At 43.9% G+C, this 121,896-nt stretch overlaps 1 protein-coding gene across 2 annotated transcripts; it reads left to right on the top strand.

Annotated features, from left to right (window-relative positions):
• The first annotated feature begins 2,351 nt into the window (after nucleotides 1-2,351).
• On the top strand, nucleotides 2,352-40,255 carry clspn (claspin). 2 transcript variants are annotated; one of them, XM_078237185.1, is made up of 26 exons: nucleotides 2,352-2,612; nucleotides 7,980-8,088; nucleotides 9,427-9,914; nucleotides 10,098-10,262; nucleotides 12,463-12,543; nucleotides 15,679-15,760; nucleotides 16,438-16,546; nucleotides 21,016-21,650; nucleotides 23,180-23,368; nucleotides 24,677-24,849; nucleotides 25,332-25,413; nucleotides 26,401-26,506; nucleotides 27,285-27,355; nucleotides 28,221-28,438; nucleotides 28,859-29,010; nucleotides 29,790-30,019; nucleotides 30,232-30,346; nucleotides 30,488-30,557; nucleotides 31,177-31,265; nucleotides 32,011-32,172; nucleotides 33,369-33,490; nucleotides 34,140-34,267; nucleotides 35,791-35,881; nucleotides 36,219-36,301; nucleotides 37,568-37,732; nucleotides 40,009-40,255. In XM_078237185.1, exons 1-26 carry the CDS (start codon nucleotides 2,577-2,579, stop codon nucleotides 40,123-40,125), a joined length of 4,068 nt encoding a protein of 1,355 aa, XP_078093311.1. In that variant the 5' UTR covers nucleotides 2,352-2,576; the 3' UTR covers nucleotides 40,126-40,255. The 2 variants fall into 2 exon arrangements, with proteins under 2 accessions (XP_078093311.1, XP_078093310.1); XM_078237184.1 differs by having other exon boundaries at nucleotides 30,229-30,346.
• The last annotated feature ends 81,641 nt before the right edge of the window (nucleotides 40,256-121,896 follow it).

The raw sequence follows: 121,896 nt of genomic DNA, 5'->3' as shown, positions 1-121,896 counted from the left end.
TGGGAGCTTGAATGTATTCCTCAATGTATTCCTTAACCTGCTGACTGAGGGGAAAATGTGACCAGCAAGACATCGCAAAGGAAATTTTCCACGTGCAAGAACTCTTTGCAGTCTCCATTCCTCTTCCTTATTTGTGCTTCTACCATGTCAAATCGACTCAACTTCTACCACCATCTGTGTGTTTATTGAAGGATAAACATCCTTTTTGTCTACAGGGAACAACAGTTAAGAGAAGGAAGGTGAAAAACCTCACAGGATTTTATAGGATATATGGCATAGAAACAGGCCAGCTAGCCCAACAGTTATGCTGACCTTGTGCCTCATCGTAATCTAAATCTGCCATTGTTGCCAAACAATGGGGTGGCTCTGCTGCCTCACAGCACCAGGGACCTGGGTTTGATTCCAGGCTTGGGTCACTGTCTGTGCGGAGTCTGCACGTTCTCCATGTCTGCGTGGGTTTCCTCCAAGTGCTTCAGTTTCCTCCCCCAGTCCGAAAGATATGCTGGTTAGGTGGATTGGCCATGCTAAAATTCTCCCACAGTGAACCCAAGCAGGCACCGGAGTGTGGCTACTATGGGATTTTCACAATTAACTTCATTGCAGTGTTAATGTAAGCCTACTTGTGACTAATAAATAAACTTTTAATTATCCCTGTCTTTCATGCTTGTCTCGTTTACCCTTAAATGTATCAATGCTATTTGCTTCAACACTCAGTATCACAGGGTTTAATGTTCTTATCACTTATCGGGTGAAGTTTTTTCTGAATTCTGTTTTGGATTTTTAGGACAGCACAGTGGTTAGCACTGCTGCCACACAGCACCAAGGACCCAGGTTCAATTCCCGGCTTGGGTCATTGTTTGTGCAGAGTCTGCATTTTCTCCCCGTGTCTGCATGGGTTTTCTCCGGATGCCCCGGTTTCCTCCCAGGGAAGTGCTGGTTAGGTGCATTGGCCATGCTAAATGCTCCCTCAGTGTACCCAAACTGACATCGGAGTGTGGCAATTAGGGGATTTTCACAGTAACCTCATTGCCGTGTTAATGTAAGCCTACTTGTGACACTAATAAAAATAAATAAAAAACTTAAAAAAGAAAACTTGTCAGTGCAGGCTCGATGGGTCGAATGGCCGTCTTTTGTGCTGTAGGGATTCTATGATTTGATTTGATTTATTGTCACATGTAATTATACAATGAAAAGTATTATTTCTTGTGCACTATACAGACAAAGCATACTGTTCATAGAGAAGGAAAGGAGAGTGTGCAGAATGGAGTGTTACAGTCATAGCTAAGTTTCCTTTCTCTGTAGATTGGTTCTCTGTCGGGTTCCCTGTAACTTGATTAGGTTAGGATTGTTTTCGCTGCAGTTCAGATGAATGAGGGGGGAGGTCCTCCATAGGGACTTATAACATTCTAACAGGGCTAGACAGAGTAGCTGCAGGGAGGATAATCCCAATGGTGGGGGAGTCCAGAACCAGGGGTCACCATCTGAGGAGTCGGGGTAGACCATTTAAGATGGAGGTGAGGAGACATTTCTTCACCCAAAAAGTGGTGAGCCTATGGAAATCATTACCACAGGAAGAAGGCGATGTCAAAAAGATTGAATGTATTCAAGAGGGGACTAGATATAGCACTTGGGGTGAATAGGATCAAAGGATATGGGGAGAAAGCAGGATTAGGCTCGGGATGGACGATCAGCCATGATTGTGATGAATAGCAGAGTGGCGTGAAGGGCCAAATGGCCTCTTGCTCCTATCGTCTATGTTTCTATATAATTTTAAAAATATGTATATTTAAACCCATTGTTTAGTGATTATAAAAATGGTGCCCTACATGCAATTGTTATGATGATTTTTTATTTCTATTATGTAACGGTGGGGCCCAGTCGTGTCCCCCGTGTGCCCACCGCCCACTGTCAATCAGAGAGGGTCTATTTCAAATTTGCCGCTGCAGCGCTGAGGAAGGAAGGCTCCAATCAGAGGCGCCAGCTGCCGCTGGGCGCGTCTCACTCAGCGCTGAAGGGCGGAGTCTCCTTTGACAGAACAACCAGAGGCGGAGCCTCCGGAGCCAGGGGCGGGGCTGGGGGGAAGGGGCGTGGCCTTGCTCCTCGGCACCAGTCAGTCCGGGTGCGGTCTGTGAGAGAAGGGGCCTCCCGATTCGGAGGGGGCGGGGCTTTGCTCCTGGACACCAAGTCACAGAGGGCGTGGGGGCGGGGCCCGGAGCCTCCTGAGCAGAAAGGGGGCGTGGCTTGTGGAAAAGGGGCTGGGTCTTGCTCCTCGGCACCAGTCACAGAGGGGGGGCGGGGCGCCTCCAGCCTTTCCTGGGCACCAAGCAGGGGCGGGGCTTCAATCGGGGCGCATGCGCTGTGCGGCTGGCGGGAAGGCCGAATTAGACGAGCGTCTCCGAGTTTTTTTTGCGGCAGAAGCTTTCCCGCTGCTGGCGAGTGGAGAGGCGCCTGTTATTGATGGCTGGCCTGAAGTGACCGTTAAAAAAACATAAGAGTTTCTGTCAGCGACAGCGCTTCGGAACCACCGCCTCCTTCTTTATCCCCTCACTCGAAGTGATTTAATTCCTAACTCCGCCATGTCGGCGGTGTCGGAGCCGCAGCCGCACTCTGAGGTAATGGAGGCCGGCTCCGGCTTGGCGCGCTGGCTGGGGGCCCCCGGGCTCCGGGGGAGGGGAGGGGAGGGGGAGATTGTTCCCACAGGTAAGGCCTCCCAGACCCTTTGTCTGCCGGTTGGGCCCGCTGCCCCCGCTCCCGGGGATCATCACCGGCTCTGTGTGGGACATTTTGCAGCCTGTCAGTCGCTGGGGGTTCACTGTCTCCCCAGTGGGTTTAAAAATGTCAGTTGTTGTAGTCCTCCCATTCTTTATTAAACGGCTGCTCCTGTTTATATATTTATTCAGTAACTACAGATAGTCTTGTTTCTCAGTGTGGTTCTGCATTTTATCTACTTTTTTTGAGGGGTGGGTGGTCAGTTTTGTTTTTGGCGGGGCTGTTGATTTGGGTTAATACACTTGTAGTGTGAGGATGGCGGTTTACTCCTAAACTGCTAATTGGTTAAGCATTTACTCACTCTTTAATACCTTAAATTCTCCCTCCCCAGTCTAGCCACCGCCCAACATTGCTGACATTACCTGCTGCTGCTCTTTTTCAGTTTTATTTTTGGCGCACAATTTTGGAAACGGTTTATTTAATCTAAGAATTTGCAAAGCTGCGTAAAGTTTCATGGCTTTTGAATATTTTCGCCATCTCTCGAAAATAGAACTGCAACACAAAGCTTATAATTGCCTGATGCAACGCGAGGGAAAGCTTAAGATTAGATATTGTGGCTAGAAAACGATTATATTTCTGTAAGATGGATTTTTTGGAAAACCTCCGTGACAATCACGTTGTGCTTCTTGGACTGTTTGTGTGTTTTTCATTGAGTAGGATGTCAATGTAACTTGTGACTAAAACTTTAACTTTAGAATGGGCCTGTAATCTTTTAGGCCATCTAATCAGTTGGAACAATGAGGAGTGATGTAGTTAAAACCTAAAATTCTTAAAGGGCTTGCTTGACTGAGTATTTGTTGAAGGGTTGTATTTGTAACTGGAGAGTCAAGAACAGCGATTGTAGTCTCAGGGTTAAGAGGCTGCTCATTTAGAACTGAGTTGACTAGGAGTTTCTGCTGGGGATTGTAAATGTTTGGAATTATCTGCCTCAGAAGGCTGTGAATGTTCAGTTTTTGTGTATGCTCAAGACAGATCGATAATTTCCAAAGAATCTACAGTAATCCGGGATGTGGTGGAAAGGTGGAGTTGATGCTGAAGTTCAGTCTTGATCTTATTGAATGGCAAAGCAGGTTCGATTGGCTCCAATCCTCCTCTATTTCCTATGTTCTCATGGATGAGAACCAATGTGCGTTTGAATTCCACAATGCCCTCAAACCAGTACATTAGATGCTGTCCTTTGTATTGAAATTTGAGTCAAATGGCTCACTGTATAAATGTGCTGTACAATATCCTAAGCTAAATCTGTACAGTCCTAGATTCAGTACTCAGGATCTGAGGTTGATATGTTGGTTTTCTTAAGGTTGTTATCCAGTGATCTGAGAGTATTCGGTAAGAATAAGGTGGGGGCTTAATTGACTTCTGAAATGACTTTATTTTAAGTTGATGTTTTTATGGGCTCTAGAAATTTGAATCACGCATTTGCTCCCAAACTCTAAATAGCACCTGCAATTCCATTTTGAATACCAATACTGTTCTTTCCAACCTGAATCAGAAAGTTTAATTTTCAAAGTGCAATGCCAGGTGTGTGTCTCCATTGTAAACTCCTGCACAATTGCAAAATGCAGTATTAAAATCACTTTGTTTTTCATGTTGATACATGCAGCAATTAATCATTATAGAATTGCATTTGTAAAATAGACTGCTGCTATTTGTCTGAAAAATACTAACCTCGATGCCGAAGCAGTCACTTGAAGTCCAATACTACAGACAGTTTTTGAGGCACTTTTTATGTTTCGTAAACTTGCGATCTGTATTGTAGCTTCCTCATTTATCTAATTGCTAGGCTGTGGTAGGTGCTCCAGTGAGTTCATCACAAACTAAGAAAGGGTACGTTCTATAAATATTCTGGGTCTTATGATTTACTGATGTATAAGTTGCAGGTTTATATTTGCATATTGGTACAAATCAATTCTGACCATTCATTATTCATCCACAAGCAGTTTTAAACAATCAACTTGTAAATGTCATCAGCAAATTTAAGTCCATGTCATGACCGCCAAAAACAAAAAGATGCAATACCACACAAATCCTTAGCTTGGCAATGGAAGTCTTGTACTTGCAAAATGTTATGGATGAAATTGGCTGGAAATAAGCTATTAAGCAACTTGTTTCAGTAATTTGTGGTTTATGAACTACTTACCCCAAAACTATGATTCAGAAAAATGAACAATAGATTTCAAAAGCTTTAAGACAACCCCTGGCTGAAGTACTCTGCTGTGGAGATGCCGGCGTTGGACTGGGGTAAACACAGTAATAAGTTTAACGACACCAGGTTAAAGTACAACAGGTTTATTTGGTAGCAAAAGCCACAAGCTTTCGGAGCCTTAAGCCCCTTCTTCAGGTGAGTGGGAATTCTGTTCACAAACAGGGCATATAAAGACACAAACTCAATTTACAGAATAATGGTTGGAATGCGAATACTTACAGCTAATCAAGTCTTTAAGATACAAACAATGTGAGTGGAGAGAGCATTAAGACAGGTTAAAGAGATGTGTATTGTCTCTAGGCAGGACAGCCAGTGAGACTCTGCAGGTCCAGGCAAGCTGTGGGGATTCCAGATAGTGTGACATGAACCCAATATCCCGGTTGAGGCCGTCCTCGTGTGCAGGACTTGGCTATCAGTTTCTGCTCAGCGACTCTGCGCCGTCGTGTGTTCTGAACACCGCTCGACAATCACCAGGCAAGACTGTTCTCTTCCTGTTGGGGAGCACTTCAGCAGTCACAGGCATTTGGCCTCTGATATTCGGGTAAGCGTTCTCCAAGGCGGCCTTCAAGACACATGGCGGTGCAGAGTCGCTGAGCAGAAACTGATTGCCAAGTTCCGCACTCATGAGGACGGCCTCAACTGGGATATTGGGTTCATGTCACACTATCTGGAATCCCCACAGCTTGCCTGGACCTGCAGAGTCTCACTGGCTGTCCTGTCTAGAGACAATACACATCTCTTTAACCTGTCTTAATGCTCTCTCTACTCTCATTGTTTGTATCTTAAAGACTTGATTAGCTGTAAGTATTCACATTCCAACCATTATTCTGTAAATTGAGTTTGTGTCTCAAGAAGAAGGGGCTTAAGGCTCCGAAAGCTTGTGGCTTTTGCTACCACATAAAGCTGTTGGACTTTAACCTGGTGTTGTTAAACTTCTTACTGTGAAGTACTCTGCCACAGAGGTCAGCAGACAATTCTATCAAACAGCGGGTTAAATGGTTCCCTCACTGATTTTCCCATTTTGAAGAAAGGGCAAGATTGATGCACATGTACATTAATCCAACCCGGTATCTGAGTGAATAAGTGCGTTTGTTAAAAGGATATCCAGGTATTGGAGAAGGTGCAACAAAGAATTACGTGGATGATAGTAGCACTGAGGTTGTAACTAGAGGAAAGATCAATAGGCGTGAGGCTTTCTTGCAGAAAAGGAAAGACTGAAAGATGTGTAGATTAGCCATGGTAAATGCACAGGGTTATGGGGTTAGGTGGGGCGCAGGTCCAGGGTAAGATGCTCTTTCGGAGAGTTGGTGCAGGCTTAATGGGCTGAATGACCACCACCTGCACTGTAGAGATTCTATGATTGTAAAATTATGAAGGAGTTTGACACGAGATGGGATAAAGGGGGAGGTGGCTAGATGGGTGGAGAACTGGCTTGGTCACAGAAGACAGAGGGTGGTAGTGGAAGGGTCTTTTTCCAGCTGGATGCCTGTGACTAGTGGTGTTCCGCAGGGCTCTGTATTGGGACCTCTGCTGTTTGTGATTTATATAAACGATCTGGAAGAAGGTGTAACTGGGGTGATAAGTTTGCGGACGACACGAAAATGGCTGGACTTGCAGATAGTGAGGAACATTGTCAGAGGCTACAGAAGGATATAGATAGGCTGGGAATTTGGGCAAAGAAATGGCAGATGGAGTTCACTCCAGATAAATGCGAAGTGATGCATTTTGGTAGAATTAACGTACGGGGGAGCTATACGATAAATGGCAGAACCATAAAGGGTGTTGATACGCAGAGGGACCTGGGTGTGCAAGTCCACAGATCCTTGAAGGTGACGTCACAGGTGGAGAAGGTAGTGAATAAGGCATATGGCATGCTTGCCTTTATAGGACGGGGCATAGAGTATAAAAGTTGGGATCTGATGTTGCGGTTGTATAGAACGTTGGTTCGGCTGCATTTGGAATACTGCGCCCAGTTCTGGTCGCCACACTACCAGAAGGACGTGGAGGCTTTAGAGAGAGTGCAGAGGAGGTTTACCAGGATGTTGCCTGGTATGGAAGGGCTTAGTTATGAGGAGAGATTGGGTAAACTGGGGTTGTTCTCACTGGAAAGACGGAGGATGAGGGGAGACTTAATAGAGGTGTATAAAATTATGAAAGGCATAGGGTGAACGGTGGGAAGCTTTTTCCCAGGTCAGTGGTGACGTTCACGAGGGGTCATAGGTTCACGGTGAGGCGGGGGGGGAGGTTTAACACGGATATCAGAGGACGTATTTTACACAGAGGATGGTGGGGGTCTGGAATGCGCTGCCAGGCAAGGTGGTGGAGGCGGACACACTGGGAACGTTTAAGATTTATCTAGATAGCCACACGAACGGAGTGGGAATGGAGGGATACAAAAGAATGGTCTAGTTTGGACCAGGGAGCGGCACGGGCTTAGAGGGCCGAAGGGCCTGTTCCTGTGCTGTATTGTTCTTTGTTCTTCTATTTGAGATGGTTCAAGATGTATGTTCGTCGATATTAAATTCGATGAGGAACTTAGGGGAAATCTCTAAGAAAGTATTAGCATCCACCTTTAAAATGCATCTATTACCTCAACTGCTCCATGTGATAACATTTTAATGCAATGTTGGGGATCCACAAGAAGGAGAAAGGAATAGAAGGATATACTGATGGGGTTAGATTCGTTAGGTGGAAGGAGGCTTGACTGGAGCATAAACATTGGCGTGGACTGGTTGAGGCCACGTAGCCTGTTTGAGCTGTAAAATCAATGCAATTTGTTTGAGAGGCTGGTTGATTTAAAAGGTTCAAACAAATATGGGGGAGAATCCTTTGTACTGACACTCTGGTCTGAATAATGCCCAAAGTTGAAGTCAATGATTGTAATCCATTCCACATCTAATAGCTCTCTTCCCTTCCAACTTTGAAATATTGAGAAAATTCAATAGGAATTAGGAATTTTGTTTCTGCGACCAAAATGTGATCTGTTTTTGTGTTTTCTTTCCAGTTAACTTTTGGTGAGGAGAAAATAAATGACAGTGATACTGACAGCGGCAAGGGAAGTTGTGGACTTGTCTCCCTGCATTTGAACAAAGAAACCTGCCACTCTGACAAAGGTTTGTGTTCTATTCTGCGTGACTTGATTATCAGCTTGCAAGGTCCCATTAGTTCATTCATAATATCAAACCTGATGTTTATTGTCTTGAAAGCTTTCTGTCAAAAAATACTTGAGTATGCCAATTGTGAATGTTCCAGATGTCAGTGTTTGCTGATCTAAGTTAGTTGTTTGTACCAGGTAGTGGAAGACAGTGCGCCCTAATTCCAGTTAATTCTCTTGGCTTTTTTATGAATACTGCAATGGAAATGGTTGAATGAAGTTGATTAAGCAGTTAAGAGTCAATAGTATCCTTGACTTTATAAAGAGCTACACTTGACTTGAAACACAGGAAACCATAATCAGTTACTGGTTAGGCCCAGCAGGAGAAATCAGGTACAAATCTAGGTGCCATATTAGAGAGAGGATGTCATGGCCTTGCAGGGGATACAGGGAATGATGACAAGGATGAACCCAGAGACGAGCAACACGAATTCTGTGGAGTGGAATTGTTCTCCTCAAAACTCTAATATTCAAAAATTAGGTGTTCTGATAAAGTATGGAGAAACTGTTTCATTTGGCAAGTCTTTTGGTAACCAGAAACCCTATATTTAAAATCATCAAAGAAAATACTTTGAGGAAATTATATAATAGAATCTGAAATGTCCTACTGAAAGGGTAGTGGAAGCAAATTCCATAGTATCTTTAGGAAGTCAGTTGGATGTATGCTTGAAGAGGTTTGGGGAAGAAAGCCAAGGTATAGGATTAAATTAGACAACTTTCGATGGCACATTGGGCTTAGTGGCCTCCTCCAGTGCTATATGATTCTATCGTTCTTTTAGACTTAAATCTCAATGTAAACTTGAATGTTGGAATTAACTTCAGTGGGCCATTTGTGATCAACTTTTGAAATGGCTTGGATCGAGAGTAGTAGGTACTGGAGATGAGTGCTTCTTGACAAAAGCCAACTGGCTTTGGAAATATAGGTCATGAAAATGTGTTTCTGAAGCTTAAGTTTTTAAACAACTATTATAATTCAGCAGTTTGCTTATGTCCTGGCATATAATCACGTTGCTCATGATGTGAGGATTAATATGTACGACCAACTGCAGTTGAATAATACACCAACATTCAAATTGCAGTATTCTCCCCAATGTCCCAGGTCCAGTGTTACATTCAAGCTATGGCTCTTACGAGCTATCTTTTAAACTGTTTCCTAGTTGAGTAGCAAAGAAAGCAGAACCTATAATTTCAATGCTTCAATAGGAATTCAATAAAGTTGACATCCAACTCAAATGTAATAAATAATGAATTGGGAGCACTTCAGAAGTGAATCAATTGCTTTTTTGTTTCCTTCCAGACTCAGAAGAGGAGATTTTTACTTGTAAGAAAATTACAAGAAAACCTCTGCAGGAGAGTGATAGCGACGGGGAGGCAAGCAACGTGAACAAAATCAGCAATTCAAAATCGGATGGCGAGAGTGAGAATGAAGAGCAAAACTTGGATATTAATGTTGTAGAAAAGAGCAAAAAGTTACGACGTGTTCGGAGAGTGACATTGGATAGTGATGAAAGTGACTTGGATGTTCTCAACAAGAAAGACCAAGTGAGGAAGACGAAACCTAGTTGTGTTGGCAGTGAAGATGAAGAACTGTCCACAACAGAAACCCAATGCAAAAACTCTGATTCAGATAGCTCTTCACTTAGCCAGGAAAAATCAAAATGTTCAAAGTATCGCAAGGAACGAGCAAATCGAAAGGACAAATCTCAGAGACAGCGAGAAAAAACACAGAAAAAACTTGAAGTGATTGAGAAACTGAAGAGGAAAAAGAAGAAACGGGCAAAACCGGTATGGAAATGGATATTTACCCATGTGTCCTAAAACAGCTTAAACTTGACCACCTGAACCATTTGACATTTTAAGATTTCTTTTGAGCTTTATTTACTCCAGCACTCTAAAGATAGTATATAGTAGTAATTACATTATCGCTTTCGTTATTAATTTCTCTAAACTTTTAATTCTTCTGTTCAGGAAGAGTCTACAGAATTCAAGGCAGCAGATGACAGTGGCTGTCTGCTTAACAACAGTGACCTGTTTGAGACTGAAATGGATGATGAACATGAACTCGACGCAGAAGATGAGTTATCATTGGAAGCCATACGGGCAGCAGTGAAAAAGAAAGCAAAGCAATCCAAAGTGAGTGCAATTTCCATCTTTTTCAATTGTATTTCACGACGCAAATTGAAATATTTTGCCAATTTTATGTGAAGAAGGGGGTTAACTGTTGTTGGGGTGCAGTACCATGGGCAGAAGCAGCCTGGATTTTACCATCTATAATCTGCCTTTTGAGTACAATAAAGTCCTGCCTTTTGCAACTTCCTTGTTTGTATATGTGCTTGCCCACGCTGCAGCGGACAGAAGAGCGACCAACCTGCCTAAGTGCTGGAGCCCAGTAAGAAGTCTCTCAACACCAGGTTAAAGTCCAACAGGTTTATTTGGTAGCAAATACCATAAGCTTTCAGAGCGCTGCTCCTTCGTCAGATGGAGTGGAAATGTGCTCTTAAACAGTGCACAGCGACACAACATCAAGTTACAGAATACTGATTAGAATGCGAATCCCGAAAGCCAGCCAGGTCTTAAAGGTACAGACAATGTGGGTGGAGGGAACATTAAACACAGGTTAAAGAGATGTGTATTGTCTCCAGACAGAACAGCTAGTGAGATTCTGCAAGTCCAGGAGGCAAGCTGTGGGGGTTACTGATAATGTGACATAAATCCAACATCCTGGCTGGTGTCACAGGATAAGATGTGTATACAGGAGCCAGGGCAGAGAAGAATTGGGGTATTGTGGTCGGAGGGAGGGGGGGGCGGGGCGGGTGGATGAGGGTCATGGAGCGGGGGGGAGGGTGAGGTGCCAGAGGTCAAGCCTTGGGAGGGAAAGGAAAGAATGGGGGGCTTCTCATGGAGGAACCCCCAACCACCGTCACCTGAGATGCAACTTTGATTCTTTCCAGCCTGCTTGCACAAAGATTAAATTTTCCTGCCAGCCTAAAGATTGAGGTTGGCCAGGAAACAGCCCTTATTTTAAGGGTCTCAGTTGGAGCAAGGGCAGGCTTCCCATCCATGGCCTTGCCCACCGCAGAGTAAAATTGCTGTGTAGCCTAGGGAGATCCTATCCCCTCAATTTCACGTTCTCTCTCTTCACGCAAATACTTCCCCCAGACTAAAAGACTGCCGGTGAGGAGGGTAAAATTCGAGCTCGTGAGAACTGTATGAGTAATGTGAATCCCAGGTTACAATGGTTTATCTGATTGTGCAGGAATAGATTTTGTACATCTGTCAAACATAAATTTAAGATGGTGGGGTTAATCCAACCTGTTATAAACTCAGTCGTCATCAAATCATTTGTGAAGGTTATTCATTAATGCAATACAGTTACCAGAACTAGGTTTTGGCTGCATGGAATCACTCATGACACAATTTCAGCTATTCATGGTACAAGAAATTCTTAGTTGTATAATTTTAGACCTGCTTGCCAGCTGCTGTTCCCTTATCACTACTGTGCACATTGACCTCCATTGATTCCCAGTCAAGCAACATCTTATTTTAAAATATTCATCCTTGTTTTCAAATCCTTCTATGGCCTCGGCTCCCTCTTCCTCTGTATTCTCCTCCAACCCCACAACCCTCTTGTGGTATCTGCGCTTCCCTAATTCCAGCCTCTTGTGGATTCCCCATTTCAATCGCTTCATTGTTGGTGGCCAGCCCTTCAGTTGACTCAGCTCCAAACTCTGGAAACACTCCAGACATCTCTCTATCTTGCTTTTCTCGTCAAGAACTCCACATTACCTACCTCCTTTTTCCCAAGCCTTTGCTCATCTGACATATCTCCTTTTATTTTGTGACACCGTGTAATACTTTGTTTTATAATGTTTCTGTGAAGAGCCTTGGGAAGCTTTATATTAAAGGTGCTACATAAATAGAAGTTGTTGCTGCCAAACTCTTTTCTAGACATTTATTTTAGTCCGTGAACAACAATTACCATCTGCACTCTGATTGAAATTAAATGTTAAAAATCACTTATTCATGATGCCGATCTTGCCCTTGTCAGTGTCCATTTGCGTGCACTTCCTAGCAGGACACATTGGATGGAGATCAAGAGTAGAGAGGATTCTATCTGGATTGATGATTTCTTACCATCTATTCGATATAGTATAGGGAATAAAATATCTCACATGATTGAGCAAATAGTTCACCCGATCATTATTACTTTTTGTTCTTTTAATTCGAAACTATTTCAGTGCAGGATTTAGGCATTTGTAAATTTAATTGTGTTGGAGTTTGGTTTCTTGTACAGTTGCTGAGCGTTTTCCCAGTTGTTTATTTCTGATTTTAGAGTACCAAACTGGTTCCATCTGCTAAAAATCTCCAGGATTATGACTGCGAGGAATCGTTGATGCAAATAGAAGAGAAAAAGGTAATTGGCTAAGGATAGGTCACTGTTTATTGCACACAAGGTTCTGTTTTCGGACGCGAAATCACGGTAAAGTTGGGCATTGGGCCTATACCGCGATCTGCACCCAATTCCGAGCAGGTCGCGGCTTTACTGACACCCGATTCGGGCGCGGGTCCGGCCCGCTCCCGAATCGGGCGGCCTGACGATTTGAATGCATTTGCATGCATTTAAATCGACTTAATGAACCGCGCACCCAACTCTACCGCCAAATCCCACTTTACCGTCCTCTGGTCTGTTCCGCATCCGCGCTGTAAGCGACCTGAAAAATAAAAGTCTGAAGTCGTCGCTGCAGCTTCCGAAGAGCGGGGTCAGAGCCTGCAACGGCTCTCTGACCCAGGTCATCCTCTGGTTTGGGTGGGTGGGGGGGGGGCAGGTCATCCTCTGGTGGGGGGGGGGTCCGCTGCCAAGCATACAGATTGCAGTAAACATAATCTGCTTAGGGAAACTGCTATAAAGTTATTTATAAAAAAACCTAATTAGGTTGTAGAGTTTTTTTTAAAAAGGAATTTAAGAATAAAAATTTATAAAGCGGCCGATCCCTGTTCCCGGAGTGGACGTGCGGCCATGCCATCCCACAAAACCTTCAGGATGAAGCGATTCCTCACTAAGAAGATGAAGCAGAACCGGCCGATTCCACAGTGGATCTGCATGAAAACCGGCTACAAGATCAGTATAAGTACAAGAGGAGACACTGGAGAAGGACCAAGCTGGGCCTGTAAAGGGATACACCATCACTGGTACACTACCAGCCACTGCCATCTCTCCCGCTCTCTTGCCCCTGCAGGGAAGAGTAATCTGTGGCTGGTAGTGTACCAGTGATGGTGTATCCCTTTACAGGCCCAGCTTGGTCCTTCTCCAGTGTCTCCTCTTGGAGTTGTACTGATCTTGTAGCCGGTTTTCATGCGGATCCACTGTGGAATCGGCTGGTTCTGCCTCATCATCTTAGCAAGGAATCGCTTCATCCTGAAGGTGTTGTGGGATGGCATGGCCACACGTCCACTCTGAGAGGAGGGATCGGCCACAGACTGGCTGCGCCGATATTTTTTTCGAACTGTGCATGCGCAGTTCAGAGCTCCGATCGGTCCGCCAGCGCTAAGCCCTGCCCACAGCGTGAATCGGACCGGAACTGGCAAAATGCGTATGGGCGCGCTGGAAAGAGGATTCCAGGCGCGGATCTATTTGATGCCCGGATTCGGCACTTAGACGCAAAATGGTAAAATCAGGCCCAACGTGTCATGTTTAGGAATAGCCACTTTCCTCAAAATTATAGTAGTGACTGAAATAATCTTTTGACATTTTCTCCCGTTCTATTTTAACGCTTTATAAATTTTTATTCTTAAATTCCTTTTTAAAAAAAACTCTACAACCTAATTAGGTTTTTTTATAAATAACTTTATAGCAGTTTCCCTAAGCAGATTATGTTTACTGCAATCTGTATGCTTTTTCTACCAATCTGCTCTTTTGAAGGATTGTTTTATTTGTAGGTTATTTGCTGCAATTCTATTACTGGGATTTATTATGTTGTGACATGCTCACATGTGGTAGTTAGTGGGTGCCTGCCTCCTCCCCTTGCTCGATGCAGAATGGTGCCCCATAAGCTTTGTAACCACTTCTTTCTCTGACAGATACCTATGGTCTCTTGGGGGCTATGGCTATCCCTATTTACTGCACCTTGAATTGGTTCATATTTTAGAATTGAAATAGATATATAAAGAGAGAGACATTTGGGAAACTATAAGTGAGTTCAATAAGGCAAGTCTATCGTGCCCCTTGCTTAATACACTCTTATTCAGGCATTTGATATTACTTATTTAGTTTGTCCAGTTAGCTCAAAGTTCCTGAACTTTATATGAATGTTGTATTTGTAATTTAAATCAGTAAATCCTTATTGAGCCTAATCAACTCAGTTTGGGTCTCCCTAAGAAATGAGAGGCTGTCTTATTGAAACAAAGAAGGTTCTGAAAGGACTTGATGAGGTAGATGTTGAGAGATTGTTTCCACTGGTCTGGCAATCTAAAACACAGTCTCAGGATAAGGGGCCAATTGTTTCGGGCTGAGATGAGAAATTACTTCACTTAAAGGGGACGAATCTTTGAAATTCTCTGCCCCAGGCATCGTGGACGTTCCACCATTGAATACCTTTCAACCTCGGATAGTCTCTCAGAATCGCAGGATATGGGGAGAGGGTAGGAATGTGGAGTTGAAGCCCAAGGTCAGCCACAACCGTATTGAACAGCAGAGCAGGCTGGTTCAATGAGTTATTTGGTCATCTTATCCTTTTCCTGTGCCCTTGAGGAGAAATTTCTGTGGAGCATAAATGCTGACATTGACCAGTTGAGCCAAATGGTCTGTTTCTGTGCTACAACTTCTGCTTTTTAAAACATGGATACATGCCTAACCAACAAATCTTGAGCCTATGATAATGTTAAGTTGTGGTCACCAGCCACATCTCAAAAACTTAAATATAAGTTATGGTTTGAAATGTAATATTTCTTTCAGACACTAACTATTGCAGATGCACTAAAAGTGCAATGTTATTCAATCAGGCAGCTACTGAAGTCGCAGTAGTCATCATGCCTTCAATCATGAGCACCTATGTATAGGAAGTGACTGCTGATTTATGAAATATACAGGGATATTTCTTTCATTATAACAGTGGTTTGTGACATTATTTGATTTTCTGATCTCTGGTGATGCTTGACTACCATTAAGACATTCTGGCCACTAACCAATCCATGACTTCCGTGTTGAGTCATTGACAAAATGTAGTGCTGCATGATGTGATTGCTCAAATTTCAATGTTCTGCATCGGTATTGAGAAATTTTTCAATGTTTATGTACATCTTTTTGGACTATTTTTCGTGATTCAAATGAAATTGTGAATCTCTATTGCCTGAGTATAGATAAAACCAGTTATTGAGGATGAGGCTAAAGGATCACTGAAGCTATGCTGCATCCAGTGCAGTCTTTCTGGTGACCAGCACTCCCAAGATAAACATTTTATGGTTACTTTTGGATATTATATTTCATTTGCTCATGTCTTGGGTTCTATACCTCTCTACCTAATATAATTTTTATTGCTTTTGTCCTTTAAAGGTACGTACAGAGAGGAAGGCGGCGAAACAGAGTAAGGAGGCAATCCGTCAGATTCACAGTGAAACTCAGCGCTTGATGCGAGGTGAGGTTTAAAGCATCTGAATTAACTTCTACTTGTGCAGGCAGTCCTTGACTTTGATGTTTGAGCTACAGCGTGGTTTTTGGGAACCAATTGTGTCGTAAGTCTAAGAACGGACTGCCTGTACGTATATTTCCTCTTGCTACTTCCTGCTACTCCGTTTTAAGGACTTGATGAATAATTAATCTTTGGACAAAAGTACATCTGATTTGGTATACACATTGAAAAGGCATTGGTTGAGGAGTACTGCAGATGTAAGAAAACGGTATTTGAGGATATAGTGGTATGATCCAAAGGTGGTTATAAACTAGTAATGGTTAATGGATGTTTTTCAGGCTGACGTGATGTACAATGTGGTGTCATCCAGAAGTCAATGCTTCATGCTTTGTATCCCTTTGTAACAATTGAATTGTTATGCTCAGCTTTTGGATGCTGTGATTCAGAAAGGATGTCCAAGTGACAGAGCATTGTGAAGAAATTTACTCAGATGGTACCCGGGGTGAGAAGCTTTAGTTTGGAGAGCGAGAGCAGGGTGGGCATGAAGTGGAGCGGGGGAGAAGTGGTGGGGAAAGACCTGACCATTGCCCTGCCGTGCAACAAAAACTACAGTTCTGACCTGGAATGCCAGTTGTTGAACCGCTTGTAACCCTGTTAGTAACGTTATGCACTTCTTTTCTCAGAGGCAAACTTATCTCTACCATATCATCTGCCACAGCCAAAAACCATTCATGACTTCTTCAAGAAACGACCACGACCAGCTTGCCAAGGAAGTGCCATGTCCTTGCTCAAGTAAGAGAACATTTTTAGAGACATCTTCCTGTATGATATCTTGCAAATCTAGAGTAAAGCTCCTACATTAGAAACGTCTCATTCTGCACTTGTGTAACATCCCACTTACTCACATTTGCTGTCTTACTTTTTAGCAGATTGGTAGTTTGTTATCCAGGAATCTGGCTTTGGCAAAATTCCTTGAGATGCTTACAATTGCTGAAATGCAGACCTCCTTTGGTTTGACCTCCGGAGTGTGAAGAGCAATAGGTTCATCAGTTTAAAGTTTTAAAGTTTGTTTATTAGTGTCACAAGTAGGCTTACATTAACACTGCAATGAAGTTACTGTGAAAATCCGCCAGTTGCCACACTCTGGCACCTGTTCGAGACTTGTTTGTCCCAGCTGGTCAATTCAAAGACTGCAAGGATGTATAGATTTCCAAGCATTAAATTGAACAGAGGACTTTATACAGGCAGTCCCCGGGTTACGAACGCCCGTACTTGTGTACCGACCTATTATTCCTATTATTTAAAAAAATTGAGTGACATACAATGGTTCGTACTAACGAACGGGCGGACTACATTGTGCGGCGCTCAAAACACTGCGCGTTTTCAGCGGTTCGTCGGCCCGAGGGAGAACAGCGCCACGACGACGTCGCCATTTTAAGTCGGATTGCGTAAACGGTGTTGTGTGCGTTGTTTTGACTTAAAGTTTTCGTGTATTTACCCTCGTAATCATGGCTCCAAAGCGTAAATCTGATGCAAGTGATGGTGATGCATCGAAGAAAAGGAAAACGGTCACGAAACGAAAATGGAAATAATAAAGCAATCGGAGAGTGGTGAAACGCCAACAAACGTTGAAAAAACGTGAGGCTACAGTCGGTCAACGATCGGGACAATTATAAAGGACAAGGGGAGAATAATGGAGCATGTAAAAGGCTCTGTCCCGATGAAAGCGACAATTATCACTAAGCAGCGCAGTGGTTTAATTATCGAAATGGAAAGGCTATTGGTAATTTGGTTAGAGGATCAAAATCAGCGTAACATTCCTATTAGCCTTGGCTTAGTGCAAGAAAAGGCTCAAAGCCTTTTCAGTGATTTAAAAGCTGCACGTGCAGCAAGTGAAGATGCTTGTGATGAAGAATTTGTTGAGTAGGGGTTGGTTCAAGCGTTTCAGAGGGAGGGTAAATTTACACAATGTTAAAGCGCCAGGTGAAGCAGCGAGTGCCGATGTCAGTGCTGTGAGAGAGTTTCCTGAAATGTTGGAAAAAATTATTGAGGAGGGAGGTTATGTGCCTGAGCAAATATTTAATGTAGACGAGACTGGCTTATTTTGGGGGAAAAAAATGCCTGAAAGGGCATACATTTCAAAAGAGGAAAAAACTGCTCCAGGGCATAAGGCATCCAAGGATAGGCTAACGTTATTGCCTGGTGGTAATGCATCCGGAGATTGCAAGCTTAAGCCTATGCTTGTGTATCGCTCCCTAAATCCGAGGGCACTTAGCCGAATCATCAAGGCATCTCTTCCCGTCATTTGGAAGTCAAACACAAAGGCTTGGGTAACAAAAGCTCTCTTCGAAGAATGGTTCCTGAACTATTTTGTTCCTGCTGCTGAATGTTATTGCTTGGCCAAGAAGATTCCTTTCAAAGTTCTCGTGCTTGACAATGCCCCCAGACATCCAAGCATTTTAGATGACCTGCACCTCAATGTAAAGGTCGTCTTTTTACCACCCAACACCACATCACTACTTCAACCAATGGATCAAGGGGTCATAGCCTCCTTTAAGGCTTACTATTTACGCCGGACCTTCTCACAAGCAGTCAGGGCTACCCAAGATGATGCAATGACCTTAAAGGAGTTCTGGAGGAATTACGACATCTACGATGGCATCAAAAACATTGCAGATTCTTGGGAGGAAGTGAAGACAACCAACATGAAAGGAGTGTGGAACAAATTGTGCCCCCAATTCGCACATGGTTTTAAGGGGTTCACAGCTGAGGACATTGCCGAAGCCAGGCAGGCTGTGGTTGATATTGGTAATAATCAACTGCAGTTAGACATCAATGAAGATGATGTCTTAGACTTGCTTGAATCCCATGACGAAGAACTGACCAATGAGGACCTTATGGAGCTGGAGCAGCAGATGATAGCATTTGAGGAAGAAGTCCGGGATGTAGAAACCCCAGAACCCAAGAAGTTTCTGACGAAGGAGTTAGCTGAAGCCTTTCGTCTCATTGAAGCAGGGATGGCAAAGTTAGAGGAGCAAGATCCTAATGCAGAGAGGTTCACCAAAGTTTACCGGATAGTTACCGACGGCCTCAGCTGCTACAAGGCCATTTATAATGAGAAAAATAAAAGCTCTGTTCAAGCCTCCCTTGATGTTTACTTTAAGAAATTACTTTAATGTTTTTTATACTGTACCTGCAAACACACATATAAATATAAAAATAATCCAAGTTTTGTCATTTCCATTAATTATTACTATTATTACTGTATTATATTTAAGATGTTTTGGGTAAAATATATACTATATACTAAGACAAACATTTAACTAATTGACGCTAGATGTGAACCGTACGTAACTGCTCTGAATTGCATACAAATTCGACTTACAGACAGACTTAAAAACGGAACTCGTTCGTAACCCGGGGACTGCCTGTACTGAAATAGTTAACCATTCTATACAGAAAAGTTTCCTGGATACATTCAGTATTCTGAAACTTATTCAAAGAAGTGGAGAAAATGTGCATGTAGTAACTGTTTTCTGCCGCTAGATGTCGTCATGTGCTTTACATTGGTGTATAAGATATATAATATAATATATGTTTATTTGCCATGTAGCAGAACATTTCTATTGCAGCAGATCTTTTATTCTCCTGACAAGTGATTCGAATTTCTAGAGTTCATTAAGTATGCTCGATCGCTGGTTAAAGGAAATAATTTGTTTTATATGGTGCCTTATTTCCTTTGGGCATTGCAAAGTGCTTCACAGTTGATTACTTTTTAGGTGTAATTACAATAAAATGTGTCGATTTCAATGCAGAAGTTTCAGGAGTCTGTCATAATGTGTCAGCCTTAGCACAGTGATAGCATGCTCATCTCTGATTCAGAAAAGATCATATGTGTCTGAAGCACATCGTGAACACCTCGTGCATTATCTGATCTGACACTTCAGCGCAGAACTGAGAATGTGCTACCCTGTTGGCAATGTTGAGATGGGAAAAAAAAAGGTCCTATCTGCTTGTTCAGGTGAATATGAAACAGCTCGTGGCACTAATGAAAGTTCACTGGCTGAGAGAGATTTGGCTGTCACATCTCCCCACACTACAGTGGCAACATCTCTATTAGTTGCGAAGGACCTGCAACGTGTTGCATAAGTGCAAGTTTTTGTTCCTAAATGGGGGTTCAGGAGTAAAATAAAATCATAATTGGATGCTAATATGTCTTTTAATTCTCTGGGGAGGCAGTGGAATTATCCCTGGACTGGCAATTCAGAGCCCCAGGAGAATGCTCTGGGGACCTGGGTTCGAATCCCACCATGGTGAAATTTGAATTCCGTTTAAAAGTCTAATGATCGTGAAACCATTGTCGATTTGTTGTAAAAACCCATCTGGTCCATTAATTTCTTTTTAGAGAAGGAAATCTGCCATCCTCACCTGGCTGTGGTTGACTCTCAAATGCCCTCTGAAATAGAGGGCAGTTAGGGATGGGCAATAAATGCTGGCCCAGCCAGCGATGCCCACATTCTGTAAAAACTTTTAAATAAATGTAACTAGGATGGGGAAAATAACTATACTGCCAGAACAATTTGAAAGGGTCTTGCGATTTTCAGTGAGCTAGATTTTAAAATGTCTCTGAGAAGAACAAACAGGAAAACTCAATATTTGGATCTTTCAAATTTCTGGATTCTGCATTTTTTTTCCTCCTCGTCTACTGCTGCCAACAATACTAATGGACTTTTTTATCACTGTATTTATGCCTCGCTATAATGTAATTAGAAGTAAGCACATTTGGATCAACCCTCTCCATCTTTGCCAAGTCCCAAAAATAAAGCCACTGTATTTTTCAAGGTAACAGTTAAAATATGCAAGTACCCTTTCTCCCATTTGCTGTATTAAAAAGCTCTTTGTGCATTACTTAAATAATGCAAGAAATGAGCTATACTAAACAAGAATGAGAAAAAAGCCACGTGTAAGGATATAAGCTGTACCCTCAATTTTGCTCTGGTAAAACAGTTATAGAATTTACTTGTTATTGCACAACATCGGCCACAAAGTATGTTTTACTCCTGGAGTAATTGCTTCATTCTGTTCTGAAGTTTTGCAAAGCATAATTAAATTTCCAGGACTTGCCCAACTTGCATTATTTCATTAGCAAAAATATTCTTTGTAGATGTATGCTTTATTTCTAAACTGTCCCTGTTTGAAATTGTTTCTTTGACTGAAGTTTGTTTTTGATCGTGGCAAAACTATGCACAATTTTCTTTCAGATCGTCTAAATACCAGCCCTGCTCGCTGCAGAAAACCTCAGATTCCACAACAGAGACTGAAATATTAAATGTCGTTCCTCAAGATCATGGACTACTTGATCAATTGGTTCTTAACAATGAAAATGTCGCAACTGCAGCGATTCCAGAAATAGAAGAACCCAATTTAAACGATTCAAATAATAAAGAAAATACTTGTCCTAATCCAGCTGGAAGTGAAATTCAGATGGAAAAGAACAAAGGACCTGTTGAGGCAATAGAACAACCTGATATTTCCACAGACCTGGATAGCAAAGAAAGAGACTCTGTAGATACTGAACCTAACATCAAACCTGACCACTATTTTTGTTTGGAACTATCTGAGGAAACTGGGTCCAGTGACGGACTAATAACTATGCACGAGAATTCTCATGTCGAGCTTGTTAAAGTAATACCTGATGCTGTGGTGAAACTCTCCAATGATGCACCAAACGTGACAGTGGAAGAGCAAAAACAGTTGGAGGCAACTTCAATAACCAGGCATCGGAAATCCAAATTGGATAAATTACGGGTGCTGGGCGTGGACCTGACATTGAAACCTCGCCTTTGTGCAGATGAGGGTACATTTGTAAACCTGGAAGAGCCCAAAGAAAACAAAGGTTGTCTTTCTCAGATGCTATTTACTAAGTAGTATTGAATTTTAAGCCGGCGGGCATTTTATGCTGAGGGACATGAAACAAAAAGATTACCCTATATTTTATGTTCAGCAGCGAAGTAATTTGCCCCTCTGTCCTTGAAGAAAGAAAGTTGCACGCAATAATTTGGCAATCTCTGTGGCATGAATTTCCCCTTTTTCTGACAATGATTTGAATCTGACGCCAAATTAAGGGGATCTTCATGCATCCAGCAGGGATATTCATTAAGCAGGGTAAACAGCCAGTCACACTGAAGTATTCCCATAGATAGCAAACCAGGAAGTAATTTTCACTCCTAATTAAAATTTTACAGGAAGTAAAACAAGTGATTGGGACAACCAAATTGGATAAGGTAGAAGCTGAATATCAAAAATGTTTAAATATATTCTAAAAATATGAATTTTATCACACATTAAACTAATCTTTCGGAGCAAGTGATGCTATTCATCAGTAACAATGAATTTCCAGTTACATCTGTAAGAAGATGATATTTACAGTGAGACAAACAGCATATAAAGGCAAGTTTTCATTAGTTCATTGATTTCTAATTGACTGCAGCCTCTGTTGGGGGTGGGGATGTGGTGGGCAGTCTTCAAAAGTGCACCCGACAGTGAAGCATAGAATCAGTCGACAGCAGCTTTCGGATTTCCATGTTTAACTGCACGTGTGGAAACTCCAGAAATTGCTGTTGATTTTGGTGGTGTAACAGAAGCACATTTAGGTAGCAGTGCTGCAATATGATCTCAAATACCATCTCAAATTCATGATCACAATAAGCCATTAACTGGAGCTGTTTCTCTCACCAGAAGGAAGGCACGTTCAGAAAATCAGTACTGGATCATTTTTTGAGCATCTTTTAACTGAGTCGTTTTGGAGAGTTGAGCACTTGTAAAGTATGTGGTGCCAAGAGCTATTTGAGAAAAGCAAGAAATGTTGAATATTTAGTCACTCTTTAATTGTCTGGCTGGAATGAATGAATCCAGGACCATTCAAATGAATGCTACATGTCAGCTATGTGACGACAGTGATTTGAAATTACAGATCTGAGTCATGCAATGATACAGCACAGAGGGAGGCCATTCAAACCATTGTGCTTGTGCTAACCCTTTGAAAGAGCTATCCAATTAGTCCCTTTCCCTTTGGGGCTGTGAAATTTTTCCTTCTAATATTTAATTTCCCCTTGGAAGTAGATTCAATAATAGCATTCACCATCCTTTTAGGCTGTCCAGTCCAAATCTTCAGAACACAAATCTATTCATCCTGTTTCTTGTTCTTTGCCAATTACCTTAAATCTGTGTCTTTGAAAATATGGTTTCAGATTTAATCTTATTCCAGTTTTATAACTTTCACATGCGTGTTAACCGAGTATTTCAAAGCGTTTTTGTTAAATTGGCCAAGCAAATCCTGCTCAGTGAAAGCAAATTTTGAAAAGCTTGTGCTGTTAGTACAACATGTCCAATGTCCATGTAAAGATGGCTTTTCTTTCTATTCAGAGCTTCAAGCATTAAAGGAGCGCTTTCTGAAACATAGCATCAAGCCTGTAAAACAGAACCAAGAGCGCCATATAGAGCTTAATATTATTCGGAAAACTTGCACTGATGGAAAGGAAGAACTTATAGCAGATTCAGTAGCTGTAACCCTGGGCACAAAAGAAGTGGAGGAATTTGGTCCTACAAAGCCAGGCAAGTGTTTCAGTGATAAGAGATATATATGAATTATGAGCATGGGTAGGCCACTTGGCTTGCTCTGTCATTTGATAACATCACCGCTGATCTGATTGTGGTATCAACTCCACTTTCCTGTCTGTCCACTATATGTTTTGACTTCCTTGTCAATCAAGAAGCCAACTAACTTTGACTTTATAATTTTCAATGGCCTTGCCTGCACTGCTCTCCGGAGAAGAGAATTCCACAGGCTACCAACCCACTGAGAAATAAGTTCTCATTTCCATTTTAAATTGGTTACCCTTTTTTAAAACTACGTCCCCTAGCTCTGGTGTCTCTAATCAAGGGGGAACATCCACTCAGTATCCATCCTGTACAATGCCTCAAATCCGGCTATCCGAGAACCAGCCACGTCCACAAACCTGACATTTTTGCTAAGCTACCGTCACCTGTCTTTCTCTCCTCAACCGTTTGCTCTGGCAGGGTCACCAACTCTGGTGGAAAAAACTGGTGCGAGGGCTGGGTAGGTGGGTGATGTTGGCGAATCAGAGAGAGCACTATGGCAGAGGGGTGGTTCCAGCATGGAGTTTTAGTCTAGATCTGCAACTATTACCAATCGCTCCTCTGGCCATGAGGTCTGTGCCTAGAGTGCTAAATGGTAGTTGTAGTCAAATTCAGTAAAGCATTTGAAATTAATGAATTGGGTGGCTAAATGGACAATAATCGCTGCAAGGTGTCCACTAATTCTGAGGCACTAATTTCCAATCTATTCCCTTTCATTGTACATCATAGTTACTTGATTTTTACAGACTTACAGTATCACTTGCCTCCATTATTCATGGTGAGTTTGAATGTGTTAAATTGATCCCATTGTTAGAGTTTAATATGATATTTCTGATCTGGTTGCGGATCAAAGCTTTTAGTTGGGCTAAATGAATAGCAGCTTGCGGGGTTTGGCGCGTGGTGGGAAGAAATGAAGGGAGAATTTCTTAAAAGCGCCAATAGTAAGATTTGTTGGCAATCGGAGTAGCTGGATGTAAAGTTAAAACTGCATTGTATGTGAAAACTATACCTTGTACCAGCAATATCTGTTCTTGGTTTTCACTAAATAGAGTTATACACCAGAAAGCAGGCCAAATAATCAAGGGTCATGGCAACTCCTGGATCAGGTTTCTATGATCCTAGGCCTTAAAATTGTAAAGAGCGTAAGAGGCTAGTCCATTTGTCAACCAAATTTTATGGTGCAAAATTAAGATATTTTAGTTATCTACTGCTGTACATTTAAAATCTTGTATTTTCCGGTTGCCTCTCTGTTGCACTGTACAGGTGAAAAACTTCAAGTTTTGAAAGCCAAACTCCAGGAAGCCATGAAATTGCGTCGCATGGAAGAGCGTCAGAAACGGCAAGCATTGTATAAGCTTGATAATGAGCAGGGCTTTGAGAATGAAGAGGACGAGGAAGAAGAACTAACAGAGTCTGAAGAAGATGACAACCCTGAGGTATAATCTTTTAAACCATTTTAATTTGACGTCAGTTGAAATACTGGTGAGGGGGAAACTGAAAGGAGAGCACTTCCTGTACAAAGTATTTTCCCATTTGTGTTGATATAAACAAGATATCCCCTGTAAATTGGGTTTATTTTACTTTCCTGTTGCAAGGACCATCACTCAAGTTCTGTCCAGTCTGTTGATGTATTTTGTAGCAAGGTGTCAGGTGAGGTGTTCATACATCCCAGAGCAACTCTTCTCGCTGCTTGCCTTAAAAGGACTGGAAATACTCCGAATTCTTTGGAACAGTTGAATGTCTGAGGCATCAAAATAGAGTAAAATGGAGGGAGTAAACATTAGTTGGAATGGGAATTATGCACAAACAGGATGATTAAACATATTTAAATGCTTTGGTTGGCCTGTGGCATGGTCTGTATTTGTCAAGTCCTGTTACATTTCATTTAGATTGACACTTGCTTTTGCATTTGTCTTAGACTGTAGAATTCCTGCTTGGTGATGGGGAGGAGGCTGGGGCAGAAGCAGATGATGACACTCAATCTACTGATACAGCACAGAGTAAGTGAAACCCTATCAAAATTGAATCAATGTGCTGTGTATTTAAGAAGCAAGCTTGTTTCTTAAAATGACTTCAGATATATAAGGATTGGTTTATGAATTACGTGACTTGACACAAGCCTGTGACTGTGTGGGGCAACTCTGATCTGTATGTTCAGTGCCACTAGCTACTCTTACCACTGAGCTATGAGAAAGGGAGAAAGAGGAGGTCTTGGGCATGTCAGGCATGATAAATTCGGGGGGGTAGCAACTTTTTGATAGAGATTTGTTGTAATAAATCTACAGTTTAACAGGGTGGAGTCGTCAATACTGGTATTCTGGTCTGACTAGCTCTTAAATGTCCTGGGATTCATTTCTGTTCAGTTTTTCAGCTCATGAGAAACTCAGTAGAAGTAAGCTTACCAGAATGTTATTGTTTAGTGTAAAATATTGAATATCTAGTTTGCAATAGCTGCTTGTGGTTTTTCCATGCTTTATTGCAGTTTATGCAGATTGTGGCACTGTAGGCTCTGCAGTGAGACAAACATTTAACTAATGGATGTGTAACGTGCTCAGTATTTTGACATGAAGACTTGTGTGAAATAAGGATTTTTTTTAAATCATTAGTAATTCAAGTGAGATTTCTATGGAAATCCCATGTATATCGTGGAATCACCATTATCCGCCTTTCAACTTTATACGGGGCAAAGGTTCAGGACCCCTCGTTGCAGAGTTTCCTAAAGCTGATGCCTTGACCCAAGAAAGCTTTTGTGTTTGAATTTATACATAGTATTGCACTTATTCCAAACCTTTATTATAAAAAGGTTCCAGTATTCCAGTAAATGGAATGATTAAGGTGTTAATTTACAGAAAGTGGTTAAACTTACTAAATTCAGCTTTGAAAATGTGCCGGTGGGCACCTGATCATCTCTAGTTACTTATACAGTTTCATTTATCATGTGTAACCAAAATTACATCTCGCACTGACCTTCTGATGTTTTATTTCAGATCAGGATCTTGTAATCCAAAAGGAATCTACACCAATACCAAAACCTGCTGCTTTAGAATGTTCACGGTCCTTAAAATCTGCGACTGCTTCCTCCTTTAAATTTGGGTAATTTAAAGATATTTCGGCTTGATTCATTCTCTGGTGCTTTAAACAATAGGGTGCCCTAGAATTAAATGCATATGTATTAAAGATTATGTGATCCTTTGAAATATTTCCGTTTCTATCTGTCTGTTTTGTCCACAATTTATCTTGTTCTTAAAAGTTTGTACTTGAGCTTGTCAAAAATGCATTTTGTGTTAGTTGTGAAAACTGATATATGTTAAAGTACATTTGTTACTGTGCCTTAGTTAAATCGGTAAGTTAGGTGGGGGTTAATAACTGATTTGAATTGAGACAATAGCAAGAATTCTTCGGCTGTTCACGGCCCAACACCGCTGCAAGCGAGGCCAGAAAATTTGACGCTCAGCCAAATCTCCATTTACTTCAGCAGAACCAGAGGATCTCACTGCCGTTAATGGCCGGAGAATCCTGCCCTATATTTATAGCCAGTCTGGTCTCCCAAGAATATCTTTGTATAGATACAGTATCTATGATATATTGACCGGTGTAGAGTTTGTAGAATGTCAGAGCATTCAAACACTGGATAGTGAGTTTTGGATTTAGTTAACTGTGTGAGATGGAGAGAAACTCTGAGATGACATTCTCTGCCTGACGTTTTCAAGTTCATTGCGCTCCTGACTAATCAAATTAGTTAGAAGTTGAGGCTGTCCCCTAAGATAGTTCTGGTGGAATGCTAAATCAAATCTTAGTGACGTATATGTGTAACAATGACTAATAAATGTACTTTGTTTAACTAATCTAGAGTTGTTGTAATATCTTTCAGAGAACAGACTTCTGGCAACAAATTGAGGCTACAACTTCAACAAACGCCACCCAAAGGGAATAGCAAACTTGGTAATTTTAGTTTGTTTTTGATGATCTGTTGTTGTTAAAAAGATCTCTCAAATTATCAGACTATCATAAGGAAACTGGAACACCCAGAGGAAACCCACACAGACATGGGGCGAACGTGCAAACTCACCACACGGTCGTCCAAGGCTGGAATCAAATCCGGGTCCCTGGCACTGAGGCAGCAGTGCTAACCATTGTGCCACTGTACTCTCCTATTTATTTATTCAAAAGTAATTTTTAAGGTGTACAGAAGAGAAGGAAAGCTTTTAGCCCTTTGTTTTTGATCAGGTGGCATTCAACTTGATATGGGTTTTTGATTTTTGGGAGAACAAAATTGGCTTCTGTGCAACTGCACTTTATGATAGATTGCAGCTATCTCTGCAAACTGATGATTTGTACTACTGTGAATGGTCAGTATTGATAACATGTCAACTGTTAGGAGTTAGCCCAGCAACACCTAAACCCCTCTGTGGAACTCCTTTTCAGACAAAGTTGTCAAATTGTAATCAAGATTTTTTTTCTCACGTGTTCTCTTTCCTAGCACAGACAATGAGGCAATTCTAACAATGACCAAACTAGTTTATTTTACCGTTATGCTGTAAAACAGGTGACCTGGGCCTGATGATTTTGTGAACCCCTGCTTCTTGCTAAGTGCAAGTTTCCACAGAAACTGATGTCTGAAACTTTGAATTGCCAATGGTAGCTAAATGTACTTTTTGTTATAGTTTTTAAATTTAGGAGAAACTTTGCTTGCCTGAAACAGTGGCTGATTAGTGATCAAGATGTTTTCAGAAGTGACAGGGCAGTTTTGGCTTAGAATTGATAGTCGTTATTGTATATCGCTTAAACAATTTAATATGTGTTTCAGATGAAGATGATTCCACTTCACAGGCCTCAACGACCAAGGAGAATAGTCACAACAGTAGCTTTGAGCTAATCGGGTCAATGATTCCCTCATACCAACCATGTAACAAACAGCCAGGCAGATTTGGAGGTGCTCTACTGGGAGGATTCAGATCACCATCACCTAACCTCTTTAATCCAAACAGTCAGTTCAAAACCAGCTTCATGAGTTCAGCATCTAAGGTACGCTTAAATTGCAAAACTTGAGATTTCAATTTTAAAACAAACTATTGATGTCTTGGATTCAAGTACTGGCTTTAGTGTAAATATTGGTAGCTCCAATGGCAGCAGTTTTGAGGTACATTTTCAAGACTTGGGCCTTTGTACCTATCTTGCCTGAAGAACAATTTGCTGTTGGTGATTGGAGAGACCAACACAAAAAGGTAATAAAAAGTTGACCACCTATAAATATAGGTGGAATTGAATACTGTACATTTGGCGGTAAACAGAGAAAATTTGCCAGCTAGATTCAAAAGATGGTCATGAATAGTTTGCCACAAGTGTTTTCTACTCTGACATTTCAGGTGACAAACCGGACACTATATAGGAAAACTACTGTATAAATTGCCAAAAATCATGTCCATGCATCTTTCATACCAACAGAGCTCTGGGAAGCTATCTGAGCCCTCAATGCCTGTAGAGGATTCACAAGATTTATACAATACATCTCCAGAACCGAAGAACTCAACTGGTGAATCTCAGTTCAGGTTCTCTCTTGAAGATGAAACACAAAGTCAGTTACTAGATGCAGATGGGTAAGTTGGATCTATTAGATGTCTGAGGTAATGGGAATAATAACTTGAGAGAAAATTACTATAATTTCTTTCTCTGCTCTGACCATACAATTATATTTGCCACTGGAAGTTGTAACTTCCGAGCTCCAGGGCAGTGTACCTGGGAGGGATGATCCCAAAGATGCCCTACGGAATTCCCCTGCAAGTTCCCAGAGAAAGATTGCACGGCAATTATCCACAAAGTTCAAGCTTCCTTTGGTCAATTGCTCTGCACTGGGAACCATCCGAAAATGCGTTTCAAATCGCAAACTTTGGATGGTTCTTACTCGTACAGCAATAGTTACTAAGAAAAAAAGTTAGAATTAAAACCAGCTGTGCTGCACAGCTCTTGCCCGGCCTGAGTTGGAAGATCGGGGCGAGATAGAATCAGCTGGATTTCAAGCTATGTAATTATGAACGGAATGGCAATCCGACTCAATTGTCGCTCCACCGGAAGTTAGGGGCCTACATCTTTCACAGTTGCAAAAATTGTAGCGTTCTATATGATGAGTGCTGAAGCAGCATTATTGAAGAACTTGAGTATTTTACTATTGTGTAGAACTTTTTAAGTTGCTTTCCCCAAATAAATATTGGGCTACTTTAATGTATTTCTCGCTGTGTATTAATGAATGTATTTTTCCAGTTTGCCTGCTGTAATATGCATGGAGGATTGATGTATTTTAAAACTTCAAATTAGTAATAAAATTAAGAACCAGCGCAACTTGTAAATAAACTTTGATTTCTTTTTTTAAAAATTGTAGGTTTTTGAATGTTGGTCATCGCAGTAACAAGTGGCAGTTATCAAAACGTCAACTGCTCCTGGATAATATGGATGAGAATGCAATGGATGCGAACATGGGGGAGTTGCTGGGTTTTTGTTCAGGAGAATTTAAATCTCAAAATCTTGATACACTAAAGGAAAAGAACAAAGAAAAAGAGGAAAATATCGATGAGTTGCTTGGACTTTGTTCTGGCAAGTTTGTATCTCCAGGTACTGGTGGTTTTTGTTATATATAAATTTTAATTGTCCTCTTTTTATATTCTGTGGATGTGTTTTGAGAGGGTCGGGAGATTGCATGTTCCTGTCTTTATCCTTATTTCACAACGTAGACTGGCCAAATATACATTTGAAGTAGCTTCCTAGTAAAATTAATGTCACCAAAATGAATCTGATAATTTTAATTTCTTGCTTCTCTGTAGCAGAATCCTCATGTTCCATCTCTTCTGCTGCAAAGCAACAAAAAGCAACAACCAATGCATCAGATGATCTAATGACTGAGGTGCTTGCACTTTGCTCGGGCTCTTTTCCAACAGACAAGTAAGACAAAACTTCAATTCTGCAAAGCAACATCGTGATCCAATCACAATGTTGTATAGATCAGGAATCCTTTTCTAATGAGCTGGAATATTATTCTTGAATGAAACATGCATCTTAAGTATTTTTTAAATCTCTACTTAGGGAAGATGATGAAGAAAATGACGACAACCAATTTCAGTTGCTGACGGACGATGAAGTTTTTCAGAGTGAGGTGAGGGAATGTACACTTGAAGAATGATTTTGGGACCTCTCACTAGTTATACTGATTATGTACTGGACCTTGTCAGCAACATTGTAGGTTCAAATACAACCTTCAGCAATGGTAATAAACAGACTTTACTTACGATATACTGTGTTGAGTTTGAGCTGAACCATAACATTCCTGGGCAGGTGGGATAAACGCAGTCCAAGACAGTAATTTCCTGTTGGTGTAATGGTGTGTTTCTGCAGAAATATGCAGGATGGAGAGGTGAAAATTGTGAACGATTGAGACCACTTTGTTCACATGGGGGTGGGTGGTGGGGATGTAGAGGAGAAACAGAGACCAAAGCACAAAAGCTAACTAACTATAAATTGGCAGCCCTGCCTAGATGCTGTAAGAGTACCTGATCAAATGAACGGAACAGTTCACACTGGTTTAGTTAGGGGCAGTCTACCAGAATTGAAGGTAATATTGCTGCCAGAGGAATTTGTGTCGCTTCTGATATGCTAAACACGTCACATCTGATTAATTTCTCTGGAGAATATGATGTAATTAAAGTCATGTGGTATTTTTGTTTTTTCAAATTGGTGATGTGAAAAAGATTAATTCGTCAACTTTCTATAATCAGGATGAGAAAAGTGGTGAAGAGGAAGATGATGAGAAGGAGGAAGATGAGGAGGAGCAGATGGCCCGGGAAGTTCTCATGAAACGCAAACTGTGAGCATTACAAAGATTTCTCTCTCTCCTCCTTTTCCTGAATCGCAGCTACTCCTTTGGTTACATTTCTAAAGTATATTAGAATCTAGGACTAGGGGTGACTGTTTAAAAATATGGGATCATTCATTTAAAATAGATGAGAATTTCTTTCTCTGAGGATCATTAAGTCCATGAAACTCTACACAAGCCAATGGAAGCAGAATCTTTGAATGTTTTTAAGGTACAGCTAATACATTATTGAATGACCTAACAAGGGCTTGAAAGGTTATTGGGAGTAGGTGGGAATGTGGGGTTGAGGTTATTCGCCATGATACTGAATGGTAGAGCAGATCCAAAGGGCCGAGTGGCGGCGGCCTCCTAATTCGTATGTTCGTATTTCCAACATGTGTTTGACTTGATTAGAAAAGTTTTGAATTCATTTGAGTATTGTAACCTGTGATTTTCATCTCTTCCGTTTACTGGAAGATTACATTTCAGAAGAAGGCACTAATGGCATTTTGCAGTTTTGTGCTTCTTGGTAATGGTATGGTTGTGATGCCCTGTGGTCAAACAGCCTGCAGATATGACGCTCCATGCTCCCACCTGAAAAGTCACCATTTGGCTGATGTATGCGGGCTGCTGCTGCCCGAACAACCATACCCCAACCACCTGTAGGAATATAGAGATTATATCTTCATTCAGATACTGCAGCAGATTATTGGTTATTTCAGTTTCAGTATGTCTCTAATCTGAAATTATTTTATAGGAAACTAAAAGATTTTCTAGAGGATGAAGCTGAACTGTCGGGCAGTGAAGGGGCAAGCGATGAGGAATATGATGCAGAATCTGATGACTACGAAGAGGATGTAATTGAAGAGGATCTGCCATCAGATGATGAACTGCAAGAACAAGTGAATAAGATTCACATGTGAGTACTTGCCCAACATGTAGGACTGTTTTCTACCTGTAATATTGCAGATAGGCCAAGGATGAAATAAAGAATTTGATTATTTCATTGGATTACATTTGCAGAACTTGCTGACTTTTTACCAGACTGTAACTGTAATACCACATTCTGCACTCTCTTGTTTCCTTCTCTATGAATGGTATATTTTGTCTGTATAGCGCGCAAGGAACAATACTTTTCACTGTATGCTAATACATGTGACAATAATAAATCAAATCAAAAGATGCCATTGTGCATTGCCAGTTATGGTGGGGTTGTGTGCAAACACCAATTTTTTTCCCCGTACATATTTATAGCTGCTTTATGCTACTTGCTTTATACTTCCTAGTTTAGAATCTGCATGGCTCATGAGGATTCTTCAATCAATTGGCCTTATGATCAATTCTTCAGTCAGTTCTTCAACATAGACCCTAGACCATTCAAGCATGCCCTCAAAGTTTGTGGGCAGCTGTCAGCATAATGAACAGCAAATACTATTCATTCACTTCCTTTTCTCTTGAAATATGGTTACTTCAAGAAGATTCCTGGCCAGCAGTTGTGGATTTTTCTTAAAATAAGAAGCTCCCATGGACTGTTTCTACAATAACATTCCAAAGGACAAGGTTTTAGAACATAGACATAGAACAGTACAGCACAGAACAGGCCCTTCGGCCCACGATGTTGTGCCGAGCTTTATCTGAAACCAAGATCAAGCTATCCCACTCCCTATCATCCTGGTGTGCTCCATGTGCCTATCCAATAACCGCTTAAATGTTCCTAATGTTTTGTTTACATCTGGAGTATTTTAGTTGCATATCTATTTCTGGAAGGCCTGAGATCAAATTACACTGCAAATCAAATTAAAGAGCTTATTGTCTAGCTAATTAACCAGATCGATGCTTGTCAAGACCATCTGAAATTAAACATCATAATCTGAGGCACATTTACCATCCCCTCGATTTGTCCTCTAAGATCATAAGGCCAAGGCTTGAAACTGTCGTGCAGTTAAATTCCATGTTCAAGTAAAAAAAAATGTTGGAGGTTAACTCTCAAGTAGAAGAAAGATGCCATAGATTTTAGTGCTCAACACTTGGGAGCAGAGTGTATTTTCTATTTCTTCTTTGTTATCACGAAAGTACTGATGCCTTTCTTCCATTCCATGACCTCGTCACCTGCAGGAAGGTATTGATGGATGAAGATAAACGACAATTGCGTCTTTATCAAGAACAATACCTAGCTGATGGGGATCTGCACAGTGATGGACCAGGTCGTGCACGGAGGTTCCGTTGGAAAAATATTGGTATGTTGATGGAGTGTTTTTCCAAATGTCAAACCCCCACGATAATCTATCTAACATTATCATGAAGTTTGTTTTAGTCTAAATTTTTCTTTTTAAATAGGGCTTCCATTAGCTATCAACACTTCTTAAAATATGTTGTTTCATGAGGGGGTATTACTTCAAAGTACGTAGTCCTCTGGAGGAACAATGGCTCAATATGTACAAAAGAAGTGTCACTTCAATGTGGATAACTTGGTTGAATTCTGACAAATACTTTTAAATACTGCCATATAACTTTAAGCAATACATAATTACTCAAACTGCATTATTGCAATGCCATTTTCCTTTGCATGTGACAAACTTGATTAGTAATCTTTGGCATCATTTAGATTGAAGCAGCCGTAGCTTTAATCTGTTCGTCACGTTGGTGACTCTTCTTTCACTGTCTTTAGCAAAGAAAGACACCGTCTGCTTATTATGGTCTCCTTTTACTATTGACTGTGTGTACCTTCCAGTAGATTGTGACCTGAACCATTATGTTGTAGGTGACGGTCTCTTTTGAAAGGCAGACCGCTCGGGAGGGAAGCAAAAGGAAGTGCACGTGAATTCCTCCTGATTTTAAATTTCACATCTACGTTATTTTGAGTAAAGTAAATGTGTTTTATTTCAGATGATTCCTCGCAGACTGACTTGTTTCGTGGAGATTCTGAGGAAGAACCAGCTGAGGAGGAAGTGGATGAGTCGGAAGTAAAATGGCGAAAAGATCGGTTTGAAAGAGAGCAGTGGCTTCGTGAGCAGGTACATTTTTGTATGTCAGCTGGTTTGGGTTCATCTGTTAGATGCATTAATGTTACTGCAAAATGCCTGCCCACACTATGAACCTTTTGTATTCTTGCAGCAACTGTATTTGGTAGTGCTCACATATACATTGCTACGTAATTTTACATTTTGGGATCTGACTTTGTTGCTTGGCTGGCCAGCCAGCTGCATACAGACTTTTGTAGAACTGGTGCGGTGGGGAGAAAATCGACCACAATAACATGGATCGGGTTGCTTACATGCTCATGTATGCTCCAGAGCCCCAAGAGTGGTTTGCCAAGTGATTCATGATTTAAATGATTCTGCTCCCTGGTTCAAAGATACTGCAATAAACAAGTAGCTTTTCATAAGATAATGTTGTGATAAGGCTATGGTCCAGATATTAATTCAAATTGGCTGAAATTCCAAAGTCTGCTTGACTAATTAAGTTTATTATTAGTGTCACAAGTAGGCTTACATTAACACTGCGATGAAGTTACTGTGAAAATCCCCGAGTCGCCACATTTTACTTCCTGTTTGGATACACTGAGGGAGAAAATTTAGCATGGCCAATGCACCTAACCAGCACATCTTTCGGACTATGGGAGGAAACTGGAGCACCCAGAGAAAATACACGCAGACACGGGGAGAACATGCAGACTCCACACAATCAGTGACCCAGGCCGGGAATTGAACCTGGGTCCCTGGCGCTGAGAGTCAACAGTGCTTGCCACTGTGCCACCATGCTGCGCCTGCACCCTCAAAGATAAGATCAAATCTTATTGCAGAAGTCACCATCTGTGTTTTAAACAGAATCTAATTTTATTAATGTTATGTTATAAAATTAACAAACCAAAGCATACTAGGTTTTTAGTTGATCTGGAATGCAATGCAGGATATCTTTCCAGGTGTGATATGCTGTTAAAGTAGGCTATCACTACTCGGTCAACATCTCAAAACAAGGAAGAATGCCTCATTTAATTGACTTTTACCATTTGCAATAAGAGTCACTCCTGGGTGTCTTGTAGTGTTGTACAGTTGTGATTTCTATCCAGTGCAATCAATTTCAAGCAGTGATTTAAGTGCTGCTCACCAAACATCCATAGGGAATTAAATACAGCTGTTACTAGGAACCAAAGGTCCTTGTAATGGTGCAAAAATATTGCTCTTCTGATTCTTGATGAGGAAATTGGCTCACTCAAGATATCAACTTCTGTTTTTGAGTGGGGGTGAAAGGCAGGGAGATGTGAAAATCTACAACATCAAATGGGGTGTCATTACATTTAGTTCAAATGTAATTGAAGGCTTCTTTTGCCCTCTACTCTGAAGATAGGAGTCAGAGAGAATTTCTTACTCACTTAGGAGCAGAGGAAAGTCGGTATTTAAAATAAAATATTTTGACCTGCATGCGTTTTTTACATACTGAAAACAAATTTTGTTATTTTAATCTTTCCAATTCAATTTAAGCTTAAATGATTGGATTTCATCAGATCGAAGTATAATCTGTCTTCCTTTTGCTCCAGTCACAGGGTGCAGGTAGCGAGGAAGAGATGGGTGAAGACAGCCAATTCATGAAACTGGCAAAGAAAATTACTGTGAAAGCTTTGCAGAAAGGTATTGGTAAACCATTGAAACCAATGTTCGGCACAGCATCCTATAACTTAGCATTTTCTGATTTAAAGTCAATAGATGAAAACTAAGTGCCGTATTGCAAGTGGGACCAACTTCAGTCCATTCTTAAATATATTTTAATTATAGTAACATCATTGCACCAAATTTTCTCAAAAGTATATCTTGTGTGTGGAAACGTACTGAGACATGTCCATTTGAACAAAGTTGAGATTATACTGTAAAATGTAGAACTAATCTTCAGCTATTTGGATTACCTTGTGTAAAACACACATCATTAGAAGGAGGCTCACCCTAATGCTTGCCATATGTGGGTTTGCAGGTAGTTCCGTGGAAGCCGTTCCAGAAAGGAAACAGCAAGAATCAATGGGACTCGAGCCCCAGAAATCCTCCTCTGCCCTTTGGGTATGTGATGATTATTGAATTGGTTGCTTGTACGTGAGTTTTTTAAAAATGCTCCCAATTTATACTTTCTTCTAAAAAATGAGGAAAGGCACATGAGAGTTTTAAAAATAGTTATCTGGGCTTCACTTCAAAATGTTATTGTCTATTTGTAACCAACACTTGAGAAAAGGCATTTTTTTCCCACTAGGATAAAATAAATCCTTTCACTCTATAGGAACATTCCAGCTTTTTTGAACTCTTCTTTAGAATCTGCCCCTTTGAATGCTGTAAGTTGAGTGGTTTGTCTGTTGCATGTAATTTCAAGTTGGTATTTTTGACCAGTCTTGAAGTAATCTGGAATAGTTCAAGTTTGAAAGACCCCAGCCATCTGTAATTCTCTCCTTAAGAGTCTGCAGGGACTGAAGTGGTTCAGGGGGCAGTTCAGCATCTCATGGGCAGCCAGATATGGGCAATGAATGCCAGCAATGCCCACATCCCATAAAAAATTAATTTTAAAACATGTCATCATAAGTCTCTATTAATTGTCACAAATATTCAGGGATCATTTTGGACTGAGTAGATAAAGCCTGTGCTTGGTTCAGTTTTTATTCTGCAGGATATTTTGAGGTTGTACCACAAGGTTTACCAGTGTGCACCCATTGCAGTAGAGTGAGCAAGTTCATCACTGATGTGTACTGATATTTTGGCGAAGGTCTGGGATGCCGTGTGTGGACAGCACACATTTTCATTGGGGTGAAGAAAGAGTTGAGAAGTTGGAGATGATATTGGTGTAGGTCATTATGCAATGCCGACTGACCAGTTGCAGAACTGCGTGGCAGAATCTGCCTTGCTACCCTTTTCCACAGCTGGTCAAAGGTTTTTCTAAGTGGTACTTTTTTTAACAAGTCAGGTCTTTCTGTAAGAATTTGTTTCACTAATGAAATAAATTTTAGTGGAAACAATGAAATATTACCAGTCCCATCGAGATTTCCACACCAATAGAATTTTATGCAATTTCCTGCATATGAAAATTGGGTAAACTCATAAATATACTCAAAGCACTTCGCTTTCTATTTCGTAATGGGGTTTTTTTTTTAGATGGTTGTTATCAAAGATTGCTGGATTTCAAGAAGTGTCACTTTGTTATAATATGTGGATATATTCAAACTTGTATTTCTCTATGATGCAGTGGCTTGCTTCAAACCTTCAGCAAATCAGAAGTCTACGTGGGGGGAAGGGATGTTACTGACTTTCATTACTGAATTTTTGAATATATATTTTTAATAGATGAAAAATGGATCTCTGTTAAATCGACCCCGAGAAGTACTGCAGAAACTAGCAGCAATGTCAGATGTGAATCTAAATGCTCCTCGTGCCAACTCCCGTAACTTTGTCTTCCATACACTATCTCCAGAAAAGGGTGAGAAGAAAATGACAGAATCAAAGCCACAGGTAAGAACAGAATAAGACGGTATGCAGGATCTGAATGCCTCTGCGTTCTGGCCATCAGTATCTTGTCAATTGTGTCAGATATAGTGGTGAGTAATGATCAACAAGCATGTGAACATGGATAAACAGGACTTTGTGCAAGTTACAATATGGGCATCATCGTTTTAGGTGAGCTCAAAGTTAAGAGTCGAATCTGCTAAGTCGAAGAAGGGTACTGAAATAGTCAAGTTTGCAGATAACAAAAGCATAGATTTCAGGGTTTTGATAGCTGATGCTATAAAGGTGGAGGTTGATGGTCTAGGTGATGGATAGGATACAAGGTGAGAAGCTTAACTCAAGGTCTAATAGAACACCAAAGCTGTGAATAGCCTGGCTCAGCCTGAGACTGTCTAGGGAAGGGGTTGGAATCCGTGTCTAGGGAAACTGAATTGATCTTCCCTGTGTGTACTTGGAAATTTCAGCTCATCCTGTGCAGGATGTTAGGAAAGCAGTGTGAAATCAGAAACAGCAATAAGGTTCTGAGATGTGGAGTTGGGTGCCATCAGTGTACGTAAGGAAACTGACACTGTATTTGGATGGTATCGCCATGGGGCAGCATGTAGGTGAGAAATATGAGACAGAGGATTGATCTGTTGGTTACCAAGGGACTCTGGATAGTTAACTGTAATGAGATCTGAGAAAGGCAAATGAGAATATTTGTGGAAGAGCAAAGTATTTAGGTGTCCAGCAACACGCACAGCTAAAAGCCAGTGCAAAACATAATCTAAAAGATCATAGAAACCCTACAGTGCAGAAAGAGGCCATTCGGCCCATCGAGTCTGCACCGACCACAATCCCACCCAGGCCCTACCCCCTTATCCCTACATATTTGCCTGCTAATCCCTCTAACCTACGTATCTCAGGACACTAAGGGGCAATTTTTTAGCATGGCCAATCAACCTAACCCACACATCTTTGGACTGTGGGAGGAAACCGGACCACCCGGAGGAAACCCACGCAGACACGAGGAGAATGTGCAAAGTCCACACAGACAGTGACCCAAGCCGGGAATCGAACCCAGGTCCCTGGAGCTGTGAAGCAGCAGTGCTAACCACTGTGCTATCGTGCCGCCCAGCTGCAGGATTCCTAACCTCTGAGCTACTCTTGTAGCCATGGTATTTATATGGCTAGTCCATTTCATTTTCTGGTTAGTGGTAACACCCAGGATGATAGTGGGGGATTGCAGCAATGGGAATGTCAAGCAGCAATGGTTGGATTCTCTTGAAGATGATCATTGCCTGACATTTGTGTGGTATGAATGTAACTTGCCACTGGTCAGCCCAAACCTGGATATTGTCCAGGTCTGGCTGCATTTGAACATGGACTGCTTCAATATCTGAAGAATTGTGAATTTGGTGCTGAACTTCATGCAGTCATCAGTGAGCATTCTCACTTTGGACCTTACAATGGAAGGAAAGTTATTGATGAAGCAGTTGAAGAAGGTTGTCTCTGGACACTACCCTGAGGAACTCCTGCAGTGATGCCTTGGAGTTGAGATAACATCCACAACCATCTTCCTTTATGTTAAGTATGACTCCAACCAGCGGAGAGTTCCCCCGATACCCATTGACTTCAGTTTTGTTAGGGTTCCCTGATGCCACATTCGGTCAAATGCTGCCTTAATGTCAAGGGCAGTCACTCTCACTTGACCTCGAGTTCAACTCTTTTGTCCAAGTTTGATCCAAGGCTGTAATGTGGTCAGGAACTGAGTGACCCTGGTGAAACCCCAACTCTGCATCAGTGGGCACAATATTGCTTAGCAAGTGCCATTTGATTGGGCTGTTTATGATCACTTGCATCACTTCACTGATGTTGGGGAGTAGACGGATGGGGCAGTAATTGGCTACTAATTTGTCCTGCTTTGTGTGTATAGGACATACCTGGGCAGTTTTCTTTATTGCTGGGTAGATGCCAGTGCTGTAGCTGTATTGGAACAGCTTGGCTTGGGGTGTAGCAAGTTCCAGACACAAGTTTTCAATATTATTGCCAGAATATTGTTAGGGGCAGTAGCCTTTGCAGAATCCAATACCTTCAGTGAATCAAACTGGCTGAAGACTGACTGCCATCTGTGATGCCAAGCACCCCTCGAGGAGGAGGCTGAGATAGATCATCCACTCGGTGCTTCTGGTTGAAGCTGCAAGTGTTTCAGCCCCCTCTGAAGATGACTGTTTTGCTGAAGCCACTGTTAATGTATGCAAGTATATCATCAACAGAACTAATAAATCCACTTTATTTTACAGACAAAAAGAAAGGCAGCTGTTACTCCGACCACTTCATCGGCAAAGCGCCCAAGGACTGAAAAGACACCAACAAATAGCACCCATACCAGAAGTATATTCCGATATCTAGAAAAATGATGATTGTAATTATAATGTAGCTTCCATTTGTATTCAGCTTGTGTGATTGTAAATTAGCTTGTTGTACATGTATATGATATAAATGCTCTTTTAGATTGTTTTATCCAAGAAATAAATTACACATTTTTATAATTCTCTGAATTTTTTTACATTTTAAAAATACACTTAGATGTTTGCTGTTATTAGGGTTAAAAATATCCAAAGTGCTGTGTCTTTTGATTCTGATTGCATCAAATTATTGTCCAAATGGAAACTTGAAATTCAAATTTGAAAGTGGAACAGAAAACCAGAGACTAACATTATAGAAACACTACAGTGCAGAAGGAGGCTAATCGAGTCTTCACCGACTCTGCGAAAGAGCATCTTACCCAGGCCCACCCCCTCTGGCCCCATCCCCGTAACCCCATGCATTTACCCTGCTAATCCCCTAACATACGCATCTTGGGACACTAAGGGGCAATTTAGCATGGCCAATCCACCTAACCTGCACATCCTTGGACATCTACAGAGAGCAAACACTTATGATCATTGCACGCATTTCTGTTAGTGTGATAAAGACCACGTGAAGAATCAGAATAGATCTTGAAGAAATGGATATGCTTCAATCTATTACAGTCCCTTAAACAACTAACTAAATTAGTGGTGAAAAAATGTCGAGTGAATAAACTTTTTAGGAGTTTCCTCATTTAGAATTGAAAGGAAAACAGATGTTATGGGAGTTATGATATTATTGAACCAGATTGAAAAGTAGCTACATAGAATCTACAACATAAAGATGGGCAATTTGTCCCAGCTGGCGTTTATATGCTACAAATCTGTCCTTTTTCCCAAGAGAGAACTTCCCCAGGATGCTCAGTTTTTTTCCTAATAGTAGCATGCTCTCAATTCTGGGAATATCCTTGTCATTTTTATTGCATGTTCTCCAGTTCTTAGGTATTCTTTCTATAGTTTGCAGCTGGACCTACACACAGACTAACCAAGATTCGATATAAATTTACAATTTCCCTCCCTATGTTTTGTACTTCATTCCTCTTGAGGACCGTATCAACTTGCATTGGCAGGAGGGGGTTGTTGTGGAGGATCTCTGTTCCTCTACTCCATTTAGTTTTAATTTTCAAGGAATAAGTGGCCTCCTTAATGGTCATAACCAAAATAAACCAGCTGCCTTGAATTATATGTCATTTATCCACTCCCGAAAAATGCAGAGAAGCCAGCAAATGGGCTAAGCTACCTTAATCATAGAATAGGAAAATACAGAAAGAGGCCCTTCAGCTTATTCTGCCGTGCCAGCTCTTTAAACATGCTCCTCAATTTGTTCCATTCCCCTGCCCCTTTCCTATAATTGTGCTAATTTTTCCTCATCAAGTATTATCCAATTTCCTTGTGAAAGTTATTACTGAATCTGCTTCCAGCATCCTCTCTTGGCAGCACATTCCAGATCATAACTTGCTGGAAAAAGAAAATGTTTCTTTTCATGTTGTTTCTGCTGCTTTTGTCAGTCACTTTCTGTGTGTCTCCTGGTTCCTGACTCTTCAGCTGGAAACAAAGTAAATAAGAAGAAACTAAGAGAATGCTTTTGAACACCTTTAGCAAATCTCTCCTCCACCCTCTTAAGGTTTTGGCGCCTTCCCTAAAGCCTTAAATGTGCCCAAAATCGACCACAATACTCCCATTGGGAAAAAAGCAGTGCTTTTTAAAGCTTTAGCATAACTTCCTTGCTTTTGCATTCTATGACTATATAGCCATGGTTCTCCTATTTAATTTTTAGTAGCTTAGTGACATATCCTGGTGCTTTCAAAGATGTGTTATGTATGCATAATCTAGCGATCTTGTACATCTCTCTCATCTTTCTCCACCCCCCCCCCATCTTTCTCCACTCCCCCCACCCCCCCCCCGTACTATCATTTATATGGCCTCCAATTTCCTACTAAAATGCATAGAAACAAAGATTTTAAGCCATGGTAGGAGATCATTTGGTCCATTGTCTCTGCTGCTTAGCTTGCATTCTGCATATTGATCATGGTCCATACCAACTGAAATTAATCATGCTTGGTTAAATGTTTGCCATTATACTGTAAAGTGCTCATCAAAGCATCTTTTCAAAAACTCAGTTGCCAATTCTTTTAAGTTCAGCCAACAGCTAAATCAATCACATGAATGCTAGACCAATAAGACTGGAATATTGCAATTAATATAATACTACTTGTATTTAATACTTGTGTTTTAACTATTTGGTGTTCCAAATATTTGTTCAATTTATCAGAACATGATATGCCAATCCTGCAGTTACGTTTTGCCTTAAGCTATTCACAATGTTAGTGCTCTCAACATTTGGGTGGCACAAGTGGTTAGCACTGCTGCCACAGTTCCAGTGACCCAGTTTTGATCCCAGCCTTGGGTGATTGCCTGTGTGGAGTTTGCACATTCTCCCCATGTAGGTTTCCTCCGAGTGCTCTGGTTTCTACCCATACGCCAAAGATCTGTAGGTTGGATGAATTAGTCATCACAAATTCTCCCAAGATGTATAAATTAGGAGGAATAGTAGAGTAAGTATGTGGGGTTACTGGGGTAGGACAGGGATTGGGCTTGGTGAAATGCTCTTGTGGAGAGTAGGTGCAGACTCGATGGGCCAAGTGTCCTCCTGTCGGGATTCTATCTGATTATTTTATTTTTGTCTTGGAACAGGGGTGACAATGGAAAGGCTGTATTTATTGATCAGTGCCTACTGCTTTGAGACGGTGGTGGTGAACCTTCCTTTTAAACGACTGCAGTCCTTTTATCAGCACTTTGAAGTTCTTTTAGGAAAGGGAGATCCATGGTACTGACCCAAAGATGAAAAAACAGCAATATATTTCAAAATTGGGAGGGTGTGTTATTTGGAGGTGAAATGAAAAGATTTAAGCATGAAATCAGAAAGGGTCGTTATTCCCATGAAATCCATTCCTTCCACAAATTGTATACGAAACCATTATCACCTTCATGCACTCTTCAACATATCTAACCTTTGATGCAAGACAGGTAAAACTTCCATGAAGGTGAAGCAAAATTCCTTCCGAGAATCCATGTTAGGACATAATCTAGCCCTACAAGTTCTATTATTTAATCTCAAAATATTTGCTTTTAACAATGCACCAACAGCGCAGTTAACAGCATTTGACTACATGCAAAAATACATTGCAAATTGCAATTCGATTAAAATCTGCTGGAAGGTTCAATCTTTTGTAATGGGTAGATAGCCTAGCATCACTGTTACCTACGTTCCACACTTCCTATCTTCCTATTACTGCATCCTTTTTCATGTGAAATATTTTCAACTGCTCCAAACAAAAATATATTAGTAAAATATTGAAGCATTTGCAAAATTACTAGTTTTTCCCAACTCTGCATATTGTATATCAACATTACAATAAGGTATTTAAGATATTTGCACTATATTTAGTTCTTTATGATCAAACTCTCAACAGAGCTACCTACTGTTAATTTTGATTATTTATGTAATCTAATCTGTATATTTGATAGTATGTACATACAATTTTTAACTTCTTCGTTTTTAAGAAAGCATGCATTGGAACAATTTATCTGGGAATTAGATGGAATTGAATATATAGGCCAATCATTAGGAAAGTCATAGATACCCCAATAAGGAAAAGCAAAACTAGACAGTTTGTAAATTATATCATGTCCATCAAATCTATTGCACTTTATACAATTGTAGACTGATCATACTTGAATCCTATTTCCATCTATGACACAGTCAGAATGTGGGTGTCTCCATCTTTTTTTAAAGCAGTTCCAAAGATGGAAATTTTTGCACAGTATAGAAGTGTCATAAATTCACGTGGTATTTTACTGCCATCTCCTGAAGTCTCCTCACTGCTTAATGTGTTTGAGTTTTGTATCATCTGGCAACTTTGAATTTTTTCCTAGTAAATCTAAGTCTGGATCCTTAATATATAAAGATAGTGGGTAGTGCACAAGTCTGTTGCCCTCTGGTTAATGTTTTCTATAAATGTTACAGAGTAGTTCCAGTGATTTCTGTAGAGCAGATTATTAGAAATGTTAAGAAATGGCAGATTGAATTTACTTTGGAAAATGGAATACATGGTACAGGCATAACTGGGTACAGATGATATGGAAAATTGAGGTAATTAATGATTTTGGAACTTGACTAAATTAAGAGAATAATTTAATTTCCCTGGTGAATTATGGATGCCAGCGTAAAATGAAATTTTAACTGAGCCAGTCACTAATTAGACGCTAGAGGAGTCAAACAGGTAGTGGTAGGATTTTTTTTTCTTCATCAACTTTCTTGAAGACATTGGAGAAATTATCTGCAAGTTTTCTGATGCCTGGATGATATGAGATTTCTAAGAGCCTTGGGGAAAATGAGGTTGCACATACATCTCGGTGCAATAGGGGAAAGAGGTCTGTGTTAAATGGTCTTTCAATATGACAAAGCCAATCGTTACAACGCCAATGCTCAGAATGGACCGGGCAAACCCAAAAATCCATTCCTTGTTTGCTCCAAAAACTAAATTCAAAGTGCAATTGAATCCAATTCATGGTCTCAAGGAGAGGGACCAACAAGATCCAAGTTGAGAAGGTGAGGCATTGCACCCCATCCTAGGCTTGATCTGATGTTCCATCTTTGCAAAAGGCTGGGATGGCTTTGCAAAATTGTAACAGGTGATGCCTCGGTTTAACCTCATTGGCTACACTGATTTATACTCTGCCCTAGCCTGGGAGAGCAACCTGTTCATTGACTCTCCCCTGTCAGGATCTAAAGAGAGTGAGGTGTTGAGATGTATTGTCAGGACAATTGCATTTAAAGCAAATATATTTTGCTTGTACATCACCTTGGTCAGACTGCATCTTGTGGTCCAATTTTAACTCTAGTGGCAAGATTCAGAGGGCAACAAGATTGCCACGGTTATCAGCACAAGTTTGGAAAGCTGGAGCTCTTTGAAACGGCATGCTTGACAGCTTCTAGACATGTTAAGCAAAAGGAGCCTATATCTTAGTTACAAAGTGGTGTAACTAAATTGGGTGCAGTGACTGTTACTGTGTAGGCAGCCAGCTACCTTTCAAAAAAATTGAGGCAGAAAGGAATAGATTGGAAGGCAGACAATTATAAGATTTTTATTTTTCTTAGAATAAACACTAAAGGAAATATATTGAAGAGCCATGTTCGCTTAAAAGCTGTTTGTTAATAGACATTTTAATATATTGCATTAGGAAGTGGTTGACCTGTGTCACTCGTTTGTTATGGCACTAGCTGATGTCTCAACGGGGAGTTAAATTGAAAATGTTAAACGCTCCCTTAAGTAAAGTAACAACATGAACTGAGCAGTTGACTCTAACACTAGAGGGAGTCCTTGCAGTGCAATGGTCCGTCCAGCTGCTGTGCAGTTTGCATTTAACCAGATTATGTGAAAGATAAATTTTCCTGCTAAATTACAACCAAAAAATTAAATGGCATCCATCTTAAATATCTAAGTAAATTGTAGCTTTGCATTGTATTGGACTAAAATACTGCAATTTGTATCAATTACATTTTTCCTCATTAAACAAAATGTCAGGTTATTTTCAGTGCGCAGCCAGGCTGGAGAAAATTATTCCTGCTGTGATGGAATTGAGAGTGGAAGTATGCTAATGGAAATAGTAAAAAGGTGGTTATTAATGCGATTAATGGGCTGAACTATGTCATATATACCTGCTGCTTGTTAGCAAGAAGATGCATTAAACTGAGTTTAACGCTGTTTCAATTGCTGAGCACATCATTAAATCGGGGCAGATTAGTACAAATCGTTAATCTCACTCTGTGTCCGCAGCACTGATAATAATAGGTGATGCCCACTTGCTGTGTCTGTTAGAGGGCAAGCATTGCTGATGTTGCTTTTACACTAGCTCAGATTTACAGTCTTATTTTTAACCTAACAAATTGTAAGTAAAATATACAAGACAGTTTTACTCTGCATTTAAGTCCGTACAAAATTAAGCTTTTTTTAATCCGGATATCATTAAATCTTGTTCTCAGAGGTGAGAAGAGTAATCTTACTGTAAATTAGAATCAATTAATTCAACCACAAATGTTGCACAGATCTGTACTTGTAGCTCACTGCTGTACTGACACCCAAATCCCACATCACTGCCTCTTAATGATTCCAGAGTTTCTACCTGTTTTACCTGACCATATCATTCCATGTATTAATCACACTTTGCATGAAGAAATGCTTCCAGATTGCTTCCGAAGGCCGTGCCTGCCTTTTACCTTATTGGATCTGTGTCCTCCTTGTCTTGCAGTTTTACATTAAAGTTTATTTATTAGTCACAAGTAAGGCTTACATTGGCACTGCAATGAAGTTACTGTGAAATTCCCCTCGTCGCCACAGTCCAGCGCCTGTTCGGGTCAAAGCACCCAACCAGCACATCTTTCAGAATGTGGGAGGAAACCGGAGCACCTGGAGGAAACCCACGCAGACACAGGGAGAACGTGCAAACTCCACACACACACTGACCCAAGCCGGGAATCGAACCTGGCTCCCTGGCACTGTGAAGCAACATTGCTAACCACTGTGCTATCATGCTGCTTAAAAATAACAATTTAAAATAAAAAGTGCCCCAGATTTATCTTCCAAACCTCCTGCTTGCCTCCTTTAAAAGCAGAAAAGTTTTACATTTTTCTTGTCTACTCTCAGAAGGCGGTAACCCGGCACAAGGAATCACCCTTTGCAGTCCTTTTCCAAACTGCTTCCATAGTCTGGATAATTCCCTTGTGTGTTCATGACCAGAACTGAGCACTGGATTCAATGTGGTTCGATTGGAACATTGTGCAGTTTTAGCATGATGGCCTCAGACTTGCACTGCATTGATTTGGCAAAATAGTTCAGCATTCTGTTAGCTACATTGATTGTTATTTCTTGAAATGTATTAAACATGCTAAATACTGGATATGCTATCACTCTGAAATCTTGTAGCAGCCTCTCCCATAGCTGGTTCAGCACCATTCATTGAATTAAGAGTGTATCTCATTCTTTCTATTATTGCAATACATTTAGCTTTTCTGTATTGAATTACATCCGCTAAGATAAATATTTCTGCAACTCCATGTGGCCCTACCATCAGCTTTGGGTCAGCTGTGAATTTTACTTTTAAATCCAAGCTGCTAATGTTGATTTGGTGCAGTACTAAACCCCTAACACTCTGTGGGATATTCCACTGTGTTTGTGTATTTAACCTGACAGTATTAACTGTGGATATCTACCACATTAAATGTGTGAAACAACCTTTAATGTAAACTATTAAGGTCGTCTAGGCAAATTACACCATTGTACAGACTATGAGTAGGATGTGTGACTGAGCACTGGGGAGGTACCAATAAAGTGAAAAGAGACTCAAATATTCAGACAAAAGGGGGATTAAACAACATTTAATCTGCATTGAGGAAAACCTAGAGAAATTAGGATTTTTCAGCCTTAAAACAAGGCAAGTGAGAGGTGATCTTCAAGATGTTTGGAAGATTTATTATTGTCACACATATTTATTATTGACACGTATTAGCATAGAGTGAAAAGTACTGTTGCTTGCATGCTCTACAGACAGCGCATACCATATGTGGAGAAGGGAAGCAAGAGTGCAGAATGTAGTGTTACAGTCATAGCTAGGGTGTAGAGAAAGATCAAGTTAATACAAGGGTAGGTCTATTCAAAAGTCTGATGGCAGCACTAAAGTAACACATTTCCAGATACTTTGGAATCTCTCATTCGTGCACCGGTTAAATTGTTTGTCAAATAGCTTCTTAGCTTCTATTTCTTTACACCCAGCCCTAATTGATTGGTTTCCAGCACCCTTTCCCAGTTATAAATGCAAGTAAGCTGCCGCTAAGGATTTATCAATTCATATTTCAATAGATCAGATTAAATATGTGCCCGAGAATGACTAACCTTTGATATTTTCCTTCTTCATATTGATCAGACACAATAATCAACTTTAACTGATAGCACTTCCTTTCATATGCCCATTTATTGATATTGTTATGCAATTATCATTGCACTTGAAGTTTGTTATCCATTTGTTCAGTTAGTATTTTTAGGTTCTGCCCATCACTTAATAGCTAGTGTAGTTTCAGAACAGAATTTCCTTGGTAGAAACATTACAATCATCACATGCTTTTATATTTGCATTTAAGATCTTATTGTATTTGTGAATTTTCAGCATCTACAATATGGGGGTAAAAAGCAGGCTAATTTTGGCTAAATGGTGAAACCAAAGCAGAACATTAGGGTATATGTACTCCCAATGTGGTTTCTTTCCTGATCTGTGAATGTTAATTACCACCTTCCCCAAGATAAATTTCATCATTGGCTAAAATCTTGACAAATCTTTGAAATGCGGTTCTGATGTGATCCATACAGTTATTCCACTGGTGTAGTGAGTACCTCATTCTTTCTCTGTATAGATACCTTGCAGCGCGACTGTCACATTTTCTGTTCACAGCTCTGCTCAATGTGTGTTCCATTCTATGGACATCACTTCATCCCTATTCAGTACCTTCAGTTTTTAATAGGGATTTTATAGATATGTCATCCATCGGCTAAACTTACTGCAGCTTTACTAGAAACGCATCAGCCAACTCCCGTAAAGCCTTCTGCATATCTTTCCAGTTATTCTCAGCTATTACACATACAGATAAAGCACCGTTTCTTAAACAATCTGTAACGTTACATATGCCGCAGTGTATCTTTTCGAAGATCTGTAGGGAAGTGTTTGATATCTTGTCTGTGCTTTCTACTGACTGCACGGAAGAGACTGAGAGCTCACTCAGCGGAAGATTGTGGGAGTGAGTCTGCATCCTATCACTCATCATGATGGTTTCACGGTGATTTATTCCATCTTGTGACCATATCCAGTCAGCTAAGTGTTGCACTGTTTTTTGTTAGATCCAACAATTCCAGTAAGTCAAAAAGCAACTAGAATTTGATACCACAATCTACTATCCAGATTTAGTTTGGTTGTTACCCCATTCATAGATTAGTCTGTGGATAACCTTGACCTTTTGAGTTCATCCTTTAATTTATTTTTTCACAGTAACTTCATTGCAGCGTTAATGTAAGCCTACTTGTGACACTAATAAATAAACTTAAAACTTATTCCTTATTTCACAATCTTTCCGAGAAGCTCTATTTCTCTAATATTTTTTCTTTAAGAGTACATCTTGCTCTGCAACCATTCTCTTTGCTTCAGTTTCTTGTCATTTTTTTGTCCTGATCCAACCTTCTTCTTTGTTTCTTCCTTATTTCCGAGCAATGACACAGCCCGCTGAATGAGTCCAGATGAGAAATTGGGGATTATAATAAGAGTGCTCCACTCCAAGCACAAATAAATTTGGAACAGACTTCAAAGTACTGAATAGACTGATGGGGCAAATTATAAAATGTGTGTCGGAACCAAAGAAAACAGTTTTCGCCATTGATTTTTGGTATTGTTGGGATAATTATATTTTTAAAGATCAGAGATTAGGTTTCTGAGAAACCGCCATGCTAGCCGCAGGGCCTGGGACCCAGTGAAATAAGAGTTATTAAATGTGACTGAAGGTTGTATTGCAGTTCAATCTGTGTACTCTATCTCTCAGTTCAAGTCCACGAAAAGCTGCAAGTAGCATCTGCACATTTCTACAGCAGTAGCATCCCAGAGCCCAGGGCAAGGTCCCTGCAATCTGCACCACTCCATCTTAACTCCAATTACCACGTTTAATCTGGGGCCAACAATCAGTTAGGGTCTGAGGGGTGCCCGAGGGGAGGAGCTGTGATTGCACAGACTGATTCGAAGGGATACAGTGCTTAATAACGTAGCCGGGGCAATATAAAATTAGAGAACAGCTCAGCCAAGAGTTTCCACACATTTGAGGCATTCTGTTCTTGAACGGGGAAAAAAGCAACAGTGGCAAAATCATATGCACAATGTGAGGCAAATGAAGCCAAAAGGTATGAATTGTCATGATTGTATACAATTATCCCTTGGAACATGCCAGAGCAGTAACTTCCAGACCTTTGGTGTGGTGTCATCACTGGTTACATCAATCCTCCTGTGACATCCCGACTCCAGTACCGATGGTAGTATTTTGACCACCTAGTTCGATCTGGTGGAAAGGATCATTAACACTCATGAGTTTTGTGATATGTAACTTTATAGCAGCTCCGTTTACATTCCGTGATTGTTTTTTAAAATGATTTCTATCTCGGCCTTCAGTAGTAGAGTGCCACCCTTAAGTAGGGCGGCACGGTGGCACAGTGGTTAGCACTGCTGCCTCACAATGCCAGGAACCCAGGTTCAATTCCCGGCTTGGGTCGCTGTCTGTGTGGAGTCTGCACGTTCTCCCCCGTGTCTGCGTGTGTTTCCTCCGGGTGCTCCTGTTTCCTCCCACAAGTCTGAAAGACGTGCTGGTTTGGTGCATTGGCCATGCTAAATTCTCCCTGAATGTACCCGAACAGGCGCCAGAGTATGGCGACTAGGAGAATTTCACGGTAACATCTTTACAGTGTTAATGTAAGCCTACTTGTGAAACTAATAAATAAACTTTAACCATTCAAAAACTTTTTTATAAGTTCCTTGTTCTCTGTACATATAATCTGACCCATTGTTGTAACCCCCTTCAACCATTAGAAACAGCCTGTTTCTATCTATACCATCCCATTCAGTCATTATTTCATGGTCTCCAAATCTGTTTCCCTAATCAAAAAGACTCAATTTTTCACATTTTTCTTCATATTTGTATTCTATCTGTGCTGTACCCTCATATTGCTTCAATATTCTTTCTATAGTGTTGCACACAAAACTGTACACAGTATTCAAACTATAGATGTTGTATCGATCACCACGTTAAATCCTGTGCCCCTTGACACTAAATTCAATTAGCATTTTTGTGCTCTTATCCATGTGAGGTTCAGCTTTTAATACCTGAACTCTTAAGTTCCGCTGCTCTGCCACATTACACCATCTCCAAAATCAAACTCTCAAATGTTGCATTCTTAGCCCCAGCCTACCTTACATGTCACAACCCCAGGGTTTTATTTTTTTCCCATGCTTTGGCAGATCAGTGGAAATGAGATAAGTGCATAAAGGTGCACAGAAAGATGTATGTTGATAGAGTGAGATGAAACATGGTGAGAGGAGGCTCTTGTGGAACCAAAACACTGGCACGGATCTGATGGGCCAAGTGACTACATTCTGCGCTATAACAATGAATGCAATTCTATGTAAACTTGGGAGAAATGGCATAGATGGTAGTTTGTACCATTACTCTGATGTTTCCACCAATCTGAAGGTACAGTGGGAAGTTGGGGGAATGTCCATGGACATCCTATTCCTTCTATTTTCAGTGGATTTTGACATATTGGAAAGGATACAGAGAAGAGTAAGCGTAATTTCAAGTATTAAATTATTAGCCTACAATTGCCATTGCTGTAGTCAGTGCATAGACATTTATTGCATTTAAGTTTAAGGTTTATTTATTAGTGTCACAAGCAGGCTTATATTCACACTGCAATGAAGTTACCGTGAAAATCCCCTGGTCGCCACACTCGGGCGCCTGTTCGAATACATTAAGGGAGAATTTAGCATGACCAATGCACCTAACCAGCACGTCTTTCGGACTGTGGGAGGAAACCGAAAGACGTGCTGGTTAGGTGCACCCAGAGGAAACCCACGCAGACACGGGGAGAATGTGCAGAATCCGCACAGACACTGACCCAAGTCAGTAATCGAACCTGGGTCCCTGGTGTTGTGAGGCAGCAGTGCTAACCACAATGCCGCTCACATTTAATGATAATCTCTGTGTTAGAAGAGAAGCATTGCCTTGTTTACATTAAATGGGCTGATTCATAAGGATATAGAATCATAGAATCCCTACAGTGCAGAAGGAGGCCATTCAGCCCATTGAGTCAGCCCATTGAGTCTACCGCAAGGATCTGTTTTGGGGCCACTGCTGTTTGTCATTTGGATTAATGACTTGGATGAGGGCGTGGAAGGATGGATTAGTAAATTTGTGAATGACACTAAAGTCAGTGGAGTTGTAGACAGTGCGGAGGGAAGTGGCAGGTTACAGAGGGACATAGATAAGCTGCTGGTCTGAGAGGTGGCAAATGGAGTTTAAGGCAGAAAAGTGTGAGGTGATTCACTTTGGAAGGAGTAACAGGAATACAGAGTACTGGGCTAATGGTAAGATACTTGGTAGTGTGGATGAACAGAGGGATCTGGGTGTCCATGTGCATAGATCCCTGAAAGTTGGCACCCAGATTGATAGGGTTGTTAAGAAGGCGTACGGTGTGTTAGCTTTTATTGGTAGAGGGATTGAGTTTCGGAGCCAGGAGGTCATACTGCAACTGTACAAAACTCTGGTACGGCCGCATTTGGAGTATTGCGTACAGTTCTGGTCGCCGTATTATAGGAAGGATGTGGAAGTGTTGGAAAGGGTGCAGAGGAGATTTACCAGGATGTTGCCTGGTATGGTGGGAAAATCGTATGAGGAAAAGCTGAGGGGCTTGAGGTTGTTTTCGTTAGAGAGAAGAAGGTTAAGAGGTGACTTAATAGAGGCATACAAGATGATCAGAGGATTAGATAGGGTGGATAGTGAGAGCCTTTTTCCTCGGATGGTGTTGGCTAGCACGAGGGGACATAGCTTTAAATTGAGGGGTGAGAGATATAGGACAGATGTTAGAGGTAGGTTCTTTACTCAGAGAGTAGTAAGGCCGTGGAATGCCCTGCCTGCAGCAGTGGTGGACTCGTCAACGTTGAGAGCGTTCAAGTGGGTATTGGATAAACATATGGATGATATTGGAATAGTGTAGATTAGAGGGGCTTTAGATTGGTACCACTGGTCGGCGCAACATCGAGGGCCGAAGGGCCTGTACTGCGCTGTTATGTTCTATGTTCTAACTCTCCGACAATGCAGGCTTCCAGGCTCTCCACCCTATCACCATAACCCCATGCATTTACCCCACTAATCCCCCTAACCTACACATCTTTGGACTCTAAGGGGCAATTTTGCATGGCCAGTCCACCTAACCTGCACAACTTTGGAGTGTGAGAGGAAAGTGGAGCACCCAGAGGAAAACCACACAGACATGGGGAAAACATGCAAACTCCACACAGATAGTCACCTGAGGCTGGAAGCAAACCTGGGTCTCTTGCACTGTGAGGCAGAAATTCTAACCACTGTGCCATCGTGCCGCCAAGCTTTTGTCCACTAATATTGGTAACAATCATTTCTAGGCTATATTTATCGCAGAATGATTGAGAGTGGACATTATCAAGGTGTTTAAAATGCTGAAAGGCATAAGTAATGCAGATGTAAATAGATCATTTAACTTAAGTGGTGATCTCAGACTGAGAGGACAAATCTGAGTACAAATTTGGAAAGTCTCCAGTGTGCCTATAGCCTGCAGATTTGATGCTAAATGTGCGTGTCACCCCTGCAAACACTGCTAATTTCTGTTGATTAACTTCCTCCTGTAGCCTGGGTCAATGCAGAGTGGGTCTGAAGGTTATAAAAGTAAGCGAGGATCCCTTCTGTATCATGCCACGGAGTTTTAACAGCGGAATTCAATCATGCAGGTGAGGACGATGCGTGGATATAATATACTGTTGTTGAGCAGGGGCAAAGCTTGCAGGTTTATTTTCTAAACACAATTCACAATTTCCTTCCTGGATAAATTGGGAAGAGTCCAGCACAGTTCATAATATGCACATTGTCTTTTGGAAATGGGGAGCCTCTTGGCAAAATGGGCCGTTTTCAATTCATTTTTCATTCTTGTTCTTAGACATTATTGGGATGATTGTCCATCGATGGGAGACATTAGCAAGGGCCGTTTCGTGGGTTTTCCATTTACCCACTCACCTGATGAAGGAGCAGCGCTCTAAAAGCTCGTGATTCCAAATAAACCTGTTGGACTTTAACCTGGTGTTGTGAGACTTCTTACTGTGCCCACCCCAGTCCAACGCCAGCATCTCCACATTATTTTTGAAGTGTAGGTTGCAATGCAGGAAACGCAACAGCCAATAGGCACTCAGCAAACTCCCACAATGAGATCATGGCCAGATAATCTGTTTGAGATGTTGATAAGAATTGATCAGGGCATGAGTCAAAACTCCCCTCTTCTTCAAAGTAGTATCATCGACTTGATGACAGGCAAATGGACCATCGGTTTAACATCTCATCTGAAAGACAGTGGCCGGAATTCTCTGGTCTCGTGCGCCCCACTACATCTGCCAGCTAGAATGGAGAGTTTGGTGCAGAGCTAAATCTCCGTTCACAGCAGCAGGACTGGAGAATCCCAGCCGCGGGCGAGAATCCAACCCAGTATCTCTAACACTGCAGCACTCCTTCAGTGGCGTGTCATCTTGGGTCTTTGCGCTCAAGCCCTGGGACTTCAACCCTGTATCTTATGCTTCAAAGGCAGGAGTACTACCAAGTGAACCACCACGTCCTTCATCCATTTTCCTTTCCTGTTCAATTTTCTTTTCCAGCATTGTGATTGAATGATCATTGAATTGAAAAAATGCTCCAAATGGACTGTAGGATGTCTTGTGATGCACTGGGTAGTGTCTCTGTCTCTGAACCAGAAACTCTGGGCTCAAGTCCAAATCCAGGAATTGATGGGACAAGGAAGGGGCATTCATAATACAACCAAACAGGTTGAGAATCAACTTGTAAATCCTTCCAACGTACGGAGGGCAGTATGAATAGGAGAGATTCCTGGTCAACCATGTGATGGAAAGAAATTGGAGCCATCACAATCCACAATGCCAGGCTAAAAGACAAGTATATGTTGTCATGGCTTTGTTTGGGGAGGGGGGTTTGGTGTTGGCTCAGTTGGATGACTGGTATGGATCAGATTGGTGTCAACAACACAGGGTTTGAGCCCTGTTCTGGTTGGTTGGATTTGGGACCTGCCTTTCTGCCTGTACCTACGTTGGAGATCTCTGCACTGTGGGTTGGACCAGCCTTTTGGGTAACGGAGAATGGAACAAGAAATGAACATCGTTTTTAGAAATCACCAGATTCTATCAGCAACTTGTGAAAACCTACTGACTGTTTCCAAATCATTGAGCCAACCTACTCTCCTTATCTAGTTGCAGTAGTTTCAAACCAGCGGTTGTCTTGTTATAGAACTATAAAATGTACTCCCTCTGTGTTTTATCATAGAATCATACAATGCAGAAGGGACCCTTTGGCCCACTGAGTCTGGACCGACACGTGAGAAACACGTGACCTTCCATGTAATCCCTTTATACAATTTCTCATGCAATGAAGACTGTTCAACATTGCCACGGGCAATTGTAACAAGACTGGATAACTCCCAAGATTTGACCCTGATGAATGCTGAAAGATTCAGCAAAGTTGCAGAGGCCACCAAAGCGCAAGCTACACATATTCCATAAATTAGTGCACACATAAACATCTTGGCTCAGCAACCAAGCACAACAGTTTATGATTTATCTTCTTCTCTTGTATTTATTTCCAGTTCTGTTCGTGTAATGTTTGTTAAGCCTGCACAACACCATAACCTGTTTAATTTTAAGTATCTTGGGACTGGCTCCACCATGAATACAGCAATATTTTTGAAAAAAAAGTCTTGCTGGCAATTTTAATGAGTTCAACAGAATGCATCATTTATGAAAGTCGAAGCCCCTGTGATGTTGCTTCGTCTTTGGACGCCAATGTCTTCAGACATCATCCCGCTGGGATTAAGCACACAAACTCCCAGCGGTGACTGCCATCAGTAAGACAGCGAGGGGTTAAACACTCAGCCACTTAAAATCTGTACAATGTCTAATGATGGTGCTTTCCAGCCAGCCCCAACCTACCCCCACCAACAGACCCCAGCCAGGAGAAATCATTAGACTAAATGAATGCAAACTAGACTTAACAACATCCACAATTACTGAAGTTAGGGGAGCTGTTAGGCGAAGGTTAATGGAGAAATGCATGGGGAAGTAATCACAAGATGATCTGAACACAATCCTAGTGTCAAACACATAGGGAAAGTGTAATTTTTTGATGTGGAAATATCTGTAGACATGGGTGTTTATTTATTGACCATTTTCCATTAGAGGGCTGGCAGTTTTATTGTCCATTATGGATCCACAAACATTTTGCAAAAATGTAATTACATCAGTACCAACTGTGCAGAACTTCATTCACAATTTTTCTTTTTAAAATAATTGAGTTGTTCTCAAACTTTCTTTCTGTCAATTCTCAGTGGCGCTGACCTCAATTCTTCATGTGCTGGGGTATCTCTGACAGGTCACATGCTAGAACATTTATCACCCAGTAAAATGGATATGGATGCTAAGAATGCATATCACTCTAGTCCTCCGGTCATTGCTACTTCTTATATTCCTGTCACTGCATACCTCGCAGATTCTGCTGCTCTTCCTGTTTTATCTGGACCTTCTCCCTCTGCCATAGTTCCTTTTGCCTCAATAGCCCTCTTTTTTCTCATTCATCCATGGGATATGGGCATCGCTGGCTGGGCCAACCTTTATTGCCCATCCCAACTTGTCCTTGAATTGAGTGGCTTGCTAGGCTATTTTAGAGGGCAATTGAGAGTCAACCACATTGCTATGTCTCTGGAGTCACATGTAGGCCAGACCAGGTAGGGATGGCAGATTTCCTTCCCCAAAGGACATTAGTGAACCAGATGGCTTTTTTCGACAATGGGTTTCATGGTCATCATTAGATTCTTAATTCTTAATTTTTTAAATTGAATTCAAATTCCACTATCTGCCATGGCGGGATTCGAACCCGGGTCCCCAGATCATGAGGTAAATTTCTGGATTAATAGTCTTCAATTCTGGCCTCGGGTTACTGTCTGTGTGAAGTTTACACATTCTCATTGTGTCTGCATGGGTTTCCTCCGGGTGCTCCGGTTTCCATTGACAGTCTAAAAATGTGCAGGTTTGGTTGATTGGCTATGCTAAATTGCCCCTTAGTGTAGGGAAAACAGCTAGCGTAAATATGTGTGATAGGGCCTTGGTGGGATTGTTGTTAGTGCAAGCTTGATGGGCTAATGGCCTCCTTCTGCACTGTAGGGATTTTATTCTATTCTAGAATACCACTGGGCCATTGCCTCCCCTCTTTTGATTGATCTTCCTCTTGTACTTCCAATGGCCCTTTGCCTGTCTTGACCCTTCAGACCAAGTTGATAGTACGTTCACCCAGTTATCACCTCGGCTACCCCGAGATGCTTACTTACGGTTAGGATGCACCTAACTGAAGGTCTAATTGTGGACAGAAGATTCACTCACCCTGTCCTCTAAACTCGATGCAATCCCTTTAGCATTGGCTGCAGAGATGAACGCTGACTCAACTTTCTTGCCTTCCGGCTGAAGTAAAGCTGCGTGATAAGAAGAATCTCCTGCAGGAAAATAATCCTGTAACAAGAACAATCTTTGCTCACAAGCACCATTAACCATTAGCTCCAATGTTGTTCAAATTGAATCATATTTGTAATGTGCTATTGAACCCTCAGTGATCAAATTCCAGTCGCCGCTCACAGTGATACTTGTTTGTAACAACAGGGATTGATATAAAAGAAGAATGTGATGTCAAATTGACCCAGAATGGAAGAAAAATCCTTCAAGTTCTTTGAGACCTTCAAACTGATGTATTGTTAATTATAGCTCCATACTCTGAAGCCTGAATCTCAGGCGTAGGTAAATCTCAGGATTTTTGATAGTTCCAGTGTTACCAGCAAAATGTAACAGCTTTATCCATTTACCTTTAGGTACTATTTAACTTTCATCAGTCTGCACTAGGTTGACATGTTTGCTCTGGTGCATCTAGTTCACATTTTAAACAGTTAGTATTGTCCGAATCGCTTGCAGAGGTGTCAAGCTATTAAGTTATAAAGACACACTAATGGAATTAGCCCTGCACTCACTAGAGAAAATAAAACTCACAGGCACACTGACCCAGGTCTTAAAAATGCTAAAGGGCATTAATGGATCTTTTGAGTGCAAATACTCCTCTCATTTAAGGCAATTGGAGAGCTAGAGGGCAACACGGTGGCACAGTGGTTAGCACTGCTACCTCTTAGCACCAAAGACGCAGGTTCAATTCCGGCCTTGGGTCACTGTCTGTGTGGACTTGCAAATTCTCGTCGTGTCTGCGTGTGTTTCCTCTGGATGCTCTGGTTTCCATCGACAGTCCAAAGATGTGCAGGTTAGATTGACTGGCCATGGTAAATTGCCCCTTAATGTCAGGGGGATTAGCAGGGTAAATACATGTTGTTAGGGCCTGAGTGGGATTGTTGTCAGTGCAGGCTTAATAGGCTGAATGGCCTCCTTCTGCACTGTAAGGATTCTATTCTATTCTAGAAGATTTAAATACAAGATTAACAAGTAAAAAGATGGGGTGCACAGAGGGGGTTTGTTTCCTCCAGAGGATTCAAATAGCAACTTCTACTTTACCTGGGAATATCTGAGTATGTGCAACAGTAACCTTCGAAAGCGTCAGAGCACAGTATACTTTCGTTCTTTGATGGTGATGAAATCTCTTTAAGAGGTTTAAGAGGTGCGGCACAGTAGCACAATGGTTAGCACTACTGCCTCACAGCACCAGGGACCCGGGTTCGATTCTGGCTTGGGTCACTGTCTGTGCATGATAGAACCATAGAAAATTACAGCTCAGAAACAGGCCTTTTGGCCCTTCTTGTCTGTGCCGAACCATTTTTTGCCTAGTCCCACTGACCTGCACTTGGACCATATCCCTCCACACCCCTCTCATCCATGAACGCGTCCAAGTTTTTCTTAAATGTTAAAAGTGACCCCGCATTTACCACTTTATCCGGCAGCTCATTCCACACTCCCACCACTCTCTGCGTGAAGAAGCCCCCCCTAATATTCCCTTTAAACTTTTCTCCTTTCACCCTTAACCCATGCCCTCTGGGTTTTTTTCTCCCCTAGCCTCAGCGGAAAAAGCCTGCTTGCATTCACTCTATCTATACCCATCAAAATCTTATACACCTCTATCAAATCTCCCCTCAATCTTCTACGCTCCAGGGAATAAAGTCCCAACCTATTCAATCTCTCTCTGTAACTCAGCTTCTCAAGTCCCGGCAACATCCTTGTGAACCTTCTCTGCACTCTTTCAACCTTATTTACATCCTTCCTGTAACTAGGTGACCAAAACTGTACACAATACTCCAAATTCGGCCTCACCAATGCCTTATATAACCTTACCATAACACTCCAACTTTTATACTTGATACTCCGATTTATAAAGGCCAATGTACCAAAGGCACTCTTTACGGCCCTATCCACCTGTGACGTCACTTTTAGGGAATTCTGTACCTGTATTCCCAGATCCCTCTGTTCAACTGCACTCTTCAGACTCCTACCATTTACCCTGTACGTTCTACTTTGGTTTGTCCTTCCAATGTGCAATATCTCACATTTGTCTGCGTTAAATTCCATTTGCCATTTTTCAGCCCATTTTTCTAGTTGGTCCAAATCCCTCTGCAAGCTTTGAAAACTTTCCTCACTGTCCACTACACCTCCAATCTTTGTATCATCAGCAAACTTGCTGATCCAATTGACCACATTATCATCCAGATCATTGATATAGATGACAAACAACAATGGACCCAACACCGATCCCTGCGGCACACCACTAGCCTCCACTCAGAGAAGCAATCCTCCACAACCACTCTCTGGCTTCTTCCATAGAAGGGGCTAAGAGCTCCGAAAGCTTGTGTGGCTTTTGCTACCAAATAAACCTGTTGGACTTTAACCTGGTGTTGTTAAACTTCTTACTGTGTTTACCCCAGTCCAACGCCGGCATCTCCACATCATTCTTCCATTGAGCCAGTGTCTAATCCAATTTACTACCTCCCCATGTATACCTAGCGACTGAACCTTCTTAACTAACCTCCCATGAGGGACCTTGTCAAAGGCCTTGCTGAAATCCAGGTAGACAACATCCACTTTCCTGGTAACCTGGTCTTCCCATGTCTGCGTGGGTTTCCTCCAGGTGCTCCGGTTTCCTCTCACAGTCTGAAAGATGTGCTGGTTAGGTGCACTAAATTCTCCCTCAGTGTACCCGAACAGGCACTAGAGTGTGGCAACTTGGGGATTTTCACAGTAACTTCATTGCAGTGTTAATGTAAGGCTACTTGTGACACTAATGAATAAACTTTAAACCCATTGAACTTGGATTGATGAGATCTGTCCAGATGTTCACAGTAGGAACTAATCTGGGAGGCATGAAAAAGTTGGCTTCACATTCTCCACCAAAGAGAGTTTGCGGTTGACAAAAGCAACAACTAATGCTTAGTAAAGGGTTTTTAAAATGTCTTGGTTAAAACAACATTTTATTGTCAAGAAAGGGCTTGTGCTCAAATTTTCCCCAGAATCATGTGATGTGGGACAAATGTAGCGAGTGCAACAACTGCATTCTGCGATGTTGTGAATTAATGATTTGGAAGTATTATTATTTACAAAAGCTTTATTTTATTTGGCCATTTGCAATATGAAGCAAATATCTCCATGATAACAAATACTGACATTAAGTTCAACAAACCATTCCTCGGAGGACTTACAGCTTCTCTTATTGTTGTAATTAGTTGTAGAAACTCAAATGATCAAATTTTGAATGTCAGTTTGATACCTTTATTTAACTACCCTCAAATAAACACTTTCATGAGGGAACTATACTTAAATTTACATAACACAAACAATGTATGGCATGTCATATCGATGTAGGATGATTATAAGTGAGTGAAGTGAATGGGCCTCAGCATGTGGCCTGTCCTTTTGAGGTGGGCCTACCATGTAGAAGTGGATCAAAAAGAGAATACAGTGACTGTTGGAGGTACAAAGCAACTGTCTGTTCAGAAAGCAAATAGGGGATTTATGTTGTTTTGCTATGACATTGTCCTCTGGGACAGATTGCCGAGCAGTGCGACAGGAGGTCATGGCAACCAAAGATCTGCACATGCGCAATGGCACCCTCTGTTGCTGCAGCAGCCTTGCTGGTGAGTTAAGCTCCGCCCACTGAAGCTAGTGGCTGGAAATGGTCTAGCCCATTTTTCCTTCTCTAAGTTCATAAGATATGAACCAACAACCTTCTTTAAGTACATAAGATATCACCAACAACCTGTCCTGGTCCCCCCATGCCGACACTATAGTTAAGAAAGCCCAGCAACACCTTTAATTTCTCAGAAGACTAAGGAAATTTGGCATGTCAGCTACAACTCTCACCAACTTTTACAGATGCACCACAGAAAGCATCCTTTCTGGTTGTATCACAGCTTGGTATGGCTCCTGCTCTGCCCAAGACTGCAAGGAACCACAAAAGGTCGTGAATGTAGCCCAATCCATCACGCAAAGCAGCCTCCCATCCATTGACTCTGTCTACACTTCCCACTGCCTCAGCAAAGCAGCCAGCATAACTAAGGACCCCACGCACCCCGGACATTCTCTCTTCCACCTTCTTCCGTCGGGAAAAAGATACAAAAGTCTGAGGTCACTGACGCATCAACCTACTCAAGAACAGCTTCTTCCCTGCTGCTGTCAGACTTTTGAATGGACTTACCTTGCATTAAGTTGATCTTTCTCTACACCCAAGCTATGATTGGAACACTACATTCTGCACTCTCTCGTTTCCTTCTCTAAGAATGGTATGTTTTGTCTGTATAGCGCGCAAGAAACAATACATTTCACTGTATGTTAATACATGTGACAATAATAAATCAAATCAAATCAAAATGAAATTTGGACTCGCCCAAAAAACAGATCTGAAACTCTCCCATTTTCACACTAGCATTTAGAATCTTTCTCATAAAACCTTGTCCTTCAGGCCTGACATTAAAATAAAGCCCCATCTGCTTTCAGTGGAAGTAAAAACAAATCCCATTGTACAATTTCAAAGAAAAACAAAGGAGTTCTCCCCGAAGTCCTGGCCAACCCTCAATCAACATCATTCAAAATGGATTATCTGCTCATTGGTTTGGAATTTACAGTATCAATGATTGTGAAACTGTCAGCAACTTCTGGAGTCTGCACATGTGGAAATCAGGTATTGCTGTCAGTGATACTCCAGTTCTCCAGAGAGGGTGCTGTTGAAGTGACTCAATGCTGCAATTAATTAGAAATCACTGAATTGACAAGAACATGCCTGTTTCCACTATCATACTTGCTGTAACGCCCCTTTTGAAAAAGTTACATCTTCTTGAATGAGATATAACTTTTTAATGGCATAATTACTAATGAATTAGTAATTATTAATTTCTGGCCCTGAAAATTACATTATATTTATAGAATGTCAAATTTCCATTAAAATAATTCTATTGAAATAATTGCACATTTTAAAAATACCTTTAAAAATAGTTTCACGATGTTTCAGCTTCTAAATTAACCCCACGTGTATGTCTCAGTCATTTATATTGCTCACTATAAAATTTAATTAAAAGTGAAGGAGAATCAGCGAATTTAATTTCTTTGCAGATCAGACTGAAGCCAATCGCGTTTAATGTATGCACCTGCCTCTGTGAACCACGGATGGGCAAAGATCGAGATGCCCCATTCCTACCCCATTAAAATGGTTAGGTGCAAGGTTTGGGGGTGGGACTTCAGGAGTCAGGCCTCCAATGTCATTTTCTCAAAGAGAGGGAGCTTCTCCATCTGTACAAAAATTCTGGCCCAAGAGTCGACCCAAAGGAATTTCAGTAAAAATGGACGAAGATCCATTGGATCACCGAGGAAGTGGCTGGAAATCCATAAAGAACCGCAGTGAAAAGGTCAGGTGGAACATTTTTGAAGAAAATCGATTAAAGTGGAGATCTTTTTCTATGCAATCCAGCAATCCCATCAAAAAACAAAATGGACGGTATTTTACAGTCTTGCTCGTCCCGAAACCTTAAAATCCCGTCCGATGTCAACGGACCTTTCCATGGTCTGCCCCGCGCCCGCTTCAATTCCCGTGGTGGGCGGGCCGGTAAAATTCCAGCCAATATGTCAGTCGCAGCTTCTAAAATGATCTCTGCGATTTGTCCTTACTCTGTCTGGGCGGCACGGTGGCACAGTGGTTAGCACTGTTGCCTCAGAGTGCCAGTTGAATTCTAGCCTTGGGTCACTGCCTGTGTGGTATTTGCACGTTCTCCCCATGTCTGCGTGGGTTTCCTCCGGGTGCTCCGGTTTCCCCCCACAGTCCAAAGATGTGCAGGTTAGGTGGATTGGCCATGCTAAGTAGCCCAGTAGCATCAAGGGGATTAGCAGGATAAATACATGGGGATAGGTCCTGGATGAGATTGTTGTTGCTGCAGGATCGATGGGGCTGAATGGCCTCCTTCTGCACTGTAGTGATTCTATGGAGCAAATGTTTCCAGTCTGCCAGCCACGGGAATCGTAGTGGGCAAGGGGCAGATCATGGAAAGGTCCGTTGAACTCGGCAGGATTTTCCAATTTCAGGCCGAGGGCAGCTGTAAAATCCCACCCCACGATTCTTCTACGATTCTGTCTCTATTCCTCACCTTTACTTTAAATGATGGCGGCAACCTTATTGACTTCAGGTCTGGATGAAATCCAACTGAACTCTCTCTGCCAGAGGCTGCTGATATAACAGACAAGTTTGACTACATTTTATTTTTTGCCCGGATCATCCTAGCTCCAATGATTCCTTTAGTTTCCCAGCATGACCTGTGGGCTGAGTGAAAGACTGTGCAGCATCTCATCTTGTCTTAATTGTTTCTGTTATGGTTTTTACCTCAACTTTTGCCTCTAAGTACAGGGGATGGGTATTACTCGCTGTTACACCCCTCTTAATCTTTCCCTCGCTCTGTCCGTGTCTTTCTCTCGCCAGCTTCATGCGTGTTGTTTTATTGTTATGTGTCGACATCACCCTGAGGCAGCATCTCTCCTGGGAATTTCTCTATTTTCTCCATTAATGTCTATCTCCTTCCAGCGTCGCCAAGGACATGATTTGTATCTTTTTAAAAAATGGCATGTTAAATATGTTTTAATGATTTACATTATTTTCAGTGAAATCAAAATCATATAAAATAGTCATTAAAAGTGATTTGTGGTTAGTTTTCCGAAACTGCATTATGTTGAGCAAATATTGGTGGAGATGGAGGACAATAACAAACTATTAACCTCAGGCGCTGCTGCACAGAGCAACATTTTGGCAACTTGAGCTGCAGAATACCCCAAATCGAGGGAGATAGGAAGGTCGAGATGGTTAACAGAAATACTCAGCAGGTGGGGGCAGCATCTGTGGAGAGAGGAAAACCGAGTCCAGGTCAATGACAGGGCGGCACGGTGGCACAGTGGTTAGAACTGCTGCTTCACAGCGTCAGGGATCTGGGTTCAATTCCTGGCTTGGGTCGCTGTCTGTGCGGAGTCTGCACGTTCTCTCCGCGTCTGCGTGGGTTTCCTCCGGGTGCTCCGGTTTCCTCCCACAGTCTGAAAGACGTGCTGCTTAAGTGCATTGGCCATGCTAAATTCTCCCTCAGTGTACCCGAACAGGGAGTGTGGCAACTAGGGGATTTTCACAGTAACTTCATTGCAGTGTTAATGTAAGCCTACTCGTGACATTAAAAAATAAACTTTTTTTGAACTAAAAAACTGACCTTTCAACAGAACCTGGAAAAGATTTGAAATGTAACTTTGTTATGAGGGTGTGCATCTTTTAAAAAGGATACAATTTCTGATTTTCCTTTTCTGGCTGCATTTTCTAAAAAAATAAACAAATCCTCCCAGGACAATGGAGACTGACAGACAGCTACAATGTACAAACTTGCATCCCACCAACTGGGGTGAGAAACAAAATTACTGAACCCCCTGGGGAGCATGAAAGACCCCATCTCCTGTTGACTTTATACTATCCTGGAACTTTTCAAAAGTTTCTAAGGTGAGACATCAAAATTCAATGACTCGTTCTAAAAAGAATGACTGCTGCAGGCGTGGATTAATAGAATTTCGCTGGAATATACAGCCAGCCAGGCACTTTAAGGGACTGTTCTACCAAGCAGAGATCAGGGATCAGAAGACTGTACTGAATACAGGCTGAAGCTGTTTGCACTCTCTGTCACTCTCTCTTGGAGGTATTGTGTCCAGATTTGCAAAGTAACCCATCCTGAGAAGAAAAATATACTGCAAATTGAAATCCTTTGACAACAAAATGTGAAAATCTCATCCGTACAACTACACCCAGGAAGATAACTGAACAACATGGCCACACTTGAAAATACTTCATTGAAACTTGCCAAGGGACAACTAATTATATATTCCTTTGCTTAATCTTCTTCACTAACTGTAAAAAAAAATCCTTAAACTATCCTCAGGGATGGGGACCTGGGTTCACTTCCGGCCTCGGACAACTGTCTGTGTGGAGTTTGCACGTTCTCCCCGTGTCTGCGTGGGTTTCCTCTGGGTGCACCGGTTTCCTTCCACACTCCAAAGATGTGTGGGATAGGCTGATTGGCCATGGTGAATTGACCCTGAGTGTCAGGGGGATTAGCAGAGTAAATAGATGGGGTTATGGGGTGATGCGCGATATAACACACGAGAGGCGTGACGTACTCGGGAAATAAAGGCTTTTATTGCCAACAATAACAGAGCTACCATATACAGTACACGATCCCAGACTAAAGGGTCACCAGGCAGAGCAGTGACCTTTATACCTCTCCCAGGAGGCGGAGCCGACTGGGGTGTACCATAACAACTATATTAACAGGTAGAACAGCCCAACCCTAACCCCAACAGTAACATATATACAGACTCATAGTACTGGCCAGACCATGGCTCAGCACTACCTAGTGGGAACCAACAATGGTTCACCACATGGGGATAAGGCCTGGGTGGGATTGTTGTCAAGTGCAGGCTTGATGGGCCGAATGGCCTCCTTCTGCACTGTAGGGATGCTATGATTCTACCATCTGTACTGATGGTACACACGGTATGTGTGTGGGTCCAGGTGAACATGTCTGACGTATGAATGATTGTTGTGATTTACCTAGTTTTTTTTAAGTTCGGGAAATAGTTTCAATAAACTTCTCCTGTGCAATGTTTAAGCTCAGAAAGCCTGTCTGACTAATTCTTTACAATCTGAAAGCATTAATAGTGGTATTCCTGCAGTGCTGGCAAAGCATAACCTCACTAAATTCACAAAAAAAATCCCTGTTGTGGAGTGGGAGGATAGTGAGTTCTTTTGCCCCTCCCCAGCTGTGTCCGAATAACAGGTTTAATGGAAGTACAAGTTCGGGGAAGGTAATGGGATTCAGGGAGGCAGGGCGAGGGAACAAGAGGGAAGGTCTGTGATAGCATGGGAGACAGGGATTAAAGGGATGAAGATGTAATGGACAAAAGGTTGCAGTGGAACAAGCATAGAAACAAACAATGAGGAAGGGTTTCCCTTCTAGAGGAAGGACGAATAGGAAAGGTAGAATCATTGCCAGCTGCCGTCCACAAGCAAACAAAAGCTATGGTTATGGTGTGGAAGTTGGAATCAGCCGTTAGCCGGTGAAGGGTCTGAGTCTGTTTTGCAGCATGAGTGGATCGTTGAGAAAACACAGAATGTTCCAAGTGCTGATCGCGGTTAAAGGAAATCAGGATGTTTACTGCACATTTGATACTAAAAGTATCAAGGATTCTGCACAGCTGCGTGTATAAGTGATAATAATGCAAATGAAGGATTGAAATGATGCTAAATTCCATTGTTGAAAGTACACACCAAACTGTAAGCTGCTTTATCTGGCATGTTCTCTCTCATTGGCTAAAAAGTGCTATAGCTGATACTGTTTTGCGGATCTCTGTTAGAACACCACAGTGAGATTCACTGTGTCTGTCCTCCTTGCGAGCAAGCAATAAAGCTTAGAAGATGGAGTACTCACCGTGCATTGTCTGGTTAACCCTCAACAATGGTCAAGTTTTTGATTCTAATGTTGAATCTGGAAAGCTGTGAAGCATCTAGTCAAACAATGAAGTGTTATTAATCAAGATTCTGTTGAGTTTAATCGGAACGGTGTAAGGGTGAGGATAGAGAGGTCAGAATGGGAAATGGAGAATTAAAATGATAGGTGACTGAAAGCTCAGGCTCACAGTTACTGGACGGAATGGAGGTGTTCAGTAAAGTGGGTTCCCTATCCCTGGTTGATCTCCCCAGTGTCGAGAAGACAGCACGGTGAGCAGTGAGTACAGAATGTTAAATTAAAGGAAGTACAATTAATTGCTCTTTCACTTGGAAGGAGTGTTTGGGGCCTTGAGCAGTGAAAAGAAATGAGGTGAATTTGCAGGTGTTGCACCTCCTGTAGCTGCACGGAAAGGGAGGAGAGAGATGATTGAGGAGTGAGCCAGGGTTTCGGAGGGAGCAGTCTCTTCGGAATGTTGACAACCGGGTGTGGGGGAGGGTGGGGGTGGGGATGGGGGTGGGGGGGCGAGGGGGGGGGGGGGCGGTGGGCGGAGGGGGAGTGGGAGTGAGGGGGGGTTGCTGATATTTGGTGGCATCATGCTGGAAATGGAGGAGGGTGATCTGTTGAACATGAAAGCTGGTGAGGAGAAAGGTGAAGACAAGAAATCTTGTTATTGGTTTGTGAGGGAAGAGAAGAGGTGAAAACAGACACATGAAATGGAACAGACATGGTTGAGGGGCCTGGCGTCTATAGTGGTGAGATGGAGAGGGGTGGGAGGGGGGGAATCCTCAGCTGAGAAGAAAGAGGACCTATTGTGTGCAGTTCTGGTCACCTCACTATAAGAAGGATGCGGAAGCGCTGGAAAGAGTGCAGAGGAGATTTACCAGGATGCTGCCTGGTTTGGAGGGTAGGTCTTATGAGGAAAGGTTGAGGGAGCTAGGGCTGTTCTCTCTGGAGCGGAGGAGGCTGAGGGGAGACTTAATAGAGGTTTATAAAATGATGAAGGGGATAGATAGAGTGAACGTTCAAAGACTATTTCCTCGGGTGGATGGAGCTATTACAAGGGAACATAACTATAGGGTTCATGGTGGGAGATATAGGAAGGATATCAGAGGTAGGTTCTTTACGCAGAGAGTGGTTGGGGTGTGGAATTGACTGCCTGCAGTGATAGTGGAGTCAGACACTTTAGGAACATTTAAGTGGTTATTGGATAGGTACATGGAGCACACCAGGATGATAGGGAGTGGGATAGCTTGATCTTGGTTTCAGATAAAGCTCGGCACAACATCGTGGGCCGAAGGGCCTGTTCTGTGCTGTACTGTTCTATGTTCTATGTTCTATTGGAAGCGCTGATATGAAAGGCTGCGTTGTCAGAACTGATGAAAGGGAAACTGAGAGAATGGTGTAGAGTTCTTACAGGAAATGGGATGGGAGGGAGTGCAGTCAAGGTAGCTGTAAGACTCAGTGGGTGACAGCCTAGCCCCAGAAATGGAGATATCGAGGAAGGGAAGGGTAGAGTCAGTGGTGGATGACGTAATGGTGAGGGAGGGATGGGAAGAGGTAGTAAGGTTGATGACATTTTTCAGTTCAGATTGAAAGCAGGAAACAACTTTGATGCAGTCATCCATGTACCAGGAAAGGAGGTGAGGGAGGAGACACGAGTAAGACTGGAAGAAAAAGATTTCCAAATGTCCCTTTAAAAGGCAGGTGCAGCTAGGTCCAAGATTGGTCCCCAAAGCAACATCTTTCATTTGGAGTTAAAGGAGAAATTGTTCAATGTAAGAACAGGTTCTGCCAGGGTGAAGGAGGATGGTGTACTTGGGGACAGGATAACTCTCTATCCGAGGGAGAAGTTGAAGAGCCTGGTGGAGAATGATGGTGTGGAGAGATTTCGTACACCTGGGGAAAATGTTATCATAGGTCAGGCACCGGTAAGCGATAAGGTGGGGGAGAGTATTGGGAGAGCTGTGGATGTAGGTGGGAAGGAACTGAAGAAAGGGAGAGAAAACCTGAGTCAAGATAGGAAGTGAACTGTTCTGAAAGAGCAGGCTGAAAAGATAAGCCTTCCGGGGCAATGACATCTCATGTCCTATAAATAAACATTTTGGGTTTTTGGTTGTTCTTCCTATTTTTTTCATTCATTTGTGGGACATGGGTGTCGCTGGCTGGCCAGCATTTACTGCCCATCCGTAGTTGCCCTTGAACTGAGAGGCTTGCTAGGCCATTTCAGAGGGCAGTTGAGAGTCAATCACATTGCTGGGCTCTGGAGTTACATGTAGGCCAGACCAGGTAAGGACAGTAGATTTCCTTGCCCAAAGGACACTCGTGAACCAAATGGGTTTTTCTGACAATCAACAATGTTTTCATGGCAATCAGTAGATTCTTAATTCCAGATACTTTTTATTGAATTCAAATTCCACCATTTGCCATAGCGGGATTCAAACCCGGGACCCTGGAGCTGTGAAGCAGCAGTGCTAACCACTGTGCTATCGTGCCGCCCACGGGTCTGCCATTCTCCCTTTTTATTCCTACTTTCCCATCTGGTCATAACCCCTTCAGATCAGTGCACAGACATAGGTACCTGTCTTAGAGGTGTCAGAGATCTACAGGTGCTAGCAACTCTTCACAACCTTACTCAAGTGTATGTGCTCTGTCTGCCACCTTAATCCCTGTGGACTGTAGAATGCATCAGAACTAAAACAGAACCTGTCTCTAATCCTATATTGACGCACGCAGGAGTGAATCCTGACAAACTCCTCTTTCTCTTGATGGTTTCAACCAAGGGAAAAAGTCTTCTTTAAATATTTCTCCTTTGATAAAAGCAGCTATGAAACCAAAGCTTCCTTTTTCTGAGCTTGTGAACTGGTTGAGTGCTCATTTGTATATCGGTATTAGCCAGATACTGTTGATTTGGCACAATGGTTTATAAGATGTGTCAGATTAGTTATCAAACTTTGTGTGCCTCCTTTATACTTTTACCAATACCTTTGCCTCCTCCCCCACTACACATGCTCTCTCTCTCTCTCATCTTTTCCAGTTGTCATTCATCATGTCGTGCCTGCTCCCAATGCCTGCCACATTGGTGGCAGTGCCTTTCACATTAAAGCCAGCTGAGTTTGTAATTTTCAGCTATTGATCGGCAAGGCTCCCATTTCCCTCCCAGCACCAGAAAGCCCAGCTTCTGCTGACAGAGAGAAACCTGCCTCGGACGCAGGCAGAGAACAAAATGAAAGGGACAAAGCAGCTCCTTATTTCTCTCTGTGTGACAGACGTTCTGAGCTCAGCAACATGCTGCAAGAGGGAATCTGTTGATTGGGAGGGTGGGCACTTCAAAACGAATCACATCAGCTGCAATGAGCAGCGATAGACAGAGGTTTGTTCGTCTTAAAATGTCATTGCTGTCCAGCCTTTGGTTCCTCTGAAGAACAAGTTTAGCAATCCAATCTATTCAATAATCATTTAACACAGCTGGAATAAAATTCGCTATTTTAAATTAAATTATTTAGAATTAAAGAATCTCTAAAGTGCAAAAGGAAGCCATTCAAGCCCATTGAATCTGCACCACCTCTCTAATAGAGTACCTTACCCAGGCCCCATCCCTGTACCCCACACATTTGAACCTGTTGGACTTTAACCTGGTGTTGTTAAACTTCTTACTGTGTTTACCCCAGTCCAACGCCGGCATCTCCACATCCCCACACATTTAGCATGGCTAATTCCCCAAACCTACGTATCTTTTGGACACTGAGGGCGGAATTTTCTGGCCGTGTTCGCCCCATGACTGGAAAATCCCACCCGAGGTCAACGGACCTTTGCATGGTCCTGTCCCGCCCGCTGTAATTCCCGTGATGGGCAGGACGGGGAAATTCCACCCTAAGGGGCAATTTAGCATGGCCAATCCATCTAACCTGCACGTCTTTGGACTGTGGTAGGAAACTGGAGCTTCGGAGGGAACCCACGCAGACATGGAGAGAATGCGCAAGCTCCACACAGACTGTCACCCAAGGCCGGAATCGAACCAGGGTCCCCTGAGCCATGAGGCAGCAGTGTTAACCACTGGGCCACCGTGCCCCCCTGTTTCTGTAGGCTTGTGTCTTGCTGAAAGAGCATAAGGCTGGGATGAATGATTATGGTGGGGGAGAGGATTTTCTGGCTCCCCTGCAGCGTGTTTCTCACAACGGGAGACAGCGTGCTGTTCATCAGCCATGGGATCGTCTGATCCTGCTGCTGTCAGTGGGATTTCCCATCGATTGCACCCCACACTGCTGGGAAACCTACGGTGGGAGTGTGCTGTTGGCAGGACCAGAAGACCCCACTAGGCACGATCACCTGGAAAATTCCAGCCTACCGGGCCGGAGGACAATTCGATGACCCTCTTCAAATGGGTGCAATTGATGGTGTTATGATATCCATTCATTCCATGTGCTGTGTAAACTTGTAAACTGTGGAGATTGTAACACTTAAGGTAAAAGATGCTCCACTGCTTGTTCCATTTGTTGAGTTGGAAGGCTGGAGCCCTCTTGGAGTGTTGTAATAGGTGACCAGTTCATTCAAAGGTCAGTGAACATCACTTCTTGGGAAGTCAGTTTGGTTCAGCCAGCAAGTGTCCCAGATGAGAGTCAAAGACAAAAGGGACAGAAATCGGTCCCACATAAGTTATGTAAAAAGAAAGGAGCAGAGAAACAGGATCCAAGTTAAGGAAGGAACAGACTTTTAATGAAGTGGTCTCAGAAGAAGCTCTGATAACCAAAGAGGACCCAAAAGAAGTCCTGAAGGTCCAGAAGGAAGTTGAACGTTGGTGACTTCGTGCTGCAGACCCATGGGCCAAAGGTATACCTCTGGAGCAGTGGTGTTCTGCTTGGCAAGGCCAAATATCTGAAATTGTGCTTGTGAGTTAGTGGTCAAGTGTACTCAGGAATCCAGGGGAACAAAATCACAGAAGGCGAGATTGAAATCGTGCGAGGTTGGCCATCATTGAAGCTGTCTGAGTTGGAAAGTTTTCCAAGGCGAGATCTTCGAAAGTGAAGATTGGAAACCTTCTTGAGAAAGATGGAATTTCAGTGAGATTGATTAACTCACACTGTAATTAAAGATCAAAGGGTGGATTGTTGAGAAATCCATGGACCCTGTTTGGGTGAGGTCATTTATTGTGTATGACGGTGTGTTTGACCACAGTTTGCCTGTAAATTCACATGTGCCTCATATTTACCCTGAATGATAGAGTATTCTAAATTGAAAGATGGATATTTGAAATAGTTTTGTCTTTCTGAACTTGTAAAGTTTATTTTTGCTTGTTCAAAACCCATGGAATCTTATGGTTTTATTCACTTGGTAACCATGCTGAATCTCAAACTTTGTCTATTTTAAATAAAATGTTATTGTCCCTACTGAATCTCACCGACAATCCGGGATCCAGCCAAGGATTGTAGCAGTGGAAACTGACAGCACTCATTATTTCACCTGGGTACATGGCTGGTTTTGTGGGTGCACTGGCTTTATGTGAAACCACTCATAAATCAAGATTGAGGAAACGCTATTTACACTCAACAAAACTTAGGCTGGATTTTCCTTGATCTCTTAAAGTTTAAAGTTTTCTGAAGTTTATTTATTAGTGTCACAAGTAGGCTTACATTAACACTGCAGTGAAGTTACTGAGAAAATCCCCTAGTTGCCACACTCCGGCACCTGTTCAGATACACTGAGGGAGAATTTAGCATGGCCAATCCACCTAACCAGCACGCCTTTCTGACTGTGGGAGGAAACTGGAGCACCCGGAGAAAACCCACCCAGACACGGGGAGAACGTACAGACTCCACACAGACAGTGACCCAAGCCGGGAATCAAACCCATGTCCCTGGTGCTGTGAGGCAGCAGTGCTAACCACTGTGCCACCGTGCCGCCCAGTGTGCACTCTTGCACCAGTTTGGCTGATTTCACTCAGGTTTTGCTGATAAAACCAATGCAAATTTAAGAAAAGCTCAGGCGCCAGTCTTATGTCCAGTTTTCCTAGCTAGATCAATAACGGTGATATTTGGGGTCCCTCCACAACTCACAAGGGGATTTTCACAGTAACTTCATTGCAGTGTTAATGTAAGCCTACTTTTGACACGAATAAATAAACTTAAACTTAAAATTCACCTCGCAAATGCATCCTCTGTTCGACATTCAGTTTCCAGGTTCTTCTGAGTTAGCTGATCCCACTCCAGGCAAACAGAACGGTGCTTAGCATCTAACGTAGGAGAGAAAATCAGATATTCTCACTCCTCATTAGTGTCCAGCGATCCCTTCGGAAAGTGTGTGCCTGTGGGCATTGGATTGGGATGGAATTAATGATCAGTCCCTCCCACTTGAAGAACTTCCTATTGTTCACTATTCAAGCTCACAGATTTGGAGGAGAAACTGGGAGGGGCGGGGCGGGCGGGGGGTTGGGAAGGCATGTGGTTGCGAGTGCCTGTGAAAATGTAGCTTAACGTGCAGGTTAACGAAAAGGTTAACGGGCATGTTCAGTCGGCAGTTAGGAAGGCAAATGCAATGTTAGCATTCATGTCGAGAGGGCTAGAATACAAGAGCAGGGATGTACTTCGGAGGCTGTATAAGGCTCTGGTCAGACCCCATTTGGAGTATTGTGAGCAGTTTTGGGCCCCGTATCTAAGGAAGGATGTGCTGGCCTTGCAAAGGGTCTGGAGGATGTTCACAAGAATGATCCCTGGAATGAAGAGCCTGTCGTATGAGGAATGGTTGAGGACTCTGGATCTGTACTCGTTGGAGTTTAGAAGGATGAGGGGGGACCTTATTGAAACTTACAGGATACTGCAAGGCCTGGATAGAGTGGACGTGGAGAGGATCTTTCCACTAGTAGGAAAACCTGGAACCAGAGGAGACAACCTCAGGCTAAGGGGACGAAATTTAAAACAGAGATGAATGTTTCTTCAGAAGGAACTCTTCAAAATGCAGCTAATGAAAATACAACAACGATTACTCCAACTTATAAATCAAAGAAAGGGTTTAATAAAGAAACATCATTACTCCAAACTTGGGGCTTCACCCTGGGCCACTCCTAGCTCCCCACAATTCTACATAGTTCCTTATTTATAGTGAATCAGCTGGTCAGCTGACTATTACATCACTCTGTAATTGGTTCCATGGTTTACTGGGTCAGCTGACCCTTACATCTTGTTCCCATTGGTCACATTACATCCAATACAATGTTGTCGCCGGTTACATTCTAATAATGAGGAGGAATTTCTTCAGCCAGAGAGTGGTGAATCTGTGGAACTCATTGCCGCAGAAGGCTGTGGAGGCCGGGTCATTGAGTGTCTTTAAGTCAGAGATAGATAGGTTCTTGATTAATAAGGGGATCAGGGATTATGGGGAAAAAGCAGGAGAATGGGGATGTGAAAAATATCGGCCATGATTGAATAGCGGAGCAGACTCAATGGGCCAAGTGGCCTAATTCTGCTCCTATGTCTTATGGTCTTATGATCCTATGAAAAAAAACAGGGCAGTAGTTTCTGGAAAGTCTTTTACCTCATAACCTGGAAGCTGTTGTCGCAGTTTCTATTTCTGAAACATCTCCAAAAGGCTCAATTGAGGTGGGACCACATTGGCCCTTTGAAAATGTTTGGTGAAAGGACATTTCGGCCACTGCAAGATCACTGACATTTTTAAAAATTGATTTATTTTTCTGAGTTTTGTTCGCATTGGTGTCAAAGTTCTGTGAAACCATCCAAGCGATCTTATTGTGGTACAGTTTGTATTGTTAACTCTCTCCTTCCAACAACTGAGGTATAATATGAAGCCAACGCCCCTTTAAGAGAAAAACAAGTAAAGCTGTACAATAAATTGATTGCAAATCAAACTTTGTTTCATAACTGACAATTTGATCACTCTGTGGGGAGATTCAAATCATGAGAACATGTTTGGCCAATACTTTAGTTTATCCAAAATTTGCTGAGTTGGTGACCTGTATCTGGAAGCCATTAATTCCTTACAAACCGCAATAACATTTCTGCATTGAAATCAGGACTGCAATTTTTATTGTTTCTGTCGGGGAAGGTGTGAGTTGAGGCAAAGTGAAGCAGTGCAGATGATTCAGTGCGCCGTGCCACAGACTAGGAAGGTGTGCATCCGTGCTTGTCGTTCCTCCACACACGATGTTCCTGACCTTGGTTCCACCACCATTCAAGAGGAACACCGGGTACTGCCCACGGGCAGCACAGAGAACCTTGGATAGTTGGGTTGGCACCCAGACCTGCAAACCGGTCTTCACCTGGCATTTGGCATTCGGCAACAAGGGATCAGTGAGAAAAAAGACACGAAAGTGCGTTGCCAATTTCCCATGTAAAATTGGGGGGCAGTGGGTGGGGGAGACCGAGGAGCATCCTCCAAAACCTAACGTCAAAAGCACGTAAAATGTTTAAAAGTGTCCCAGCACTCAAAACGTTAGGATAAGATTAATGGATTAACTGGCACTGGGCCACCTTCAATCATGAGATATGTTGTAGCTAAACAAATGTGGTTATTAGTCAAACTGCTTGTTGTCTAGTGTCACAACAATGACTGGATTAAATCTGTCGATGGACCAGATTGCTTTGATCTGAAGTGTATGCACTTATTTTCCAGATGGGAGTATTCATTAACCCCAGCAGGGACAGCTGGATTTTAATGGAACCAAAGTTTTAAACTCTCCAGGAACAATTTATTCCTTGCAGGATTAAGATGCCACATTGGGGTGGCACGGTGGCACAGTTGTTAGCACTGCTGCCTCACAGCGCCAGGGACCCGTGTTCAATTCCGGCCTTGGGTCACTGTCTGTGCAGAGACTGCATGTTCTCCCCGTGTCTGCGTGGGTTTCCTCTGAGTGCTCCGGTTTCCTCCCACAGTCTGAAAGATGTGCGGGTTAGGTTGATTGGCCGTGCTAAATTGACCTTTAGGGCAGAATTTTGCAGCCTCACTCGTCCCAAAACCAAAAAATCCCACCCGAGGTCAACGGACCTTTCCGTGGTCCACCCCTCACCCGCTCCAATTCCTGTGGCTGGCAGGGCGATACAATTCTGGCCTTAATGTCAGGGGGATTAGCAGAGTAAATACGTGGAGTTACGGGGATAGGGCCGGGGTGGGATTGTATGATTTGATGATTTTTCTCAGTGACATTAGTCTCAGTGAATCTAACCTACAAGCAGCAAAGAAAACAGGTTCCAAACACTTGTTGCGGTTACAGAGAATGGACCTGAGCAGCATCTAGCACCCAGGGAACTGCAGCATGACTCGGGAGCTCTTTATTCCGAACCCCATTATGGCCAGTGAACCTTAGCAACAAGATAAAAGGGCGACTGCATCCTGATAGATTTGTGAATCCCTCCCAAAGACTTGAAGGACCTCTGCATCCAGACGCTTGCTGCAAACTGCAGTCAGCTAAACGTCACCAGTGGACAGCCAATTTACCCATGGGGGAAGTGCTTGCAATCAAAAAGCCTTCATTAACATGATAACCCTCTTCATAGCCAGTGATTTTCAGATCATTACGGAACACAACCTCAATTATAGCAATTCCAGCTCTGACAAAGAGTCATCCAGACTCAAAATCTTAGCTCTGTTTCTCTCTTCATGGTGGCACAGTGGTTAGCACTGCTGCTTCACAGCTCCAGAGACTTGGGTCATTGTCTGTGCGGAGTTTTCTCCCCGTGTCTGTGTGGGTTTCCTCCGGGTGCTCAGGTTTCCTCCCACACTCCAAAGATGTGCGTGTTAGATGTATTGGCCATGCTAAATTGCCCCTTGGTGTCCGGAGATGCATAGGTTAGAGGGATTAGCGGGGTAAATATGTGAGGTTATGGGGATAGGGCTTAGGTGGGATTGTTGCCGGTGCAGGTTCGATGGGCCGAATGACCTCCTTCTGCACTGTAGGGATTCTATGATGCTGTCAAGACCTGCTGAGATTTTCCAGCATTTTTTGCTTTTGTTTCAACTATAGCAAATTCGCAGTCCTTCCAAACTGTCCTTCTTTTCAACCAGTAACCAGTAGCTAGTAAAACACTTTAATCAGACTAGAACAAAGAACAGTACAGCACAGGAAACAGGCCCTTCGGCCCTCCAAGCCTGTGCCGCTCCTTGGTCCAACTGGACCAATCGTTTGTATCCCTCCATTCCCAGGCTGCTCATGTGACTATCCAGGTAAGTCTTAAACGATGTTAGCGTGCCTGCCTCCACCACCCTACTTGGCAGCGCATTCCAGGCCCCCGCCACCCTCTGTGTAAAAAACATCCCCGTAATATCTGAGTTATACTTCGCCCCTCTCACCTTGAGCCCGTGACCCCTCGTGAACGTCACTTCTGATCTGGGAAAAAGCTTCCCACCGTTCACCCTATCTATCCCCTTCATAATCTTGTACACCTCTATTAGATCTCCCCTCATTCTCCGTCTTTCCAGGGAGAACAACCCCAGTTTACCCAATCTCTCTATAGGAAGCAGTTTCATTCTCGAGAATTCCACTGAGTGATAGCTGAGCAGGATGTCAACAGTTACAAGCCCCTTGCTTTCTCTTGCCTATGAACATTTATTGATCACTTTGAACCTGCTTTGAATAGAAATATACACTTGCCGTTGCCTGGCAATAAAAAAAATCTTTGCCTCTAGTTTATGGAGTGAGCTCGGAATTGTATAAAGGGTGACCTTACAGTAAAAGATTTCAGTACAGTTTATGATGCATGTTTTCGCCAGTGTTTTTCAGTGCTCGGGAAAGTCTATTTGTTTGTCTTCAGTAATATAACTGATGTTATTTATCAAAGAGACAGGTTATTTGGAGAAAGAAATGTACCTGAGCTGCGATCATTAACATTTTAAAATTGAAAAATTACATCCGATGGACATATTCCGGAATAATGGTTTAACGGGAATGTCCTTTTGTGTGTTTAATCTGTCAGGCGACTGGAGTCAAAGGGCAAGAACAGACCCTGGGGTCCGAGCATTAAAGAAATACAGTCACTTCTTGTTAAGTGGAGGAACTGTTTGCCATAAAATTGTATTCACTTATCAGGACCTGAAGAAATGGGATGGTTTCTATAAGGCAAGCGGTCCCAGTAAGATTCAGTGATTAACAATCCAATTGTAAATAAAGCAATTGAAAGTCTGATAATTTATTTAAAGCAAAATATGAATTAATTTAATTAAAAATGAAAAAAAAAAGCACAAAATTAAATGAATCCTGCCATCACGATGAGGAGCTTGTGTTGTTGAACTGTAGAGAGGTGGTTTGACCTCAGTAATGCCTGCCAATCATCTTCTGTCTCTCCTTCTTAGAATCTCTACAGAGCAGAAGGAGGCCATTCAGCCCATCAAGCCTGCACCGACAACAATCCCAACCAGGCCCTATCCCTGTAACCCCACGTAATCCCCCTGGCACTAAGGATGGAATTTTCTCATCCTGCCCGCCATTGGAATTGTAGTGGATGGACCATGCAAAGGTCTGTTGACTTTGAGTGGGATTTTCCAGTCTTGGGGCAAGCGCGGCTGGAAAATCCTGACCTAAGGGTCAATTTAGCATGGCCAATCAACCTAACCTGCACATCTTTGGAGTGTGGGAGGAAACCGGAGCACCCGGAGGAAACCCACGCAGACAAAGGAAGAATGTGCTGACTCCGCACAGACAGTGACCCAAGCCGAGAATTCAACCCGGATCCCTGGCACCCGTGAGGCAGCAGTGCTAACCAATGTGCCATTGTGCTACCCTTATAGACATACAGATGCAACTGGCTCATTGTGTGGAATGGTTCCTGACTCTGAGTCCTGGAGGATTGTCAAAATGAATGGAACTAGCCAAAGGAGGATGTGCCATCTTGAGATGTTAGAATTTGGAGATTATTTGGAGAGGTATTCTTGGCTCACAGGTAACATTTTGGTCTTTTTTTTTAAAGAACTAGAATGGCAAAATCTACAGATAGTGAATTAAACTAAAACTGGAGTTTGGTGATAATATTGTAAATATACAGTTTCAACAGATCTTATATTAAATTATCCAATGCTTCGGATTCATTTTGTGCCTCCCCCATGAATGAATCTTGTCAGCAACGTCAATATGTTAAATCATTGCGTTCACCTGTTCCACGATTCTGGAATTTTGAGATCTCCCGGCTCCGACTGTGGGGGGAAGGGGGCTGGGGGCTGATGATCGTGGGGGGGGGGAAGCGGTCAATGATCATGGGGAAGGGGGCAATGATGGGCGACGGGGGTGTCAATGATCGAGGGGAAGGGGGCAATGATGGGGGGAAGGGGGATCAATGATTGGGGGGAGGGGGAATGATGGGGGAAGGAGTCAATGCTCAGGGGGAGGAGGGGAGGGGCTGATGCTTGGGGAAGGGGGGAGGGGAGGGAAGTGCTGACTCTGATCGGGGGGTGGGAGGGGGACCCCTGAGACCACTGTGGTGGGCCGGGGGGTGGGGGGGGGGAGGGAGGCGGGGGCAGGTTTACTCAGGTTATGAGCGGGTTGCACCTTAGAGATGGCACCCCGATCTCTGTGCAGCGGCGTTTGTTGGTGTGTTGAGGCCCTGCCCACCGCTTGATGGTGTGAAATATGCCCCCTTGATTTTTTTTTGGCAAGAATGTCGTACGGTCTCGACAGAAAACCGACCGGTTTCTCTGGAGAGAAACACACCGGTTTTCTCGCCAGAAACAACACTCTGCCATTTTATTGATCTGATTCCACCCTAGATATACAACTCCAATTTGCCCGATGGGTTTTGTGAATCAGAAGTGGTCAGATGTTTAGTTGAGTAATAATATTCCAATGGCTTAATTGAAATCAGACCGGAACCTTTGTGATTTGTATTTCTTTCCCTTTCTCTTGCACTGAATCGGTACAAAGTAAATCCAGTTTGTAAATTAGCTTTTGTCTCTGATATACAGCATTAGGGGTTTATTAACACTGTAATGTGATTAAACAGTGTGAAGATAATCTTTCTCTTATATAATGAACACACGAGCAAAGGGAGGATAGAAAAAGATTCCTGGTCCATTCATGCTGCCTACACGGTTGTGATAACTAGCCTGCGCATCACAATGTGACGCTTTTCACCACCACATGATCTCCTTGGAAAGGCAAAACAGAAACACATAGAATCATAGAAACCCTACAGTGCAGAAAGAGGCCATTTGGCCCATCGAGTCTGCACCGACCACAATCCCACCCAGGCCCTACCCCTTTGTCCCTACATATTTACCCGCTAATCCCTCTAACCTACGCATCTCAGGACACTAAGGGGCAATTTTAGCATGGCCAATCAACCTAACCCGCACATCTTTGGACTGTGGGAGGAAACTGGAGCACCCGGAGGAAACCCACGCAGACACGAGGAGAATGTGCAAACTCCACACAGACAGTGACCCAAGCCGGGAATCTCCAGGTCCCTGGAGCTGTGAAGCAGCAGTGCTAACCACTGTGCTACCGTGCCGCCCCGTTAAAAGCCCAAGCTAATTTTGGGGGTGGGGGAGAGGTACGGAATTTCTTCCTGACCCATCGATTGGCCAGGAGAGCTCTCAGGCCCTGAGATCTCTGCAGTTACCTACCTTTACCTGAGGTGACCTCTGACCTTCCAGTCAGATAGAAGTCCAGCATACATTAGAAGAGTTTCTGAAATGACCTCACGAGATGCCAGTCTGTTGCAGATGTTTACCCTTCTCTGGGAAAAAGATTCACCTCCCGACTGCTAACGTCGATCTGACCTCAAACACTTAAAATTGTGACGCCTGGTCCACTCCAGTGTGTTCAATTGGAACAAACTGTCGTTCGGATTGCAGTCTATTCCCTTCATTATCCTCTAAACCTCAATCAGATGAATCCTGAATCTACAATTCTCGAAAGTGCAGAATCTCATCTTTTCTTGATAATTAGGATGTTTTATACTGTGAATTAGCCTGGGAGAAATTTTTTTTGTACCTTTCCAAAGCCTCAATATCACCCAGCGAGGAGTTCAAAGCTGGACACAATATTCCAAATGAGGGTTGATCGAGGACCAAATAGCAAGAATGCAAAATGCTGCATTTGGGGCGAACAAAGTGAAATTTATTGCTAAACTTTCAAAACAAAATGGTGACCTTACTGCAACAGTGCCTATATTCACTTATGCCCATTAAGTGCCGAGAGTTTCTGAATCTCCCACTATGTCGAGGTGTATCCCTATGATCCACACCCTTTTGCCTGAGATGATCTTGACAGGTGACCCCCTGGGGGAGCTGGGACCTTGAGGGTCTAGGCTTGCTTTCAGGCATCACGGATGTTGGACTGCTGCCCTCCTCAATGTCAGGGGCTGGAAGTGTCGCTCACAGGGAGAGGGGTATCAGGTGGGCTGGAGATGCCCAGGGTCCCCTGGCTGGAGGGCCCGGGTGGTACTCCTGCTGATCCTCTTCCCTTTGGGTCCCCATGGGCCCCTATGCTTCTCCATGGAATGGAGGGACAGCTGGAGTGAAATCCAGAAGTTGGATTCCCACTAGTGCCTGCGCCATGCAGTTAAAGCCCTTCACCATGGTGTGACCATGTCCTGCCATGGAGGGCACATCCTGCACCAAGGTCTCCACTGCAGATGCCAACTTCGCCATGTTAGCCTCAATGTGCTGCAGTGATGGCACCGTCTCCTCGGATAGAAGGCATTGGAACTCCTCCAATTGGCCTTGCACTCTGAGGAGGGCACCTGGGCGTTATAGGGGACATGGAGGGAACATTGATTACTCACTTGAGACTTGAGGAATGACAGCGTATGTGTTGAGGATTCTCAGGTTTCTCTGCTGCCCCCAGCCAGCTCGAGGGCTCGCTCCTCAAAACGTGTGTGTGTTCTCAGCTGGGGCATGACTCCAGTTGGCTGCGCCCACCAACGCCTGTTGTGGTTGAGTTTGTTCTGCAATGACACAGAGAGGGAGAGTGTAGGTGGGAGTGTTGACATTTAAGATGGTGGTGAGGCGTAGCAGGCGTGAGGCTTGGGTGGGAGCTGGAGTGTGAGGAGCATAGCAGCTAGTGGGGGAACATGGCGATTGTGGGAAAGAGGGAGGATCCTGGTGCCTGGTGTTGGCAAAGGCCAAGGTGATTGAGTGAAAGAAAGTGTTGGTGATTCGAGGGGGTCCAATGGGAGACTGGGGGTATATCACTTCCCTTGGCTGAGCGAGGAATATCATTTGTCTTCTTCCATCACTGTTGCCCCGTCGTCTTCTGCAGTGTGCTTGCACTGACCAGGGCTGCCACTGCATCCCAAGCAGGGGTGGTGACCCTCTTGGAGCAGGGGTAGAATGTGTCCTGCCTCTGCTCCACTCCATCCAACATCCTGGCGAGGGCTCCCTCTGAAAGATTCCACCTGATCACCAAGGACTAATCGTTTACCTAGAGCCCTTCAGCAGCTCCTACAGGCTGAGTGTGTGGCCATGCCAGGGAGAACTCCCACGCTACAGACACGCCACTTCCTGTGTACAGCTCATCACAATATACACAAAACACATCAGCTTGAATTCTCCGGTCTCACACGCCCTGCCATCGCTGCCAACGGAAATGGAGAATTTGGCACCCAGCACTCAGTATCTGTTTAATATCATGGCCATGTCCTTGTTACTAATTACAATTTCTCCTGTCTCTGCCTGTAAGGTTAACTTTCGCTAACCTCTTTCTTTATACCAGTATAAGCTTCAATAATCTGTTTTTATCTCTTGCTAGTTTACACTCACTCCATTCGCTCTCTATTTATTGAATTCTTGGTCAGCCTTTGCTAAAGTTTAAAATGTTCCTAATTCTCAGGCTTAGTTCTCTGTTTAGCACTGCCAAAGCTTCTTTAATCTAATGTTATAATTAATTTCTCTTGTTAGCCACTATTCAACCGATTTTCTTGGAGGATTTTTATTCCTTAACGGAATGTAAATTACACTGCAAATTATGAATTGTCTGTTTAAGTGTTTTCCATTGTTTATCTACCATCACATGTTTTAATATTGTTCCCCAATTTATTTTATCCAACGTGCCACTCAAACCTACAAAACCTGCTAAGTTTAGATTTGAAGACCCTAGTTTCGTACTTACTTAAATCATTCTAAAACTCAATATAAGTTTCTATTGTATAATGATCACTCTTCCCTAGGAATCACAAGGTTACTAATTAACCCTAGTTTTTTATTACACAGCAGTAAATCTAAAAGAGCTTGTTCCTTTGTTGCTTCCTTGTCATATTGATTTAGAAAATGAACTTGACTGCGTTCCGCCCGCTGCACAATTACTGAAAAAATAGTTTGGCCAGTTAATGTGAAGATTAAAGTCCCCATGATTACTGCATTATCTTCCTTACACGCATCTCTGATTTCCTACACAACCACTAGTCTCACTGTATTCTGTTCCTTGTTTTCTCTCAGCTCCACTGAAACTGATCCTGGGGTTGGGATTTTCCAGCCGCGCTTGCCCCAAAGCCGGAAAATCAACAGTCCTTTGCATGGTCCGTGTCTCGCCCGTTACAATTCCTGTGGCAGGCGGGACTGGAAAATTCTGCCCTACATTTTATTTCTTTGTGGGGGTGGGGAGCTCAGATCCATTCTCTCAACTGTCTTTCCCCAATTCTTTAGTATCAGGACTGCCTATCACCACGAACCACCCTTCCTCCGCCTTGCCCATATCCTTTGCCGTTTGCCTATCCTCTTTAAAAGTCAAGCATCCTGGGCTATTAAGTACCCAGTTTAGGTCACTCTACAGCTATATCTGTATATTGCTTATTAGATCAAATCCATTTATGTGCTATTATTTCATCAGTTTTGCTGCGTATTTAGAAAAGGGTGTTTCTAGCTTTAACTTTTCTTTTTACAGACAAAGAGTTTAATGGGATTATGAATTTGAAGTAGAACATTCCAGTTATAACCAGCGTGGCCTGCATGTGCGTTGATAGAAATTTGTACACATTTGGAGCCAGATTCTCTGACCTCTCCCACGGCTGGGATTCTTCGGTCCCGCAGCTGTGAGCGGAGATTTGGCTGAGCGACAAATTTTTTATTCATTTGTGGGACATGGGCGTCACTCACTGGCCAGCATTTATTGCCCATCCCTAGTTGCACCAGGGCAGTTGAGAGTCAACCACATTTCTGTGGCTCTGGAGTCACATGTAGGCCAGACCAGGTGAGGTCGGCAGATTTCCTTCCCTAAAGGACATTCGTGAACCAGATGGATTTTTCTGACAATCCACAAAGGGACAATGGTCATCAGTAGATTCTTAATTCCAGATTTTTAAAATTGAATTCAAATTCCACCATCTGCCGTGACAGGATTCAAACCTGGGCCCCATAAGCTGAGTTTCTGGATTAATAGTCTAGCGATAATGCATTTTATATTCAGGCAGGATGGAGGACTAACCCAGGTACTGTATAGTACATGGCAGGTATAAAGCTGAGCCCCTTCTTGCAATGCAGTGACAGTGAATTTCACAATAGCAGCTTTCTTTTTCCATTGATGTCTGTTTCTGTTCCCCACGCCTCCCACCTATATTGCCCGTCTCTCCCAGGTTGCTCAATCACTGCAGAATTATAGGCAGTTTCGTGCTATGGACTTGCATCCACAGGGGACTGGATGGAGTCAATCCAAAGATATTTTATTTAGGAATCTTACTAAGCTGTCAGGGAAAGGAGGAAAAATATAGCATGGCTCGGACAAGAAGATAACTGTTTAACAGAAATATTACAAGCGAGAAAAGCAAAGAGGTTTTTACGTTGCACCCTACCCTGCGAGTCAGCAAAAAGAGGGGAGTAATGAGTTGTAATGATTTATAAGTAGAAAATAATTGGACTTCGTGGAGATGGATGGTAGGACATTTCACCTCTTTTATTGCAGAATTTCGTGGAATGATACAGAGTAGCCTCATCTATAACAGGCACTGTCAAGTACAAACACCGACACCTTCACAAAATGTGAGACACGAGACACAGAACCGTACAGCGCGCACACTGTGAAATATAGCGTATTTCCAAGGCCATTTCGGCATTTTAAAATTCTCCTTGGACTTAACCAGGTAACTGTGAAATGTCAAGCCGTGGTCTGAAAAACCCAAAGGGTCTCAATAATGATCAGTTCAATAACTGGGGTTAGCTGGAGTGGAAGTAAATGACTGAATTATTTTTTTTTTGGGAATGATAATTAAATGTACTTGTTTTTATTTTCTCCTGCTCCGTCTTCTCCTGGATACTTCTCATCAAAAGTTTGCTTCCACTGGGGAATGGGTTTAATATAGCAGCATGGAAACTAGAAGCAGGAGGAGGCCATTCGGCCCTTCGAGCCTGCTCCGCCATTCATTATGATCATGGTGGCTGATCATTAAAATCAATATCCTGATCCCCTCTCCATCACCGCTCCCCCATATCCCTTTAGCCCCAAGAACTATATCTAATTTCTTCTTGAAATCACAAGACGTTTTGGCCTCATTTAAGGGGAGGGGTGGTGTGGGTAATAGATTCCTCTGACTGACAGTCAGGAAATAGGATTTGAGCAGTTGAAAGGGATGGTCATTTTTCCCTCCTCCGCATTTCTTCTTTGGGCCTAACCCCCTTTCGTTCATCGTTGTGCAATGCAGCTCGCTCTAAAAATGCAGAAACAGTTGAGTTCAAGTGTCAGAGGCAACCAAAGGGGCGTTACTATGGTTATTTAGCCACCCCATAATATGACCATTACCTTGAAGAAGCACAGAGCATTTAAAGATCAGTACAGATTGTTACAAAGCTACATTCAATCTTGATTATTTTCTTGAAATTATTTAATTTTATTTGCCCTGCTATTAAAATTAGGATTCTAAAACACGAAATCCATTTTGACTGGAGTTCAATATCGATTTAGGCAACTGAATTTGTCTAACAATGGTCTTCAGACATTGAGTATCTTCACTGCGGCTTTTTAAATGTCAAGCAGTACAATATTCCACAAATACCCCAGTGACGTCTCGTAGGAAATCACCGGAACAGCAACTTTAGCCTTGTTAAACAAATGGAAAATGTTGAAAAGAATCCACACAGCAGGTTGGTTAACATCCAGGAAAAGAAAAGGATCGCTTTTAATTTCAGTTCCAACCTCACAATAGCACTGGAAACTGAAAGACAAAAATGCATTTCAGAAGTGATTGGGAAAAAAATCAAATTTATCAGCAAAGAAAATAGAAAGAAGCCATTTTTACCATCTGACCTGTGCCCTCTGCCAAAGGCGCTCGGTGTTTGATTAAGGGACTCGGCGACAGGAAGGCGGGGGACAGCCACCCCTTGCCTTTGCAGCCCTCCCTTCCCCATGACCCTCACTTGGTGACCACTTGCCTGCCATCACACACATGTGCTCTAAGGTCCAGCGATGGTCCTAGGCCTTGGGTGGATGTTACACTGGCAGAAACCACAGCCTCCCTGGTAGCACCGCTGTACAATGGAGCCTTCAGTCTCTGACTGACTGGCAATCCTCAGTGGGCAGGAATTTGGCCTCCAGAGGCTGGAATTCTCCCATCCTGCCCGCCACTGGAATTCTAGCAGGGTGGGGGGGGGGGGGGGGGGGGGCGGTGTGTGTGGGAGAGACCATGTAAAGGTTCATTGAAGTTGGGTGGGAATCTCCAGTTTTCAGGTGAGTGCGGCTGGAGAATCCCGCCCAGAGTCTTTGATCCCAGGTAGAGGTCTGCCTCATCCCTCTCAATTGCCTAAGTGGAACCAGATGTAGCTACCTTTCTTCTAAAGAGGTGACCCTAGGCTCTCTGACGAAGGGTCATCGAGACTCGAAATTTTGGCTCTATTCTCTTTCACAGAGAGAGGAAATTTGGCATGTCAGCTACGACTCTCACCAACTTTCACAGGTACACCATAGTGTGGTGAACCATTGTTGGTTCCCACTAGGTAGTGCTGAGCCATGGTCTGGCCAGTACTATGAGTCTGTATATATGTTACTGTTGGGGTTAGGGTTGGGCTGTTCTACCTGTTAATATAGTTGTTATGGTACACCCCAGTCGGCTCCGCCTCCTGGGAGAGGTATAAAGGTCACTGCTCTGCCTGGTGACCCTTTAGTCTGGGATCGTGTACTGTATATGGTAACTCTGTTATTGTTGGCAATAAAAGCCTTTATTTCCCGAGTACATCATGCCTCTCATGTGTTATATCGCGCATCACATAGAAAGCATCCTTTCTGGTTGTATCACAGCTTGGTATGGCTCCTGCTCTGCCCAAGACCACAAGAAACTACAAAAGGTCTTGAATGTGCCCCAAGCCATCACGCAAACCAGTCTCCCATCCATTGACTCTGTCTACACTTCCCGCTGCCTCGGCAAAGCAGCCAGCATAATTAAGGACCCAACGGACCCCGGACATTCTCTCTCCCACCTTCTTCCTTCGGGAGAAAGATACAAAAGTCTGAGGTCACATACCAACCGACTCAAGAACAGCTTCTTCCCTGCTGCCCTCTGATTTTTGAATGGACCTACCTCACATTAAGTTGATCTTTCTCTACACCCTAGCTATGACTGTAACACTAAATTCTGTACTCTCTCTTTTCCTTTTCTATGAATGCTATGCTTTGTGTGTATAGTGCACACGAAACAATACTTTTCACTGTATACTAATACATGTGACAATAATAAAGCAAAATCAAATTAAATCAAAGTCAGACCTGCTGAGATTTTCTGGCATTTTCTGTTTTTGTTTCAGATTCCAGCATCCACAGTATTTTGCCTTGACCCTGGGCTCTCGCTGACTCTCCAGCCAGTGGTTGAGTCTCTCATCACCACCACAAGATTCCACTCGACATGCCCACATACACCGAGAGACGGGTAACTGTGTAAAACCCCTCAGACTGTGCGGTTAATCCTAACTGTATTTAACCGTATTGAAGAACCACAGAGTGCGACATGACCGATGTATATAGTTTGAAAAGAATTGTCCCCTCTCTCATGAACATACAGAACTGTTTGTAATGTCTCATTACTGAATTGAAGCATCTCAGAGTGCACCTTAATCTCTAGAGAAAATGTGAACATCATTGCACGTCAATCTTACCACAATTTGAAATGTGTTTGTAATGTTTCTTTCAGAGATTTTATATTTTAGCAACAAGACAAAAATCAGTTTGAAAAAGAGACAATATCGCCCCACACCCTGGTTCAGATACAATCGATGGTAGTCATGATGTGGAGATGGCTGTAGGGATTCGCATTCTAATTAGTATTCACCTGTGTTTAAAATGCTCCCTCCACCCACATTGTCTGTACATTTAAGACCTGGCTGGCTGTAGGGATTCGCATTCTAATTAGTATTCTGTAACTTGATTTCTGTGTCTGTGCACTGTTTGAGAGCACATTTCCACTCCATCTGATGAAGGAGCAGCGCTCCGAAAGCTTATGGTATTTGCTACCGAATAAACCTGTTGGACTTTAACCTGGTGTTGTGGGACTTCTTACTCAGATACAATCACCAGAACTGTATTCTCACAAATCATATGCACTCAAAATTCTAACATGCCTCCCCTGCAGACAGGCTTGCTTCATATCAGCAGTCCCCACTGGAAACAGCAATGGAAGCATTAACTGAGGTCTGATGGCTCTGAAGTCATATGATCAGACATCGCAGATCTGGGCCAGAATTCAACAGACATTAACATCCTGCGACAGCTGCCAGCGAGAATGGAGAATTTGGCGCCCAGCCAGACCTCCATTGACAGCAGCGGGTCTGGAAAATCCCAGCCACGGGTGAGGTCAGAGAATTCTGGCCTAGGTTCTTGAAGTCTTTGTGGTGAAAACAGTGTTAAGAAGCACAAAAATCAGGATGTCAATGTAGAAACGGGGGGGGGGGGGGGGGGGGGGGGGGGGGTTGGGTGGAGGGGCAATTGAGTTAAAACAGCAGCAGGGTGAGCAAGGTCAGGCTTACTTGCACTATTTTAGTCTTTTGACAAAGGGTCATCTGGACTCGAAACGTCAGCTCTTTTCTCTCCTTGCAGATGCTGCCAGACCTGATGAGATTTTCCAGTATTTTCTCTTTTGGTTTCAGATTCCAGCATCCGCAGTAATTTGATTTCATGCACTATTTCCATCTCATTTAACACTCCTGATCCTTTCAATATTCCTTCAAATGTGAACTGACTTGCGACCATGTGGTCATCATTTGTCCTGACGTAAAAGATTATTATGGTCCAGCTTAAATACTCTATTTCTCTATACTCTCAGTGAAACCTGTTTATCAAACTGCTCCCAAATGGGCTTTATTGACAAGAGAGCTCTGATATTGGTTCAACTTTAATCTTCCAATACTGGGTCAGTGGAACAAAATAAGATTCTCATGGGTTCATGTAGCTTGCTAGGAGTACAATATCAAGTTAAAGAACTACTTGCATAGTCACAAAGTGTTAGAAGACACCAAAACAGTTAAGAAGTTGTGATGAGATTATAACTTGTAGGAAAAATCCCCTCTTATTTCCTGGGTGCCATCTGAATTCAGGAATGTATTATTACTCGAACACAAACCTTAGTTAGTCTGTGTAATAGAAAATTCTGAATCTAATATTAATATGGGCGAAGAGAGTGGGGGGTGGAGTGAGGGGTGCAGCTGCATTTGTCTATAATAGCAGTCTGAAATCATCAGTAGCTTTTCTTAAAAGCATGTAACGGAAGACACAATTTTACTAAACGATGGCTGGGACTTTCCCTTTCCCCAATGCGGGATCTTCCAATCCCGCTGAATGTAATGACGTTTTCCATGGCTTTCCGGCTGCGCCGCTGGGGAACCTGCTGTTCAATGGTAGTCTCAATGGTGGGTTCAATGGTGGGTTCAATGGTTGGTTCAGTAGTGGGTTCAATGGCGAACTCAATGGTGGGTTCAATGTGGGTTCAATGGTGGGTTCAATGGTTGGTTCAGTAGTGGGTTCAATGGCGGACTCAATGGTGGGTTCAATGTGGGTTCAATGGTGGGTTCAATGGTTGGTTCAGTAGTGGGTTCAATGGCGGACTCAATGGTGGATTCAATGGTTGGTTCAATGGTGGGTTCAATGGTTGGTTCAATGGTGGGGTCAATGACAGACTCAATGACAGGGTCAATGGTGGACTCAATGGTGGGGTCAATGGTGGGGTCAATGGTGGGGTCAATGGTGGGTTCAATGGCGGTCTCAATATGGTCTCAATGGTGGTCTCGATGGAAGACTCAATGGTGGGCTCAATGACGGGGTCATTGCTGGGGTCAATGACGAACTCAATGGCGAGCTCAATAGCGGGATTAATGGTGGGGTCAATGGTGGTCTCAATGATGGTCTCAATGGTGGGCTCAATGGTGGTCTCAATGGCGGGGTCAATGGTGGTCTTAATGGTGGGATCAATGGCGAGGTCAATGGCAGTGGGTTCAATGGTGAGCTGCTTCTGCCACCAGAAAACCCACCGCAGGAGTGGGTGTGGGGCAGGGAGGAATATCCCGGCCAAAGAGTTTGGAGCATGGCGGTAACAAACCTTGTAAACAAAAAGGGAGCATTTTACTAAAATCTGTTTGACTGGATTATAATCTTGTTTCTGGTATAATCTAATAATAAAACTGACAGTGCTGGCTGAGTAAAATTTCAAAAAGAACTAATATCAGTTAGTCTATTCTGGTGAGTTTGGTGGACTTTAATCCAACCCATCGCGGTGAGGAATATGGCAGCAGGACCAATTTAATCGTGGGAGAGGATGTACTTCAGTCTCCCAGCAACGGGAAAACCTTTCACGATCAAGTGGGAGTTGGGAGTGGGTCCATGGGGGAAACTCACCCACTCATGGCGGGATGTCAATTAGGCTCATCATTGAGTTAATTGGCACGAATTACCCCTGAGCCCAGCAGCATTTATTGGTGGCTCTGGGATTAAGCACGAGTGTCACAGCTTTCTTCTGCACTGCACCCCCCCACTCCCCGCACCCCTCCCCCCTCCACCTCCCCCCGCCCACCCAGCTCCCACCCTCCCCCCCCCCCCCCCAGCTCCCACCACCCCTGAAGGCTGTCAAGCAAACCCAACAGTCCAGTCCTGCCAGAAGTCTTGCTTCTTAGTACCTATAATACCGTTGCCTATAATACCCCTCTACACTTCAACCTGACAAACTTACAAATCAATCAACCTAGTGTGCTTCTGATGTTTAAACATCTGGAGCAGATCACTGAATTCAACTCGAAAGAGAGATGCTTATACCCTTGGATTCCCTACAGTGCAGAAGGAGGCAAGTTGGCCCATTAAGTCTGTATGACTCTCCAAAAGAGCATCTGACCCAGGCCCATCCCCACTCCGCCCTATCCGCGTAAGCCCATGCATTTACCATGGCTAATCCACCTTATGATTGGAATTAGGCAAGAATTGTAAGTAAATGCGGAAGAGTGGCACAGTGGTTAGTACTGCGGCCTCACAGCTCCAGGGACCTGGGTTTAATTCCAGCCTTGGGTAACTGTGTGGAGTTTGTACATTCTCCCCCTGTCTGCGTAGGTTTCCTCCAGGTGCTCCGATTTCCTTCCACACTCCAAAGATATGCAGGTTAGGTGGATTGGCTATGCTAAATTGCCCCTTAGTGTCCCAAGGTGTGTAAATGAGGGGAATTAGCAGGGTTAATGAGTGGGGGTACAGGGATGGGGCAGGGAGGTGGGCCTGAGTAAGATGCTATGTCGAAAGTCGGTACAGACCCGATGGGCCAAATTGCTTCCTTCTGCACTGTAGGGATTCTATGATTCTATGCCATGCCCAACATAATACTTTATTTTTGAACGAACATTTCCACATTTATTGAAGAAGGATTCTAAATGGTTCCAAACTGCATGGGCACATATGTGTTATCTACACAATGTGCAGTCCTCCCTATTGACTTGTATTTAAAATAATCAGGGCATTGCACACTTTTTTTTACTCTTTCAATGAAGACAAGGTCTGTATGTTCTCCATCCTTAATTGCCCTTGAGAAAGTGGTAGTGAGCTGCCTTCCTGAATGGCTGCAATCCATGCAGTGCAAGTGCACCCACAATGGGGAGGGAGGAGGTTTGAGGATTTTGACGCATTGACAATGAAGGAATGACATTATGGCACCAAGTCAGGACAGTGTGTGGCTTCAAGGGGAACATCCAGTGTTGGTGCCCCCCATGGATCAGCTGCCCTTGCCCTTCTAGCTGGTAGAAGTCACGGGTTTGGAAGGTGCTGTCAAAGATAAAACACACCCCATATAATTATGGGCCTCGTACAATAAAATTCTCTGTATGAATTATTAGTAAAGGGTCCTTTTTTGTCTGAAATCACCAATCAGGTGGCAATCTTTTCCCAATCCTTCAGATCAACAAATTGTAGCCTCAGTCAGTAGGCTGATTAACACACACAAGTTTGCAAATCTGAAATAACAGGCCCGGGACTTCAGGGGCTGGCTGATGCTAGCTCCTGGTTGGATTTGCTCAGCTAGCTATTTTCTTCTCCAGCAAACTGGTCCCAATCGTCATTTCAAGTCTGCTTCCACTTTAACTTTAGCTACTTCATAATCACCTGAGATAAAATACAGGATCTTCCCATTTTGGCAGGTGGAATTTAATACAGAGAAGTGTGAAGCAATGCATTTTAGCAGGAGGGATAGCGAGGGGCAATTTAGACAAAATGGCGGAGTTTTAAAGAGTGTGCAGGGAGAGAGGAACCTGGGGTTCCTGTTTATTGATCTATGAAAGTGGTCGGACATAATGAGAGAATAGTTAGCATGAATAGTTAGAAAGGGCTTGGGGTGGGATTGTTGTCGGTGCAGACTCGATTGGCTGAATGGCCTCCTTCTGGACTGTAGGGATTCTATGATTTCTTTGCAAAGCTTATGGGATCTTGGGCTTTATAAATAGAGGCATTGAGTCCAAAGGCAGGGGCATTATGCTGACCCTTTATAAAGCTCTGCGTAGGCCACTCATGTAACCAGTTCTGGTCACCACACTTGTGGGGGGATGAAAGGATTCCTAAATGGATGCAGAGGAGGTTTACCCGAATATCATAGAACCCTACAGTGCAGAAGGAGGCCATTCGGTCCATTGAGTCTGCACCGACCACAATCCCACCCAGGCCCTATCCCCATAACCCCATGCATTTACCCTAGCGAGTCCCCCTGACACGAAGGGTCAATTTAGTATGGCCAATGCACCTAATCCATGTATCTTTGGACTGTGGGAGGAAACCAGAGCACCCGAAGGAAACCCACGCAGACATGGGGAGAATGTGGAAACACAGACAGTGACCCAAACCGGGAATCGAACCCAGGTCCCTGGCACTTTGATGCAGCAGTGCTCACCACTGTGCAACCGTGCCACCCCAGGGTAGTTCCAGGGATGAGGGATTTAGTTACAAGGTTAAATTGGAGAAACTGGAATTCTTCACCTTTGAGCAAAGGAGACTAAGGAGAGGTTTGTTATGGGTGTACAAGGTTACAACAGGCTTGATAAGGTAGACAAAGAAAGATTATTCCCAATTGGTTGATGTTACAAGGACTAGGAGGCACAAATTTAAGATTCTGGGCAAGAGATATAAGGGGGATGTGAGGAAGAACTTTGTTATATAGCTAGTATTAATGACCTGGGGCGGGATTTTCCATAGGATCATCCAGCCCTGCCAGAAGCCAATGGATTTAATTTGGCATGTGCTGCCATGATGGGGCTGGAAAATCCTGGCTCTGGGACTCTGCCTACGAGAGTGGTCGGAGATTTTGAAAGGAAATTGAATGGGAATTTAAATGAGGGAAATACGTTTTCAGGGTTTTGAAGATGGGCGGTACAGTGGCACAATGGTTAGCACAGCTGCCTCACAGCGCCAGGGACCTGGGTTCAATTCCAGCCTCGGGTGACTGTCTGTGTGGAGTTTGCAGGTTCTCCCCATGTCTGCTTGGATTTCCTCCGTGTGCTCCGGTTTCCTCCCACAGTCCAAAGATGTGTGGGTTAGGTGGATTGGCCATACTAAATTGACCCTTCGTGTCAGGGGGACTAGCTAGGGTAAATGCATGGGGTTATGGGGATAGGGCCTGGGTGGGATTGTGGTCGGTGCAGACTCGATGGACCGAATGGCCTGAAGATGTGTGGGTTAGGTTGATTGGCCATGTTAAATTGATCTTAGTGTCAAGGGGATTAGCAGGGTAAATTTGTGGGGTTACAGGAATAGGGCCTCAGTGGGATTGTGTTTGATGTAGACTCGAAGGGCCGAATGGCCTTCTTCTTCACTGTCGGAGTCTATGATTCTAAGATACAATGAAGGAATGGAAATGACTGGTTCACTCTACAGGTGAGCTTACACAGATTCGATGGGCCGAAAGATCTAATTTTGTTTGATAATGATTTTGTTGCAGTCAGCTCCTGTCATATCATCAGAGGGTCGGCCAGGAAGGAGGTCTGGACAATGCGAGGGAGCTCAAATTGATATACATAATTTCAGAGACAAAACTGGAGAAGTACATTTAGTTCTGAGCCATTTCCCTCGCACTGTCAGACTTCTACAACATAATTCATTGGGCACATTCCCAAAACAAGAGCAATCTTTCAAAAATAGCAATCATTACAGCTCTGGCCCCCTCCCCAGTCTCAAAAGGAAATTATCATTCTTGGTTTAATATGTTAAGAGGTTCCCGATGGTGACACTCATTTTCTTATCCCCTTTACACACATCAGGCAAACATCAGTGAAGATTTTGTTACTGCGTGCGTCTTTGTTCACCCTTCAGTTGTGCATTTCCTTTAGGGTACAGCTCGTGTTCCTGGTACTCGGCCCACTCTTATTGGCATTTTAAACTCCATTCTCCTTGTTGATTTTTTAAATATAATTGTGTCATTATGAGAGAGTTCGGGTTCCTTGTCGGGTTGAATATAAAACTGAGCAAGGCACGGGTGAGTCAATCTACTTTTTTTGTTCCTATTGAAACCTGATCATTGCATCAAAAAATATTTTTACTTGTAATGATAAAAATGTTTTTCGTCCACTCCATCCTTTACCAGTCAGAATCCCGTGGACTTTATTCTTGTGAGAGCCAAACAGTTATGGCAGGATTTTTGGGTCTTGCCGAGGTCAGGAAGGGAAGCAGACGGGGCTCTGAAATACCAGAATCGGCTGTCATGTTGGTCTCATGACCCCATTCCTGGTGTCGGCCATTTTGGTTGTGTTGAGTTCAAGGCCTGAGAATTGGGCCGCCTGTCCCCCATGAGGAAGCTAACCAACGAGGCTGGTTTCAAAGCCTTATTAAAGGTAAGTAATGGAGGCCTACTGGGATTTTCGAGTCAGCCTCCATGCCGCACGTGACTGGGGGCACTTTAACTGCTTGGCAGTCAGCACCCAGTGCCAGACAAGGGGGCTAGTTCTCCACCCAATGGGATGAAACAGTAAAATCTAGGAAATAAGAGTAATGGCCTGAATTGGTCTTGTATAGCTTAAAATGGAACGCCTGTTTAGCAACCACCCCTCCCCCCACCCAAGACTCCCTGGATGCTGTTAGAAAATAGAACATAGAACATAGAACATTACAGCGCAGTACAGGCCCTTCGGCCCTCGATGTTGCGCCGACCTGTGAAACCAATCTAAAGCCCATCTAACCTACACTATTTATACTGATCCATAGAGATGCCGTAGAGGGATTCTTTTCCCATATTGGCCCGGCTGCTTTCTGTATTTCTTGAACTTAAACTTTTTTAAACAAATGGCATAGAGGACACCTCCATGTTGTAGTGCACCCTCTCAAAGACTCACCTTTTAATACAGCTGGGTGCTGCTCTGAAACTGGAATGCCCAGGAGGGTGCGCTTGGGATTCGAAAATAGTCCTGCCTCTTGTTTCCCACTATCTCCCACTCCCTAAAATGAAAATTAGTATTGTGGGGGGGGGGGGGCCTTGGCGGTTAACTGTGCATAACGTCAAGGACCCCTCCCACACCTGTAAAGGCTGGCTGAATAGTGATCAGGAACAGGACCCTTGGCGTATTCCCCGCCCCCACTCCCAGATTGGACAGGTTACACAAACTTTTCTTGTATTCCTTTAAGTGTAGAAGATTGAGGTGAGATTTGAGTGAAGTCTTTAAAATTTGATATGGTAGTTACAGAGAATATACTTCCTCTGGTAGGGCGTCAAGACCGAGAGGGTTAAGCTCGGCTGTTTAAGAGGGAAATCAGGAAGCAGTTTTGCCACCCCAAGGTTAGTGAAAATCTGGAATTCCCTTGCCATCGTAAGAATATACGAATATACAAATTAGGAGTTGGCCATTCGGCCCCTCCAGCCTGCTCCGTCATCCAACTGGATCATGGCTGATCTAATTGTGGCCTCAACTCCACATTCAATCCAGCCCTGATAACCTTTGACTCCTTTGTTGGTCAAACATTTATCTACCTCTGCCTTAAAAATATTTAATGACCCTACCTCCACCACCCTCTGAGGAAGAGAGTTCCAAAGAGTCAAGACTGTCTGAGAGAATAAAAATCTTCTCATCTCCATATTAAATGGAAGTCCCCTTATTTTGAAACTGCATCCCTCAGTTCTGGTCTCTCCAACAAGGGGAAATATCCCCTCAGCATTCGTCTTCTCAAGCTCCTCAGGATCTTCTATGTTTCAATAAGATCACCTCTCAACTTTCTAAACTCCAATGGATACTGGCCCAGCCTGTCCAACCTTTCCATGTAAGAAAACACCTCCCCATCCCAGCTTTCAGTGAAGTGAACATCCTCTGATCTGCTTCTAACAGACTTGTATCTTTTCTTAAATGAGGAGCCCAAAACTGCACACAGTAGCCTAGATGTGGGGCAGAATTTTCCCATCCCGCCCACTACGGGAATCGTAGCTGGCAGGGGTTGGACCATGCAAAGGTCCATTGACCTTGGGCGAGATTTTCCGGTCTTGGGGCGAGTCCAGCTGGAAAATCCCACCCGTGATCTTACCAATGCCCTGTACGATGGTAGCAAAAGTTCCCTGTTTTATATTCCATTCCCCTTGCAATAACCAACAGCATTCCATTTGCCCTTCTAATCACTTGCTGTACCTGCATGTCAACTTTATTTCTCCAAAAGGCTGTGGGTGTAGGAAGTCAACTGATGCAATCAATAGATGGGGCAAAGACAGGTAAATGAAGTTGGCACGGTGGCACAGTGGTTAGCACTGCTGCCTCACAGCTCCCGGGACCTGGGTTCGATTCCCAGCTTGGGTCACTGTGTGTGCGGAGTTTGGACATTTTCCCCGTGTCTGCATGGGTTTCCTCCGGGTGCTCCGGTTTCCTCCTACCCTCCAAAGATATATGGGTTAGATTGATTGGCCATGCTAAATTGCCCCTAGTGTTAGGGGCATTAGCTGAGTATAATGTATGGGAATAGGGCCTGGGTGGGATTGTGGTCGGTACAGACTCGATGGGCCGAATGGCCTCTTTCTGTACTGTAGGGGATTCAATAATTCTATGAAGTCAAGGTGCAGATCAGCCAGCACTTTCTGTTTTTATTTCAGATTTCCAGCATCTGCAGTGTTAATATCTCAGATCCATGTGCAGCTGACACTCCACTCATTTCAATGGTCGGGATTTTCCATCCCCGCTGAGGCCAAAGGCCCATTGACATTGGTGGGACTGGAAGACAGTTATTTCACCCATTTCCCATGACCGAACTCAGAGAAGTTGTAGCTAACTGTAGAATCTCACTGGGAGCTGATAACTGCATGGATCAGGGATCAAATCTCTGGCCATTCCGGTGTCATGAGGTTTTGTTTCAATCTGGCCCATCCATTGAGCCATTGAAGCACTATCATTGAAAGCTCTTTAATTTCCACCTTGATTGGTCTCTTCCTCCTCTTATTCCTTTCAATAGAAGGCAGACTAAAAATGGGGAGGAGATATTTTAATAGAAAGAATTGTTAGATTCATGTTTCAGTCGAGAAACAAAACAGTTGTTCGGATGAAATTAAATGAATGAACTCAGCAACCTCATGCTGTCATAGACCTTTAAGGGATAGTGGTATTGCAGCACTTGGATGGCACAGTGGCACAGTGGTTAGCACTGCTGCCTCACAGCGCCAGGGAGCCAGGTTCGGCTTGGGTCACTGTCTGTGTGGAGTTTGTACATGCTCCCCGTATCTGATGGGTTTCCTCTGGGTGCTCCGGTTTCCTCCTACAGTCTTAAAGCCGTGCTGGTTAGGTACATTCACCTGAACAGGTGCCGGAGTTTGGCGACTAGGGGAGTTTCACAGTAACTTCATTGCAGTGTAATGTAAGCCTTACTTGTGACTAATAAATAAACTTTACTTTAAAGTGCGTCATGTGATCCAGCCTCAGTCTCACTTTGTCCTGGAGCAGAGCACACATGCACAGCTCTGATGTCCTCAAGCTTTCTATCCATGTGTAACTTGTACCTGTTCTTAATAAATGAACCCCCAACAATGCACAATGCCTTATGAGCACTTGATACATTTATATCATTATAACACACATGGGAACATGGAGCAAATAACCCACAGGTAAGCTAAAAAAAAAACTCATAAGGGAGAAAGGAATAGAAAGATGTGCTACAAAAGCAAAATACTGGTGATGCTTTACACTAAAAGGAAAAAGGAAATTGCTGGACATGTTTAACGTTTATTCATTAGAGCCACAAGTAGGCTTACATTAACACTGCAATGAAGTTACTGTGAAAATCCCCTAGTCGCCACACTCCGGCGCCTGTTCGGGTACACTGAGGGAGAATTTAAAATGGCCAATGCACCTGATCAGTACATTTTTTTCGACTGTGGGAGGAAACCGGAGCACCCGGAGGAAACGCACGCAGACACAGGGAGAACGTGCAGACTCCGCACAGACAGTGACCCAATCTGATAATCCAACCCGCGTCCCTGGCACTGAGGCAGCAGTGCTAACCACTATGCCACCGTGCCGCCCACATGCTCAGCAGATCAGGCTGCCTCTGTGGAGAGAGAAACAGAGTTAAAGTTTCAGGTCACTAACCCATATTATTGACATAGATATGCTAACAGGGTTGGATGATGAGGAGAGGCAAGAGACTCGCGTGAACATAAGCACCAGCTGCGTGGACCATTCAAGATGTCCTTTATTGCACTGGCTTTCCTGGCTCCATGACCTCTGTGTTTGTGGAAACCTTGCCAGCTGTACAGTCACGCCGCGAGTTCACTTCTCTTTCTTTCCCTCAGGACCATGTCGTTGGGGAGCGCAGGAAACAGCTGCTGAGGGATAGTTGAATTTGGATTTAAAATTCACAGACCTTTAGCTCTAGGAAGGGAAACAGTGTCAGTGGAGACCTGGGAGTTGATTCCCTGGTGTAACTCAGCACCGTCAACTCTCTGATTTGGAAATAATTCTGCTGAAATATTTATTGGGTTCAATTTGTTTGGAAGTTCTTTAGTCATCAGACAGTTTACGGATTGCATACAGAAGTAAGTGTCTAAACCGAACTGTAGCTAATTGTGTACCTGGAGGCTTGTGTGTTGAAACCTGCCATTGCTGACAAGAGTTAAAAAGTCTTCATTTGTTAATGCGCAGCAAAATTGTTAAATGGCAAAGTTCCTGATGTCTTTGTAAATCGGCTTCCCCTGAATGTGACAGGCATGAGGTCGATGAGTGATTTTCCTACTCGATGCGCCCGAGAGTCAAGGAAGGTCTGTGTTAAATTTCAATTTCCTGTTTGATTTCAAGCCATTTGTAAAGTGCGAGACGCAGGGAGTGAGTGCCTCTGACACCCTGCTAACTTCATCAGGCACCAGCCGCTGCTGGGAGATGGATGGGGCAGCTAAGGCCACTGTCATAGTTAGATTAATGTCATAATCTAATAGCCTTGTTTGTGTTTGGTGTGATCTGTGGGACTCGGGGAGCTGAGCGGCCAGTTATTGGAAAGCAGGAGTCAAGCCCTGAGGGTACAAGGACAATCACAGGCTGCTCGGACAACTCAAGCCATGTGAAATGAGCTAAAACCCATCAGGAAAGGCACGCAGCCATTAACCCCTATCTCAGCCTAGCCCACAACCGATATATCGGAGTGACAGATGAAGGAATAGCAGCATTGGCTCCTGGAATTCGAATATCAGGGCGGCGCAGTGTCAAATAAATACTTAAACACAGGATATCTAGTGGGAATCCATTAAATATAAAATCTATTAAATTCACACAATCCAGTGTGGAACTGATTAGTACAAGAGGTTTCTAGGTTCAGTTGACAGTCTGTGCTGAGTGAGCAGATCTGGGTTGATGCAGTATGGGAGTGCTTACATTTTGTTTCACTATCTAATGCACTAAAGAATAGTCAGGCCAACTCCTGATTGTAATGCTTCCTGGAGAGATGTGAATGTGGATAGTGTTTGAGGAACGGAAAGAGCTTGGCCTACACTGAAACCAAAAATACTGAGTGGGTCTGACAACATTTGTGCAGAACCTTCTTCTTCAGAAGAGTCACATTGGGCTGGAAACGTTACCTCTGTTTCAGATGCTGCTAGACTTGCTGACTATTTCCAGCACTTGCTGTTTTTATTTCAGATTTCCAGCATCTGCAACATTAATGCCTCAAATCAATGAGGAGATGACATTAGTTTCAATGGCCAGCATTTTCCATCCCCGCTGAGGTTAATGCGAAGAGCCAGTGAAAAGTCCATTGACTTCGGCGAGACTGGAAGATTGCGCCAGTGGGCAGGGCTGGAAAATCCCACTCAAAGTGTTTAACAGATTTTATATACAGTGTTCATTAACTCATTAACATGCTTGAGCTCTGGCTTTGGACAGTTTGTTTCCTATTCTCTGAGTCCACACCCAGGCATAACTAATCAACCACAGTGAGCCCAGATCAGTCAACAGACACACATAATCAACCACAGAACAATTAAGCACAGCACACAATACTTTTCTTTTATAAACCAAACATACTTGCCTTTTGGGAGTCTCTTTTAGCCCTGGATCCAAAGGCTGACCTGGGGAAGTCATAGCAGTTTCCCCGTTCATTCCTTGGGTTAAAATGGCTCAATGACATGGAGCCCGATCTGCCTATTTAAGTCAGGGCGCTCTTGCCTTACGGTGGGCGGGTGCTTCTGCTAGAAGCAGCAGGTTAAAATCCCAGCCCTCGGGAAAGCAATGTGATCACAGAAAGCAGGTCGCTGCCCTGACATTACTGCCTGCCTGTGGCGGAGGCAGGGTTCACACTGGGACCTTGCTATATGGGCCCACACATGAGGAAAAAACATTTAAGGGAGAGATACTACACAGTCACTGGTTCCATGGAATTGCCACTCAGCACTGGAGGGAAGAGAAGCGCACACTGAACAAACCTGATCACTCGGGTTTAATATCTGTTAGTAATTGATGTCTGGGAGACTGACTGTAATATGTGCCATTAAAACCATTCAAGTGTTGTAGGGGAGACCTGATTGAGGTATACAAAATGATGAGGGACATGGATAGGGTAGATAGGAAGGAACTTTCTCCCTTAGTAGAGGGGTCAGTAACTGGGGGGAGAGGGGTATAGATTTAAGGTAAGGGGCAGGAGGTTTTGAGGGGAATGAGGAAACATCTTTTTCATCCAGAGGTGGTGAGGATCTGGAACTCGCTGCCTGACAGAATGATAGAGGCCGAAACCCTCGCAACACTTAAGAACCATTTAGATGAGCACTTGAGAATAGATTGGTGTTTGATGGCCAGCACAGACATGAGGGGTGGAGTTTTACCGGCACGTCCGCCTGAGTTTCGTACAATCCCGTACATTCTCCGAGCCTCTCCTGCCCCTGGAATCTGGGGGGCAGGCCGGTAAAATTCCAGCCTATGGGTCAAAAGAACTATTTTTGTACTGTAAAACTTTATGACTCTATGACACTTTTCCATAAGTAAATTAAACGTAATCATAGAATCCCTATAGTGCCATGCAGCCCATCAAATCTTACCCAGACCCAACCTCCTGCCCTATCCCCATAACCCCATGCATTTACTATACGAATCTATCGAATCTACACGTCTTTAGATATTAAGGGTCAATTTAGCATGGCCAATCTAGCTAACCTGCACATCTTTTAAATGTGGGAGGAAACCAGAGCACCCGGAGGAAACTCATGCAGACACGGGGAGAACATGCAAACTCCACACAGACCAGAACAGGTGCCATGAGGCAGCCGTGCTAACCACTGCAAACCAATGTTTTGGCCTGAATTCACTTTGGAAACATGATGAATTTCACAATCTTGTTGAGCTGACACAATTAAAGATCGCTGATTTTCTCGTGGTCCCAGAATCCCGTGCCTGAGCCGTTCATTGAGCTGAAGGAATTGGTTGCCATTTTTATTGGCCACTGATGTGAGAATGCATCTCTGTGAAATTAAATGTGCCGGTGCATTGCAATGAATAATTAGTTAATGTGCTGCACAGCACGCTGGCACCATCTGAACCACCTTTCAGACTGCTTAACTGTACCCAGAGTGTACATAGAACTGAACTGGTGAGGGAGCAGGTGGTCTTCAACATTAGAATCATAGAAACATAGAAACATCGAAGATAGGAGCAGGAGGAGGCCATTTGGTCCTTCGAGCCTGTTCCACCATTCATCACGATCATGGCTGATCATCCACTCAATAGCCTCATCCTGCTTTCTCCCCATAACCTTTGATCCCATTTGCCCCAAGTGCTATATCCAGCCGCCTCTTGAATACATTCAATGTTTTGGCATCAACTACTTCCTGTGGTAATGAATTCCATTGTGACTTATTCACAATTTAAATCAATTATTTTGTGAGTGTTCTTGCCATTAAGAAGCAGCACTTGTTATTATTCCCTATTTAAAATTGTTTACAGGAATTCTGGCTAACTTTAGAATGTTCTGTTCATTATGTGGGGATGAGGACCTGTTTAAATGTTTTATCTCATAAATTATTTCAGAGTCACGTGGATTCTGTCGAACGCCGTGGGAGATGCTTCTTACACATTTGGATTCAAAAACAAATTATGATTACACTAAACTTTCATTCCTCAACAACTCTTCTATGTAACAGGCAGAGTGGGACAGTCTGTGCTACAGTGTAACAGGCAGAGTGGGACAGTCTGTGCTAGAGTGTAACATAGTAAGGAGTCTAACAACACCAGGTTAAAGTCCAACAGGTTTATTTGGTAGCAAACGCCACTAGCTTTCGGAGCGCTGCTCCTTTGTCAGGTGAGTGGGAGTTTACCCCAGTCCAACGCCGGCATCTCCACATCATGACTACAGTGTAACAGGGAGAGTGAGACAGTCTGTGCTACAGTGTGAAAGGCAGAGTGGGACAGTCTGTGCTACAGTGTAACCGGCAGAGTGGGACAGTCTGTGCTACAATGTGACAGGCAGAGTGGGACAGTCTGTGCTACAATGTGACAGGCAGAGTGGGACAGTCTGTGCTACAATGTGACAGGCAGAGTGGGACAGTCTGTGCTACAGTGTAACAGGCAGAGTGGGACAGTCTGTGCTACAGTGTAACCGGCAGAGTGGGACAGTCTGTGCTACAGTGTGACAGGCAGAGTGGGACAGTCTGTGCTACAGTGTGACAGGCAGAGTGGGACAGTCTGTGCTACAGTGAAACAGGCAGAGTGGGACAGTCTGTGCTACAGTGTAACAGGCAGAGTGGGACAGGCTGTGCTACAGTGTAACAGACAGAGTGGGACAGTCTGTGCTACAGTGTAACAGGCAGAGTGGGACAGTCTGTGCTACAGTGTAACAGACAGAGTGGGACAGTCTGTGCTACAGTGTGACAGGCAGAGTGGGACAGTCTGTGCTACAGTGAAACAGGCAGAGTGAGACAGTCTGTGCTACAATGTGACAGGCAGAGTGGGACAGTCTGTGCTACAGTGAAACAGGCAGAGTGAGACAGTCTGTGCTACAATGCGACAGGCAGAGTGGGACAGTCTGTGCTACAGTGAAACAGGCAGAGTGGGACAGTCTGTGCTACAGTGAAACAGGCAGAGTGGGACAGTCTGTGCTACAGTGTAACAGGCAGAGTGGGACAGGCTGTGCTACAGTGTAACAGACAGAGTGGGACAGTCTGTGCTACAGTGTAACAGGCAGAGTGGGACAGTCTGTGCTACAGTGTAACAGGCAGAGTGGGACAGTCTGTGCTACAGTGTGACAGGCAGAGTGGGACAGTCTGTGCTACAGTGAAACAGGCAGAGTGAGACAGTCTGTGCTACAATGTGACAGGCAGAGTGGGACAGTCTGTGCTACAGTGAAACAGGCAGAGTGAGACAGTCTGTGCTACAATGCGACAGGCAGAGTGGGACAGTCTGTGCTACAGTGAAACAGGCAGAGTGGGACAGTGTGTGCTACAGTGTAACAGGCAGAGTGGGACAGTCTGTGCTACAGTGAAACAGGCAGAGTGGGACAGTCTGTGCTACAGTGAAACAGGCAGAGTGAGACAGTCTGTGCTACAATGTGACAGGCAGAGTGGGACAGTCTGTGCTACAATGTGACAGGCAGAGTGGGACAGTGTGTGCTACAGTGTAACAGGCAGAGTGGGACAGTCTGTGCTACAGTGTAACAGGCAGAGTGGGACAGTGTGTGCTACAGTGTAACAGGTAGAGTGGGACAGTCTGTGCTACAGTGTAACAGGCAGAGTGGGACAGTGTGTGCTACAGTGTAACAGGCAGAGTGGGACAGTGTGTGCTACAGTGTAACAGGCAGAGTGGGACTGTGTGTGCTACAGTGTAACAGGGAGAGTGGGACAGTCTGTGCTACAGTGTAACAGGCAGAGTGGGACAGTGTGTGCTACAGTGTAACAGGCAGAGTGGGACAGTGTGTGCTACAATGTGACAGGCAGAGTGGGACAGTGTGTGCTACAATGTGACAGGCAGAGTGGGACAGTGTGTGCTACAATGTGACAGGCAGAGTGGGACAGTGTGTGCTACAGTGTAACAGGGAAAGTGGGACAGTCTGTGCTACAGTGTAACAGGCAGAGTGGGACAGTGTGTGCTACAGTGTAACAGGCAGAGTGGGACAGTGTGTGCTACAATGTGACAGGCAGAGTGGGACAGTGTGTGCTACAATGTGACAGGCAGAGTGGGACAGTGTGTGCTACAATGTGACAGGCAGAGTGGGACAGTGTGTGCTACAGTGTAACAGACAGAGTGGGACAGTGTGTGCTACAGTGAAACAGGCAGAGTGAGACAGTCTGTGCTACAATGTGACAGGCAGAGTGGGACAGTCTGTGCTACAGTGAAACAGGCAGAGTGGGACAGTGTGTGCTACAGTGTAACAGGCAGAGTGGGACAGTCTGTGCTACAGTGAAACAGGCAGAGTGGGACAGTCTGTGCTACAGTGAAACAGGCAGAGTGAGACAGTCTGTGCTACAATGTGACAGGCAGAGTGGGACAGTCTGTGCTACAGTGTAACAGGCAGAGTGGGACAGTCTGTGCTACAATGTGACAGGTAGAGTGGGACAGTCTGTGCTACAGTGTAACAGGCAGAGTGGGACAGTGTGTGCTACAGTGTAACAGGCAGAGTGGGACAGTGTGTGCTACAGTGTAACAGGCAGAGTGGGACAGTGTGTGCTACAGTGTAACAGGGAGAGTGGGACAGTCTGTGCTACAGTGTAACAGGCAGAGCGGGACAGTGTGTGCTACAATGTGACAGGCAGAGTGGGACAGTGTGTGCTCCAGTGTAACAGGCAGAGCGGGACAGTGTGTGCTACAGTGTAACAGGCAGAGTGGGACAGTGTGTGCTCCAGTGTAACAGGCAGAGCGGGACAGTGTGTGCTACAATGTGACAGGCAGAGTGGGACAGTCTGTGCTACAGTGTGACAGGCAGAGTGGGACAGTGTGTGCTACAGTGTAACAGGCAGAGTGGGACAGTCTGTGCTACAGTGTAACAGGCAGAGTGGGACAGTGTGTGCTACAGTGTAACAGGCAGAGTGGGACAGTGTGTGCTACAATGTGACAGGCAGAGTGGGACAGTGTGTGCTACAATGTGACAGGCAGAGTGGGACAGTGTGTGCTACAGTGTAACAGACAGAGTGGGACAGTGTGTGCTACAGTGAAACAGGCAGAGTGAGACAGTCTGTGCTACAATGTGACAGGCAGAGTGGGACAGTCTGTGCTACAGTGAAACAGGCAGAGTGGGACAGTGTGTGCTACAGTGTAACAGGCAGAGTGGGACAGTCTGTGCTACAGTGAAACAGGCAGAGTGGGACAGTCTGTGCTACAGTGAAACAGGCAGAGTGAGACAGTCTGTGCTACAATGTGACAGGCAGAGTGGGACAGTCTGTGCTACAGTGTAACAGGCAGAGTGGGACAGTCTGTGCTACAATGTGACAGGTAGAGTGGGACAGTCTGTGCTACAGTGTAACAGGCAGAGTGGGACAGTGTGTGCTACAGTGTAACAGGCAGAGTGGGACAGTGTGTGCTACAGTGTAACAGGCAGAGTGGGACAGTCTGTGCTACAGTGTAACAGGGAGAGTGGGACAGTCTGTGCTACAGTGTAACAGGCAGAGCGGGACAGTGTGTGCTACAATGTGACAGGCAGAGTGGGACAGTGTGTGCTCCAGTGTAACAGGCAGAGCGGGACAGTGTGTGCTACAGTGTAACAGGCAGAGTGGGACAGTGTGTGCTCCAGTGTAACAGGCAGAGCGGGACAGTGTGTGCTACAATGTGACAGGCAGAGTGGGACAGTCTGTGCTACAGTGTGACAGGCAGAGTGGGACAGTGTGTGCTACAGTGTAACAGGCAGAGTGGGACAGTCTGTGCTACAGTGTAACAGGCAGAGTGGGACAGTGTGTGCTACAGTGTAACAGGCAGAGTGGGACAGTGTGTGCTACAATGTGACAGGCAGAGTGGGACAGTGTGTGCTACAATGTGACAGGCAGAGTGGGACAGTGTGTGCTACAGTGTAACAGACAGAGTGGGACAGTGTGTGCTACAGTGAAACAGGCAGAGTGAGACAGTCTGTGCTACAATGTGACAGGCAGAGTGGGACAGTCTGTGCTACAGTGAAACAGGCAGAGTGGGACAGTGTGTGCTACAGTGTAACAGGCAGAGTGGGACAGTCTGTGCTACAGTGAAACAGGCAGAGTGGGACAGTCTGTGCTACAGTGAAACAGGCAGAGTGAGACAGTCTGTGCTACAATGTGACAGGCAGAGTGGGACAGTCTGTGCTACAGTGTAACAGGCAGAGTGGGACAGTCTGTGCTACAATGTGACAGGCAGAGTGGGACAGTCTGTGCTACAATGTGACAGGCAGAGTGGGACAGTGTGTGCTACAGTGTGACAGGCAGAGTGGGACAGTCTGTGCTACAGTGTAACAGGCAGAGTGGGACAGTCTGTGCTACAGTGTAACAGGCAGAGTGGGACAGTGTGTGCTACAATGTGACAGGCAGAGTGGGACAGTGTGTGCTACAGTGTAACAGGGAGAGTGGGACAGTCTGTGCTACAGTGTAACAGGCAGAGTGGGACAGTGTGTGCTACAGTGTAACAGGCAGAGTGGGACAGTGTGTGCTACAGTGTAACAGGCAGAGTGGGACAGTCTGTGCTACAGTGTAACAGGCAGAGTGGGACAGTGTGTGCTACAGTGTAACAGGCAGAGTGGGACAGTGTGTGCTACAATGTGACAGGGAGAGTGGGACAGTCTGTGCTACAGTGTGACAGGCAGAGTGGGACAGTGTGTGCTACAATGTGACAGGGAGAGTGGGACAGTCTGTGCTACAGTGTGACAGGCAGAGTGGGACAGTGTGTGCTACAGTGTAACAGGCAGAGTGGGACAGTGTGTGCTACAGTGTGACAGGCAGAGTGGGACAGTCTGTGCTACAGTGTAACAGGCAGAGTGGGACAGTCTGTGCTACAGTGAAACAGGCAGAGTGGGACAGTGTGTGCTACAGTGTAACAGGCAGAATGGGACAGTCTGTGCTACAGTGTGACAGGCAGAGTGGGACAGTGTGTGCTACAGTGTAACAGGCAGAATGGGACAGTCTGTGCTACAGTGTGACAGGCAGAGTGGGACAGTGTGTGCTACAGTGTGACAGGCAGAGTGGGACAGTCTGTGCTACAGTGTGACAGGCAGAGTGGGACAGTGTGTGCTACAATGTGACAGGCAGAGTGGGACAGTGTGTGCTACAATGTGACAGGCAGAGTGGGACAGTGTGTGCTACAATGTGACAGGCAGAGTGGGACAGTGTGTGCTACAGTGTAACCGGCAGAGTGGGACAGTCTGTCCCAATGTATAAGCTGTGCCTCTTCCTACAGTTATTCGTCCAGTGAACAACTAGTTGCATTTCTATAAGACAGTTAGCATCCTAAGATAAGCCTGTAAACAACTGGCCGGAAGAATAACTGGGTGTCAGGTTCAGTGAGTTCCCCCGCTGGTCCATGTGATGTCTGACATCCTTCACAAGTCTCAAGAAAACTCCTAACCAAGACCATTGAGTTAGATAATGGGCTGCCCTGGCCACTGTGCTCTCAACTCTCTGTCTTCAGGTTAAGGTGCAAGCTTACCGGGCTACTAATGTATATTGAACACGAGGCAGAAGAGACAGGATCAGGTGACTCAGCAGATATATCTTTTTGTTCCCTTGATTTGATTTGATTTATTATTGGCACATGTGTTAGTATACAGTGAAAAGTCTTGTTTCTTGCACGCTGTACAGACAGAAACATACTGTTCATAGAGTACATAGTGGAGAAAGAAAGGAGAGGGGGCAGAATGCAGTGTTACAGTCATAGCTAGGGTGCAGAGAAAGGTCAACTTCATATAAGATAGGTCCATTCAAATGTCTGATGGCAGCAGGGAAGAAGCTGTCCTTGAATTGGTTGGCAAGTGATCTCGGAATTTTGTATCTTTTTCCCAATGGAAGAAGGTGGAAGAGAGTATGTCTGGGGTGTGTGAGGTCCTTGATTACGCTGGCTGCTTTTCCGAGCAGCAGGAAATGTAGACAGAGTCAATGGATGGGAGGCTGGTTTGAGTGATGGATTGGGCTACGTTCACAACCCTTTGTAGTTTCTTGCGGTCTTGGGCAGAGCAGGAGCCATACCAAGCTGTGATACAACCAGGAAGAATACTTTCTATGGTGTATCTGTAAAAATTGGTGAGAGTCGTAGTGGATATGCTGAATTTCCTTAGCCTCCTGAGAAAGTAGAGGTGTTAGCGAGCTTTCTTAACTCTGGAATGTTTGGAGCTGGAAAAGCTGCCCTGAGGACTGACTGCTCCAATCGCCTTCCACTGAAGTAAAAGCAGAATGGGATTACAGACCATTCTATCACTTACAGGCAAAAAATTCAGAGAAACAATATAACCCAGTCCCCATCCTCAGCCACTGTCTATATGTCTCGGAGTCCAGCAGTAACATGGACCAGAATGAGGCAGGACCAGCAAATGGGGGAATATCCATCTCCTTGCTTGCTCCAAAAAACAATTCAAATTCAAATTGAATCCAATTCATCGTCCCCACAAGAGGAACAAATAGGATCCAAGCTGACAAGATAAGACATTGCACCCCACCTTGGGCTTGATCTGACGCTCAATTGGGCGGTGTTGGGAAAATCCCACAGGGGATTAACTAGTTCCTTCCCCCGTGATTCTTTGGCCCGACACATTCGGCCCCGGGCATAACATGGCCAGAAAATCCCATCCTACATATTTTTTCCCTGTACCCAGTGTAAACATAGAAACATAGAAGATAGGAGCAGGAGGAGGCCATTCGGCCCTTCGAGCCTGCTCTGCCATTCATCATGATCATGGCTGACCATCCAACTCAATAGCCTAATGTTGCTTTCTCCCCATAACCTTTGATCCTGTTTGCCCCAAGTGCTATATCCAGCCGCCTCTTGAATATATTCAATGTTTTGGCATCAACTACTTCCTGTGATAATGAATTCCACAGGCTCACCACTCTTTGGGTGAAGAAATGTCTCCTCATCTCGGTCCTAAATGGTCTACCCTGAATCCTCGGACTGTGACCCCTGGTTCTGGACTCCCCCAACATTGGGAACATCCCTCCTGCATCTACCCTGTCTGGTCCTGTTAGAGTTTTATAAATCTCTATGAGATCCTCCCTCATTCGTCTGATCTCCAGCGAAAACAATCCTAACTTAGTCAATCTTTCCTCATACACCAGTCCTGCTATCCCCGGAATCAGCCTGGTAAACCTTCGCTGCACTCCCTCGAGAGAAGAACATCCTTCTGAGGAAGGATGTTCTTGCTCTCATCAAACATCAAACACTTGTAGTGTTTCACTTGTATGCACTACCTCAAAACCCCGAAGCTGATAGAGTATAACCAGCAGCTCAATGATCCACAGCAGCCAACCATTTAGTGTCTCTGAATGAATTTTATTTTTAATAAAAGTCTGAATTTTGTACCAGAGCTTACACCATTTATTGTCTAAGTTGAAACTACCCGAACTCTCAATGTTGCTCTTTCTTTTTTGCGTCACAATTTCACTGGAAGGGTGTACAAACACACTCTTTCCTCTTGTGTGAAAGAGCACAACTCCAGACCATCAATTTAAGATAGTCACCAAGAAACCCCGTGGGGAATTCAGGATAAACTTCTCCCAAAAAATGGCACAGGGAATGGTCAAAGCAAATAAAATAGATGCATTTAAGTGGAATCTAGACCAATGAGGGAGGGAGAAGGAAGTAGATGGTTATGATGGTAGGTTTAGATGAGAAACAATGTGAGGAGGATCGAGTGGAACATGATTGCGAGCATGGATTGGTTGGGCCAAATGGCCTGTTTCTGTGTTACAAATCCAGTGTAACCCTGTGTAATGTATGACAGATAGATTATTCTGTGTTGAAGGGCTGAGCAGAAGAAAGACTCAACCAGTTGTTGGGTAAGATTCTACCCTGTTAGAATGTGACCAATGTTAACATTGGATCTGTTGTAATGTGACCAATGGTAACATGCTGTGAGGGTCAGCTGACCCGGTAAATTCTGTTAGCAATGACAAAATGATGTGGTGGTCAGCTGACTCAGTATAAATAAGAAGCTGCTGGGGATTGTGGGAGCTTGGCATGGCCCAGGGTGAGGCCTTAAGTGTTGGAGTAATGAGGTTTCTATATTAAACCTTTTTCTTTGATTTATAAGTTGCAGTAAGTTTTGTTTTATTTTATTGCTACAACTGAAGAGTTCCTTATGGTGTATCAACATACCTTATTAACAGAGTAGACAAGGCAGTTGAAATGGCTCAAGCGTCTGAAAGCATTGAACAAAGTGCTTTTGAATTACAATGCATGCAGAACAAGGTAAACCCATTATGGTGGGAAACGGCTGCCGCTCTAAGTATCTGTATTGCTTGACTCTGATGAATAGGCTTGTGGAAGACCTGGAGGAGACATCCAGAGTTTAGAAGCTCAACATAAATAAGGCACCTTCTATTGAAATCCTCATGGTTAATGGGTGTCTGCTGCATATGGAGGTTGGTACAGGCGCTTTGGCCATGGGGTTAGGAGAGCAAGCACACAAATATTTTCAAGAAGGATTACAACCCTTGAAGTTTAGTAGTACAATGGCCAAGTTAGCAACCTATATGGGGGAGGCATTGAAGATAGCGGGCATGTTGTCAAAACCGGTGTCACATCAACACCAATCTGCCCATTAACCTCTGATTGTAGTGAAAGGTCATGGGGTGAGACTGGCTGGAAATGTTCAACATTACAGACTGGGTTTTCCAGAAGCTTCTGTGCAAATACCAGGAAGTTGTTTGGAGAGAGATGGGGTCCATACAAGGAGTTAACGACAAAATGTTTGTGAACCTTGAGTCATTAACAGAGTATTTTAGAGCCAGGCGTGCCTTTTATGCTCTACAACAAAAAGCTGAGGTGTTGTTGGAACAATTGGAAGACCTACGGATAATTAAACCAGTACAGTTCTCAGAGTGGGCTGCACCAATAGTCCCTGTTTTAAAACCGCACAGTGAGGATTTGTGGTGATTACAAGTTGACCGTGAACAGAGCTGCCCAAATAGATAAATATCCTATCCCTAGAATAGGAGACCTTCACACAAAACTGACAGGAGGTCTCAAGTACATGAAATTGGGCTGGAGTCACGTATACCGGCAGCTTGAGCTGGTGGAAGACTTGAGGAAATCTGTCACCATTTGTATACATAAGGGCATATTACAATGTACAAGGTTACCCTTCGGTATTTCATCTGCTTGCACTATCTTGTAGCACACCATGGAAAGCCTTCTGCAAGGGATCTCAAACGTTTTTGGGCGTGATCTTACCTGCCGTTCAGGGCACACTGCCGATCTGATGAAACAAATTTATTTTTTGACTATTTTGACTTGACTATTCCAGCCGACCCCAGGCTGGTCTCCCACATTCTACCCTCTGTAAACTTGAGGTCATCCAAGCCCCTGTTGCCTCTGTCTTAATTCACAACAAGTGCCCATTCCCCTATCTCCCCCTGTGCCCATTGGCTTACACTGGCTCCTGATCAAGCAACATCTTGATTTTAAAATTCTCATCCTTCTTTCCTAATCCCCCCTTATCTCTCTAATCTCCTCCTGCCCACAACCCTCCGAGATATCTGCCCTCTTCTAATTATGGCATCCGGCATATCCCCAATTTTAATCGCTTCACCATTATGGCTGTGCCTTCGGGTGTCTCGGTCCCAAAGTTTGGAATTCCCTCCCTGCATCCCTCTGCCTCTCCACCTTGCTTTCCTCCTTTAAAACACTCCTTAAAACCTATCTAATTGACCAAGCTTTTGGCCATCCGACCCGTTGGTATCTCTTTGTGTGTCTCACTTGTTTATAACGCACCTGTGAAAAGACTTTGGACTTTTGATTACATTAAATGGTGCGATATAATGTAAGTTGTTGCTTGGAAAACAGCGCATTTTGAAAGTTTGGGCCGGCATTTACAGGGGAATTGCTTGGTGTACTGTTACCGTGAGCATAGATGGGCGACACGGTGGCACAGTGGTTAGCACTGCTGCCTCACAGCGCCAGGGACCCGGGTTCGATTCCCGGCTTGGGTCCCTGTCTGTACAGAGTTTGCACATTCTTCCCGTGTCTGCGTGGGTTTCCTCCGGGTGCTCCCTGAATCCTCGGACTGTGACCCCAGGTTCTGGACTCCCCCAACATTGGGAACATCCCTCCTGCATCTACCCTGTCTGGTCCTGTTAGAGTTTTATAAATCTCTATGAGATCCTCCCTCATTCGTCTGATCTGGACATGGGAGATTCGCCCTCCAGTGCTTTCCAAGTGAAAGGTCATGGGTTCAATCTGCCCATTCAGCCGGGAACCCGGAATTCCCCCCTCGCTCCGGCTGGCACAAGGAGGAACTAAATGGAGGTGACATGTTTCCTTATTGGAAGGGAAGGAAAGAGCCAAGATTCATAGGGCCTTCCTCAATCCTCAATCCTCCAGTTGCCGAGCAGGGATGCTTTCGACTCTTGCAATAGCAGATAAAACACTGAAGAAATCTTAGACAACTTTGGGTGAATAATATATAACAAACATTTGAAATATTGCTGGAGAACTGTAGTCAGCTCCACAGTTAGTGTAAAGATTAACCAGATGTGTTAAATGGAAAAGAAAATACTGCGGAAAAACATTCTTGGTGCATGTTTTGGAAAGATGCAAAACAATTCAATGATTTGATTTATTATTATCACATGCATTAGTATACAGTATTGCAAAGTATTGTTTCTTGCATGCTATACAGACAAAGCATACCGTTCATAGAGAAGGAAAGGAGAGGGTACAGGATGTAGTGTTACAGTCATAACTAGGGTTCGAGAAAGATCAACTTAGTGCGAGGTAGGTCCATTCAAAAGTCTGATGGCTATAATTGTTAAACACTGTTTTGATTAGTGAAGCATTTCTCCTTATTGTGATTTACTAATTGTGGGATGAGAATTTCGTTTTAGCATTTTCAGTGAACTGGGTTCATTTTTTTAGAACTGAATGGGTCATATCTGGGATTCATCTCCTTGGATTATAACATGGATTCGCCACTAGATGGGGCCATTGGAGCATAGATACATTGATCATGAAGGTGAAAGATCAGATCCTTGGGCTATGCGTCATGTGATAAAGTAACCAGCAGAACAGCTAAAATTAGACAAACTGCAGCCAAACGGCTTGGAAGAACAATAAACAGTGAAGTGTGATGTTAAAGAAATTCATTCTAAATGCTCAGCAGTGAGTTTGCAAAGTGAAAATGACCCCCGGTTCAGCACCTGATTTATGTTTTATTAATGAGAGGTCATTTAGTAAAGAAACTTTCCAGGTTGAAAGAGCTGTTCCATTGGCGGGGTGGGGGGCAGCTCTGTGACACAGGAAGAACACAAAGACTCCGACTGACATCTTACGGCACAAGGATAGCATGATCTGTACATGTGCAACTGTAAAAAATATCTGATTGGATTCATCGGTGTCGCTCAGTTGAGACCTTTGCTCGGATTTTCCGGCGGGATTTTCCCATCCGGCTGCAGCGAACGGAAATTTGTCCGAGCGCCCAATTCTCCGACGTTGTTGCAGGTGGGAGTGTGGCGTGAACGGCCGGTAAGATTGCGCCCCCTTGCCTTTCCTAGCTCTGATGTAAAAGATCCCACGACACTATCTCAAAAAGACCAAGGGAGTTATCCCCAATGTCCCCGCCAATATTTATCCTTCTGTCAACATCACAAAAACTGACCGTCTGATCATTATCACAATGCTGCTTGTGGGATCTTGCTGTGCACTAATTGGCTGCCACACCCCCTGCATTGTTTTGCTGGATGGCCCAATTCTGCACCCACTTTCTATGTTTCTATTATAACAGTCACTACGAAATGTGCTCCAGTGGCTGCGCAGTGTTTTGGAAGGTCTGGAGGTTGTGAAAACAGCTGGCGATAGATCAAATCAAGAAAGATTTGAATTTATACAGACCACAGACAGGAACAAAGACAGAAGTAGGTAAGTTCAGCCCTTCGAGCCTGCTCTGCCATTCAATAAGATCATGGCTGATCTCTCCCTGGTCTCAAGTCCACCTCCCCACCTGTTCCCCATATCCCTCTAACCTGTTTTTTAAAATCAGAAATATGTCTATCTCCTTCTTGAACCCATTCAATGATTCAGACTCCACCGCGCTATGGGGCAGCGAGTTCCACAAATTCACCACCCTCTGCGAGAAGTGGTTCCTCCTCATCTCAGTTTTAAATCTACCGCCTCTCGACCTATCCCCGTGACCCACAAGGGGAAACATTTGGTCTACATTTACTTTATCAATCTCTTTTTAGTATTTTATATATATGATGCAAGGCTGCGATCCCCTTATGGTTACATATGCCTGTCATTTGCTGGGCATTGAGCTATCAACTGGAAAAGCAACATGGCCAACATAGTGAAAGAGGCCATTCCGAAGAGGGACATGAGGGTGTGGTAGTGGTGCAGGAATCGATACTCATTTGTAGAAAACTCTCCATTGGGCTCAGAAACTGCGTAAGTATTAACAGGCTCCTCTATCTGCATCGTGTATGATGCAAGGTTTTGTGTAACATATTTGTGATATCAGCCATCTGCATGCTGGCCAGTGTTATCTTTTACACACTGTGTTTTGTATTTAAAGAGAAATTATCCCGCAGGCAAACTTTTAACAGTTTAGTTTATAGTGTGCAATGTGATTGATGACATGTAAACATCACCGAGGGATGAATTTAATAGCCGCGGTGGTGGCCCCCGGCAACCCCAACACGGTCATTCCTGGGAGCTCCAATGGGATTAAATCCCAGCCAGGCACTTACTGCCTGTCATTGGGGTACTCGGGGCCTTCAGGTCAAGGGTGCCGCCAATCAGATGGCTGGCTGCTTTCCAACAGCCTCACAGCGAGTGGAGCAGCCCTTGTTCCCCTGGGATCCAGGTGAGTGGGTCAACCTGCTCTGGGCCACGCAGGCAAGTCCCAGGGAGAATGGTGTATGGAGAGCAACGGGGATAGCCCTAGTCATCAACTGGGCCTTCTGGGCACAGGGTGTCCAAGCAAGGTGGATCCCCTCCCACCACAGCCTGAAGGTAGGCCTGCCACGTGGCATGGGCTGCTTGCCAACAACCCCCTCCCCCATCTGCTGGGAAAATGCCAGTGACAGAGGGTGAAGGCCCTTAATTGGCCATTCAGGGGGCCTCATTTGGCATCAAGATGAGAAGGCTGTCCTCGACCTTCCCCGCCCCTGACCTAATCAGGCGGAGTTGGGAAGATGGCTGCTCTCCGCCCTGTACCTTCTCATCGATTTCCCCCAGCTTGCTGCTGAGAGGGTGGGGCTTGAATCCTGCCTATTTTACAAACTGTGTTTATAATCTCTATCATCATACATCTGAGGATAAAAAACTAACTAGGATGGAGGAAAATAAAATCCTTCTTGAACTTTTGCAGATTAGCTGTTAAGGCATCTGCTTTAGTGTGGACTTCACCTGGCCTGCCGACCATCTGTGCCAATTTGTGAGCCCATCTAGTGACCACCAAGTGCAGTGACAGACTCGAACCTTGTACAGATTGAAAACGGCGTGACATTCTGTGCAAAAGAGTTGTGATAACAGTTACCCTGTGATGGTGGCAGTAACCTGATGATAAAGGATCTGCCGGGATTAAGAGCTGCTGGGTGCCTGATTGGCGGGAGTCCCTGACCATGAAGGCCCGGGAATCCTGACAACAGGCAGGTAAGAGTCCGACTGGGCTTTAATCCCATTGGGCTCCAAGGAATGGCCAGGTCTCTCCTGACTTTCCTTTCCATTAACATTGGACTGTATAATGGATGACTAATCGGATACCACCTCTACAGTTAAGAAAGCCCACTAACGTCTCTACTTTCTCAGGAGGCTAAGGAAATTCAGCTTGTCTGCTATGACTCTCACCAACTTTTACAGATGCATCATAGAAAGCATTCTTTCCGAATGTATCACAGCTTGGTGTGGCTCCTGCTCTGCCCAAGACCGCAAGAAACTACAAAGGGTTGTGAACAAAGCCAAATCCATCACGCAAAGCAGTCCCCCATCCATTGACACTGTCTACACTTCCCACTGCCTCGGCAAAGCAGCCAGCATAATTAAGGACCCCACGCACCCCGGACATTCTCTCTTCCACCTTCTTCCATCGGGGAAAAAGATACGAAAGTCTGAGGACACGTACCAACTGACTCAAGAATAGCTTCTTCCCTGCTGCCATCAGACTTTTGAATGGACCTACCTCATTGGGGGTGATTATCCCAAACAAAACGAATAAATCACGCTGTTTTTTTCAATGGGAGTTTCCAAATGAATCTCTCACACTCTATGAACTGCAGAGTGCACCAGCGTAAATCCCTCTTAAAAATCTGTGGGCATGGCCTATTTCCATGGGAGAGGCTGGCAGCATTGTGCTGAGTGGGCCTCAGTGCTGAGATCAGTGCATACGCAGTGGTCCCGCACTGCTGGTCTCCCAATCGCTGGCTTTCAGCTGCCCCTTCCCTGACCATGTCTGGGCCCAGCCCCGACCGCACCCCTCCTGCCCCGATTACTGGCTTGCCCCCTACCCCACCAATCCCAGCTGCAGCGTGGCAGCGGGATCGCCCCACCCCCTTGGCACTGACCCATGCCTGATGGGCAGCGCCAAGGTACCGCCTGGGCATCGGCACTTTGTCCCTTGCGCAGTGCCAGGGAAGGGGCCCAGGGTGGCATTGCCGAGGTACCAATGTCCAGTGGGCACCTCCCCGCTGCCTGACCCTCTGGGGGGGGGGCCCTGATTGAACCCCCTTCACTCCAATGGGGTCGGGCTGCCAGCTCCCTGAAAGTGGGTCGCTACTGTAAACTCTGCTGGAGTGAAACACTGCTGACGGGGGTCGGGGGGGGGGGGGGGGGGGGGGGGGGGTTGGGGGGGAGTGTGGGGCGCGGGGGGCGTGGGGGGGGGTGGGTAGAGGCTAGCGGGCCTGGAGACTTCAGTCCTGGTCCCACAAATTATATTTAAAACATCCTGTTGATGCAGAGCTGACGGTGCCAGAAATCCAACGCTGGGAGACGTGCTTGGGGTCGGATGCCCAGCCTGGGTCGAGCTAATTCGGCCCGGGGGAGGATCGCCCCCTTCAAGTTGATTTTTCTCTACACCCTAGCTATGACTGTGACTGTGACACTACATTCTGCACTCCCTCCTTTCCTTCTCTATGAACGGTATGCTTTGTATAGTGCTTAAGAAACAACACTTTTCACTGTATGCTAATACATGTGATAATAAATCAGGGCGTGAGCTGTCTTTCATCAGATTGTCTCAATAAGAGGGAACTGAGAAAAAAAATCAAGCTTTCTTAAAGCAAGGAGTGTTTTATCAAATGGAGCAGAAATTAATCAAACAATTAAAAGGGAGTTGAACAAACATTTAAAGAAAGGTGTCTGGAGGAAGGGCAGTGATGAAAATCGATAGCTCTAACTGAAGACCTGTGCTCACTGGTCCACACTGGCTTTCAGATGCCTCGATTTTAAAACTCTCATCCTCATTTTCAAATCCTTTCATGATCTCGCCACTCCTTGTATCTGTCAACTCCTCCAACTCTTCGCGATATCTGCGCTTCTCCAATCCTGGCTTCGGCAGCCCTGATTTAAATCACCCCGCCATTCTTGACCATGCTTCCAGCTGCCAATTGTGCCCTAAAGCTCTGAAATTCCTCCCTCAATCTCCCTGCCGCCCCACATCTCACATTTCTCCTTGAGAAACTCCTTAAAGTCCACCTCTTTGGCCAAGCATTCGGTCGCCTGATCCAGTCAATCTTTTTGTGGCTCAGTGTGAAATTTTGTTCCGTAATGTTTCCTTTTTTAATTCATTCATGGAATGTGGACGTCACTGGCTGGGTCATTGATTGCCTGTCACTTGCCCTTGAACTGAATGGCTTGCGAGGCCATTTCAGAGGGCATTTTAAGAGTCAAACACATTCACTCCTGTGAAGTATGTTGACCTTGGTGTATATCGATATATATTGGCGGGATTCTCTGACCCTGCCCGTGGCTGGGATTCTCCAGCCCCCCTGCAGTGAATGGAGATTTGGCTGAGTGTCAAATTCTCCATTCTCGCTGACAGCAGTGACGGGGCATGAATATCTGGAGAATTCTGGCCATTATGATGATGTTGTTGAAGCGCCAACGTAGGTGCAAGAGTTATAGCGCAATATAATTTCAAAGATTCCATTAAAAGGGCAAAAAAATGAGGGACAGGAATACACTCTCAATAATTATTGGAGTTACTTAAATTTAGAATGTTCAATTCAGTGCCGAGTTTCCAGCAATAATGAGGACCATCACTAACAGCCGTGCACTCCTGGAAGAAGAATGTTCCGCTTCACCTAACCCTCCTCAGTCCACTTCTGCTCACTCCAGCTACAGTGCCTGCTCTCCCTTTACCTCCAGCTCCATTTGTTCTGTATGGGGTGGTTTCAGGTCCAGATGATTTTTGATACCAGCCAGGCCAACAGAGGCCTGAAGAATTTACCCAGAACCTCCCTGTTCACACTGAGATGGAACAATAACCCCAAATGACCTTAATTTTTTAAATTTCAAACGCCATGATTGTATTTGGCAAATAAGTAACAAGAAATAAGTAACAAGAAACAAGGGCCCTACCCCCATATCCCTACATATTTACCCACTAATCCCTCTAACCTACGCATCCCAGGACACTAAGGGGCAATTTAGCATGGCCAATCAACCTAACCTGCACATCTTTGGACTGTGGGAGGAAACCGGAGCACCCGGAGGAAACCCACGCAGACACAGGGAGAATGTGCAAACTCCACACAGACAGTGACCCAAGCCGGGAATCGAACCCAGGTCCCTGGAGCTGTGAAGCAGCAGTGCTAACCACTGTGCTACCGTGCCGCCCTACCAGATGGGTTTTCCCGACAATCGACAATGGTTTCATGGTCATCAGAAGTTCCTTAATTCCAGATATTTTTTTTTATTGAATTCAAATTCCACCATCTGCGGTGGCGGGATTCGAACCCGGGTCCCCAGAACATTAGCTGAGTTTCTGGATTCATATTCTAACGATAATACCAGTAGGCCATCACCTCCCCATAACAACAAGTGATTATGGTGGAACTTACATTCTCTTATTGAAGTCTGTAGACCTCAGGTGTCCCACGGTGGCACAGTGGTTAGCACTGCTACGTCACAGCGGCAGGGACCCGGGTTCAATTCCAGCCTTGGGGCGACTGTCTGTGTGGAGTTTGCATGTTCCCCGTGTCCACATGGGTTTCCTCTGGGTACTCCGGTTTCCTCCCACAGTCCAAAGATGTAAGTAGGTGGATTGGCCTTCCTAAATTGCCCCTTAATGTTCCAGCATATTTAGGTTAGATGGATTAGCTATGGGAAATGTGTGGGGTTACAGGTTTAAGATGGGGGAGAGGGCCTGGGTAAGATACTGGGGAGAGTTCTCCTGTCCACCCGTCACGGGCATCGTAGCGGGTGGGAGGTGGACCATGCCAAGGTGCATTGACCTCGGGCGGGATTCTCCAGTTTTGGGTTGAGTGTGGCCGGAGAATCCCACCCACTCTTTCAGAGAGTCAGTACGGATTCGATGGACCAAATGGCCACTTCTACTTTGTGGAATCTGTGAGATTAGAAAGACGTTGACCAACATTCAGCCGAATTAATCCAAAAGCAAAATCCTGCACTTGCTGGAATTTGAAATGAATGCAAATGTGGGAAATACTCAGCCAGTCAGGCAGCATGTGTAAAGAGAGAATCAGAGTTGATGTTTCAGGCTGGTGACCTTTAATCAGTTTGAAAGAAAAGTCACAAGCTAACCTCTTGCTCTCTCTCTCTCTCTTTCCCTTTCCTGCTGTCAGACCAGGTGGGTGTTTCCGGCATTTTCAGTTTTTCCTTTGGTAGAATTCATCCCGCTTTGCAGTGCTGTCTCTGGACAATGGGCTGCAGGGTTGTCCCGTGGCTGTCCTGCTAGGGGGCACGGGGGGTGGGGCTCAGAGTCAGAATTGGGATAAATGGTCACCCCTCACTAACACACACAAATGGCTTGCATCAGAGTGGAATTGGGAAGTGGTTTGGGAATGGGCTCTAGACTGTCTGCTATTGGCTGGAACATTACCTGGAGCCAGAAGACATTGCAGCAAAGGAAATAAATGGGAGAAAAAAATGGCAATATTAACTGAAATGAAAATAGTGCTTGTCGTGTAATAAATAATACACCCTCTACTCCAACCCCAAAGCAATTATTTTAATGCGGATGAACATCTTACATATAAATTTCCTGCAATTATCCTGAATATAGACAGGTAAACTCTCCCTGTCAGCAAGCTAACCAATTAATGCTCAGTCCCTCCATTCCTGGATTATTACACTGCTCTGGCGGTTTGTAGATGATGTCTGCATAAAATCAAAAGGTGAGATTCTCTAATTCCTCTCGTTCCCACCGTGCTGTCAGGAAAATGGAGAATTTGGCCAAAACATTTCCCGCCACTCTTTCCCTCAAACTCTCAGGTACATAAAAGAACAAAATATCATAGAATCCCTACAGTGCAGAAGGAGGCCATTTGGCCCATCAAGCCTGCACCGACAACAATCCCACCCAGGTCCTATCCCCGTAAAACCACATTGACCCTCCTAGTCCCCCTGACACTTAAGATCAATTTAGCATGGCCAATCCATCTAACCTGCACATCTTTGGACTGTGGGAAGAAACCGGAGCACCCGGAGGAAACCCATGCAGACACTGGGAGAACGTGCAGACTCTGCACAGACAGTGACCCGAGGCAGAATTGAATCCAGGTCCCTGGCACAGTGGTTAGCACTGCTGCCATCTTGTATAAAACATAATGGACAGAAAGCGGAATATTCCTGAAAGGATCAATTGTAGGCTGGGAACCTGGAAGTACCCGTGGTGGGAGGTCGGGTGCAATCTTCCTCAAGGTGGTCAGTCAAGAAGCCAATTTCCAGGACTGGGAGCCCAGTCTCATTAATGCCAACAGGTGGAGCAGGGAATGTGGAGGCCCAATCAATAGGCTTGCTGTGATGTCCA

This window comes from Mustelus asterias, chromosome 21 (genome assembly GCF_964213995.1).
Source record: "Mustelus asterias chromosome 21, sMusAst1.hap1.1, whole genome shotgun sequence".
NCBI lineage: Eukaryota > Metazoa > Chordata > Chondrichthyes > Carcharhiniformes > Triakidae > Mustelus > Mustelus asterias.
The sequence above is the reverse complement of the archived record's forward strand: the minus strand, read 5'-3'. Positions and strand labels throughout refer to the sequence as shown.

Bases quoted from the DNA above. Each gene is read 5' to 3' on its own strand.
- clspn (XM_078237184.1), top strand. From the start codon at position 2,577: ATGTCGGCGGTGTCGGAGCCGCAGCCGCACTCTGAG. The intron at 2,613-7,979 runs GTAATGGAGGCC...TTTTCTTTCCAG, and splicing joins AGCCGCAGCCGCACTCTGAG to TTAACTTTTGGTGAGGAGAA. The intron at 25,414-26,400 runs GTAAGTGAAACC...GTTTTATTTCAG, and splicing joins ATCTACTGATACAGCACAGA to ATCAGGATCTTGTAATCCAA.